Here is a 144,179-nt window from a genome sequence, read left to right on the forward strand (position 1 = left end):
TTGAGGAGAAATATCCTCTATAACCTAACCTAACCTAAACTAAACTATTCAACCAAAGTTGCATTACGCAAGCCTACTTGGAGATAATTAGTAAATGCATCCATTCATACATCTGTACTGGTATTATAGCAAGTGGTCCAGCAAAGATACAATACCAAATAATTCGTTCAACATTTATTTCAATTCAATTTGAAACGAGTTAATGACTGCAGACATGCAAAAATCCCTTTCAGATAGCAGGCGTACATCTTGGCTGAATGAAGAGTAGGAAGAAAATGGGGCTGGCATACACAATTCCACTTGGGCAACGTGCAATGAATATCTCAAATATTGCAAGTTTTGTTGCAGAGAAGTGCCTGCACGCAACTTTTTCGCTACATTTCACATTCTGCTTCCTACACCATGCCCAAAAGATGTATGACTCTATGTGTGCGTGATCCTGAGCTCAATTGTTTGAGGATAATGAAAAAACGAACACAAAGGCTAAAGTTCAAATGTTTCGATATAGCAACACTTAATGTCAAGGCGGGTCGGGAACTAATAAACTGCGCTGCTAACACGAACAAAAGTATAAAGTACAAAATACAAAATACTACGTACTTAAAGCTTGAAATGAAAACAAAAGAGAAGGGGGGATTGATGATTTTTTTTGTGTTACAAGTTTTGAATTGCTTGCGTCAATTGCTCTCCGCCTGCTACCCACAAGCACATGCGAGTACATTGACATCCATTTTAAGGACTTGCTTTAGCCATTAAAGTCTTTAAAAAATACTCCTTTTATCTGGGTTTTGTATATAACTCGTACCGTTGCCAAAACTTGCTCGGTTGTAATTCTCTTCATCTGCATTACTTTTCTCTCTCCGTCCACTTATCATCCAATATAATAGCAACACTTTTTCGTGCAGTAAAATACTTGAACTTCAACTTCCTATTTTTTGCAACTCTAAATGTGTAATGGATATGTTTGTGAAGAAGGAGTGAAGAATAATGAATAAGAAAAGAAGAATAGAAGAGTACTTTTGTCTGCATACATTTTTTTGCAGAGAACTATCCAATAGAGATATACCGATATTTTCCAAAAAGGGACTTCCGAAGGATCTTAAACGTGTTCTAGCCAGAGCCTGACATTTAAACAGAAAATGCTTAACAGCCTCTTTTGCAGTTACGTCTTTAACGCTTCAGCACTGGTCATTATGCGGGATAATCATCTTTTCCGAATGCGTTCCTTAAGCCCAGTGACCGCTGCAGACGGCTATAAGTTTATGGGTGTCGGCCCTAGATCTTCTCAGTAGACTCCTTGTCATCCTTTCATTGTAGTCTGGCCATGTACCCTTTAAAATTGGACAGCCCGTGGAGCTCCTTCACTTTTGTTGAGATTTTCCGAAAAATTCCGAATTTCCCCCTTTTCCACCCCAGAGGTATTCCTACTTCGACGCTGGTTATTCTCTCGTCTCCTTCCGGTGAGCCCCTAGGTGCCAGCTTATCAGCCATTAATTTCCTTCAATTCCACTATGTCTCGGAATCCAGGTTATGACTACAGCGTACTGAATAATGCATACTTTTAGGCGTAATTTACGAATAGTAATATCTGTATTAATTTAGACAATCTAGTTTCCCCATACTTACCACGCAAGAAGTGTGTCACACAACAATCTCTGTGTCGCCATTTACAACAAATGGCAATTTAATAAGTAGTTTTCTTTGAATTAATTGTAGTCTGGCCATGTACCCTTTAAAATTGGACAGCCCGTGGAGCTCCTTCACTTTTGTTGAGATTTTCCGAAAAATTCCGAATTTCCCCCTTTTCCACCCCAGAGGTATTCCTACTTCGACGCTGGTTATTCTCTCGTCTCCTTCCGGTGAGCCCCTAGGTGCCAGCTTATCAGCCATTAATTTCCTTCAATTCCACTATGTCTCGGAATCCAGGTTATGACTACAGCGTACTGAATAATGCATACTTTTAGGCGTAATTTACGAATAGTAATATCTGTATTAATTTAGACAATCTAGTTTCCCCATACTTACCACGCAAGAAGTGTGTCACACAACAATCTCTGTGTCGCCATTTACAACAAATGGCAATTTAATAAGTAGTTTTCTTTGAATTCAGCCAAGTAAATTTACCAAACCAATTAGATATTTGTAATTATTTTAAAGCATATAGACTGGCGCATTTACTCTTGCCGCCATTTATCAAAAGCATTCTCTACTTTCTTTTTGTCAAATTGTTCAAGTAACCAAATGTCGGTGCATCTACACAGCACTAAAACAATTACAAGCTGTCATTTGAGGGAAATTACCAGAAGCTTATTCTCTACTCGTATGTATCCGTACTTTGATACCCAGTAGCGCATTAAGCGAATTTTAGTTTGATAAAAAGAAATGGAAATAAGCTCAGACTTCATTGATCTCTAATAGAGCAGTGGTATGCCACTGAACTCTGCGCTATCCTAGCTGTTATCTTGGCTTTAATTGAACCTAAATTGGTTCGTACTTATCGGCCTCTCGGATAGTCCTCGAGATATGTGGGAAATATTGTGATACCTTGAAAGAGCGTTGTAGTGCTTCGAGCATATCGTTCCACCTGGAAGCGTTAGAAGAACTTTGATATTCAGCATCACCAGTAGCGCTCTAAGACTTGCTAGGAGCCACGCTATCTTGGTTTCTTCTTTGCGTAAATTACAGATGCTATAGCACCTGTTGTATAGTGTCCTCTCTAGAAACAATAATTTGGGTGAGACAGTCTTTCTCTATCTTTCTAGGCTATCGTGTGACGTTGCTGAGAACGTTCACCATGTTGTTTCCTTACGCTTCTTCGCATGAGAAGTAGCCGTGCTGCATTCCATTTAAAGAGAACCTCTTTTTTCTTCAAAGCATTTTTTGCACATGTGCGAAGCTGTTTCAGAGCACTGCTCTTGTGCGGGCTTTACTGAATAACTTTCTCTTCCTTTTAGATTGGTTTGGTGCGAAGCAGGCCCGATCAATCATTCAGATCAACAACAACTCTCATATCGCTCTCCCTCATCATCAGGTTTGGTGGACGTGAATTCTTTATTATTCTGTAATCTTGTTCCCAAAGTCTCATTGCACTTCTTCGAAAATCGCAATCACTAGATTGCCTCCATCTTTTTTACATAGAGCGTGCTCGATATGTCTCTGGCCGGATAATGTTATGGTGTATGTAAGTTTCGTTTTGATGTTTTATGTCATGTTGTGTTATATGATGAAACGTTATGCTTATTGTGAATTATGTCACGTTAATTTGTTTTAAGTTGTGTTGTGTTATTTTACGTTATGGGATGTTGTGTTGTATTATTATATGTGTGTTTATTTCGATTTGTTATGCTATGTAGTGCCTTGCTAGGCTTTGTTTTGTTATAATGTTATGTTGTCTTATATTACGTCATGTAATGTAACGTTATGTTATTTTATTTATTTATTTATTATTACAGCTTCTTAGGCGTAATAATTATAGTAATACATTTCAATCAAACTACTTAATTGTAGCTAATATGTACGCTGTTGGAAAGCAAGGACTCCGATTAGCACAATAACTGGCAGGTCAGAAGACGAATAGCTGAGTATTACCCTCTTAGAGTGATTAGAAAGCATGTGTTACAAATCCTGCCCTATTCCAGGACTCAACTTAAAATTTCTTTAATTTAAATGTTTTTAATACTGATCGCTGTCGGAATGCATCGGATGCCGATCAGCTTAGTAAAAACAGTTTAGCAGAACGTGCTGCTAGATAGAGTTTCTCATAGTATTTTGCTTGTTAATAAAGTATTTATCAATGTTTTCGGAATGCAGCTAACGGTCTAAAGCGACACTCTCTACGGTCATCCTATAGAGGGTTAACTCGTGTCCAATCCTCCAGATTTGCTTGTATTTGTTTAAAGGCGAGCCATTGGTATGTTATATTATCTTTTATTATGCTATGATATGTTATGGTCTCTTATGATATGTGTAGGTCTTACAACCTTAGACTAACAAAGTTACTTCTATCATTAAAAAGAGAGGACTGTAGACTCAGGACGGATATTCTGACTGGACACTGCCTTATGGCGTCACATTCCTTAAATTAGGCTGGGTCAGTGATAGCAGATGTAGGAAGTGCGGGTTGGAGGAGGAAATGATCGAGCACGTTTTGTGCTCGTGCCCTGCGCTTGCCAGGCTAAGACTCCAGCTATTAGGAGTGATACAGCTGTCAGATCTAGAAGCAGAAAGTGGCTTAAGTCCTAGAAAGCTTCTAGTATTTGCCAACAGGACGGAGTTATTTTATAACTTATGCCCTGGTTTTTGATAGGGTTTTTCAGTCTTTAAAACAAACTTCTGGTAACACTGCGGACTCATTTAGTGTACGTGAGGTCCTCATGAACCGGCCAGTTCAACCTAACCTAACCTATGATATGTTACGTTTTGTTATATTGTGTTATGTTTTACTATGTTATATCATATTATGTTATCTATGTTATGCTGTGTCATGTCATAGGTTACAACATAGCTGCTAAAGTTAAGCCAGCTTATGTTATATTTTGTTATGTTATTTTTAACACGTTATGCTATGCTATGCTTCGTCATGTTATTTATCTTTTTAAATTTTGAAATACTGCTCTTCTGCTGGGTATTTAGTAAGCGGTGCTTCCCCAACAAAACCTTAACATTTTTTTACTTTTTCTTTTACTACATTCAAATAGCATTAACAAGTCTGCCAGACATTACAATCCGATACTTACACTTAACGCTTCGTCTCGCATTCAATTTAACTATTTTTATACTCAGTTGAGCAGAGCTCCAGAGTATATTAAGTTTGATTGGATAACGGTTGGTTGTACATATATAAAGGAATCGAGATAGATATAGACTTCCATATATCAAAATAATCAGGATCGAAAAAAAATTTGATTGAGCCATGTCCGTCCGTCCGTCCGTCCGTTAACACGATAACTTAAGTAAATTTTGAGGTATCTTGTTGAAATTCGGTATGTAGGTTCCTGAGCACTCATCTCAGATCGCTATTTAAAATGAACGATATCGGACTATAACCACGCCCACTTTTTCGATATCGAAAATTTCGAAAAACCGAAAAAGTGCGATAATTCATTACAAAAGACCGATAAAGCGACGAAACTTGGTAGATGAGTTGAACTTATGACGCAAAATAGAAAATTAGTAAAATTGTGGACAATGGGCGTGGCACCGCCTACTTTTAAAAGAAGGTAATTTAAAACTTTTGCAAGCTGTAATTTGGCAGTCGTTGAAGATATCATGATGAAATTTAGCAGGAACGTTACTCTTATTACTATATGTACGCTTAATAAAAATTTGCAAAATCGGAGAAGGACCACGCCCACTTTTAAAAAAAAATTTTTTTTTAAGTGAAATTTTAACAAAAAATTTAATATCTTTACAGTATATAAGTAAATTATGGCAAGATTCAACTCCAGTAATGATATGGTGCAACAAAATACAAAAAACAAAGAAAATTTAAAAATGGGCGTGGCTCCGCCCTTTTTCATTTAATTTGTCTAGGATACTTTTAACGCCATAAGTCGAACAAAAATTAACCAATCCTTTTGAAATTTGGTAGGGGCATAGATTTTATGGCGTTAACTGTTTTCTGTGAAAATGGGCGAAATCGGTTGATGCCACGCCCAGTTTTTATACATAGTCGTCCGTCTGTCCTTCCGCATGGCCGTTAACACGATAACTTGAGCAAGAATCGATATATCTTTACTAAACTCAGTTCACGTACTTATCTGAACCCACTTTATCTTGGTATGAAAAATGAACGAAATCCGACTATAACCACGCCCACTTTTTCGATATCGAAAATTGCGAAAAATGAAAAAAATGCCATAATTCTGTACCAAATACGAAAAAAGGGATGAAACATGGTAAGGTAAGGATTGTTTTATTGACGCGAAATATAACTTTAGAAAAAACTTTATAAAATGGTTGTGACACCTACCATATTAAGTAGAAGAAAATGAAAAAGTTCTGCAGGGCGAAATAAAAAACCCTTAAAATCTTGGCAGGTATTACATATATAAATAAATTAGCGGTATCCAACAGATGATGTTCTAAGTCACCCTGGTCCACATTTTGGTCGATATCTGGAAAACGCCTTCACATATACAACTACCACCACTCCCTTTTAAAACTCTCATTAATACCTTTAATTTGATACCCATATCGTACAAACTCATTCTAGAGTCACCCCTGGTCCACCTTTATGGCGATATTTCGAAAAGGCGAACACCTATAGAACGAAGGCATACTCCCTTTTAAAAATACTCATTAACACCTTTCGTTTGATACCCATATCGTACAAACAAAGTCTAGAGTCACCCCTGGTCCAGAAAGGCCCACTCCCTCTTAAAATACTCATTAACACCTTTCATTTGATATCCATATCATACAAACAAATTCTAAAGTCACCCCTGGTCCACCTTTAAGGCGATATCTCGAAAAGGCGAACACCTATAAAACGAAGGCCCACTTCCTTTTAAAAATACTCATTAACACCTTTCATTTGATACCCATATCGTACAAACAAAGTCTAGAGTCACCCCTGGTCCACCTTTATTGCGATACCTCGAAAATGCGTCCACCTATAGAACTAAGGCCCACTCCCTCTTAAAATACTCATTAACTCCTTTCGTTTGATACCCATATTGCACAAACGAATTCTAGAGTCACCCCTGGCCCACCTTTATGGCGATATCTCGAAACGGCGTCCACCTAAAGAACTAAGGCCCACTCCCTTTTAAAATACTCATTAACACCTTTCGTTTGATGCCCATATTGTGCAAACAAATACTAGGGTCACCCATGGGCCACCTTTATGGCGATATCTCGAAACGGCGTCCACCTATCGAACTAAGGATTACTCCCTTTTCATTAACACCTTTCATTTGATACCCATATCGTACAAACGCATTCTAGAGTCACCCCTGGTCCATCTTTACGGCGATATCTCGAAAAGGCGTCCATCTATAGAACTTAGGTCCACGCCCTTTTAAAAACTCATTAATACCTTTCATTTGATACCCATATCGTACAAACGCATTCTAGAGTCAACCCTGATCCACCTTTATGGCTATATCCCTAAATGGCGTCCACCTATAGAACTATGGCCCACTCCCTCATAAAATACTCTTTAATGCCTTTCATTTGATACACATGTCATACAAACACATTCCAGGGTTTCCCTCGTTTCATTTTCCTACATGGTTATTTTCCCTTATGTTGTCACCATAGCTCTCAACTGAGTATGTAATGTTCGGTTACACCCGAACTTAACCTTCCTTACTTGTTTCTAATATTTTTTGAGTCGCCGCTAGACAAGTGAGAAAAGTATCAGGAAGCCTTATACTACACAGTTCTATGTACATGCAGTATAGACCGCTAATCTGCGTGCATCGTCCAGTAAAATGTCTGAATGAATGGATTTGAGAAACTCGTTGATTGCCATTTGCGGAAAGTGTTATATTGCACAATACTTGCTCTTATGTGTTTTTATACTCAGTTGAGCAGAGCTCACAGAGTATATTAAGTTTGATTGGATAACGGTTGGTTGTACATATATATAAAGGAATCGAGATAGATATAGACTTCCATATATCAAAATAATCAGGATCGAAAAAAAATTTGATTGAGCCATGTCCGTCCGTCCGTTAACACGATAACCCCTGGTCCACCTTTATGACGATATCTCGAAACGGCGTCCACCCATAGAACTAAGGTCCCCTCCCTTTTAAAATACTCATTAACACCTTTCGTTTGATGCCCATATTGTGCAAACGCATTCTAGAGTCACCCCTGGTCCATCTTTACGGCGATATCTCGAAAAGGCGTCCATCTATAGAACTTAGGTCCACGCCCTTTTAAAATACTCATTAATACCTTTCATTTGATACCCATATCGTACAAACGCATTCTAGGGTCAACCCTGATCCACCTTTATGGCTATATCCCTAAATGGCGTCCACCTATAGAACTATGGCCCACTCCCTCATAAAATACTCTTTAATGCCTTTCATTTGATATACATGTCATACAAACACATTCCAGGGTTTCCCTCGGTTCATTTTCCTACATGGTTATTTTCCCTTATGTTGTCACCATAGCTCTCAACTGAGTATGTAATGTTCGGTTACACCCGAACTTAACCTTCCTTACTTGTTTTTTTTTGTTGTTTGTCTAGTCGGCTGATAGTCTGGCTCGTTTTGTAGGTTCCTACCGACAACCAAAAATAGTAGACAAAACAACAAAAAACAATAAGTACTAACATTTTAATAGCGATTACGTTATGGGCACTTATGTCAGTTAAACGGCCTCATATTAAATTGTTGTTGCCTGTGGCAGTTTCAATATGATCCGTACAATGACAGTGTGTTTGTGTGTCAGAGCTTTTCTTTATGTTGTTTGAATGTGTTTCATTTACTCAATAAAAAATGGTAGTAAAAATAGTGTTGAGCGAAACACGCGTAAAGTGACTTCAAGAAAATCGAGAGCAAAAAAAGAAGGAGGCACAAAAGCAATAACAGGAAATAAGTTTTTACTGTAAAACATTTAGCTGCTGCAATGCCAAGAACTTATCGTGTAAGTACAATAGCTCAAAATTTTCAGAGCGTATTATTGCCACTTGAGTTGAGCTGAGTAACGCGACTGCGAAGCTACGGACGTTTTGAGTGGTTAAGTTGGGCGTGAGCGCTGAATGCTGGAAAAAGTTTAACTAGAAGGTGGCCTTCCGAAGTCGGCATAAAACATGTAGCTCCCGTCCCGTAAATTTTTAGCAAAAATGAAAAGGAGCACGATGCAATTTGGAAGAGAAGCTCGGCCTAACATCTCTTTGGATTTTTTTAATTCTTGCCAGTTAAATATTTTATGAAGCGTTTGTAATTAACGGTTATACGTATAAAGTCGTAGAGGGTTCTTTTATGGAAAGAGAAGTGGAATTTTTTTCTATTCATAGGACAGCATGTTGTTATTGTACCATCACTCACAAATTGTCTTCGATATCCTCTAACGGAAGTTCAAAGGAACTTGCAGTTTCAACAGGGTTGAACCAAAAAACATGGATGTCAGAGGATTAAGTATTCTGCTTTCTTCATTTGCGAGTTCCGGGAATTTAACACTGAGAATCTGCTTCGCCGGCCATTTATTGGCATATAACCTTGCCGACTCTTTGTGGATGACTTTGAGGACCTTTTTATGCTCTATTGGTACACACGACTGAATTCTGCATAGAACTTGCGAAAGTTACCCCTTAAGACCCTGGGAGGCAGGTACTATTCTATCAGAAGCCTGTTAGGAAGCCCAGGTTTCTGAGTATTTAACAGAAACTGTCGGCTCTCTCCTTTATGAGAAGTATTTCCTCCTGCGATTAGTCTCGCTGTTTGCAAATATCGCCGTTAGACGTCTTAATTAATTACAATATTGGTGGCCGCCGTGGTGTGATGGTAGCATGCTCCGCCTACCATACTGAAAATCCCCGGGCAAAGCAACGTCAGAATTTTAGAAATAAGTTTTTTTCAGTTAGGAGAAAATTTTTCTAAGCGGTGTCGCCCCTCAGCGGTGTTTGGCAAGCACTCCCAGTGTATTTGTGCCATGAAAAGCTCTCAGTGAAAACTCATCTGCCTTACAGATGCCGTTCGGATCCGGCATAAAACAAGGTTCCGTCCCGCCAATTTATAGGAAAAATTTATAGAAGCACAGCTCAAATTAGAAGAGAAGTTTGGCCCAAAACCTCTTCAAAGGTTATCGCGCCTTAAATATATAGTTTTTTTTATTAGTGAAGTACGCGATTATTGTAATTGTGAAATACTACTACTACAGTAGAGTGGTAAATAAAGGAGATATTGCTATACTGAATATTTGAGTTATTTATTCGACTGTTCTGCGATTCGAACGATATCACAAAGTGCAACATAATCAAAATTTCCCAAAATTCGTTATAATATCATATAACCAAAAATATTGATCAAAGTATATAGTCATACCTAAATGTATTGATTTAGCTTGTCCTATATTTTCCCAACGGTATAAATGGATAAATGTGAATGTATAAACAGATGTATCAATACACTCCCTGCTGATAAACCTCAACACCAATTAAATTCCAACAAAACTCAAGTGAACTTGTTGGAAAATTAAAGACAAAGTAATGTCAGTCAAGCGGAATGAAAGACAACACAAAACAATCCAAAAATGAAACAAACATACATAAAGACAAACATTTATATTAATAAATGAGCAGGTAGACAAATCGTCCGAAGGGGCATTCACACACGCGTTTATGTTACAAGGGATTTAAAGCAGCATCCAAAACAATAAGAGAACTCGTGTTTTGAACTTTTTTGTTGTTTTCTTTTTCTTTTTTTCCAGAAGCATATGTAAGTAAATATTTGTCGTAATTCGTCCATCGTCAAATAAGCCATGCATAGACTATTAAATCTGTTAAAGCTTTTTACCCTTTCTGTAATTTATTGCATATTTACAGGCGACGAATTGTGTGGAGAGTGGTTTGTGGCTTACCTTCGTTATAGTTGTAGGTTCCACAATGACAATGACTGCCGCCTTTATAAATAAATGATTCTCACTTTCCTAAAAGAAATTAGGCAAAAAGTACATTCGTATACTCAGAAAAATCCAAATATACAAAAAGTGAGGCTTGCAATTTCAACATAACATAGCATAACACAACATCACATAACATAACATAACAAAGCGTCACAAATAACAACATAAAATTACCTAGCATAACATAGTAAATATAAAATGTCATTTACCATAAAATAAAAGAACACTACATAACATAATGTAATTAGATAATGCAAACAGCGCAACATAAATAAGCATAGAATAATATAAAAGAACATGATATAACAGTTCGTGCATTCATTTACTAGCAACATATTTTTGTGTCGAAATGTTAATATTCGCCACAATAATATAACGTAATATAACAAAAACTAACATAACAAAGCTGTACGACCGTACATTAACTTCAATATGAAAATTACCAAAGTTATCCTCTCCTCATTTCAAATTTCTTAAACATTTAAATTTTAAATCGCAGCATTTTATATGGCCATGACTGTCGTTAGAGTACTATATAAACATCGAATTTCGTATCATATGGTTTCCGATAAAAACAAAAATATATATATATATATCGATAATGTTAATATGCCGGTACTTGGGTTAATTTGACGTCCACGAAAAGTAGATCATCCTTTCAACATCGACCAGCCAAGCAGTGCAGAAGTTTTCCTACAAAGTTCTTTTGTAAGTGCCAAAGTTTAATTTGTGCAATCCAATATACATATATATCATATGTATATAGAATCAGCTTACCTCATCGTGGGATTTTAAAGCAAAAAGAAAACGAACCCAGACTCGTGGTTTCTCCAACCAATTTTCCGAAAGCCATACCAATATTAAATCCCAATTGCAAGACGTACGAAACGCTGGCTTATTGGCGGTACTGCCACGTGGCAGTTCCGAATTTCATTTGTCCTCTGCCAAATGGATCTGGGAAATATTTAAAGCAAAGGAAATCAAATACTGGATCTCAAGTTGAGCCATAATCTTAAGATTTTAATACTTATTTAAAAGAACATTTTTATTAATTATGTGATTATACATAACTATTTCAATGCAAGATTTGACATATATATTTACTTAAGAATACATATATATATCTCAACTTGCAAATGGACGAGAAAGAAGCTAATGCATGTAAATTATTAGCAACTTAGAAAAAAAATTTTCCAAAGGACAACAATAAGTAGGTTTTATGGGAAAAGAAAATAATTAAAAATTGAAGTTGAACTGTGAAATTAGCATAGTCATAATACTATGCATGCATTCGAAATTGGATTGTCATGTGTAAAATAGTTTAAAAATTAGAAATAATGTATTTCATCCTGATTACTTGGTCATGTGGTGAGACCACATGTTAACCACCCCCCTAACCTCACTCAACGCCTATAGTGTGTCTTACTATTCCCGCGCTCAATGATTTTAATTCATAAATTTTAACTACAAAAACAAGAAAAGGTTACAAACGAAAGAAATATTAAAGAAAACATAAATTCCATGAGAGAACTTTAAACCTTCCTTTTCTAAATGTATACAATTGTTGGTGTTTGCTTTTAAGCACACGTTTTTGTTTGTTTTTGCTATCTAATCCGATCGCTCGTTTGCAAAAACAGCATATGTAATATGTATATATAAATTATAAATGCACATATGTATGTATAAATATATGTATACATATGTACTTAATTTAATACAGTTTATATAGCTGCGGAAAGCGAAGAACAAGAACAACCATAGCGAGGAGGCCTTCGACGCTTTGATGGATTTGCACAAAGAAAAAAATAATCATGATGTAAGTTTGACATACCTGTAACATACCTTGATTTAACATGCGTTTAAATATTTTCTGACTACATTTTTTTTTTGCTTAAAGTGGCATATGTATTTTTGTGTGTACAATTCTGAATAAGACCAATGAAAGTATATGCATACGAACATACATATGTACATATAGACAAATGAGTCGTCTCAATTCCTTATTTTAACTCTATAAGTTCTCAACCAAGTTTTTTTTTTTTACTCTCATACTCATTTGTAAATATATGTAAAGAATTTTATTTAAAATGTAGGTCAAGGACCGCGAGTAAGATCAGCTGTTGAGGTAGGTCAGGATCTTTAGTAAATTTTACCCACAAAAAAATATTGTTAGTAATTATCTACTTTCATAAGGATTTGTTACTTTGTTACTTAAAGTTTTTTTTCTTATTTCAACTTTACCTATAGATAATTATAATGGCCTGAATTGTAATAAAGATTAAAATAATATGACTATGTAATCGTAATCTTTGGTCATTTCTCGAAGGGTAGTGTGGGAGCTTTGGGGCTCCAACCACAACAACAGAGCCATGGTAGGGAGGGTGAAGAGCAGCCAAAACATTCATAGTTGCGCTGCCAAGAAGGGTAAGGAATCGTAGTGGTGGGTGAAGAAGTAAGTACTGGTCTTTGGATGGTTTCACTTTGTTAGTTGATAGTGTGCAAAATATTATTCATCTTGTTAGGGCCAAAACCGAAGTGAAGGTAGTTTGGTTTGTGGTTGCGTTTATGGAACCCCCCCCAGACTGAAGCTCCGGCCTACATGCGAGTGCACACGCCGCAGCCGCAGACAAGCGTTGCAAGCTCCTTCACGACTGCTGGACTACGGTCACATAACAAAGCATTACCCATAACTAAGTAAGGTTATGTATGATCGATTATCAAATTGAAAAGCCTAGGAGCATTGTTTAAAATAACTCCGTCCAACTTCTACTTGCTGCAGATTTAACGATGAGCTGTACGAGGTCTACGCGGCCATGGCTACTACTACCGCCTGAAACGATCTCTTTATTTCCGGATCAGCGTAGTATACTGCAGACCGTACCCCTTCCATTAGTTAAAAACATCAGTATACGAGTTAAACACGTCGTCTGAGGCCTCTGCTCCACATCGATTTTCCACAGCATTTAACTGTCTGGAAAGATTTCTAGATATTTTATTTCATAAAACCGCCATTTTAATAATCTTTTTAAATGAACTTTGGTTTCTTATCAGAGCCTTTGTTGAGTTTTTATAAAACTTTATTGAACTCAAGAATCACCTTTTTAGAGTCATATTCGAGCCTCTTTTTTGATTTATTTCGAACCTCCCACAAAACTAAAATATCGGTTTCGCTTTAGTAATTTTTGGAGAAAGCACTACATTAATGAATTAAGTTATAAATACTAATTCGAAAGGACTCTGAACTCGGTGAATCCTTTTCGAACAGAATTTGTTACTCTTCCATGTTATATTTAATCTTCAAATTTTTCTATTTACTTTTTATTATACTCAGCTGAGCAGAGCTCACAGAGTATATTAACTTTGTTCGCATAACGGTAATCCGTAAGGGCATAAACTAATCGAGATAGATATAGACTTCTATATATCAAAATTACCTGGGCGAAAAAAGAAATTTAGCCATATCCGTCCGTCCGTCCGTAAACACGATAACTTGAGTAAATTTTGAGATATCTTGATGAAACTTGGTATATAAGTTCCTGGGCGCTCATCTCAGATCGCTATTTAAAATAAACGAAATCGGACTACAACCACGCCCACTTTTTCGATATCGAAAATTTCGAAAAACCGAAAAAGTGCGATAATTCATTACCAAAGACGGATAAAGCGATGAAACTTGGTAGGTGCGTTGACCTTATGACGCAAAATAGATAATTAGTAAAATTTTGGACCATGGGCGTGGCACCGCCCACTTTTAAAAGAAGGTAATTTAAAAGTTTGCAAGCTGGAATTTCGCAGTCGTTGAAGATATCATGATGAAATTTGGCAGGCAAGTTACTCCTATTACTATATGTGTGCTAAATAAAAATTAGCAAAATCGGATGACGAACACGCCTACTTTAAAAAAAAAAATTTTTTTAAGTCAAATTTTAACAAAAAATTTAATATCTTTACAGTATATAAGTAAATTATGTCAGCATTCAACTCCGGTCATAATATGGTGCAACAAAATACAAAAATAAAAGAAAATTTCAAAATGGGCGTGGCTCCGCCGTTTTTCATTTAATTCGTCTAGAATACTTTTAAGGCCATAAGTCCAACAAAAATTTACAAATCCTTGTGAAATTTTGTAGGTGCATAGATTCTATGACGATAACTGTTTTCTGTGAAAATGACCGACATCGGTTCAAGCCACGCCTAGTTTTTATACACAGTCGACCGTCTGTCCTTCCGCTCGGCCGTTAACACGATAACTTGAGCAAAAATCGATATATCTTTACTAAACTTAGTTCACGTACTTATCTGAACTGACTTTATCTTGGTATTAAAAATGGCCGAAATCCGACTATGACCACGCCAACTTTTTCGATATCGAAAATTACGAAAAATGAAAAAAATGCCATAATTCTGTACCAAATATGAAAAAAGAGATGAAAGATGGTATTTGAATTGGTTTATTGACGCAAAATAAAACTTTAGAAAAAACTTTGTAAAATGGGTGTGACACCTCCCTTATTAAGTAGAATAAAATGAAAAGGTTCTGCAGGGCGAAATCAAAAGCCCTTGGAATCTTGGCACTGTTCGTGGTATTACATATATAAATAAATTAGCGGTGCCTGACAGATGATGTTCTGGGTCACCCTGGTCCACATTTTGGTCGATATCTCGAAAACGCCTTCACATGTACAACTAAGGATCACTCCCTTTTAAAGCCCTTATTAATGCCAACCATATCGTAAAAACACATTGTAGAGTCACCCCTAGTCCACCCTTAATGCGATATCTCGAAAAAGCATCCACCTATAGAACTAAGGCCCACTACATTTTAAATAATCATTAACACCTTTCAGTTGATACCCATATCGTACGAACACATTCTAGGGTCACCCCTGGTCCACCTTTATGGCGATATACCGCAATGGCGTCCACCTATAGAACTATGGCCCACTCCCTTTTAAAATACTCTTTAATACCTTCCAGGTTGATACCCATGTCATACAAACACGTTCCAGGGTTACCCTAAGTTCATTTTCCTACATGGTGATTTTCCCTTATTTTGCCTCCAAAGCTCTCAGCTCAGTATGTAATGTTCGGTTACACCCGAACTTAACCTTCCTTACTTGTTTTTGCTTATTTTTGTTTTTTTCCTTCCCTCTTCACGTTAGACCGATCCGTCATTCTTACCTCTGCTTTTGCTCCACCGCTCCGTCTGCTCTCAATTATTTTACATTCTGCATATTTCTCTACTTTCTAAATTTATTGAGTTTTCCTGCACGTCATCTTGCCTTCTTCACTATGCCGACAACTGACATTTGCTACATCATGTGAAATGAGTTATTGAAACTGTTTCAACTCATAAATAAATAATTAAGGAATTGTAAATGAGTCAAAGTGTTTTAAGTCTAGTTTGGTACTTGTTCGGCCTTTTGTGAGTATATGCGCACGTGTAGGTGTAAAACGGCATACGTATGTACGTATTTGCGCCTCACTGCCTCTTTCAACAACAGTAAATGCGTTTCTATTTATGAAAGTTTGCAGCATCTGCTGAGGAGTCACAACTTTTTGGGCGTCTAATGCCATTTACTGTGCTTTAAGGCATTCAAGAGTCGATTATGACACGTGTGTTTAAGAATAGCAAAATATTTACATCAATACATATGAAATGTCAAGTCATGTCGTAACGTCAACACTTCAGCACTTAACGTAGTCTAGCAACATCTTTAATTCCTTCATTCATTATACATTCGCAAACACTCAAGACTCAGTGTGGCTATCACATTGTCACAGTAACTTCAGTGGACTAACTACAAGCTCTGGACATTAAGATTCACTGGGAGTGGAGCAATTTCGTGGTTATTGCCATACCCAATAACATGCTCCAGTGCTACTTTTGGCAACGTTGTAAATATTCTTGTTCACTGTTCTCCTCCGTATTTGAACAGCACGGCTGGTAGTTCGTCGTTTCCTGTAGTGTAGGGAAAGTGTAGCGTAAGCGTTGTGTTTGAACGTGGTATGGTATATAGTGAATATATCGAATGCCTCTTGATCAAATCGAAGGAGAAATGTATAACTTATGCAAAGTCTACACTCGACCGAGCAATCAATATCGAAGCAATTTAGCAACCATAAACAAGTTTTCTTACATTCGCATTAATTTTTCACAATTTCAGATTTGCTCACATACTAAGCCTGAAAAGTTTTTTTTTTTTTTATATAGAAGAAAATCTGATACACCGTGCAGAAAAAAATTTTTCAAAAATCAAAACGATTTTCCAGAGACCCATACACATGTATTTTGTTACACTTAAATTGATTGGTCTACAAAACTACATAATCAAAAGAATTTTGAGAACACCGAAAAACAAAGTTCGTAATTTTGGTAAAAATTTCTCGAATTTTCGATTTTTTTCGAAATTGCGTTTGAGATTGATTTGCATAGTTTTAATTACAAAATTTGTAGAAGTCTTTTCTTAAAATATGGAAAACTTTTAAAGAAGAATTTAGTTGATGAAATATGATAAAAATTTACGCTGCTATTTTTCTGTTCACTGCTGTATAAGAAAAATAACACAATTACAGCTGAAACCAGAATCCCATTGTTGAAAAAATGTCCTTGAGCTGTATATGAAAAGGATAAAATAAATGACCACAAATTTAAATTGAATAAATTTATTCACTGCATGTTTCTGTGCGTAATTTAAGATAAGAAATATCTTTAAAGTAACCGAAATCTAAAATGTCCCACGCATCCAAAAATAAAGTACTCCACATGATTTTCTCACCTTACTCTAGCCGACAGAGGATTTTGGTCGTAAATCAGACAAAGTAAAAGTGGGCGAAGTCCAGCAATAAATTTTGTTAAGGATTTCATCAAAAGTGATAAGAATGGGTGGAGCCGTGTAGAAGTCCACGAAAGTAGGGAAAGCTTCTGACCGCCATTCACCTGGGAATGGCCAGAGCGATTCTTTTGCATGCGGTTCAAGCAGCTCACTACTGCCGGTCGCTTGCGGCCAAAAATCCTCTGGGTAGCCGCTAAACATCCATTTAGCGGTGAGCTAATGTGAGAAGGCGACAACCTGGCTAGGCCACTCTGACATAATCGGTTTAAGGGCTAGCCGGGGGAGATCTCATCAGCAGCGTCTGTACATCTCTAGGTGCGGCTGCAAGCGGGCGTCTGTCTTGGAGCAAGCGGCTAGCTATATAAACGTGCAAGTAATATTTTCAGCCCCGCTGAGCGGGTTGTGCGGTGGGCTTGGGACCCGCCACGTAAAACCATACTCCAATGAAATATAACAACAGGCCTCCGATAAATACACTCTTCTCTATTGATGACGACCATGGTAAACGTTTGAAGGACAATGAATTGAGGGCATGCACCTGGAAAGTCCGCTCTCTGAATGGGATTGGTGCAGATGCCCGGCTGGTTGATGTCCTCGTCAAAGCAAAATCTGACATCACCGCCATCCAAAAAATGCGTTGGACGAAGCAAGGAAGAAAGAAGATCAAAAATTGTGACATCTATTGGAGTGGCCATACGAATAAGCGCAGTTTCGGCGTCAGATTCGTGGTGGGAGAGAGACTTTGTCGCCAAGTTCTGGGGTTCACGCCTGTGGGCGAGCGTCTCGCCGCTATCCGAATAAAAGCAAAATTTTTAAATATATCATCCATCTGCGCCCATGCGCCGACAGAGGAGAAAGACGATGAGGTAAAAGAAACTTTTTATGAACAATTAGAACGCACATACGAGCGCTACCGTCATGATATAAAAGTCGTGCTTGGCGACTTTAACGCCAGGGTGGGCAAAGAAGGTGTTTTTGGCCCTACAGTCGGAAAGTCCAGCCTACACAATGAAACTTCTCCTAACGGACTGAGGCTGATTGACTTTGCCGGTGCTCGAAACATGGTCATATCGAGCACGAGGTTTATGCATAAAAAGATACATCAAGCTACATGGCTGTCTCCCGATCGAAATACTCGCAATCAGATCGATGACGTTGTGATAGACGGACGGCATGCCTCCAGTGTTTTAGATGTGCGCACGATCCGAGGGCCTAATATCGACTCGGACTATTATCTCGTTGCAGCCAAAATACGCACCCGCCTCAACGCGGCTAAAACCAAGGAACAAAAAACACAAGGAAAGCTAGACGTCGGAAAGCTTCAATCACAACAGACTGTCAATGATTTCGCAACTCGACTCTCACACCTGCTCTCTGAGAGCACAACTCATCCTGAAGGAATACAGGAGCAGTGGGAGCATATCTCCAAAGCACTTCGTACTGCCGCCGAGGAAACAATTGGTTACCGGCGGCCACGAAAAAACAACTGGTACGATGAAGAATGCCGCGTTGCAACCGAAAGAAAAGACGCTGCCTACATGGCTACGTTAAAAGCGAGCGCGACAAGAGGAGTGTGTGAACGCTATCGTGAGTTGAAAAGGGAAGCGAGACGCCTTTTCAGGAAGAAAAACGCAGAAGCAGAAAGGGTGAGTGCGAGGAGCTTGAGCTGCTAGCCACCAGGAATAACGCCCGAAAATTTTAGCAAAAAATACGCCGAAAGACCGGGGCAAACTCCTGTAGGAACGAAAACGGCGACCTGATGTCCAGAGAGTGCTTAGATTATGGAGGGAATACTTCTCTGCTGTCCTAAATGGAGGCAGCAATTCACCGCGCAGAGATGAAGAACCCGATCCCGCAATCGATGATGATGGAATATATGTCCCCCCGCCCGACTATGACGAAGTTAGAATAGCAATAACCAGATTGAAAAACAACAAGGCCGTGGGCGCTGATGGATTGCCTGCGGAGCTATTCAAGTACGACGGCGAGGAGTTGGTAAGGCGCATGCAGAAACTTCTTAGCAAAATATGGGCGGACGAGTGCATGCCCGACGGTTGGAATCTAAGTGTTCTTTGCCCAGTCCACAAGAAGGGGGATACTGCAAAGTGCACCAACTATCGTGGAATCAGCCTTCTTAATATCGCATATAAGGTCCTTTCAGGTGTATTGTGCGAAAGATTGAAGCCCGTCGTGAACCGGTTAATTGGACCTTATCAGTGCGGCTTCAGACCTGGTAAATCTACCATCGACCAGATTTTCACAATGCGCCAAATCTTGGAAAAAACCCGTGAAAAGAGAATCGACACACATCACCCCTTCGTCGACTTTAAAGCCGCCTTCGACAGCACGAAAAGGAGCTGCCTATATGCCGCTATGTCTGAATCTGGTTTCCCCGCAAAACTTATACGGCTGTGCAAAATGATGTTGAGCAACGCCGTCAGCTCAGTCAGAATTGGAAGGGACCTCTCCGAGTCGTTCGAAACTAAACGAGGTTTCAGACAGGGTGACCCCCTATCGTGTGATTTCTTTAATTTAATGCTGGAGAAAATTATACTAGCTGCAGAACATAACCGCACTGGAACAATATACTATAAAAGCGTGCAATTACTGGCATATGCTGATTACATTGATATCATCGGCCTAAACACCCGCGCTATTAGTTCTGCTTACTCCAAACTGGAAAAAGAAGCGGTAAAGATGGGTTTGATGGTGAATGAGGACAAAACGAAGTACCTGCTGTCATCGAGCAAAGAGTCGCGCATATGCGCCTTGGCAACCAAGCTACTGTTGGCAGCCATAATTTCGAAATAGTAAAAGACTTCGTTTATTTGGGAACCAGCATCAACACTAGCAACAACATCAGCACTGAAATCCAGCGAAGAATCAATATTGCCAATAAATGCTACTTTGGACTAGATAGGCAATTGAAAAGTGAAGTTCTCTCTCGGCGAACGAAAATCATACTCTACAAGGCACTTATCGTATCCGTCCTGCTATGTGGGGCAGAAGCATGGACCATGACATCAGCAGATGAAGCGGCTTTGGGAGTGTTCCAGAGAAAAGTTCTTCGAAAGATTTATGGACCTCTACGCGTTGGCGATGGCGAATACCGACGAAGATTTAATGATGAGCTGTACGAGCTATACGCAGACATTAAAATAGTCCAGCGAATTAAAACGCGGCGGCTGCGCTGGCTAGGCCATGTTATGCGAATGAAAGATGATGCTCCGGCCAAGAAAGTGTTTCTATCGGAACCCGCCTATGGAAGCAGAGGTAGAGGCCGGCCCCCACTCCGTTGGCAGGACCAGGTGGAAAACGATTTAAACTCCCTTGGTGTGACCAATTGGCGCCGGTTGGCGGAGCGAAGGAGCGACTGGCGCGCCTTGTTGGACGGCCATAACCGTTTAGACGGTTAAGCGCCAATTAAGTAAGTAAGTAAGATAAGAATGCTTTAGTGTTCGTAGTAAGCAAGTTAAAGACCCATATTTCGAAGCTCAAATGAATCCTGGCCATTGACCGCTTTGTCTGCAGTGTCTACCTCGTATACACATACATGTTTAGGACTTTATTCAATACCAGATGTAACTACTGTGCTTAGAGCTTCTCCAATTCCCACCTTCTTGCACTGCTCGCTGCGTCTGGTGCATTGCCGCGAGATTTAATATCTTGTAGAAAAGTATGCGTTCAAAACACTCCTGCTACAAACCTACCAAAAATTAGAAGTGAAGTGTTTAGTGCTTACCAAATCACCACAGGTATAAGGATTTGGAAAACAACGCCTTCTTTGAGTATTTAGTCTTCGAATATCACTTTTCGTGCCGTACAATACCTAAAAGTTAATGACTGTTAGGGAGGGAGAGCCTTATTTACCTAACCTAAAACATTCTAAATTCAGTGATAATGTCAAAGGTGGATTGTTTGTCTTTGGTACTCAAATAAATAAAAACTCCCACCTTTAATTTAAAAACTCAAGTCTGGTCAAATGCTCAGCTTTTATGCATGATGCCCGCTGGATCTTCTCAGAAAATGGACATACTGTATTTAGGATGCCCTAACAATCAGTGGAACACACGTTAGGCGAGTAACCCAATTTTTCATCGCAAAATTTGTTTAGAATCTTTTTGACGATAAGATTTGCGAAATAATCAGCGCAGGCTTACACTTTTGAGTACCCTACACCATAAAAAGGACGTTTATAATCAATGCTTTGAAAAAGAAGTTCTTCGTCTGGCGTGGACTTCTTAATTAATTTTGGGTTGTGTAATTGGTTGGTAAATTTATTTATTTACCTAATAACATCCTAAGCCATTAGAGCTCTTTTAACAGTTCCTGGAAAGAAGTACGTAAAACATTAGTCCTTTCATGACAACAAAGGCGCTGTGATTGGTTTATTTGTGTTCGAGAGATCATATTCTGATCCCATCAGTTATACGATTAAGTAGATAAACGTTTCCCATATCAACAGTCCCCCCACGAAGTAGCATGTACCTTGTACACATATATGTACATTAGTCCATCCGTCCGTCAGTATTTTTACAAGGGACCACGAGATAGTGATTTGTCCGAAGTCTTTGGGATGTACGTGAAAGCTTTTGCACATGATTGGAAAAACTTAACATGTCTGGAAGATTGTTGAATATTACATATAAAAATAGTCGCCATCACGCATCTCCACATAATACGGGGGACTGAAGGGCCCAGGCGTGCGAAAAGTCGAAATTAAACTTATATTTTGAGGGCTTTTCAGCTCCACTTTTGGTAGTGGATTTGAATTTAAATCCATAAATATGCCAAAGCATATAGGGATAAGTACTTTAGCTGGAACATAGCCCCCAATATCCCAATAGGATTAATAACAACCAAAGGGCGCCGTGTATCTAGAGGCCACCATAATAAGCCAATGTAGTGTCATTCATTTTATCGAGTTGTTTTCCCAAAGTCCACCATACCCGATAATGGAAAGTATGGGACACCTTATGCAGTGTGTGAATCTTTTTCAGCCGGTCTTCTTGAAGCCCCTGCTTCATAAAAAAATTGGCCTGAATGAAACAGGAGAGTGCTACCGATGGAAGCTGAAAAGAAATCATGTTATTATAGAGAAGAGGTGGTGGTGCGATGGCTACTAGGACATGGTTCTGAATTTTACTTGAAATCTCCTGGATTCATACTGGTGTAAAGGCAGATGCCTTTATCAATTCAGCTACATATGTGAATATCCCGCTGTGTAATTTGTCTCTAAGTGTTGTCATTATTTTTTTTTTTTTTGTTATTACGTAAAAATGTATACTCTATGTGTTTAATAAAATTGTGTGGAATATATTCAGGCGCTTTCAACAGAATTGTATTAGCAACATTGGATTTTTCGCAGTGCCTTATTAGCAACTCTTTCGCTGTTCACATTTTAAATTTGTATATAGGACAAATAACGGCCAAAACTGGAAATCCTTCAAACCTTCTCATAGCTTCCAAATCAATTTTTTTTTCAGCAAAACCCTGCATATATTCATCGATTTTTGTTTCTTTTTCTACCTAGTTCTGCCTTTGTTTCTTCTTTTGTGCTATTTTAGCATTCCCCCTCACTTATGTACAACATTGATAGCCGGTCTTTGACGTGGAATTAATATTTTAACGAGCATTAAAGTTCCGGCTACCAAAAGCTGCCTCTTCTGTTAAGCCATTTGTTCCCAGCAGAGCCTGTAACTGTGTCTACGCCGCTGTTTACCTTGCTCCCCACAACAAAATAACTTCCTCGTTCAATAGTCGACAGCCGTGCCACTATGAGCTCTACACTCAAAATAGTAGCAACGTAACTGACTTACTGACTAACAGCAAACGACAAATATCAATTATTTTAATGCCCTCAGCAGCGGCTACCGAAAAGCAACTAAAGCAAAAAAAAAATAAAGCAACAAGCATAAATAACCAAGCAGTGAGAGCAATAAGTGTAACGGTGGTGTAATGGTGCAATAACGGTGTAAATAATTTAAAGTAGTGTACTTTAACATCACCTGCCCATTTGAGTAGGAGTGTATTAGAAAGTTCTTTTGTTTTGTTGTATTTTTGTTGCTGACTGTTGACTGAGTTCTGAATTTTACTGTAGCCAACAAAAGTTGTTGACTAATTGTGAATGAACTCAATTTTACTACTCAATTTTACACTCTCTTTTTTATTTAATTATTCAACAACTTCTATCTGATATATTTCTTTTATTCCTCCATTTTCAGATGACCATTTTCATTGAGAATACATCTGTGGCGAAACGTCTAAATGCCAGTCAAGCTTTTGATGATACGTGGAACACAGCCTCCGATTTGGAGAATGAACTCGAAGTGAGTGAAAGAAAAGTACATATACTTAGTTATACTTAGTACATTTAACCACAATTATAAACTGATATAAGAACATAACCATTAACAAACATATATTCCATGATTGTAGTTCAGTGGCGTAGCAGAATGGTGAGAGAGGGCGTTTGAAAGTAAGAGATTGCGAATTGAGTATTCATAGAAAACGAGTGCAACTTCCTTGTTCTTTCGAGCACTGTAGAACTTAGATTGCCGTTCGAAGAAACATTGAAACTTTAGCTCTCGAAAATCGGTGTTCGAGTCCCAACACCACTTAAATCCGGATCCATATTCGGATAGAAATCATCATATTGGTAGCACTCCAAAATAGCAGAGAGGAGGATGTATCTTTAATCGTTAAAACAAACATATTTAGGCGAAATGATCTGTTCAAATCGGCCGACATTCCGAACCTCGCTCAATATGTATACATTAGACTGGGTCGATTTATTAACCGATATCTCGCCATCGATTTTTCGATAGGATTTGGGCTCAGGAAAAAAACGTTCCACTACGCATACCCAAAAAAATAATTTTCGAGCCTGCGAAAAAAAATGGCGAAAAGGTAAATTTTTCGACCAAAACACTCCCCAAAACCCAAAAAATTATTATTTTTTTTTTTTAAAACCTGTTATCACCAACGTTTTTACAACAGTTTTTTGAAAAAAAAACAAAATATATATATATATATATATATATTATTTGGTTTTGGGGAGTGTTTTGGTCGAAAAATTTACCCTTTCGCCATTTTTTTTCGCATGCTCGAAAATTATTTTTTTTGGGTATGCGTAGTGGAACTTTTTTTCCTGAGCCCAAATCCTATCGAAAAATCGATGGCGCGATATCGGTTAACTTTATTCCACAAAAATCGACAAAGGTTACTATACATACATATATAGAATCTCATGTCACAATACAAGTACGTAGTATTTTCCGAAGTACTAAATACTTAGGTACATATCATATAGGCTATTGGATACTATTTTTTAATAATTATTGAAAAAGGTGGGCGGTGTTGATATAAGCTCGGGCTCATTAGGTTGCAAAAACGGAAAACGGAAGAAAGGGCAAATCTTTATAGAAGCCAATATTTTGACAGCATTGAGCATAAGTAGATGGAGAGATTATGGTGAGGATATATACTGCGAACTATAGGTCTACGGTGCTCTGATTCTCTTCAAAGAATTTAGGCCAAGACGATCTCCATGAGGCAGTCCAAAATGGTGCTTGGATTTAGAGAGTATAACTGCCTGTTTTCTCACTTTAGTGATCCAAAGATCCTTTGCCTTCACACAATGGCATCGTATTCGAAAATCATTCTGCAGTCTAATACTCGCTGTCACAGGATCAACAGATGCTGTTAGACCGTTTGCCTAGCTTGTCCATGTGATTTTTGGGTAAAATTCGAAGGCGGTTTAATAACGCTTGCGTTGTATCCTGCTATCATTGCCTTTGCCCTCCGTATTTCTCGACTTTCACTCCAGTATTGTTCTCTGAGGCATGCATCCTTCTTCATGAACCGCTCTCTCAGTGAGACCCTATCGCCATGATGGGCTTTGGTTTGTATATACTTTTCGGCCGCTACCTGTATGGTCAGCCTTACGCTTCTTCGTTTCCGTTCGCCCATTTGTGGCGCAATACCAAAGCTAAGCGCATGATGTGACTAGCTCTTAAACGATTCAATAACGATTCTCTCATTACTGTAGCCTCGTTGTAGGTTGAACTCTGTACATTGGATTACGGTGACAACTCCGACCAGGAAGATGGTCCGATATTGGTATGTAGACCTTGGTTCCGGGGCCGAGTGTTACCCAGTTCTAATTTAAATAGGTTTTAAAACTTAATGAGCTTTCTGATGTCATCTCTGGGAATTTGGGTGAGTTAAAATCGTTCCTTCAAGCTCTCTTTATTCCGGGATTGTATTCCTTTGCCTCTGCCAAAGCCCTCCTGCAAAGCAATGTTCGCCAGCGTGCGCGTGGCGGCGCTTGTTCGAGCAGCACCTTCATTGCAGACACATGTCAGGCGTTGGGACGTTTTGAGGAAATACGGTAAGAACTCGGATAGCGAAATAGAGGGGAAGGGAAGAGGAGTGGCTTAAAGCAAAATGGACGCAAAGATGACGCAATGACGCGAAAGAAGTTGGATAAATAAAAAAAAGTATGTAGCAAGAGTGAAAAGAAAGAAAAAAACACGAAAATGTAGAGGAAGGAAAATCGAAAATAGAACTGGCTTCATGAAAACTTACTAATTTATCAATGGATAATTTTGTTACCTAAGCAACATGATTACAAACACAAAATACTCGCTCCATGCTGGTAAGTGCACCGTCGTCTACTGCCGTTCTACTGGTGTCGTTCGCTTTCATATCACCGCTGAGCCGGTGCCGAGCCTAGATTTCCGATTGCTATTAAGATCGTCGGGGCGGCCACCGTGGTGTGATAGTAGCGTGCTCCGCCTACCACACCGTATGCTCTGGGTTCACGCCCCGGGCAAAGCAACATCAAAATTTTAGAAATAAGGTTTTTCAATTAGATGAAAATTTTTCTAAGTGGGGTCGCCCCTCGGCAGTGTTTGGCAAGCACTCCAAGTGTATTTCTGCCATGAAAAGCTCTCAGTGAAAACTCATCTGCCTCGCAGATGCCGTTCGGAGTCGGCATAAAACAAATAGGTCCCGTCCGGCCAATTTGTAGGAAAAATTAAAAAGGAGCACGACGGAAGAGAAGCTCGGCCTAAAATCTCTTCGGAGGTTATCGCGCCTTACATTTATTTATTATTTTATTGAGATCGTTGTTCACCCGTCGCCAGCCGTTACAGTCCGCGAACCTCATATTGTTAACGGTAATGACAATTGTCGTCGTGACCCTCCTCAATGCTGCCTGCCACAGTCGTTGGCAGTCTCATTTGCTCGGATACTCTCGCGATCGTTTGCCAAAGTGTTTCCGACCATCCACCATGGGTACCAATTAGCCCCTCTTGCCCATATTCTGCTTACGCCACTGTTTATTGATTCATCAAACATAATTTCCCGTAGTAGTAGTAACCATGCGTAGTAGTATAGCGTAGCGGAAGCATACATTTTGGCGCTTCCGCATTTATGAATTTTTTGTTTCTTTGCTTTTCTTTTTGTTTGCTTTTTCTTTTTTTTCGTTTTGTCTTTTTTCTCTCATGTATTAATTTAGTGCATGTTGCAGCAAAAGCGTGGTGCCAAAAGCAATTCAGCGGCATCTTCATTCTCCAGCAGTGCTGGCAGCAAAGATGGCCAATGGTCTGGTTGGTCGGATTGGTCGACGTGTTCACGTACCTGCGATGGTGGCATTATGCAACAAATACGCCACTGTTATAACACAAATGGTTGCAAAGGTTAAAGCGTACGCTATCTCATCTGTAATATGCAATCATGTCGGAGCAACAAGACTTTCGTGCGCAACAATGTGCAGCCTACAATGATGTACCGTATGATGGTACGCTTTATACGTGGACACCACACTACGACTATGTGGATCCATGTGCTTTAACATGCAGGTGAGTAAGAAGGGATATTATCACATACATATACCAGCTACCAAATATTGCGCACATCCTTGGAAATACGAGTTCCAGCTTTGGTTTCAATTGTTTTTGTTGGTAACTATCCAGTTTTTTTTTCTGTTTCTTTTCGAATGCGCTAAAATCGACCTCAAAACCTCAAGAGAGTTTTGTTACACGAGCCATAGCGCACATAAAAGCGGCCACTAATTTATGACGGTAGTGCGATCTATTAGCCGAATCTTTGATGTCATAGCAGGATAGCCGGGTACTTTCTGGAAGTTCTATTTAGGGTTGGGATTGTCCGAGTAGCTCTTATACAAGGACGCATAGTTGGAAACCAGTAGTCCAATCACAAACCTGAACCCTGAATTCGATACTCTCCGGAATATGTCCAACTGCTTCGGGAACGATTTCTTTGACCCCTCAAATCTTTTGCTTTTGTAAACTTAATTAACTTCTAATAATAGGTCATCCCTTACCTTAGATATCTCCTTATCCCATAATTTTCTAGCGGAATAACTGCAGCTTACGGCTCCTGCTTAACTATCACAAACCACTGTTTCAGTATGACCGGCCTGGTATGTGATTGGCGGATGATCTCCAAAAGCTCAATAGCATACACAGCCATAATCTTACCAATACTAAGGTCGAAAAAGCAATTTGTTTTTCGAAAAGCTCCATCAAGTATCAAAATAAGGATGCTGTAAATGGGATGCTACTCGCTATAATTTCCCGTATGGTCAGTTATTTAACAAAACGCCAAGCTCTCTCCGTTTTTGCACCGATCTAGAACACATAATGACGGAATACTTACATGCCCATATGAATGGTCTTACAAGAGTCCAATTATCTCAGAAATGTCAGCATACTTTCGTGTACATATGTATGGTCTTAAAAATGCCTAATTATCTTAGACTTGGCTGCGTATTTTGACCAAAATATCAATTGGCGCAATTTTACATTTCAGGCTCAGAGCCTCTATCACTATGCTTTTGAACACAGACACTACGTTTAGTTTTACTCCACCAAACCAATCAATCGTAGGGTAAGTATCCGAATGACGGACTACAAACTCTTTTGGCAGTAATTTCCAAGAATATCGTTGACTGAAAGTGCGCTTGGAGCGGTAGTCTTTAAAGCTTAGCAGTATTTCTTGACTTTCAAGAAATGATAAATTCAGGGATTTTCTTTCTAAAGCAAAAATATACAAAAATATGGTTCTTTGAGGAGCTCACTCTACACCTACTCAACTGTATCAGTGATACATGAGATCCTGATAATAGTTCTGAGCTCTTATGACTGCTTGCCAAGTTAGTAAGGCTTCTTCGAAAGTCCGGAAATCACCGAAATATTTCCCGCAGGCATATGTGATAAGAGAAAAACAAGAATCGGCTCAAAAACCCAAATAAGTTTGAAATCAAACTCGATTGAACCCGATCTTTAAATATAAAAACCTTACGTGACTAGGACACTATGGACACATTCAGTCTATGTGCGGTCCTTATTGATCGGCCAGTTCAACCTAGCACACATCCATAGATTGTTACTCAAACCACGCGCATCACTAACAAGTTAGGGTTGGCAAAAGCAGAGCGAAGAGGTTGATATACGTGAATATATCGGTTGAGCCATGATTACGAAATGACCAAACCTTTTGCTAGATATCTCAAAATTTCAAGATTTTTTGTGTATAATACAAAAAAAAAAAAAAAAATACGAAAAAAATATTATCTACAGTATCTGGTGGATTGCACTGGGAAACTAAAAAACAAAATATCACAATCCTTATACGAGGAGCAATCTCACCTTTGCTTTATTCAAAATAATATATTTCTATCACAGTAAAACTAGATTTTCAGAATTTTCAGAAGTCATGAACTCCCAAAAGTATGCAATTTTTATCTAAATACTTTCCGTGCGGTCAAAAGTAATCAGCCAACTTTGGAAGTCTGATGACCAATTAGGGGACAAAGTACAAAATCTTCCAAGCAATTTTTAAGATATTTAAAGAATTCAAAATGAAGCAAATTCAAGACGCTGGATATTTAGGAACTTCAAACCCTCGTTTAATATCCAACTTTTCACACTTCAGTAAAAACAACGAAAGCGCTTGAAGTTTACTCATACTTTTTTTTATTACAATTTCAGAGGTCGCCCGGCGCATTTACATTTGGGAGACAGCTCTTCAAACGAGAATGAAGGCATAGAAGATCCTGAACACTATGATGATCATGTGATCGTACAGTTATCAGCGCGCGTGCAAGATGGCACACGCTGTCGCACGGGTAGCCTAGATATGTGTATTCAAGGAAAATGTCAGGTGAGTAACAAAACTAAATTAGAAAAAATCAGCGCCTAAAATTATACAAGTTCAAAGAGTATAAAATTTGGGTGTTGAGTTGATAAAGTTTAAATTACTTCAAAATTGAAATGAAATAAAAGACGTTGCAGTTATTTAGCAGGCACGAGACAAAGCAATGGAAAACAAGTTTGTTAGACTTTAGTTATGTTAAGCTATAATAACTATGATTACGATGATGTAATAGCGTGCATTCATATTGGATATACTTGAAGTTTTTTTTGCATACAAGTTAAGCCTCACAGCAGGCGAGGCGATAAAAAATTAAAGTTGCGGTGAACTGTCCGTTCACCGAATTAAAATAAACACGAGAAATATTTTAACTTTATAAAATTTATTCTGTGCTCTTGCACGATCCAAATTGAACTAACTCGAACAAAGTAATTTACCTAACAGCTAAGTTCTTGTGTTAAAGTAATTATGCTATGCTAACCAATTATTGTATAAAAAATAGTTTACTTAACTAAAACTAGATTTGCTGTTCAATCACAATTTCTGCAACTACACCAATCGTTGTCCCAATTAACTTCCGCTTATTCTGCGCGTGTGTCGCGTCAGCGAAACTTCAACACGCAACATAGCGCGGTCACATGCTCAGCAACGTGAGTAAATGGGTCAACCGCTGGATACTGCTGCTATAACTTACATATATTTTTATTAGTTGTTTAGGTTCAAGAGAGTACCCAGGCAGCCAAAAAATATTCACGTTAAATAATCTTGCATAAACGTTTTTCTTTGGTATTATAAAGAAAGTATTTTTTGCCTACTCTTAGGAGTATAAATAAATCATCTTCAAAACAAATCCGTAGGATCTTGGAAATAAGGCTGTAGCATATATATATGAGTAATTACTTACAGTATTATATACAGCGTTTGATACACATACATACATATTGTGACGAATATGGGTGACACTAAGTGATGCTCACATCCCTAGTCCGATGCTAAGTAAATGAAGTCACAACAACAATAAAGCACACAGTTACTTGTATCTACATAAACGTATCAATCATTATGTCTACACATATTTACGTACACGCAGCTGAGAAGCAACGCACGACCCCATGCATATATCTGAGATACTCCCGAAAGTATGCAATGAGAGAAGCTATAAAATCGTGCAATTGTAGTTACAGCTGAGAAATTTGATAGCTGATGGCCAATTAGTAGATTCTGGAAATGGAAGCGCCTAGAAGATGCGAACGAGGAAATCAGAGAGTATAAAAGGCAACAACAGTCGAGACGCAATAATTCAGTTTTTGCACGCAATCTGTCGGGCAATAGTAGAGTTTCATTTAAGCTATCAGTCAGTTTGGTTATTAAGCCAGCTAGTTTCAAAGTATAAGTGTTATTGTGAAGTACTTTAATAAAGGCCATTTTTCCATTATTCAATATTGGAGTTATTTATTCAACAGTTTAGTGATTCGAACTTAGCAAAAAGGGCAAATAAGAGGATTTGCAGTAAATTCGTTACAATATGTATCTTTTTGTAGAAGCATACAATACTATGCAATCTCAAATCATTCTTTCATGCGTCTTTCGTAGGGTAATAAACACTTTCTCATCGTTTTCTGTATTTATTGCCACAAATCGGCTTAGTAATTGGGCATTTCAACTAAATGTTAAGCAGCATCGAATATAAATAGTTAAATGTTGTTACGAAAAGGAACATGTGCCGCCCCTTATGACTATTTTTACATTTTTTATGTAACAAATCAAAAGATTCAAGGTTTTGAAGGATTTTTTTAGCGATGTGTCTCATAAGAAAAAGGAAAATGCTATGGTAAATGATTAATATTACCCGCGCCTAAAATAACGCTACACTCACATAATTATTACTTTAAAAACCCGCCCTCTAGAATATAGAGAGAACCTGCAATAATGCAACAACAATTGCAACTTGAGTCCGCCGTTTGATGCTAGGAAACTCAGCGACTAAACAGAATGTGGTTATAAAGCGTAAGTTCAGTGCGCGACGGCATGGCACAGCTAAAGCGCGCAAATTGAATTCAACGTTACGGTTACGCGAGCGTCTTTGCTGTTATCGCAGGATGTAATCCAAAGAATGCTGCATGCTTATAGAACCCAAACAAAACAATATTAAAAATGACAAAGTACCTTTTGCCGGGATAAGTTCTTCCTGAGGAATGAGAGGTTGTCTTGAATATAGGACTTAAAGGAGAGACTTCAAACAGGGGAAGGAACATTGTAGAATATAAAAAAGCGGTAAAAAACTAAAAGTAAAATCTATATGTAGCTAATGAGAGAAGCTTAGGGTAGGTAACGTTGACTGGTAGCCATTCCGGCAGGGAAAGCTCACATGGAGAACATGAAAGTCCCTTTGTGATACCATATAATGTAACGGTGACGTAGGCTATAGCTATTTAGTGAACAGTTTCGTGGCAATGACGTAGTTTCGAATGAGACTGTAAAAGTCCTTCGGGATCCTTGCGAGCCGAGACCGAAATACTTTATGCTTAGATGTGGCAAAAGCTGTACAGTCAAGCAAGACACGTGTCTGTGATTCTACCTCCTCATCATGCATGTAGCTCCCGTTAGGGGGGGTTTACAGTATGTTGACACGTACCGCATGGACTTACGTTGACATAATCTTTTTGAACCCAAACATTTCAGCAAACCACTTGCTGTCCATCTTCGGTCAAAAAGATCTCGCTACGCTGCAAGAGGAAGTGTCCGCCCGGCGCTTTTTTAGCTATCTCTGTGCCCATATATAGGTAAACAGATCACAGGTGACCAGAGGTCCTCATTTTTCTCTACAGCGATCTATATTCGGTTTAGTATCGAATTGAAGTTTGATAGTAACCTATACCTCAATGAACTATAAGAATACCCAAAAATTCTGGACATGAAGTTCGATAGTGGCCTATACTTCTATGAACTGTAAGAAGAATAGACGCAGAAATATTTGAGTGCCTGAAATATGGTGTCGAGGAGCTGAAAAAGTATATAATCCATTTCTTTACAGAATATTGTCAGACTAGGGCACGACCGATGACTAGAGTACCAAATATCGTGGAATAAGTTATTAACATAGAATATGACTTGCTTTCTCTGAAAGCCGTTTCTCTCTGAAAGCCGCTGTACTGTATTCTTACTTAAAACATTGTTTGATTTTAATTTTTTAGCATCTCTATCACCGCAGGCATGGGCGGGGCTGTAATCTGGCACCTTATTTAAAGAAGATAACGCAAGTATTATATACGCCTAAAACTATGCAACGCAATATTAATACAATTTCACATTTAAACATTACTGGATACGGGCGTTTTTCGTTGTTTTTATCCTTTTTAAATTAATGATTTAACAAAAAAAAAAAACAACGCTTTTGTCCCATTGTTTGTTTCATCTTCTCCTCTTCTTTTATTTCAGCGCGTTGGCTGCGATTTAAAAATCGGTTCAACGAAAAAAATCGACAGTTGTGGAGTTTGTGGTGGCGATAGCACCACCTGTTCGCAGCCACTTTACAATTGGGATACGACAGCAACAACACAATGCTCGGTGACATGTGGTGGCGGTAAGTTGGGTTGTAAACATTTATATACAGATACGTTTCCACTTTTATTTAATATTCACAAACGCACAAAATCACTTGAAACAATGAGCTCAAATGTTTTTGTAACACAAACACAAATAATTTGATATAACAATAAAAATAAATAAAGTCAAATAAAAAATAAATAAAATAAATGTAAGACGCGATAACCTCCGAAGAGATCTAAGGCCGAGCTTTTCTTCCAATTTGCGTCGTGCTCCTCTTGATTTTCCCTACAAATTGGCCGGACGGGACCTACATGTTTTATGCCGACTCCGAATGGCATCTGCAAGGCAGTTGTGTTTTCACTGAGAGCTTTTCATGGCAGAAATACACCCGGAGCGCTTGCCAAACACTGCCGAGGGGCGACCCCGCTTAGAACATTTTCTTCTAATTGAAAAACCTTATTTCTAAAAATTTGATGTTCCTTGCCCGGGGTGAGAACCTAGGGCATACGATGTGGTAGGCGGAGCATGCTACCATCACACCACCAAACATAAAATTTCCATGTAACACAATGCTGCACAAATTTCAGAGCATGGGCAGTTCTGAGTAGCGAAATTACTCTTGGTAGGCAGGCAGGGTACGGCATTGTTGAATGTGACAAGAAGCTTACCTTTTTTTTGGCAGCTTTACTGTTGTGCTGCCACATTTTATTGTTTACAATGCAGGGGGACTAATATGACACGCCCGCTGTTTTAGCAGTGTATGACTTGCGCCAATATATTAGTTGCGTGTTTCAGTTGAACTTCGTGGTGATTCCATGAAAAGGCACCACACTCGATTTCGAGAATTTTCAGCAGTGAGATTTATTTTTTATTTAGAAATAGTTAAGCGTAGAATATTGGTCCATCCAGCGAGTCATGTGTGACTCATCATCATCATCATCATCCTCCTCAACTCCTATTGGAGCATAGGGCCTCGACCACCGACTTAAATCTTATTCTGTTAGGTGCAGTTCTTGTGATGTCATTCCACGTATATCCTGCGTCTTCGAGTTCTTTATCCACAGTTCTGCGCCAAGTTTTCGCAGGTGCACCAGAGCCCAATTTAGTTGATGAGAAAGGCTCAGTGAGTGAACATAAGCCAAGTAAGAGCAAAAACAGAAAAGTTAATTAGAAAAAAAGCAAAAGAAAGAAGACAACTTTATGTAAAAGGGGGAAAAATTAAGAAAGCCGTGGAAAAGTGAAAAGAAGAAGCAACAAAATAAGTATAACGATAGTAATGATGACCAATGAAGGAAAGAAAATTTCGTGAACAAACGGATTGACGAAGATTAAATAGAAATCGAATCACTGTTAAAGTAATTATTGCAGCTATGGCAAGAACTTCTATTTAGACTACGAATTTGGTTGGGACTGGCTTAGTCCTAGTTAGTGGATCGATTTTTATACCCAGCATGTACTTGTACACAAGGGTATTATTAACACTTTAATTGGATAATGGTACTGCGTAATGGCATAAGGAGTGGATATATTCGCACACTTTCAAAAAAAAAATCAATTTGGAAACATGGAAAAATTAAAATATACAATATCTTATTGTCAAACTTGATATGTGGGTTGCCTTTATGACTAGAAAAATAAATTTGGTGAAATTTTGGGAAAGAGGCGTGGTGCCGCCCACATTTAGAAGAAGACAATTTAAAAGTTTTTAAGCCATAGATTAAAATGCGTAGATTTCATATTGAAATCTGACACGGAGATTGTCCGTGCTATTGTATATGTATACACCTTGCACTGAAAGAAATGGTGCTAGTAAAATCAACAAATCGGTTCTGTTGTTCTTGACTTAACGGAGATTCGGTGAAATTCATCGAATTAGTATTAATTCGACCGAGTTCTTTGTCAATCGAACAAATAAGTTTAGTCATTTCAACAGAAGAGAAATTGTCGCTCTTAAGTTAACAAAATTCTGTAAAATTGACAGATTTCTAATCAATCTAACTGATTTTTTTGTTAACACAACTGATCTCACTGGTCATTTCAACAGCGCTCAACAGTCAATATATGAGTAAATTTCAAAGAGAATTTTGCGCTCACTGCGCTCTCTACTTTGTACTTATGTATGCTGTGTACTATATGTATGCACATATTTACGTATGTATATGGCGGCCGCCGTGGTGTGATGGTAGCGTGCTCCGCCTACCACACCGAAGACCCTGGGTACACGCCCCGGGCAAAGCAACATACAAATCTAAGAAATAAGGTTTTTCAATTAGAAGAAAATTTTCCTAAGCGGGGTCGCCCCTCGGCACTGTTCGGCAAGCACTCCGAGTGTATTTCTGTCATGAAAAGATCTCAGTAAAAACTCGTCTGCCTTGCAAATGCCGCAACACAGGTACTTTCGTAGAAAGCTGTCGCAACAACTTTTTTTGTTCATTTGACTACTAAACCGGTCAATTACGAATCAACGATTTGTGCGCAGTTGATTCAACATCTTGTTGCGATGGATAAAAATTGACAGAAATTTCGGTTGAATTGACCCGTATTTCGGTTGATTTTACCAGTCTTTTTCTTTCAGTGTGCTGCGTTGAAAAAAATCACTTTAGAAATTTCGAAAAATTAAAAAAAGTCGATAATTTAATACCAACGATCAATAAATAACAAAATAGATTGGCAACCACGTGGTGAAGCTTTATACGCAGCTTGACCTTATGATGATAAGTAGACATTTGGCACAGAACGTCCCATACTTATTTATGTATACTCTCACCATTACCAACACATCTATTAAGCTTTAAGAGTGACTGATAACAAATAAAAATGCAAATTTAACATGCAAACTTTATTTCCATTTCTCTTTTATTTTTATGTCGAAATTTTCTAACTTACAAAAACCCACCTGTCATGACATTTATTTGCATTAACTACCTGTTATAGACATAAGTGCACATATTCACATACATTTTAAGCGCTTTACCGCTATATGGACGACTGATGACGTCACATCTTTTATTTTAAGTAGCACAACAGCTCACAGAGTAATTTGAAGTACGAATTGACTTCAATTCCATGTAAATATCAAAGTAGGCAGAGATACTTATGTATTCAAGATGGTAGATTGATATATATGCAAATCGAGGCAGCTTGTTGTTGGGTTGTAAACGTTTCGCAATCGGAATATCAAGTACGTGGGAAACAAAAATTCTCTGTTCGTAGAATCAGTTAAACAAATTACGCAAAAATAAGGCAATGAGATGTTTCATGATCTTAACTGGGACACGTATCTTAATATACTCAATATAGCGATTTAAATCAATTTAGATTTTAGAACGACTTAAAACGAATTATTATCGCTCGTAATAATTCGCACGATGCGAAAACGCTCCTTAGCCTTATATTTTCTTGAGAAAAACGAATATAAGTCATTGCGGCATCTTCAGGGCAGAACTAAAAATGGCACTGAAGATGGCACACTGCAGGAACCTGTTTGTTTCCAAAACAAATATAATTAAAGATAATCGAAAATATAAGTTCGGGAATTATCACGGAGCCCTTTGTATTTGGCCTCAATGTGTTACAAATCCTCGAATTCATTTCTACCTGTTGGGTGTGTCGTCAATACGCAAGCTCGATTACATGAATTTCTGTATTTGCTAATTCGATACAAAAAATCCGATAAAAAATGCTTGAAGCTATTTAACCCTAGAACACACACCCAGAAAATACCACGTAAACCCACACCCGGGATACGTTTTTACCCGGGATCTTATTTTGCGGTTTTTTTAATGCTTATTTAACCGATTTCTCTGATTTTTTTTTTGAAATGTATATTTTAATATATAACAAGTATTTTGTCTTTTGTTTCATTCGAATATTCCTACTGGTTCCAGAGATATGGGCAAATAAAGTCAGGACATGCAACAGTGGATTTTTGTTTTTGTTGTTGTCCTGATAAATGCAAAACAAAATAATATAATTTATAATAATATACTTGTAGAGTAACAACGAGTACACATTTTGGTTTTTATTTCATTGAAATATTCTACCTGGTTCAAAAGATATGTGCAAAAAGGTCGCGCAAGGTATGGGTACGTAGGTTAGGTAGCAAATACACTGGTATAACTGGTTTTTGTATTTTATATGCAGCTGCAAGGGTTGTTTTCACACGAGGTGTTGTTATAAATGCTGCCTGTTGATATATACATTATTGTTTTGGTGCTCAAAAGTGTAAGAAGTGAAAATATAAGTGAAAATAAATATAACTGAAACTATAAATAACTGGATACGAAATGACTTCAAGAAGAAACGAATATTTATCAAAAGCAGCATATAGAAGGTAAAAAATGTAAAATAAGCAACAATGTAAACATATACTAATTTTTTTTATTATGCAGACTAACTGAGGAACAGCGAGAATCATATATACAATCTTTATTTGATGAAATTTGTGACGATGACGCTCCCTATGACTTTGACTCAGTAGATGAAGAAATTCAACTCAATGACATTGAAATTGCTGATGACGATGCTGAAGTTTCGCAAAGTGCCGCAGAAGTATTACCTGATTAGGCGGACTATGAGGATGATGAAGAAGACGATGAAGATGAAGAAGTAGAAGAAAATAATGAATTATCTGCTAGTGGCGAAAAATTTGTTGCACGTGATGGTACTGAGTGGATGAAAGAACCAAATGTAAGTCGTCAGGTACTCGGACAAAATATTATAAGAGAACGTTCTGGACCAGCTAGATGCACTGAAATGTTGTCAATAGAGCAAACATTCAAATGTTTCATGAACGTTGGAATGGCTGATATAATTATGCGCCACACAAATAAGTTAGCAAAAGAAACTTATAATGCTTACAACAATGCGCATCCAAACACAACTCCTAAGTCATGGACGCCTGTGTCAATAACATAGCTGTATGCATTTTTTGGCATACTTATTATGACTGGTGTGAACCATAGCAATGGAGAACATCTTCGAGATTTATGGAGCGTCAAAAACTATCCTTTATATCGCGCCACAATGGGAGTCAACCGTTTCTGTTCGATATTGCGGTTCCTAAGATTTGACGATAAAAACACTCGTGCAAGACGCTTACTAACTGATAAAGCAGCACCGATCAGTGAGTTGTGGACGATGATGAACAATAATCTTGCTGCACATTACAAGCCCAGCTCATGCTTGACGATTGATGAACAATTATTTCCTTACCGTGTACGCACACGGTTTACGCAGTACATACCGTCAAAACCTGCTAAATATGGTGTCAAGGTTTGGTGGATTTGCGATGCCACAAATGCATATCCACTGCATGGACAAATATATACTGGCCAAGCAGAAACTGGTAGGGAAACGAACCAAGGCGAACGTGTGGTGAAGGATTTGTCTACCAAATACCAAGGAAGTGGCCGAAACATTACAATGGACAATTTTTTTACGACCTTGCCAGTTGCAGAACTGCTTCTCACCTGGAAACTCACGATCGTTGGAACTTTGCGCAAAAACAAATCATATATTCCTCAAGAAATGAAGCAGAACAAAAACAGGACAATTGGTTCAACGACATTTGGCTTCAAAAATAATGTGACAATGTGCTCTTATGTTCCCAAAAAAAATAAAGCAGTAATTTTGCTTTCGACCATGCATAATGATGCTGAAATAGCTGACAGTGGGAAACCTGAAATAATTGAATATTATAATCGTACCAAAGGTGGTGTTGATCGAATGGGCCAAATGTTTGCGGAATATCCAACACAAAGACAAACAAAACGATGGCCACTAGCGATGTTCTTCAACATGTTGGACATTACAGCTCTTGCAGCCTACATTGTCTACAATTTGAATAACCCTATGTTGCCTTGGAGAACAAACAACAAGCGTAAGCAGATCCTGCGCAGCTTGGCTGAAGCATTGTGTATACCCATTATTGAAGCCAGAGCCATAAATCGTCAAGTGACGCGAAAATTTTCGACTAAAATTGCTATTGTAGCATATTTCAACCGACCGCTGGAATCAATGGTGTCAACAGCAGCATCAACATCTGCCGCAGCGCGCACGCCAAAACCTGTGTCCGGATCTTGCTATTTATGTTACGCACAAGAGGAAAAACGCCGTAGAAAAACCAGAAAGCTGTGCGCCAAATGTAAGAAGCCAATGTGTCTTGTACATTCGGTCACATCAACAAATTGCTCTATTTGCCATGATTTTCATTAGATATAAGATGCATTTTTATAATAAAAGTCAATAATATAATGTGTGAAATGAATATTTTTAATTCTTCAAATAAAAAAATAATATAAAAAATGTTTTTTTTTTTTGATTATTATGAGGATTTTTGCTATTGGGGTACAAACGTATCCCGGGTGTGTGTTTACGTATATTGTTTGGAAGGCTGTAGCTCCTGAACCAATGGTCCGATCTGGTTCAAATTTTGAATTTGAACTCAAAACTAAATAATCTTCCTAGATCCGAAGTTACAATATATAGCGGCTCAAAAGTTACAGCACTTCAAAGTTGATACTGGATACATTTGTACCCGGGTGTGTGTTCTAGGGTTAAAGGGTTTTTGACAAATATTCAAAGGCAGTTTTATGAAAATATCGAAACTAGGTTGAAACTTTATGAAATTTAAACATTGTATAAAATCTTCTATAACTTTTTGTAATCAGAAATCTAACAGTAGTATCCCAAATAAATCAGTATGAGTAATATCTCCAGAAAGGCTCGTTTCAAGATATAGAACGCGAACCGGGACTGCAAATTAAACCTGAACAAAATCGATTAAGGAACAGAACCGGAACGCTTCTGAATTAAGAACTGAATCCGAAAGGGATCTGAATAATGAACCCAAACCAGAACAGAATCGAAATGGGTAATAAAACCGGATAATGAACCGAAACCGGCACGAAACCAAATATGGAACTAAAAACGAATAAGGAACTGAAAATTAATATGGAACGGAAAACGAATATGGAACTGAGACTAAATAAGGAACCGGATACGAAACCCAATTGGGAATTAAACGCGGAAAACACGCATATGGAACTGAAATCGAACGGAGCAGAATCGGGACTGCAACCAGAACAAAACCGAGTAAGGAACTGAAACCGAAAAAGAAATAAAATGAAATAAAGAGCTGAAACCGGAACGGAACAGAGTTGATGAAAGAAACCGAAAAGGGACTGAAATGGTGCAAGGAACTTTAATCGAACAAGGAACTGAAACCAAATTAGGAACGGAATCCGGACGAAACCGACTTCTGAACTTAAACTGGAACAAAATCGAATAAGGAGCTGAAAACGGAACGAAGCCAAATTGTGAACTAAAATCGGAATGGAAGAGAATTAAAACTGATAAGAAGTTGAAACCGGAACGAAACCGAATTGGGAAATGAAACCGGAACGAAATAGAAAAAGGAACTGAAAACGGAACGAAATCTAATAAGGAACTGCAACTGGAACGAAAGCGAATTTTGAACTGAAACTGGAACGAAACTGAATAATTAACTGAAACCAGAACAAAATCGAAAAAGGAACTGACACCGGAACGAAACGAATAACGAACTGAAACCGGAACCGAAACGCGTTTGTACTAAAACGAGAACCGCAACCGAATCGTGGACTGAACCTGGAACTGAAGCCGAATAGGGAACTGAAACAGGAATCTTGAACTGAAACTGCAACCGAAACCAAAACGGAATCAAAATATAAACCTAAATCAAAATTGAAATTAATCCGGATTTGAAACCTAATCGAGAACTGAAAGAAGCCGGATACGAAACCGAATTGAGAACGGAAAACAAAATAAAAACCGAAAGGAAAATTCACGCCTAAATACAAACGGAATTGGGAACTGAAACCGACATCGGTATTGAAACTGAAACCTGAATTGAAATCGGAACCGATTTTTGAACTACAACTGGGACAGAAACCGAATTCGAAGCAAGAATCGATACTCAAATCGCAATTGAAATCGAAACTGAAATAGAAGCCGAATCCAATATAGCAATCGGAACCGAAGCGAGAACGCAACTCGAATATAACCTTTAACGAAAAATCACATTCGAAACTGTATGATATGCTAAAATGAAAGCGGCAATGTATTAACCGAGAATTTTAAATTTCGTACTTTTTGTTTAGGTTCAAGAAACCTTTTTGACCTAACGGTGCTGAAAACCTTGACAATATTTACAGCAAGAAATGAGGATTCGCTCACCATCAAGTATGGGATCTCATTCTTTGATGCCCTTGAAAAAAAAAAAAAACTGATAATTATTCATTCTAAAAAGTTTCATTTAAGTGGAATATTAATATTTCTAAGTAGAACACGCACATTTGAATAGCTCAATTTGTTAAGTCATGAAATTTTCACACCCACACCTACGTGAATTAAAACTCAAAAGCAAATTGTACTGCAAATTTCATGTTGTGAAATAACTTCTAATGTTTTTAAATTTTTCCTTAAGAGGCACCTTTGAGGAAAGCACTTCGCATATTTCACTATTTATTTTAATAAATATTTGCATGCAGCGAACGATATCACTCATCACCTGTCTCTCTTCAAAACTGTTTTCCGTTCAGCTTTAGAAAAACTAAAAAAAAAAAACAACAATCCAAATATTGTAGTGCTTCCCACGCGCTTGCCATTTCCACGTGGCATGCCATGGCGTATACGCAACCTATTAGGCGTATTTAGTTATTCATTGGCATGAGAAATGATTGATTTCGTGCCATGAAGTCAATTATAGACAACTTACAATCGCTTAACAGTTAGCTATGAATTCAGATGGAAAGTGAAATTAAATAAATAACAAACTAGCTGTTGTTAATTTTTTGGACAGCGTGACAATGCGGCAATTTTCATTTAGTTTCGGCAGCACTTCTGTGTATGTTATAAATATTTTAGATAGAGCTACATACATATGTAGTCAATGAACACTGACTGATGTTACAATTCTCATTAAGGCATTCTTTTGTTATAATTAATTTTGCCTTTGAAAATTTTTCTACTTGCCATATTGAATAATTAGGTTGACCGGTTTTTATTGAAACCTCTCTGCATTGGCTTTACAGTTTTAATGAGAAAATGTAGTGCCGCGCCGACAAACGATAATTTCTAGGCCCTAAATATGTGTGCCCCTTTAGTAGAACTCGATAATTGTATTTCTAAACTCTCGTAAACTATATACGGTTAATCACTTCTAATGAGCTTTCGTAACAAGCACATCAATCAATCGCGCTGTGGTTCGACGCTGCTACAGGAAGTTAAAAGGAAAAGCAAAAAGGCGTGAGTGCGAGGAGCTTTAGCTGCTATCCCATGAAAACCCTGCAAAGTTTACTAAAAAATCCTGCGACAGACAAAGACAAAAACTGAAAGCGATGTCCAGGAGGTGCTTAGATAAATGGAGCAAACGATGAAACGCCCAGGGAAGACGGTGAATCCGAGTCTGAAATCGCTACAGGCCTGCCAAAATACTGCTCTCAGAACCGCCACGGGTAGTCTTCTTATATCCTCAGACCAACATCTATATAATTAGGCGAGAATACCCCCCTTCAGGGAGAGACATGAGATGCTAACCAAACAGTTTCTGTTAAATACACAGAAACCTAGGCATCCCAACAGACATCTGATTGATGAGCCAATACCGCCCAGGTGATTAAGGAGTCATCGGCACCTGAGAATTCAGCATTATGAAGCCAAAAAACAAAAGCAGGTCCTCACTGAACTCCACAAACAGGCGTCGGACCTTTATGCCGGGAATTGCCCGGTGAATGCAGTACTCAAAGAACAATACCCAAAACTTGCAGAAGAGGAACGCACACTGCCCAGGGAAACGCGAGTCACTCTAGCTCAACTTCGATCTGGATACTGTAACAGGTTAAACTCTTACCTCTCCAGAATCAACCCCGACATACAAAAGATATGTCGTGCTTGTAACGTGTCCTCACATGACACCAACCATCTCTTCGATTGTATTGTGGAACCAACGCCTCCCGTTAGAGGATATTGATGGCAATTTGTGATCGGTCGCACCTATTGGATGTGGCGAAGCATTGCTACAAAAACAACAACAGCTCGAAAATGAGATGTCTATATGACAGTGTGTGAATTCAGTTTCTCCGCAAAAATTATACGGCTGTGCATAACAACATTGAACACCATCAGCTCAGCCAGAGCTGGTAGGGATCTTTTCGCGACGTTCGAAACAAAACGAGGTTTCAAACAGGGTGACTGCCACTCGCTTCCCCGCAAAACGCAACAACGCCGTCAGCTCAGGTAGAATTGGGAAGGACCTTTCCTAGCCGTTCGAAACTAATCTACGTTTCAGAAAGGGTGACTCCCAATGGTACCATTTCTTTAATTTGATAATTCTAGCTGCTCTTTTTGTGGTGGCGACTGCTAGTGCCGAAGAAGAATTAAAGATGAGCTGTAATATCAACAAACAAATCCAGAGAATTAGAATATGGCAGTTGCGCTGGCTAGGTAAGTGAATAAAATTTGTTTAATGCTCAGACCAAAAAGGTATTCTTATCGAAACCCACCTAAGGGAGCAAAGAAATAGAGCGACCTTCACCCCACTGGAAGGGCCAAGTGGAAAAATGACTGGCGCGACTTGTTCGAAGGCCAATACCGTTTAAGTAAAGGGTTAAGCGCCAATTAAGTATGTAAGTGAGAAATGAACCCTAGAAATGGATACCGTGTTTAATCTTAAAATGCAAATTTTGAGTAAAATAGACAATCTGGACTAATGCCTTCTTCAATAAAATTTCTCTACAATGTTGTACAGTTATAGATCTGACGAGTTGTTAAAATTTATTTAAATGCATACAGTGTTTAGTGCACACCAGCTATGCATTTTCATCCACGCTATAATTACAAGACAGCCAAGTTATTGATTTACATCCTCTTAGACGACTGTGTCATCATGCAGCATGCAAAGTCACATTGTCGCTATTTAAATTGTGTGGGCGTTGCAACAGCAACATTTGTGCACGCCCACATGTACCTTATGTTTGCGTTTAAGCAGATCCAAGCTTAACTATATACCCACATACATAAATGCGCGTATAAGCTAGCTATTATGCTTAACTTTAGCCTATAATTCAATTGTGCCGCACGACAAAGGAACGTCATTGAGATGCATCACCGACTCATAAAAAATGAAAAAAGAAACTTGCCTGGAGCCCACACACTAATGGGCCTGGTGGGACACTTGCAAAGTATCAAGAGTGCGAAGTAAGCGGCATACAATGCTTCTACTGTGTCGCCAATAAGAGCGTGGGAGTTGAGCGCGTGGCACCACACAGCTGCTTATTCTTCCTCTTCTTCTTTTTCTTAATTATATATGAAATAACTTTAGTCTGCTTCTCTGCTCATCGCTTAGCCCGCTCTCCATGCCATAGATTAGATTGATACGAATCTTTTGCTTACGCTCTCATATTGTTGCTGGCAACAATCACAGATAAATCCATCGCGCCAGCTGAAGCGGGTGCCAGAACAAGAAATGTGCCAACCAAAACGAAAAACGTGCCAAAAATTTTGGTAAACTTTAGTTTGACCTACAACTGTAGAATAGCGTTCAAAAATTATGGAAAAAAGGATTAAAATACTTGTTTTAGAGTAAGTATTATTAGTTCGAAGGCGGAGGGTAAATATTATTTCCCATTCAAAAGTTATCACTAAAAACAGGTTTTGTGAATATGAAGTCCCAATGCAACCAGCCCATTTTGATCACAGAACCTGGAACGTGAGATATGTAGGATAAGCCCTATACATTAAATGATGTTAACTATTATATCATAGGTCCGATTTACTGAAATTTCAAAAGAATATATGGTTTTCACTGCGAGTTAAATGCGTTACAATATTTGACTAATTAATTTAATCGAAATGTAAATTTTACTTAGATTTGTTTATATTGAACTCTAACTAGTCGTATTATTGTAAAATAACTTTAAGAAAATAAATATTTTACGACTATCATTTTATTAAATGATTGAAACTATAATCGCCGAAATGTATGTCAAAAATCCACATATTCAGATCTATTCATTTTTGTTTGGAGTGGCATCATTGATAAATGTTATAAAAAATGTGCATTTTGACAGCGCTCTCTCGAAACAAAGAGTTGCAAATCCATTCATCTATGCTCCATGCTACAACAAGTGTTGTTCAACTGTGCAGCCACTTAAGCACTTAAATTCCTTACAATTACTTTGCGTGCTTTAACGACGCACTATGGCGCCTCTGCCCGAAAAGCTAGGCAAAAATCAAAAATTTCATGAAAGCGTTCGATAAACCTAATACATGTATTTAATAGAAAATTTTCCAGGGATTACGAACATATAACTCTAATTAAATAAAAAATGATATTTTAGGAGGTAGAGCCGCTCAAAGTTGAATAATTTTTAACACTTGGAAAAATTTGTGATTTTTTTCTTTTTTGTTGTATTAAAAATTGTTTTGTCTCTAAATAAAACGGCCTGCTGCTTTCTTGTATTACAACGAAAGGATATTTAGTTGTAGGTTGAAGCAAAACATAAAATTTATTTTTTTTATAAAAGTTGTCAGATCAACCTGTTTTTCGAAAAGTCTATTTTTAGGACATTTTTCGAACTTTGATGGAAAATAAAAAAAAGGACAAAAAAGGTCTCCGTGAAATTTACAGTAAGTATTTTCTAAATATTCAGTTACCCGAATTCATAAGGTCTACCTGCGTCCAGCTGCGATTTCACTTTTTATATCAAACTAGAAGACCCGGCAGACGTCCTGCCCTAAATTTGGCCTATCTGCATACATTTTAATAAGCTTTTTCCGCCTGACTCTGCCCTCGCCCCCCCCCCCCCCCCCCTCTGCACTTTTTCCTAATGCTTTTATTCACTCCTCCCTCAGTCTTTTTCGCTTCATCTATCTCCATCTTCGTCTCATTCTATCTCTTTCTCAATCTCCTTCTCTCTTTTCTCTTCTCTCAATTCTTTCTCATTCTTCTACATCCCTTATTGCCCGTCCCAGGGGGTGGTATGTATTTTATTCCAGTCCCAGTCCCAGTCCCACTCCGAGTCTCAGTCCCAGTCCTAGTCCTAATCCCAGTCCCAGTCCGTCTCTGTATAATATATTACTCTGTACTAAAGCGCTCATCAACAGCTTTCATTTGATATCCATATTATATAAACACTGTCTGGGCATTCACTGGCCCACGTTTTGGCCTATATCTCGAGACCCTGTACGTCGATCGCAACCAAACCTATGTAGTAACCACCGCGTGAGGTTTACGCAACTTGTGTGAAAGTTTGAACAAAATCGACCTACGCATCTCTTCAAACACCGGCGACCAACTAACACACATTTTAGCCTTTCTTTGTATATATATAGATTTCTAGATATTCGTTGTTTTTGAAATTCGGCTTAAAAATTGCACATGGAACAACTAAAGACTCTACTGAATTACAAAAAATGTCATAGTTCCTCTAAATCGCGGGCCTCCTCAGAACCCCCCACCCTCTCGGTGGGGCTGGTGATGTGCTATACTTGATATCATTCGCTTTAATATTTTTTATTGATAAGCAGGTTGTTTAATTAAACACCTAGCAATTACACGGAAGTATATCCGCACCTGAAAATATGAGTGCCACTGCGTATACGTAACATTTTATTATTACGTATAAACAAATAAAAAAAATTGCAATAAAATAATATTGCTACTATAAACTGAGATATAACCTATCCTATGTATCAAGTTAGATCAAACTACACACGGGGTGCAAAACAAATTCAAAATCGGTTCAGTAGTTTAGGAGTCCATCGCGGTCAAAAACGTTGTAACACGTGTTTTTTATATATTAAGATAAAGTGAAGCAACCTTGGTATAGGTTGAGCAGGTATAGGTAAGAAGGAGGCGAATTTAGTATGATCACTTTTGTTGGAATTTGTTAATAAAACCAAATTTTTCGGTAACAAGCTGCATAATATACCTGGAACTCATTTCCGTAATTTGAGTATATAAAGCAATGTTTAATACACAGCCCAAAATCAGTCGTTTTTTGGAGTCTAAAGAATAAAGTATTCTGTTTATTTAAATAAGCATAAATATAGCTCACATATTTTTTTAGTAAGATATACTCGATGGCAAATTTTGATATGTCTCTAGAAAACTCCAAACTATTTGAGGTGTTCAAAGCTTCAAATACAAAAGCGGAGTTCGTTGAGGCTATTATGACAGTATTACCAAATGAAGCACGCAACAAAGAAGACGAAGACTTGAAAGAAAAAATTGGCATCCTCTACATTCCAATACAAAGAAAGTGGCAAACAAACGGTGGTTCTACTTTAAGGTTTATAAGTAAGCATGAAAGCTGGCTAGCTGGTAAAAGTTATTTGGACGAAGAAATGCCAGCACATCAACCAATCGGACTAGAGGAAGACCAACAAAACCCATAGAAGAACGTTCGACCTACGCAAGGAAAAGGAAACTGTAAGATTATACTAGAACTATCGCCACGACTCATCTTTCAGAAGCATTGGCTATTAAATATAAAAGGACGAAGAAAACACCAAGTCTCATATCATAGTAGCGATTGCGTTAGCAAGTCCAGTGCGACTGAGAAGGATCAAAAACAGCATTCCCACACCCCCAAATGCGCTACCTAGGAGATACACTCCTGAATAGTCTTTGTTGCTGTTTATAGATCTCGGGTTTTCGAAGGATAAATATAATATATTGCGTGAGTGATTATAGCATCATAATGCCGATCTTTTCCCTGGATACAAACAAATCACTCAAGCCAAGAAAGAAGCAGTTGCTCCAAGAGCTAAAATAACCGAAGTATCAGCTGAAGTTGAGCTCCAAAACTTAATGGATCATACGTCTATGCGACTCTTGAAAATTTTTTCAGAAGAAAAGTTGAAATCACTGCCAAAAATCCTAACATTGATAAATAAATGGGGCTGTGATGGATCATCAGGACAAAGCGCATATAAACAAAGAATAAATGTAGACGATGGAACAATTACAGATGGTAATATGTTTATGGCTTCTATTGTTAAATTGTGCCGGCCGATATTATTTAAATATGAGAAGGAGTCTTCGGAACTCATAAAAGCTACAGTGAGTGATATAGAATTTCAAATCGCAAAATTAGAACCAACAATAATTGAAATCGAAGACGGGAATGTTATTACCATAAAGCATGATTTTCTTCTAACAATGGTCGATGGAAAAGTTTTAAACTTACTAACAAACACATCATCTACATTGAAATGTCCAATCTGTAAGAAGAGTTAAAAAGACTTTGAAAATATTGATGATTCAATTATTGACGAACGAAATTATGAGTATGGAATATCTCCTTTGCATGCGAGGATAAGGTGCATGGAATTCTTTTTGAAACTGGCTTATACACTACCACAACAAGGAGAAGTTTTCGACGACAATGCAACATTTAAGGTAAAACAAAACATTAGAAAAAAATTATTCAAGATGCATTTTATAAAGAGCTTGGCCTGAGAGTTGACTGCCCAAAGTATGGATACGGCAACACAAATGATGGAAACTCCTCAAGAAGATTTTTTGAACACGATGAAATGACTGCTCGCATTACTGGAGTCGATAGAGATGTTGTCAAACGATTGGGAGTAATTTTAAATATTTTAAATTGCCATGAAAAAGTTAATGGACCTAAATTTGGAGAATATGCATCGAAAACTGCAGAGCTTCTACTTCACAAGTATCCTGAGAAAAAGCTCACACCAACGGTACATAAAATTTTGGCCCATGGAAAAGATTTAATAGAATACCAGTGTTTACCATTAGGAGAATTGTCGGAAGAAGCTCAATAATCTAAACACAAGGACTACAAAAGATATAGAAGTACTAACGCTTGTAAAATCTCACGAGTTAGACAAAACGAGGACCTTTTCAACATGCTGGCCATCTCTTCTGATCCAGTCATATTATCCATGAGGCCTTTAAGATCACACAAAGATCTTACAGACACCTATAGCTCAGAAATGGGTTTCTTGTTAGATATATTTTCAAGTGACGAAGACTACGTTAAGATTAAATAAATAATCCGCCTTTTTCTATCATAACAAAAAAATTATTTAGTACTTAGTTTTGTTATTTTATTGAAAAAAAAAAAGAAATCAATAAATACAAGTTTATTATTTATTATAAATAATACAGTTATTTCATTTAGTAATTATAATCATATAATTTTCGTTTTTACATCTTCTTAAAATTTATCAAATTTTAAGATGAGTTTCGAAGCACCCTTTATGTATATTTATTTTAAAGCTTAGGCTTTGGCTACCAGAAAAGTAATAAATTTTTACAGAAATCAATAAAATGGTAAAGCGGTTATTAAGATAAAACTGTTTATCATAAGTGGGCAGTGCTCAAAAATTTATTAGTTGTTCATCTTTGGCTCAATTACAATAATATTGAACAACTTTTAATAATTTTTTCTTAGTTAAGTATTAATAAAATATTTGGTTTTTGAATTTTTCAAAAATATGTATGTAAGTAAATTTATACAATGAATTTTCAAGCAATGTTTATATACTTATCCCCTAGCGTACACATTTCACTTTTATAAGAGTATATATATCTTAAAAGAAGTGATGCGTCCATCAAGTTTGGTGGAGATTGATAACCTTGCTACTAAGACAAAACTTTTAATCATAAGTGGATAGAGCCACACTCCTTCATACAAATCATAAGTTTATCTGATTACATGTTCAAATACATCCTCATAAAAAAAAATTCAGGTTTTAACAATTTTTTTTTTTTGTATTTTTCTGCAATTTTTCAACTTCGACGAATTATCTGTTACTCTGGCACCCTGTAGTTTAATTTGTCCAAAATCTAAATAATTAGCTTTCAGGTGCAGTATAAATCTTTAAAATATCTTCATTAGTTCAAAAGTTATGTTTTTTGCAAAGAAAAAACTCAAAAGGCGCCATAGTGCGACGCCTCGCCTGACGCTACTGGCGCTGTGCCTGAAAGGTTTTAAGTTTGTTTCTTGGCGCCATGAGCGCAAACAGACTTTATACATATGTAAGCGCTTCTTATTAAGTGGTCCGTAACAAGTTTTTGTATTGATTGGCGATGATATTTATACCCAGATGATATAGTGTACAGAATTTAAAAACATATGTTTTTTACTATTATAGGGGAAACAATGATCGAGAGAGAAAAGGTCTCAAGTAATATTAAATTAAGCCATTTGAGCGAGGACCATCAGTCCCTTTGTTTGACTGTCCGAGCATTTAAGCGCCGTCTAGGCTAAAATCGCTGCCATTTGATAATTTGTAGATGGGATACTATCCGCCGCTTACATTGCATTGTTTGGGTGATAGGGCATAAGAATAGTCCTGTAATCTTTCTTGCGAGTTGAAAGTGACAGTCAGAAGAGACTTCGGTATTTCATTGTCCACTTACCATATATGTATGTATTTTTGGACAGGTCGGATTGAGTCAACTAAGCAAGCCTTGGGCTCATATCACCTTTTTAAAATTGTCGCAGGCCAGTTGTTGACTTCAATCGCGTGGTGGAACCTTTAGCGTTTACTTATGTTTATTTATTAATAGAAATTTAACTCCTTACAGGGCGCTTCCCAGTGGGCGTACGTCTCCTCCTTGTTTTAGCATTACTTTGTCTCATCTAATAAGTGCCCCATCACTCGTAAATCGATGTCATCGATATCGCCTAATGGAAGTCCAAGAAAGTTTGAGGTTTCAATAAAGTAAGACCAAAGAGACATGGGTTTTAAAAGCGTTTTTGGACATTTCTATTGAATAGATGATTGCTGTCACATGGAGACATATTGCATGCAGGACATACATTGCGTATGTCCGTGTTGGTTGGGGATAAGTAAGAATTTAAGCTGTTACAGTATCCAGCTCGAAGTTTTTCCAGGGTGACGCGCGTTTCTTCGAGAAGCTTAGTTTCCTCTACTACGAATTTCGGGTTTTGAATTATGAGAACGGATTTGGCCGGGCATTTACCATCAATAGACTTAGCCGACTCTTTGTGGATGAGGCTGAGGCAGGCCCTTGTATGCTTATCTGGTTCAAATAGCTCGGTTTTTGTGTGCCGCATCTCTTCGTAGTGCTAATGGAGATGTTCCTGTGTATTCCAATGAGCCGGGTCTTCATCAATTTGTTTATGGATAATGGTCTGACGACATAAAAAGACATTATTACAGACCCCAGCGGGTTAGGAGGTCAGAATATACCCGCGGTAGGTATGCCTGTCGTAAGAGGCGACTAAAATACCAGATTCAAGCGGCTGTGTAGCGCAACCCTTCAGGTTGCCAGCGCAATATATAGCTTCTCCAAACCCAAATGTCAACCTCACCTATCCGCGGCGAATCCTGTTTCACTAACATACGAGGCTCTGGCGACCCCAAGCTCCTCATGGAACTTGGGGGTGGGGAGGGAGGGGATGGCCTGAAGGTTTAATGTGGCCACATAAATTGTTCCCGAGATGGTCGGGCTAGCACCTTAATGGTGCTGTGGTACCGGGGCGTACCGGATCTGTATCCGGCAAAGGACCATCACATCGATAACACTCCCCAAAACCTTCGGGGAGCATCCTTAGCGCTACAACAACAACAACAACATTACAGACACAAAATATACAATAAAAATATATGCGTAATTAATTATGAATAAATCGCGCAAGTGGGTATAATATATACATTTTAAATCGTACTTGAATTAGATTTTACACACACGCACATACTTTTCACTTCTTCATTTCCATTTACTTTCATCGATTAAAACTTCTACTTTCTCCACTTTCGCGGTGATTGTGTTACCAATTTCACTTTTTGTTATATTTATGTATAAAATAATGTCTCTTACCCTTCTTTTCTTTTTCTTTTTACAAACTCACCCACAGGCTACAATATGTCTCATGCTATATGTCGTAATCACGTCACTGGCGTAGAAGTCGATGATTCTATGTGCATTGGTCCGCAACGACCGGAGCCTGCGGTGCTGCTCTGCAATACGCACACCTGCCCACCGAGGTAAGTTTGAAACTGTGTTTTCCAATGGCAATATTAGCTTGAATGTCTCTTTGCCTCGAAAAGTTTTGGTTGCTTTGTGTAGTGTATATAACTCATTGTCTGTCCGTTTGTTTGCATGTCTATCGTCTAGTTGCATCTGTCTTCAGTCGCCCTTACTTATCTGCAATATCTATTGACTTATTTTTTTATGTTTACTTCTGTTTTTTGGTAGTGGAGTCTTAAGAAATCATGAAGCTCGTCACTTTTTTCGTTTTATGTCCTTTTTCTATGTGGGTTAGTTTTATTGTCGTTCATATGACCAAGACCTACATTCAAAGTTTATTGATTACAGTTTAAATCGCTGTAAGAATAATTTTTGCTTTAAAAGATAATACCACCAAAATGCTTTTAACGCATGTCAGAAATGAATAAGTGAAAGTAGAAGATTTTTGAGACAGAGATCCTCTTTAACTTTCTCGATTTTTTGTTTCGGCATCTCATTCCACAATATTCTTAATCACATCAATTTATCCTAAAATTAGAGACGTTCGATCACAGGACAACATGTACATACGCCATACATGTACATAAGCCAGTTTGTCAAAGAAACGGCTTAAGCTACCCAAAAAAAAAACTGACCCAACCTGCGGCTTGTGTTTAGTTCCATATGTTTGACAAAATTTTGGGATACTATTCTTCCTATTGACTCCTTTATTAAGTTAGGTGGACAGATTCCCATATCCTCCTAACATGATGCCTAGCCTATAATTGAGGCAGATGTAACTTTATCAGAAACAAAAAATTTCGAGCCGAACAACTGATACTGACAGAATATTGTTTTAATATCGCCTTATTATCGTGGAATTATCGGCTTTTTATCGACGGCTTACAGTTTCGATTATATATTAAAATTTTATCGGTGTCTGTTTCATAGCAAACCCATAACGCGTCGAAAACAAATCGATAATGCGCCGATAACAAATTGATAACACTCCAACGGGTAGTGCACTAGAAATCGGTAAATTTTGCATATACAACCGATAGCTATTGATAACTTTTTGATACATAATATGAGAGCTTTCGGGAAATAATCGATAACTTTTCGATAACACACCGATTACTTTTTGACAAGAAATCGGATACTTCTGATAAAAAAAAAATTCCTTAGCACGCTGATAACAAATTGGTCAAAAACTGGTAACACTCCGATATCAAACGGATAACTTTTATTTGAAATATTGAAATTTTTCGATAGATAATCGAAAAGTTTTCGGTAATAAATCGATAAATCGTTTGATAAAAAATCAATAACTTATATTATCGAAAGAAAATTTAAAACACTTCGATATTAAATGTATAACTCGTCTATTATTCCACCCTGTTACGAACCTTTCCCTTCATTTCCCTTTCTTTTTCTTGAACTCACTAATTTCCCACATATGGTGCGGTGGGTAAGTGAATCCGAAGAGATTGAACGGAAGGAAATAAATATATGTGGATATTTAGGCCCTTTGAAAGGTTCTAGTCTTTAGACCCTTAGAATAATTAAAACATCATAATACCTTGACACCCACATTTACATTAATTACTATATAATGCCAATTATATAGGGGTAGTCGCTTTAATTTAGCAAATAATTTAATAAGGTGGCGCAAGTATTGAACTCTTAAGGTTTTCGTTGTGGATGATGAGAGTTATATCACATAAATGGTCGGACTAATGTAGCTTTCTTAGATGCTGTGGTAATAGTAGTAGAAAGGCAACCAAAGTTTTGATCGCACCAAAAAGAAAGAAGCCAGCGTGAATGGCTACAAAAGGTAATGAGAAATATTAAAGGATATAACTCATTCGCCTCAAATCTGATCGCTCTTAGTATTTAAGATTTTGCTGAAAGTTTTGGAAAAATTTTGGTACGCTTCGAGGTACGTTCTTTTGTAACCGAATCCAAAAGATACAACTCGCTAGATATCAGAAAGCAAGTGGAACTACAATTACTAATTAAAGTCATGGATTTTACTCAAAATCTCGTGTTTTTCTATTGCCCGTTCGATTTCATTTTCAGCAGCTTACGAAACGTACCAAACGGACTTTCATATCGCTAAAGCTTCGTTTATTGCTCTTTAGTGCCTTAGAGCCTTGTCTAATTGCTTCGTAAAAAAATAAAGTATGCGTTTTTTAGACGCCCACAAAATGCCCCTGAATAAAAGCGTGTCGGTCAGACACACAACTTCTCCCACTCATAAATAAACATGCAAAAAAGGATGATGTTGCGCCTGTCAAAATAAGTTCATATGCTCAACTCGTATGCAAACGAGGCAGGAAAAAACAATTTGGATCATAAGACACACAAGAAATACAAGAAAAGAAGAACAATTTTAGGTAGAAGTTTTTAGAAAATACACGACTCGGGCAGTTTAGCTCAGGTGGAATGAAAAAAGGCATCCAAAAGGTCCACTTAGCACGTGGCAACAGTGCGGCTGGCCAAGGACAAAATGAGTGTCATGTAAAATGGAAGCGGGAAGCCAACTGAGGAAAAACATGAACACAAAGTCATAACACGTCCTCTTTAAACGGGTCACTGTTAGTCCTAAATACTTTCATATACGGAAAGCTTAGAGCACTTAGTAATGACCTTCTCACCAAGTATGCAAGAGTAAGGTTAGTTTATTGAAAAAGCGAGTAAAAAACTGACGCAATTATCTAAACATTTTTGATGAGTTAACATCTTTGCTCATAATATGGGGGAATACAGAATATGAGAGTAGTATGTAGTGTAGGCGTGATAAGTATAGTAATAATACAGTTGGATAGTGTGGTAACATTGCAATGCATGACAAGAAAGGGAAAAGACAAGTTAATGAATTGTTATCGAAGTGTTATATAATTCTCATCTACAATAAAGATTATTGATTTTTTACCAAAAATGTATCGATTATTTATCTATAAGTTATCAACATGTTACTAAAAATTAATCGAAAAGTAATAGGTACGTTATCAACTATCGTAAAAATATCGATATGTAAACAAAACTTTATCGATTTGTTTTCGGAGCATTATCATTTTGCCATCAGCGTCACCGATCTAATTTCAAAAGGTTTTTGATTTGTTATCGAGAAGTTATCGATTTATTATAGAAAATTTATCGATATGTTATCAAATTTGTCTCGACTTGTCATCGTAAAATTATCGATTTTTTATTGGCCTGATGGCATTTAGTAATCAGCGTATTATCGATTTTTCCCCGATTTGTATTCAAAACGTTGTTTATTTGTTATAGAAAAGCTATTCATTTGCTGTCAAAAAGTTATCGAAATGTTATAAATGACTATCAATTTGTAAATCACCTGTAACGCTTCATTATGACACTTTTGTAAATTACTTGTTACCGATAAGCTCTTCTCAAAAAGCATAAAATAGCTTTCATGTGTGCATTGCATGTGGCGCCCGAGTATGTCGTCTTATGGGGATGAAATTGAGTGGATCCTTGCATGAATATTCATTCACCAGATGAGACAATCTCGCAACACGTTTCCTATCAGTTGTAAGATTCTCCAACTCTCTGTTCATAAAGGTTATAAATTTGGCCTCCTTAGGTCATCACTGTCTTCAAGTTTTGATGAACTAAGCGGAGAGATGTGTAAGTACTTGTGGAAATTTATGCGGAAATACTTGGAGGCTGTTGATAATAAGCGAATATGGAAAGGATACTTTCCCAGTGAACGGGATATAGTTAGGGTTGTCGGGCGACTAAGAGTCAATCATATCGGGGCATCAGCCTACTTCTAGCTTCCATCAGTCTCCTTCTATTGCTTGGCAAAGTACTGGGAAGGATGTCGGCCAAGTGGCTTCAGAAGATTACTCGCCTGCATGAATGTGCTTGAAAGTAGTGACAGTAATATTTCCTTGGCTTATTTAACGACTTTAAGGCGCTTTTGATTTCCAACGCTGGGAAAAAGTCATTGATCGGTAAGCGGAGCTCATTTGCCCGCAAATCCTTCGGCGGAACTGCTCAAGGGCAGATGTGAAAATAGGTTGCAAATTTAGTGTGTATATCCGCAATACTTGAACATAAGAGGCTTAAGTAGTTTGGAATAATTGTTGGGGTAGATGGGTTTGCTGTCAGTTGGGCTAGACGGTCGGTTTAATTGTAAAATAAGTATGCTTTGGATGTATTACGACGGAGAACACGGGGGATAGCAGTTGGTGATCAAAGTGGCTAGTGGGTGTTTTGGGTTAAACCCCACTTCATTTTTATACTCAGTTGAGCAGAGCTCACAGAGTATATTAAGTTTGATTGGATAACGGTTTGTTGTACAGGTATAAAGGAATCGAGATAGACTTCCATATATCAAAATCATCAGGATCGAAAAAAAATTTGATTGAGCCATGTCCGTCCGTCCGTCCGTCCGTCCGTTAACACGATAACTTGAGTAAATTTTGAGGTATCTTGATGAAATTTGGTATGTATGTTCCTGAGCACTCATCTCAGATCGCTGTTTAAAATGAACGATATCGGACTATAACCACGCCCACTTTTTCGATATCGAAAATTTCGAAAAACCGAAAAAGTGCAATAATTCATTACCAAAGACAGATAAAGCGATGAAACTTGGTAGGTGAGTTGAACTTATGACGAAGAATAGAAAATAAGTAAAATTTTGGACAATGGGCGTGGCACCGCCCACTTTTAAAAGAAGGTAATTTAAAACTTTCGCAAGCTGTAATTTGGCAGTCGTTGAAGATATCATGATGAAATTTGGCAGGAACGTTACTCCTATTACTATATGTACGCTTAATAAAAATTTGCGAAATCGGAGAAGGACCACGCCCACTTTTAAACAAATTTTTTTTTTAAGTAAAATTTTAACAAAAAATTTAATATCTTTACAGTATATAAGTAAATTATGCCAAAATTTAACTCTAGTAATGATATGGTGCAACAAAATACAAAAAATAAAGAAAATTTCAAAATGGACGTGGCTCCGCCCTTTTTCATTTAGTTTGTCTAGGATACTTTTAATGCCATAAGTCGAATAAAAATTTCCCAATCCTTTTGAAATTTGGTAGGGGCATAGATTTTATGACGTTAACTGCTTTCTGTGAAAATGGGCGAAATCGGTTGAAGCCACGCCCAGTTTTTATACGCAGTCGTCTGTCTGTCCTTTCGCATGGCCGTTAACACGATAACTTGAGCAAAAATCGACATATCTTTACTGAAATTAGCTCACGTACTTATCTGAACTGACTTTATCTTGGTATAAAAAATGAACGAAATTCGACTATGACCACACCCACTTTTTCGATATCGAAAATTACGAAAAATGAAAAAAATGAAATAATTCTATACCAAATACGAAAAAAGGGGTGAAACATGGTAACTGGATTGGTTTATTGACGCGAAATATAACTTTAGAAAAAACTTTGTAAAATGACACCTACCATTTTAAGTAGAAGAAAATGAAAAAGTTCTGCAGGGCGAAATAAAACACCCTTGAAATATTGGCAGGTATTACATATATGAATAAATTAGCGGTATCCAACAGATGATGTTCTGGGTCACCCTGGTCCACATTTTGGTCGATATCTGGAAAACGACTTCACATATACAACTACCACCACTCCCTTTTAAAACTCTCATTAATACCTTTAATTTGATACCAATATCGTTCGTACAAACACATTCTAGAGTCACCCCTGGTCCACCTTTATGGCGATATCTCGAAAAGGCATCCACCTATAGAAATAAGCCCCACCCCCTTTTAAAATACTCATTAACACCTTTCATTTGATACCCATATTGTACAAACGCATTCAAGAGTCACCCCTGGTCCACCTTTATGGCGATATCTCGAAAAGGCGACCACCTATACAACTACCACCACTCCCTTTTAAAACCCTCATTGATACCTTTAATTTGATACCCATATCGTACAAACACATTCTAGTGTCACCCCTGGTCGACCTTTACGGCGATATTTCGAAACGGCGTCCACCTATAGAACTAAGGCCCACTCCCTTTTAAAATACTCATTAACACCTTTCATTTGATACCCATATCGTACAAACAAATTCTAGAGTCAACCCTGATCCACCTTTATGGCGATATACCTAAATGGCGTCCACCTATAGAACTATGGCCCACTCCCTCATAAAATACTCTTTAATGCCTTTCATTTGATACACATGTCATACAAACACATTCCAGGGTTTCCCTCGGTTCATTTTCCTACATGGTTATTTTCACTTATGTTGTCACCATAGCTCTCAACTGAGTATGGAATGTTCGGTTACACCCGAACTTAACCTTCCTTACTTTTTCGTTTTTATTTTCTTTCCTCTGGGCCACCGGTCTGGAGTAGGTGGATACTCAACCTAAGTAGCTTCGGATGCGAAAGTCTGATCAAATATTTTATTTAGATAAACCCTCGGAGCTTGTTACGGTTCTACTCCAGTGGTATAGGCCGTCCGAGAGCACCGTGTCAGTTGTGGTTGATATCCAAACTCGGAAGAGTTTTTAACTCGAATTTGGAATTGCTACTGCAACTGAGTGACAGGACACATAGATTAGAAAAGATGTTAGACAGTCTTCATCAATTCCTAAAAATGTAGACCAGTCTTGGGCACTTGTCATAGGTTCCTTTGAACCGTGTACATCGTGGGTTAGCCCGACGACAGCAAGTACTTACGTTAATAAATTTTTCATCGCTCTTCCTTAATTTCTACGCTAAAATTAAATTTAGTATATTAACTACTTACTAAGCTTACGTAAACTACAAGCAAATCTTGTTAAATATTTAGACACCTTTAAAACGCTTTTGCTATATTCATAAAAAAGCGAAACAAATACTACAAAACTTATCTGCTTTAATTTCGTTTTTATTTCGCTTCAGGTGGATTGTTGATGATTGGAGTCCGTGTAGTCGTCTTTGCGGTCCTGGACATCGTGAGCGTATTGTGGCGTGTGCAGAAGAAAATAATGGCATCAAGACAACGGTAAGTGAGGAAATGGAGTCATGAAATGTAAACATTAAAGTAGGATAAAAGAAGCAAAAAAAAAAAACAAGAACAGGAGCACACAACAATAAAATTTGCTATGTAAAAGTGAGCGCAAAGAAACGCAAAAGAAACAAAAACTCACACTAAAAAAATGAAGGCGATAAAAAATTCATCCGCGCCATAGTTTACACAATTTATCCTTGCATTTATGAACTTGAACAATAACTTAAGGACTTTTTTTGTGCGAAAGACTATCAAAAAACGCTTCCAGCTGTTTTAGTACTTACAGTGTTTTTGTTGTAGTACAAGCGCTATTTGCTGTCAGAACACACGTCCGCCAGTGGCTCCTGAGCTCCTCGCTCTTGTCTAGCGCCATCTATTTTGCGTTCATAGTTGCGAGTTACTTTTTATATAACAATTGTTGCTTTTGTTCTTGTACTTGACAAATTTCGCGAAATTGACGCCGTTTATTCATTATGTTTTTTGTTTTTATTTTATATTCATTATGTTTTTATACCATTTTAAATATAAATTTTTTTTTGTAATCTAATTTAAATTTTTGGTTTTTTTAACAGGTGCCTGATGAGTTGTGTCGCATGCCAAAACCTTCTACACAGGGACCTTGCATGCTGGAGAAATGACCAACGTGGCAGGTGGAAGAGTGGACTGGGGTGAGTATGTTTTTGATATGCATATTTATGCTGTCTTATTTTTACTTTAGATTTTTTAAGTTATTTAACTCAAGTTACGTTTTATGTGTTTTGTTTTATTATTCCGTTATGCTTGTTATGATTTTTGTGTGATAGTTTGTTACGTTATGTTATATTGTGATACTTTGTATTATTTTATGTTATGTAATTTGTGAAATTTTTTTATGTTATATATTTTTTTGTTCTCTTATATTTTCTTATACTATGCCATCCTATTATGCGATCCGTCATGCTATGATTTTCTATGTCATTTTATGTTATGTTATGTTAGCCATGTCTTGTAGCAGTGCTTCGCCCCATCCAATAGGTGCGACCAATCACAAATTTTCATTAATGTCCTTTAACGAGAGTCCAAGGAAACTTGCTATTTCAACGGGGGTGGACCATAATGAGAGGGGTGTTAGAGGCGCTGGTTCCACATTATATTATTGAAGAGATGGTTGGTGTCATGTGGGGACACATTGCAAGCAGGATATACATTTTGTATGTCGGTGTTGATTCTGGATAGGTAAGAAAGTTGAGCTAGAGATAGGTAAGGAAGTTGAGCTAGAGTGACGCGCATTTCCCTAGGGAGAATGTGTTCCTCCTCTAATAGTTCTGGGTATTTTTCTTTAAGTACTGGATTCGCCGTGCAATTCCTGTCATAGAGGTCCGACGCCTGTTTGTGGATGTCACTTAGGACCTGCTTGTGCTTTTTTGCTTCATACGGCTGTGTTCATACGGCTGTGCCGTATTTCCTCATAATGCTTACGTAGATGACCCCTTAAGCCCCTGGGAGGTGTAGCCTCATCAATAATATGTCTGTTGGGATGCCCAGGTTTCTGGGTATTCAACAGAAACTGTTTGTTTATCATTTCATTTCTCCCCCTAATGGGGAGTACTCTCGCCTCATTGTGAAGGTGGTGTTAGCCATGTCATGTTATGGTATCTTAAGAAATCCACATTTATATTATGTTATTCAAATCCAAAATTAATGAATCCTTTTTATTCCTCAAATATTTTTCACAATTTCTATTTCATTGCCAACTAAAACTATTTTCAACATATTCTAACAAGTAGATTTGCCCCATTCTAACCAAGCGTCATTTTAGTGCTCTAAATTTGTAATAGAATCCGATATATATTTGTAATTAAAAACGAAATCCAATTTAAGCATCTTACTTTCTCGACTGTAAATATTTATTTAAGCATGACAAAATATCTAAGGGATATATGAGCAACATTTGGCATCTCCTGTTCCGGAAACATAACTGGAAGTAATTTACTAGATAGCAGGATATATAACGATTAATATCTCAGCAGTATATCCTGCAAACAACTCCCCTTTGGATTAAAACTCATTTGCCGTGAGCTCAATTGCACTTCGGCGCATACAGACGAGCACAGGACTGAAGATGAAAATGCTTATGTTAAATGTTTTGTTAGTGTTTTTTATATGACATAATTACGCTCGAGTTTAAATGCAAGTGAAAAGTCACGAAGCGGAATAACAACATCAATATTGACAGTAGCTAGCTAAATATTGGCATATCCATTTTTTTCGTTATGAAGATGACTGTCAAATAGTCTTAGTTAAGCTCTTAAGCTTACTTGCTGTCTGCGAATGCCAACCCCCTTTATTTGATTTTAGTTGCGCCTGCTGAAGCGCAATGACTGGGTGTAACAACATTTTCTCACACAGTTAGATACATATATCACCTAAGTCCTAAACTATGTTAACAAATCCTACAAGATTTTAGCTTTAGATTCACAAGTCCAGCTTTATGTGTGCACGTAAATATGTACATATATACGATATGTATGTCTCTATCCAAGTATTCAGTATTTAAAAAGATGTGCTAAAGTTAGCTTTTTGATGAGGTTGCATAATCAACTTCATTGACAGTCTTTAAAAAGACTCGTACATTCTGTCGCCGCGACGTCATATGTCAAGTACGTAACTTCACATACAAGCTTACATATGTATATAAAAGTGTATAAACATATGTATGTAGGTAAGACTATTCCTTTACTTTTTGTCGCATATGCTTTTCTTCATCAAATTACAATAGACAGTAGGATATGAACTCAATTTTTTCCTGCTTCTTCACGATTGTTTCATAGGTGTGACCGTTTTTGTTAAGAGCTTTTCTCTCATGCGAATTGATGTTCATTCATTTGTTTGTAAACACAAGCCTGTGGGGAAAATATTTACATATTTATGTTTTCTATGATGATAGGAGGGGTGTGTTATGATCTTAAGTAAACAACTTGCTACGTGATTGCGAAACTTCGTTAGACGACGGCAAGGAGAAGAATAGCCAAAGGTTCTTCTGCAATTAAAAATACTTGGGGAAATATCTCTGAGATATTGAATTTTTTAAAAGTGAGTAGACATCTTGACCGACTTTCAGCTGACAGTGGAGGGAAAGCTCTTACAGAGCGTTATTTAAGCTTCTTTGTTCCTTCACTTCCAATCTCAAAAAATCCACGAGCTCTTTTATCATCCTTAGGCATTTAGGAAGGGCTTATCCTTTTTGTTGCTATAGCAGTACAGACAGTCTCCGATAGTTTCGAGGAATATTGTCGATGACTAATGTCTTCTGCGCCTTCCCAAGGCAGTCGGTTCTATGTACCGGAGCGACACGGGATTTTTCCCGACCAAGGACTGTCATTTCATTGTAACCCCACTTAATGTGTTGCGTCCCTCCCACAAATTGTCATCCTCCCAGCAGCTCCTTGCAGCAGGACTACTCCATATTCTCTTGCTCCGGGAAGGTATCGAACCCAATCCGGGTGCGTCTCCTGACCCCGGTCCTGAGAAATGGTTTTGCTGCATCTGCCGGAAAAGAATCTTTTTAGGACGGTCATACTCTGTTCAGTATGTCTCGTGTAAGGGATGATTGCATCGGACAGGTTGTTCTGGGCGTGATCCCAAAACCCGACGTCCACGTAACTTTTATAAATCTTTTGTGGCTCCTTGCTGGTAACGCCCAAGGGCGTCCCGTAGTCTACGCCTAAGCGTCCCCCCCCCCCCCCCCCCCCCCCACTACCTTCCAGCAGCCCCGCTGCTCAGCAAGCCACAACAAGTACTCGCTGCTGCTCGCGCCCCACGGCGCCAACAACTCAAACAGCTGCTACCACTCATAACTACTATCTTCGTAGTAGAGTCGGTAGCAATGCTGAGCATCAGCCCCTGCCCCCGTCTTCTCCCCCCCCCCCCCCCCCCCTGTTGTTGTTGTAGCAATGCTCGCCCCACCTAATAGCCGCGACCGATCACAAATTGTCATCAATATCCTCTAACGGGAGTCCAAGGAAACTTGCCGTTTCAACATGGGTGGACCATAAGGAAAGGGGTGTTAGAGGCGTTGGTTCCACATTACAATTAAAGAGATGGTTGGTGTCATGTGGGGACACATTGCAAGCGGGGCATACATTTTGTATGTCGGGGTTGATTCTGGATAGGTAAGAGTTTAACCTGTTACAGTATCCAGAACGAAGTTGAGCAAGAGTGACACGCGTTTCCCTGGGGAGTATGCGTTCCTCTTCTGCGAGTTCTGGATATTTTTCTTCAAGTACTGGATTCACCGGGCAATTCCCGACATAAAGGTCCGACGCCTGTCTATGGAGTTCACCAAGGACCTGCTTGTGTTTTTTCGCTTCAAACGGCTGGGTTCTCATGTGCCGTATTTCCTTAAAATGCTTACGGAGATGACTCCTTAGGCCCCTAGGCGGTGCTGGTTCGTCAATCAGATGTCTGTTGGGATGCCCAGGTTTCTGGGTATTCAACAGAAACTGTTTGGTCAGCATCTCATTTCTCTCCCTGATGGGGAGTATTCTCGCCTCATTATGCAGATGGTGTTCTGGGGACATAAGAAGACAGCCCGTGGCGATTCTGAGAGCAGTATTTTGGCAGGCCTGTAGTTTCTTCCAGTGGGTGGTTTTTAGGCTTGGCGACCATATGGGTGACGCGTAGCACGTAATCGGCTGGCTAATTGCTTTGTATGTGGTCAAGAGCGTTTTTTATCTTTTCCCCAGGTACTGCCAGCAAGGGATTTGAGGATTTTATTACGGCTCTGAATTCTAGGAACAATTGCGGTTGCGTGCGCATCAAAATGTAGATCCTGATCAAACGTCGCACCCAAGATTTTGGGGTGTAGGACAGTCGGTAGCGTAGTGCCATCGACGTGGATGTTCAATATGGTCGATATTTGGGGCGTCCATGTTGTAAATAAGGTCGCGGAAGATTTAGTCGGTGACAATGCCAGGTTTCGCGAGGCGAAAAAACTGGAGAGATCAGGGAGATAGCCGTTTATTTTATTGCATAGCTCATCGATCTCTGGGCCTGGGCCTGTGGCCATTATTGTGCAGTCATCGGCGTAGGAAACGATTGTGACTCCTTCCGGTGGTGAAGGTAGCTTAGATATGTAGAAATTAAACAAAAGTGGGGATAGGACACTACCCTGTGGCACCCCTTGTTTAATTCTCCTTTGTTTTGATGTTTCGTTTCTGAATTGCACCGATGCCTGCCGACCACCCAGATAATTTGCGGCCCACCTTTTAAGACATGGGGGAAGGGTAGACCCTTCCAGGTCTTGCAGTAACGAGCCATAGTTGACCGTATCAAAAGCTTTTGATAAGTCTAACGCTACGAGTACTGTTCTATGGTGGGGATATTGATTCAAACCGCAATTTATCTGGGTGCTAATGACATTTAGCGCGGAGGTAGTGCTATGGAGTTTTCTGAAGCCATGCTGATGAGGGGCTAGCTGCAAATGTGCTTGGAAATAAGGGAGCAAAATGGCTTCAAGCGTCTTTGCCACTGGCGATAGGAGAGATATCGGACGATATAACTCACCTACGTTAGCTGGTTTCCCAGGCTTTAGTAGCGGGACCACCTTGGCCATTTTCCATTTCTCGGGTATTACAAAGGTGGAAAGAGACAGGTTGAAGACATGCGCTAAATATTTGAAACCCTCTTTCCCTAGGTTTTTAAGCATCGGCATGGCTATGCCGTCTGGGCCCACTGCTTTGGATGGTTTAGCGCGACCAATGGCGTCCTAAACCTCTCTAGCGGTGATGGTAATTGGTGACGCGCTGAGTTTGTGTTTATGTGCGTGTCTATTGGCTCTCCGTCTATCTTTGTCGACCGTAGGATGCATTATATATTGTCGGCAGAAAGCGCTCGCGCATTTTTTCGCATCCGACAGCACCTTATCGCCAAAGGCGATGGAAACTTTGTGTTTGTGCTTAGTCGGATTCGATAGGGACTTTACGGTGGACCAAAGTTTACCTACACCGGTAGAGAGGTTACAACCTCTTAGGTGCTCTTCCCATTTCGCCCGCTTGTGTTCGTCCACAAGCAATCTGATGCGTTGGTTTATATCCCTTATTTGGGGGTCGCCTGGATCAAGCTGTCTTATAAGGTCGCGTTCCCTCGCTAAGATCGCGGCCTCCGCCGGGAAGTTGGGCCGTATTTCGGGAATTCTCCCGGCGGGAATGAAATGTGCCGAGGCGGATTCAATGACCTTACGGAAGGCACGCTCCCCTTGGCGGGCATCATATATTCACATAATTTATATTCTTCCCACTTTCCTTTTTTGAAGTTTATGAAAGTGCGTTTTTCGGTGACGATGAAGTCGGCGGTACGCTCGAACGAAATAAGTATGGGCAGGTGGTCGGATGCCAATGTTACCATCGGCTGCCAGTTGACGCAGTTTACGAGTTCTGCGCTCACGATTGAGATATCTAGCGAGCTATGACAGCTTCCTATCATACTTGTGGGGGCGTCTCCGTTTATTGTGCAGAACGTCGTTTCGTCTATTTGATCCGCCAACATCTCACCCCTACTGTCCGCCCGCAAGTTTGAATGCCATAGGTCGTGATGGGCATTGAAATCGCCTAAGATAATGCGATTGTTGCCAGTGAGTAAGGCCTCGATATTAGGGCGGTATCCACTGGGGCAACAGGTGACAGGAGGGATGTAGATGTTGATGATTTCTAGATTTGCATCGCCTGACCGGACAGATAGGCCTTGACGTTCTAAGACATTGTCCCTGCGGTCGATGCCAGGATCAAATATATAATATTGCACAGAGTGGTGTATAATAAACGCGAGGCCGCCTCCATTTCCGCTCTCGCGGTCTTTACTGTGGACATTATAACCAGAGCAGGTCTGCAATGCAGATCTTGCTGTGAGTTTAGTCTCTTGAATCGCAGCAATGCGGATGTTGTGCCGCTTCATGAAATCGACTATCTCCGTAATCTTCCCAGTTAGTCCATTACAGTTGAACTGCAGAATTCTGAAGTGCATGAGGGGTGACGCCGCCACTCTAGGGGTAAGTGACGGGTGACTACGCCCCCCTCTTTTCCGGCAGCAATCGGGTAGGTCAGGGAAACAGACTCTTAGTCCCTACCTCCGTTTGCACCGTTTGCCAGCACAGAATATATATGTTTGCGACATCCGCCCAATGCAGCTCCTGCCTTGGGTAGTGCCACTTTCCTAGATGTTTTGGTCTCCGCGACGGCAACCCCCCGACGGGTTTCATCGCGCCATGTTGCCAGGTCGCAAACGCAAATCATCCGGGTACCCCAATGCTTGCCCAAAGACGCCCAGTCCCAGGGCCACAACAGCAATTGCGTCCTGGCCTTCCTCAACCCAGGCGTAGTCACCCGTCACTTACCCCCAGAGTGGCGACGTCTCCCCCTATGCACTTCAGAATTCTGCAGTTAAGCTGTAATGAACTAACTGGGAAGATTACGGAGATAGTCGATTTCATGAAGCGGCACAACATCCGCATTGCTGCGATTCAAGAGACTAAGCTTACAGCAAGATCTGTATTGCAGACTTGCTCTGAGTATAATGTCCTCAGAAAAGATCGCGAGAGCGGAAATGGAGGCGGCCTCACGTTTATCATACACCACTCTGTGCAATATTATATATTTGATCCTGGCATCGACCGCAGGGACAAAGTCTTAGAACGTCAAGGCCTATCTGTCCGGTCAGACGATGCAAACCTAGAAATCATCAACATCTACATCCCCCTGCCACCTGTTGCCCCAGTGGATACCGCCCTAATATCAGAGCCTTACTCACTGGCAACAATCGCATTATCTTAGGCGATTTCAAGTCCCATCACGATCTATGGCATTCAAATTTGCGGGCGGACAGTAGGGGTGAGATGTTGGCGGATCAAATAGAAGAAACGACGTTCTGCACAATAAACGGAGACGCCCCCACATATGGTAGGAAGCTGTCACAGTTCGCCAGATATCTCAATCGTGAGCGTGACTCGCAAACTGCGTCAACTGGCAGGCGATGGTAATATTGGCATCCGACCACCTGCCTATACTTATTTCGCTCGGGCATACCGCCGACTTCATCATCACCGAAAAACGCACTTTCATAAACTTCAAAAAAGGAAAGTGGGAAGAATATAAATCTTTTACAGACAACCTATTTGCTGCCCATCCTATCCCGACTGATGCCCGCCAAGGGGAGCGTGCCTTCCGCAAGGTCATTGAATCCGCCTCGGCACGTTTCATTCCCGCCGGGAGAATTCCCGAAATCCGGCCCCACTTCCCGGCGAAGGCCGCAAACTTAGCGAGAGAACGTGACCTTATAAGACAGCTTGATCCAGGCGACCCCCAAATAAGGGATATAAACCAACGCATCAGATTGCTTGTGGATGAACACAAGCGGGCGAAATGGGAGGACCACCTAAGAGGTTGTAACCTCTCTACCGGTGTGGGTAAACTTTGGTCCACCGTAAAGTCCCTATCGAATCCGACTAAGCACAAAGACAAAGTTTCCATCGCCTTTGGCGACAAATTGCTGTCGGATGCGAAAAAATGCGCGAGCGCTTTCTGCCGACAATATATAATGCATTCCACGGTCGACAAAGATAGACGGAGGGCCAAAAGACACGCACATAAACACAAATTCAGCGCGTCACCAATCACCATCACCGCTAAAGAGGTTGAGGACGCCATTGATCGCACTAAACCATCCAAAGCAGTGGGCCCAGACGGCATAGCCATGCCGATGCTTAAAAACCTAGGGAAAGAGGGTTTCAAATATTTAGCGCATGTCTTCAACCTGTCTCTTTCCACCTTTGTCACACCCGAGAAATGGAAAATGGCCAAGGTGGTCCCGCTAATAAAGCCTGGGAAACCAGCTAACATAGGAGAGTCGTATCGTCCGATATCTCTCCTATCTCCAGTAGCAAAGACGCTTGAAGCCATTTTGCTCCCTTATGTCCAAGCAAATTTGCAGCTAGCCTCTCATCAGCATGGCTTCAGAAAACTCCATAGCACTAACACCGCGCTAAATGCCACTAGCACCCAGATAAATTGGGGTTTAAATCAAAACCCCCACCATAGAACAGTACTAGTAGCGCTAGACCTATCAAAAGCTTTTGATACGGTCAACCATGGCTCGTTACTGCAAGACCTGGAAGGGTCTACCCTTCCCCCATGTCTTAAAAGGTGGGTCGCAAATTATCTGGGTGGTGCAATTTAGAAACGAAACATCAAAACCAAGGAGAATTAAACAAGGGGTGCCACAGGGTGGTGTCCTATCCCCACTTTTGTTTAATTTCTACATATCTAAGCTACCTTCACCACCGGAAGGAGTCACAATCGTTTCCAACGCCGATGACTGCACAATAATGGCCACAGGCCCAGGCCTACAGATCGATGAGCTATGCAATAGAATAAATGACTACCGCCCTGATCTCTCCAGTTTTTTCGCCTCGCGAAACCTGGCATTATCACCGACTAAATCTTCCGCGACCTTATTTACAACGTGAACGTCCCAAATGTCGACCATTTTGAACATCCATGTCGATGGCACTACGCTACCGACTGTCCTACACCCCAAAATCTTGGGTGCGACGTTTGATCAGGATCTACATTTTGATGCGCACGCAACCGCAATTGTTCCTAGAATTCAGAGCCGTAATAAAATCCTCAAATCCCTTGCTGGCAGTACCTGGGGAAAAGATAAAAAACGCTCTTGACCACATACAAAGCAATTAGCCAGCCGATTACGTGCTACGCGTCACCCATATGGTCGCCAAGCCTAAAAACCACCCACTGGAAGAAGCTACAGGCCTGCCAAAATACTGCTCTCAGAATTGCCACGGGCTGTCTTCTTATGTCCCCAGAACACCATCTGCATAATGAGGCGAGAATACTCCCCATCAGGGAGAGAAATGAGATGCTGACCAAACAGTTCCTGTTGAATACCCAGAAACCTGAGCATACCAACAGACATCTGATTGATGAACCAGCACCGTCTAGGGGCTTAAGGAGCCATCTCCGTAAGCATTTTGAGGAAATACAGCACCTGAGAACCCAGCCGTATGAAGCGAAAAAACACAAGCAGGTCCTTGGTGAACTCCACAAACAGGCGTCGGACCTTTATGCCGGAAATTGCCCGGTGAATCCAGTACTCAAAGAAAAGTATCCAAAACTCCCGGAAGAGGAATGCATACTCCCCAGGGAAACGCGTGTCACTCTTGCTCAACTTCGTTCTGGATACTGTAACAGGTTAAACTCTTACCTATCCAGAATCAACCCCGACATACAAAATGTATGGCCCGCTTGCAATGTGTCCCCACATGACACCAACCATTTCTTTAATTGTAATGTGGAACCAACGCCTCTAACACCCCTATCCTTATGGTCCACCCCTGTTGAAACAGCAAGTTTCCTTGGACTCCCGTTAGAGGATATTGATGACAATTTGTGATCGGTGGCGGCTGTTAGGTGGGGCGAAGCACTGCTACAACAACAGCAACTAATGTCTTCTGCCTTATATTAATCTCGTACGTAAGACTATCTCAGACGCGGTTTCAGATGACCAGGTTGAACCTTCTAGATCTGTGTATATCTGATGTTTAGTCATTTTACTCTAAACTCATAGTACGGCATATGTTCGCATATGTTTGCGCAGCGTTACAGGGAATTTAAATATGTTATCGCCCACCTAACTTCCTGGCTAAATATTTGCATGTATGTAAATGCATAAGCATGGGTATGTCCATAGATAAATATTTTACAATTTAAATACCTACATTTATAATAATATTTTCTGTATTCACACCCACTTTAATATGCTTAAGTATAAGTAACCTGCAAGAAATGCGATTAGCCTAGGATGAATCCGAGATGAGACGCTAAGAAATATGCGACTACAGCTTGGGTTGGAGTGATCCCTTTTGTTTCAGCATGTTCTGTGAAGATACCAATTGTACCTGTTTAGGCCTGAAAGGGTAGTGTCGGACGGGTCCTCTTCATACCCTTACGAGTACTGGCAGACATGCCCTCTTTCTACGTTCCTTCATGCACTGTACTGTTAGGTAGGTCTTCCTTGTATCTGGTATTGTCGGATGGTCCCCTTTGCCGAAATTCTTACCGATTTTATAATTTTTTTAAATTCTAATATGTTTTTAATTTTTTTTTTCGTTTTAATGTTTTAATATTGTATAAATATAAAACAAAAACAAATTCTACGATAATGGAACATAGCATAGTAGTATTTTAGGCTCGGTTTGGGGTTTCGAATATTTCAGAAAATCGTTTAAACTACATACATTTTTTTATTCCACCCATTCCGTTGTGGTTTTTCCATTATTGCTTATATTTAGCTACAAAAATTTCAAACTGACTAGTGCCAACAGTACCTAAAAGGAACTAAAGGGGATCAATAATACCCCTTTGTAGACAGTAGATATTAGTCGCCGATCACTCTCTTAAGGGATAAATCGCACGATTTTTAACAGGGTAGTAAGCTCTATTTATGGAACAACAAACACCAAAACACAAATTTTAAGACTTTTTGAACATTGGTTTTTACTCTCGCTCACTCTTTGTAGCCCTATATCGCACATCTATATCAAAACTGCGACCAACTCCTCAATATATCACAATGTTCAGAAAACTAGAAAAACTGAAGGTATTGGTTTATCAAGTAAACAATTCGGTAGGTATTGATTAGGGAAGCCTGGAGGTACTCATAACTTCGAAATTTACGATATTTGAGCTAACTACCCATTGATCTATGTGCGGAATATGGATATGATAATACTTGATGAACGCAGAGACTGTTGATCCTAGGTGTATAGATTTCTTGGAACCCCATCGTTATTAGGAGAGACTTGTTTCATTCAATAGGTATGAGAGAGCTACTAAGTTATTTTCAGATGAGTTCGGGATATTTTCGTTTTGACATTGGCTCAATTTTATAATATTTAATTTCGGGTTCTTTTTATTGCGAGTTCGGTATTGTTTTAGGGATTATTGCAGAACTGTTTCGCTATCATTTTACTATTTAGCGAATATATTTATGCGGCCACCGTGGTGTGATGGTAGCGTGCTTCGCCTACCACACTATATGCCCTGGGTTCACACCCCGGGCAAAGCAACATCAAAATTTTAGAAATAAGGTTTTTCAATTAGAACAAAAAATTTTCTAAGCGGGGTCGCCCCTCGGCTGTGTTTGGAAAGCGCTCCGAGTATATTTCTGCCATGAAAAGCTCTCATTGAGAACTCATCTGCCTTTCAGATGCCGTTCGGAGTCGGCATAAAACATGTGGGTCCCGTCCGGCCAATTTGTAGGGAAAATCAAGAGGAGCACGACGCAAATTGGAAGAGAAGCTTGGCCTTAGATCTCTTCGGAGATTATCGCGCCTTACGTTTATTTATTTTTTATTTATGCCAGACTGCTGCGTGAAGTATCTTTGAACTATTTTGAGGGTTTCCAGTTCTATTTATTCCCAATAATTTTATTAGCCTTTAAGGTTATCTTAGAAAGATATCCAGTCTGCAATGGGACTTTTCCGAAAATGGTTTTGAAACCAATTCGTAATAAATTTCAAATTAGTTATTTCGAGAACTTTTGAGATCAAAACTACTCCATATTTAAAAAAAGTATTTGTAAGAATTCAGTGACAAATCTATTGCTTATGTAACTTACCCTCTAAGTATGATGCTGAGTTGGCTGCAGGGCCACGACAGATAAGCGAAATGCTTTCTCATTGTCAAAGCTTCTAACAACACCGAAGTGTTCTCATTATCACATTTCACAACGTTCCATCAGTTAGGGATCTTTATTGAATTATTATCAAAACGATGACCCATATATGACGCTGTTATTGCGAAATAACCGGTAGTACTTCGATAACTGATAACATGTAGATAACACCCCGATAACGCTGCGATAAAAAATCAATATTACGCCGATTTCAAACTGGAAAATCGAAAAGCCGCCGACGAAACTCGATATGTTATCGATAACGCTTATAATCGATTTAAATTTTATTATATTTCGATAACGACCAAACTTATTCGATAACACGCCGATAACAAAAGGAGAACAAACCGATAACTCCTCAAAAAAAATGGATAGCACGCCCATAATCTAAAAATAATAATAACTCATCGCTAATGGCTGTTATCGATAACAAACTGTATGAATAAGACCAAGCTTCCATATTTTCAAATATTCTTACACTAACTTATATTGCACATGATTTTGTGGTTCCGATGGAACCATGTAGATAAAATTTCGTCGTGAGTGGCGTTAGCTTAGATAGACACCCCCCATTATATATGAAATTCCGTGCAATATCCCAATGAAAGTTTGCCGTCATTAAAGAGTATATGAGCATTCCACTTCACAGCTTATCCTATTTCATATGAAAAGTTGTGTCCAAATGATAAATGAAGGCCAATAAAGATCTAAACTCAAGCTAAATATCAAGAACATATAAGGCCAACTCCTAGTGAAAGGCAAGCTTGAATCCATACCCAATTATAAGCCACAGTCAAAGCCTCAGTCTAATTTTAAAAACCTAATTGGAAGTTCACGACAAGCCCTACTATAGGATGACCTACTCCTGCTCGAAGTAGAGAAAGTGGAAAGTACAGCAAAAGTGGATGACAGTCCCGCAAAGCGACAATTTTGCACTACCGGTTTAATGAGCACCTCCGAATTGGTTCTAATCGAATGTAGAGCCGGACAGTTGCCACGCTTTTAACCAGAGCGCTTAGGTCTGAGTTGTATGTATTTTAATTAATTAATCAAAGGCTGGGACTATTACAGAGCCATCTACGGCCGAACTAGTTAAGAACACGCTCCCAAGGTCTGCAACGGGAGGCAAATACCACATCGTCGGACATCACACGGCTAAAAGTGTTAATTGAAAGCACTGCAAGGGGACCAAATTAGAACTAGTACCATCTCTTAATGCGATAGTACTGCGCTAGTTCGGAACTAGTACCATTCGCTTAAGGGTAGTTCATCATCCTTGGATTATTTAATTGTTGCTGTAATTTAGCTCATCATATGCTCTTTCTTATTTATTTTCTTCTCTTGTATTGTTACGAATTAAAGAGCAACATAAATTTGTATATAATTGTTGGCCCTTTTCCACATAAATGCATAAAATAAAGTTTTTGTTGTTGTTATTTTTCTTGTTATTGCATTTTATTTATGTAAATATGGATGCCAAACACGTTAAATAACGTCGTTTACCATTTTTATCTCAATTATGTCTTCCTGTCCCAAAACAACATCATTGGATTGCTGCGACCCAACTCAACTCATAATCTACGTACATGAACTATTTTGCCCTGCGGCTTTTCTGGCACACATTTGACACATTTCTCTCTGTACGCGCGTACATACTTGCAACAAATTTCCATGTCACTTCCGCAGTGCTCCGTGACTTGTGACCAAGGTATACAAATGCGTGGAGTTGAATGTAAATCGCCGGATGGCAGACACAGCGCGAAATGTGATCCACAAACAAAACCCGATTCGATGCAGCAATGCGCGACGGGCGTCTCTTGTAGTGTGGGGGGTACAATTATACTTGGCAGCAGTGGACCACTCGGTTCGGTGAGTATTGAACAAAACTGAAAATGACAAAAAATAAGCTTATGGCATTTAAAAGATCTTAAAAACGAAATTGTGATCTTAAATAAAACAAAAAAATCAAGAAATTCTCATTCAAACTTCCTTTTTCAACTTTTCTCTTTTCCATAGGAGGATGCTGATGACGAAGACGAAGAAGACGATGATGATTCAGCTGAGGTGGATGATGTTGACGAAGGTGGTGATGTGTCTGGTGATGCACGCAACGATGACTCCAGTTTAGTGGAATATCCCGATGAGACAGGCACAAAATATGCCCATCGTTCTGTCAGTGAGCTGCATCATGATGAGCCATCACAACCACGGGCTGAGCACCTTACGGCTGGTGGTTACGGTTATCGTGATAGTAATAATGATCCAGAAACTGAAGTGCCGATTGGGGATCCTAGGTGAGTAAAGACAAATTTTTATTAACTCTTTCATTGGATTTGCCCAATATAATGGACACATCTTCAAAAAATTGTAAAAATTACTTTGCTTAATACTTTTAGAATTTGCTTTATAGCAAGCCTTGAAATAGAATGTTGTCAACCTAGTAATCGTTGATTTAAAAAAAAAAAGTGAAATTTGGCTAGTTTTATTTGCGGTTTTCTGGCGAGCTGAAGCTTTTTTGTGTGTGTTGCGATTTTATACGTTTTATCCCAAAAAAAAAGAGGTAAAATTCTTTATGTGCTTTGTAAATTGGTCTCTTTGGTAAAATATTATGTATATAAATAACACATTTGTACCGGTATCGTTCTAATACAGTGTAAGGTAAGTAAACTAGGGCTGCTTATGTCCTGTCCATTATAATGGACAAAAGCAATCAACGGTTGTTATTCAGTACTTTTTTATTGCTTTTTTTTCAATTTTTTCGTATTTTTTGTCGCTACTTCTATGTGTTTCAATTACATTATTTAGTTTATTTATATAAATAAATAAAAATAAATAAATATAAGTCGCGATAACCTCCGAGGAGATTTTAGGCCGAGCTTCTCTTCCAATTTGCGCCGTGCTCCTTTTTTATTTTTCCTACAAATTGGCGGGACGGGACCTACTTCTTTTAAGCCGACTCCGAACGGCATCTGCGAGGCAGATGAGTTTTCGCTGAAAGCTTTTCATGGCAGAAATACACTCGGAGTGCTTGCCAAACACTGCCGATGGTCGACCCCGCTTAGAAAAATTTTCTTCTAATTGGAAAATCTTATTTCTAAAATTTTGATGTTGCTTTGCCCGGGGTGTGACCCAGGGCATTCGGAGGTGTGTCATAAGTGGAAAGTGCATTCCAACGATTAGCTCCGTGATGGATCGGGCGTTTCGGGATATGCATACCTGGGCATCAAATATCGGGTTGAAAGACAACGCGGATAAGACGGATATGGTCTTGTTTACAAAGAGGTACAAAGTCCCAAATTGGATCAGGCCTAAGTTAGGAGGAGTGACCCTGCAGGATAAACCTTGCACAAAGTATATAGGAATCATCCTAGACAGTAAGCTGTCATGGAAGCTCAACGTGGAGGAGAGGGTCAAGAAGGCCTCAACGGCACTCTATGCATGTAAAAGAATGCTGGGGTGTACGTGGGGCTTATCGCCCTCTCTTTCTCATTGGGTTTTTACAGCGATTGTACGCCCTATCCTATACTATGGAGTTCTTGTTTGGTGAAAAGCCACACAAAAAGCAACCTACCTCAAAAAATTAGAGGGGATATGCAGACTGTCAATGCTTAGCATTACGGGAGCCCTGAAAACAACCCCGATAGCTGCACTGTATGCCATTCTGCACATTCCACCTATAGACCAGGTAGCAAAGAACATAGAGTTAATAACTGCAACCAGGCTCGGTGCCTCGGGGCAGCTTGAGCGCCATAGTAGTATAGCGTCATCAATCACAAGACGAACAGACTACCTGGTTCCCTATCTGCGCTTCGAGGGCAATCTTAAGGCCACAAAAAAGGTGGACGGTTGGCGCAAGGGGTCTCAAATTGCGGACGAGGCAATACATGTGTACACAGATGGTTCCAAAGTAGCGGAAGGAGTTGGGTCTGCGGTATACTGTGCTGATCCGGAAATAAACAGATGCTACAGGCTGCCGGATTACTGTAGCGTTTTCCAAGCGGAAATTTTAGCCGTAACCAAAGCAGTAGAAACCCTGGAAAAAATAGCCCAAGCTGCAATCGTGTTAACTTTTATATTGACAGTCAAGCAGAAATTAAGGCAATAATCTCGCATACCAAAGCATCTAAATGAGTGTTAGAGTGTAAGCAGTCCCTGGAGAGAATCGGGACAGGGAGAAGCATACATCTATATTGGGTCCCAGGGCATATGGTATTAGATGGGAATGAAAAAGCGGATGAATTAGCTAAAAAGGGCGCCTCCCTTGAAGCTTGCTCCGTAGACGTCCCAATTAGACTAAGCGAAATTAAGCGAAGGCGAGAGGTGTACATGGACCAAGCAGGAAAGGCGTGGGTTCAAGCGCGGGGCTGTAAAGTGTCGAAGATTATGTGCAGGTCTTACAAGCTTAGACTAACAAAGTTGCTTTATCATTAAAAAGAGAGGACTATAGACTCATGACGGGTATTTTGACTGGACATTGCCTGCTGGCGTCACATGCCTTTAAATTAGGCTTGGTAAGTGATAGCAGATATAGGAAGTGCGGGCTGGAGGAGGAAACGATCGAGCACGTTCTGTGCTCTTGCCCTGCGCTTGCCAGGCTAAGACTCAAGCTATTAGGAGTGATACAGCTGTCAGATCTAGAAGCAGCAAGTGGCTTAAATCCTTGGAAGCTTCTAGTATTTTCCAAGAGGACGGAGTTATTTTATAACATAGGTCCTGGTTTTTGATAGGGTTTTTCAGTTTGGTCGTTAAAACAAACTTCTGGTAACACTACGGACTTATTCAGTCGATGTGAGGTCCTCACAGTTCAACCTAACCTAACCTTCTGTTTTGTTTACAACTAATATTTCTATATTATTACTACCATTATAATTATTTATTTTCAATAAAAAGTCCATAAGGTCATTTACGCAGCAATAAATAGCCTTATTTTCTATTATATCATACTCCATACATTAATATTGGGCCAAAAAGGGGTTGCATTAGCGTTTTCTATAACATTTGATGTATATTGCTCTACAACCCTTGACTTGCTGTCTCCATTATAATGGACCACCCACAAAAAAGTAACCAGAGCAGGTAAAAATCAAATGTGATTTTTGTATATCTTCTTAGGGCCTAAGTGGTGGGAATATTTCCCTAAAAAAATTATTTCACAGCTAGTTTGGTTTAGCCATTGAAAGGGTTAAGATTGAAGAAAATCCTCTGAGAAACGAGGGATAAACACTACATATTTCATATGAAAACGAACTAATAGGATCAGCCGGAAGTTAAACCGGTTTCAACCGAATCTTCACAAGCATAGCCCTAAGTAGGAGATAGACTCGGACTGAGTTTTTTAGCTTGAGTTTGGAATTTCACTTGGACTTGGACTTGGGCTTAGACTTGGGAGAAGAAATTGGAAGAACTAGGGAAATTGTTGTTAACTTTAGAGCATAACTTATCTATGGAAGGGCCAGGACCCGTGGCCATTATTGTGCAGGCATGGAATTGAACAAACATGGGATAGAGCATGTTGCATTCTTAAGCTCGACCGATTTCTGTGGTGCACTGAAATAATTTCCGGTCCACCTTTTAAAACTCCTCCAAGTCTTGCAGTAATGTGCTGTATTGACCTAGTCAAAAGCTTTCCAGCGCTGTCCATGGTGGGTTCTTATTTCATTTCGCAATCGATTTGAGTATAAATGGCATTTGGCTCGTGGCTGGTGTTGGCAAGCCGCAAGGTTTACGATGAAATAACGAAACCATTTTCCATTTTTCAGGGATGACAAAGGTATTCAAATCAATTATGGCTAAGGGTGTTTTAGCAGCACCATTACAATTTCTTTCGGGCCTTCAGCAACCTCTTTGGCGGTGATTACAATGGGAGACGTTTTTGTGCGCGCCGGTTGACCTTCCTTACCAACATCGGTAGAGAAGCTGCAGCTCATTAGATATTCATGCCATTTCTGTTGCTTGGGTTTATCCTCAAGCTGTTAGGTGAGAAGGTTTGTGTACCTTATTTGGGGGTCGCTAGGGGGTTGCTGTCTCACAAGGTCACGTTCTCTTGCCTGGACTGCGGCCTCCTTGGGAAATTAGGCCGAGTTTTCGGAATCCTTCTAACGGAAATAAGGCGAGAAGCATCAGTTAGGATAGGGAAAGATGGAAAGATATCTATATGTGCTTTGTTGTCAACGTACTTTGGTGTTTTGAAGTTTCGGCGTTCACATATGATCCCTTCGGATAATTTTCCAGATTATGGGCAATGCCGGTTAGGATCGGCTGACGATCGAAATTCCTGGCGAGGTATACGAATTTCCAGCCACACGTTCAGAGCGTCGTGTCATCCATTCATTTCACCAACATCTCTCCCCTGCTGTCTGCATGTTGTGAGCATCAAAACCGCCTAAAATGATGCCATTTTCGCCAGTGAGTAGTGCACTGATGTCACGGCGGTAGCCATTGAGGCAGCAGGTTACAGGGGGGACGTAGATGTTTATAATTTAGAGATTTTCATCGCCTGACAGATATGCCTTGATGCTCCAGGATACTGTCCTTGCGCAGAGTGATTTGTGATGAATGTTAAGGCGCTATCTTTTCCGTAAACGATATTACCTATGTAAGTATGCAGATCACATTTTTCGGTAAAACTCGTCTTCCATTTAATTTCTTGCGGTCAATATTCTCTTATACTTTGGCAGGCTTAACCAAGTCTCACTTATCCTTAAGATATTTAAGGCCGTATAATGGCATCATCCAATTCATATTATGTCAATGTGATTCCCTAGTCTATCCACTGTTGTTAATTTTTAATAATTCGTTATATACAGGTACTTTTATTGATGCGTGGAAATTAGCGGTCATTAAACCTATTTTCAAGAGCGGCAATAAAAATGATATTACTAATTATAGGCCTATTTCAAAACTTTCCACCATTGCAAAGGTCTTTGAATGTATCATCCAAGATAAATTACGTTTCTGTGTTAAGAATTTTGTGTGTTCAGAGCAGCATGGATTTTTTCCAGGACGCTCAACTGTGTCTAATTTGACTATTTTCTCGGATGATTGCCTCGCAGCTTTTCAGGCAGGATATCAGGTTGACGCTGTGTATACTGACTTTTCCAAGGCATTCGATCGGGTCTTCCATGTTATTTTGATTAAAAAGCTAGCCCTTCTGGGCTTTCACTCAGTATTTTTGAGTTGGATTGAATCCTACTTATTTAATCGTCGTTGCATGGTTGTAGTTGATGGTGTTAGGTCTCATCCATTCGTTGCTTCCTCCGGTGTTCCACAAGGTAGTATCCTGGGTCCACTGTTTTTTGTCATGTTTATTAATGATATTCGCTCTTGCTTCTCTAAAGTTAGATTCTTGCTGTATGCAGATGACCTTAAGATATACTTGCCTATTCATAGCCTTCATGATGCGGTATTGTTGCAAGAAGCTTTGGATAAACTTATTAACTGGTGTAATAATAATCTGTTATCACTTAACCTCAAAAAGTGTTTTCAACTAACTTTTTCGAAGCGTGTCAACTTGATTGATACCGTGTATCAAATATCAAACTCGCCCCTGTTGCGGGTTAGTTAAATTAAGGACTTGGGAGTAATATTTTATTTATTTATTTATTATTTAAAGTCGACGACAAACTATGTTCGACTGCATAATATAAAAGATATATAAATATACAACTCAAAAGATAAAATTTAAGATATATCGAGATTTCAACAATGTTATATTACAAACAAATATATATTAATGAACATTACTCTTTAATTTCGGAATGTAATAATAATAAGAAATATGAGCAGAAATAAGATCTTATGCCGAGATCTTATACTGGCGGAATGCATCAGATTCCGCTCAGCATGATTTCGGAATGCAGTGGATTCCAATCTTCCTGTTTGAATGCAACAAGATTCCAATCAGCATGTCATGGGAATCCGGCAGTGCTAAGAGTAGTGTAATGGAGATACGCCATCACACGGCATAAAAAAGTAACATGACCTGTGTTATTGGAATGCACCGGATTCCAATCAACTCGATACCTGACCCATAAGATTATACTGCCGGAATGCATACGATTCCGTTCAGTGACTCATGAAAAAGCATATTTTTACGTTGTTGGAATGCACCAGATTCCAATCAACACAGTACTGTCTCGTTTCTTCTTAATGATACATGTTGATCAATGTTCCTCCATCCTTAAACGAGATAGTTTCTGTTTTTTATGGAAGAAATAAAATGCCGGCAAATTAAATTAGCTTGTATCTCTTAAATTAGATAAGCAAGAATTGCATTACGTATAGTGGCAAAAGTACATTCAAGACTGATACAGCTATACAAGTCATTGTAGTGCGCGCACCAGATAAGAAGAGGATTATTTTTAGCAAAGTTTCGTCGACAAAGGGGTAAATAGAAAAGAACGTAGTGTCTGGATACTCTAGGGGGAACCGCAAAAAACAAGCGGCTGAGAAGGTCCGCAGAATTAATTTCTCCAATAATGAGCTTATGGATGAACAATACCCCCAGTAATATTCTCCGATTTTCCAGAGTGGGCAAATTAATAAGAAGAAGTCTACTTCTGTATGGAGGAAGGTGGAGACTTGAGTCCCAATTAAGGCCGCGCAATGCAAATATCAAAAATTGCTTTTGAACTGACTCAAGACGCTTTATATGCTTTTGAGAAAGAGGGGACCAAATGCATGAGCAATACTCGAGTATTGGACGAACCAGTGAGGTACGGATCATCGAACTCTTTAGCCCATCTTTTAACAAATCCAAGTAAACCCAACGCTTTGTTGGCAATAGATGAAATATGCATGTTAAAATTCAATCTCGGATCAAAAAGAACACCTAGATCATTTGCAATATATATACGCTCCAAAGGCGTACCATCTATTACATAAGGTTTCAATGCTGGCTTCACTCGGTGAAATGTCATATGCTTACATTTAGAGCAATTTAAAGCTAGTAAATTTGTTGTGCACCAACATTGGAACGAGTCCAAGTCGGCCTGAAGCAGATCCAAAGAACTCAAATCGGTAGGACAGTAAGTGTAGCAAAGTTTTACATCATCCGCATACATTATAGTATGGGAATATAATATTGTCTGTGGCAAGTCATTAATGAAAAGGGCAAAGAGCAAAGGGCCTAGATGACTTCCCTGGGGTACTCCGGAGGAAAATCCCAACGATTCCGACAGGTTGCACTTGAACAGGACTTTTTGGGTCCGGTTAGAAAGATAGCTTTTCAGCCACATTAATAGGTGAAACGGAAAGCTTATGAATAAGCAACTCATGGTTGACGGTATCAAATGCTTTGCTGAAGTCCGTGCAGATGACATCCGTTTGCTTGTTCGCTAAAAATCCTTCCATAACTATAGAGGTGAATACAAGCAAATTTGTAGTAGTTGACCTTTGACGAATGAAACCGTGTTGGCATGGATATAAAAGACTAGAACACTGATATTGGAGTTGACTGGTAACAATCTGTTCAAAGACTTTAGGAATGACTGAAAGTTTAGCAATACCCCTGTAGTTTTCAACTTTTGACCTACTACCTTTTTTATGGAGGGGTATAATAAAATACTGTTTCCAAAGTGCCGGGAATGACGCAGATCCCAGAGATAGCTCAAATAATTTTAAAATAGGCTCATACATGTTTTCGGCGCAGTACCTAAGCACGCAACTAGGAACACCGTCCGGTCCCGGAGAAAAGGTGGGCTTTAAAGATTGAAGACTCTGAAGAACAATATTACCATCAATAGCAGGATTCCTAATGGAATTCGAGCTATCTAAGAGATAGGGATATTGACCGGAATGAATACCACTGGATGAATACGTGGACTTAAAGAACTCAGAAAATAGTTCAGCAACGTCGTCATCAGTGCAAGCTTTTTTACCTCCAAAGGTTAATGAGGTTAATGAGGAAGGATACCCAGAAGTTTTCCGCTTTGAATTTACGAAACTGCAAAACTTTTTTGGATTCCTAAAAAATTGGGCTTTACAACAACTCAAGTAATTTTTATAACAAAGCTGATTAAGACGGTGAAATTTAGAACGAGCTATTAGATATTTAGAGAGGTCTGCAGATGCTCCAGATTTCTTGAATCTCTTATAAAGCCTAGATTTAATGTTATTAAGTCTGATAAGTTGCCTTGAAAACCAAGGGGGCTTATTCGAACATAGGGTATAGCGAGTAGGAATGCAGGTATCAAAGAAGCCATCAAGCGTACTGTAAAATATAGAGATAGCCGAATCGACATCAGTGCATAGAGATCCGACCAATCATGGGAAGCCAACAGATCATCGAGCATAATGAAATTCGCTTTGTAGAAGTATCTAGATCGGGGACGAGACTGTACTTGAATCCTACGGGGTAGGCTGATATCAAGTGATATCTCTAGCGTAGGGTGAAGGGGGTCTTCTGGAAGGGATAAAGGTGGGATTTGCATAAGGGCAGTACCCACCGAGCCATCCACAAATACTAAATCCAGCATTTTATTTCCACTATTTGGAACATTGTTAATCTGTAAAAGATATGAGTCTAACAAGCAATTGAGAAACTCATGTTGAGCAGTGGGAGTTAAAAAGTTTGAATCACTTATATTAACCCAACTAACTGTTGGCAAGTTATAGTCACCAACAACAACAAGTCGATCGTTATCTCCCAACTGCGAATGCAAATCGCAGATGGCCGAGCTATGACTAGCATAAACATCCATATCCGACCGAGGTGGTATATACGAACACCAAATAATTACGCTATAGCTACCGAATGAAAGCCTAACTGCTATGAATTCGATATGAGAGATATTGTCCAGCGAAATCAACTCAGATGATAGGTTAGATTCAACAGCAATAAGGACACCTCCCGCCCTATAGATGCGATCACGCCGATAAACAGCATATTTATTTGAAAAAACCTCATAATTGTAATTATCAGGCTTTAGCCAGGTCTTCGTAAAAGCTACAACTTGTGCAGAAAAGTTGAAAGAATTAAGGAAGAATGGAACAAGTTTTGATCGTAAACCACGAACATTTTGGTAATTAATGAGAAGACGGGACAGATCAGCAATTGCCTTTGTGTTGTTATTACTGTGTTCGTCATACCGTTTTTTGGCTGTAATAAAACAGGTTCAGCCCTCGCCTTTCTTGTGAACAAGTGAACCACAGTATGCTTAGGCCAAAAAGAGGAATCAAGTACCTTATCGAAATATTCATCTGAAAGGGATATTTTAAATGAGGAGATGTCTCTCTCATATTTAAAGTTAAATTTTTTACACATTGATGTTACTAGTGGGTGCAACACCAAGTTTAGAGCAAACGTAATGAGCAATATCATTTTCGGTAAGCGAGGCGTGTAATCGGGACACAAATACAGCCCTACGAGGTGGCACGGCAGTCACCTGCAAAGGAGTAGCGGATAGAGCACCAGAGAGCTGGGAAGTTGCGGCCATTATAGAACAGTTGACAGAAAACGCATTGCTTGACCTAGCGTTGGTTATCGAGCCCGTCAAAGAAGTACTATTTTTTCAGGTACACTAGTATCGCTAGCAACAACCCCAGTATCGGTAACTGTTATTGTTGGAGCTAAAGATACCGGTGGAGGTGTAGGATGAATTGGGGAGTCCAGCGAAATCAACATTGTTGACGTAGAACAAACAGCCGCAAAGGTACCACTATTAGTTCGCGCATCGTTTAATTTGCCAGAGATTGTATCACTGGAAGTCTCGACACAGCCTTGTAGAGATTCTTGTGGAGGTTCCTGGCTGCATTGTTCATAACGTCTTTGGTAAGCCTGTTCGTATCAGTCAACGCGGTTGAAAGGACATTCGTAGGAGGACAGCTTTGCCCCCGACTCGAAGACAAGTTGGAATCATTGTTGGGCATACATTTCTTACGTTTTGGGGATTCAGATATCACTTTCAATTTTTTAAAGTGAGCCTCCATCGTTTTGAATCTTTCGTTAAGGTCACGAAACCCAATAAAAATGTTGTTGAACTCTTTCTGAGTTTGCCTCATGAAAGCTCGCATGTCACTTTCTACGGAACGACAATCATGACATGTCCAGTTCAGTCCAATTTTGCTGGATATTAGGTCAACCACCCGACCACCTATGTGAAAGAAACCGGCACAGATAACATGAGCCATATTATCACAGAGCCAACAACAAACATAAGTATCACCACGGGAAATTTTCTTTTGATTGGTGCACTTCTTGACACAGCAATCCAACATAATTGCAAAGTTAAACAAACCCAAGAGAAAAATAGGCAAAAGAAACTATAAGTATAGGATAAATTGAACAGCTGTTCAAAAATATGGGCGAGAGTTATTTTGGTGCACTGGATGCAAATCGCAAGACAGCGTATAGTTAGCAGCGAACACAACAGAAAGCAAAAAGGGCACACAATGACTTGCTAATAGCAGCTACCAACAAAAAGGTATAGGATAGGATAGGTTAGGTGGTAGCTGCCCTGATAAGGATAGCTCACTTGGACAACACGAAGGTCCGTTGTGATACCACATACACCAAAAATAACGGTGACTTAGATCTAGCTACTTAGAGAATCGTTGGGTAGCAACGATAAAGCTCCGAATGATACCGATCTCAACTTTGGATATATCCTCGGGAGATCCAAGTGAGTCGCGACCGAAGTACTTTCGCCTAATTCTGGCAAAAGCTGGACAATCAAGCATAAAGTGATTTGGTGATTCCACCTCATCATCCTCCATACAGCTGCAGCAGGATGGAGTTTCCAGTATATTGAGACGTACCGCATGGATACCCATGGGACAGTGCCCTGTCAAAACCCCAATGACCATTGATAGGTGAGCCTTAGTGAACCCAATTATTTCAGCAGACCTCCTGCCATCCACTTTTGGCCAGAAAGATCTTGCTACCCTGCAAGACGTGGTATCCGCCCAACGTTTGCTGAGCTGATTCGAGGCCCAGCTATGGAGGAGCAATCCACAGGTGGCCAGCGGGATCCCGAAATCCCTACAGCCAGCTTCATCCGGTTCAGTTTTACCGATGCGGGCTAAGAGATCCGCTTGACAGTTAACAAAAAGGTATGCAGTTATCACAATTTTTTGTGAAAATCTATGATCTATGAACACACAGACTGAATGTTTAAATTGCACAAAAAGCCACTATGTATATTGCACTATGTAAAGATGTAATACGAAATTAAACTTATAAACTGTTTTCTATTATATTAATGAATATTTATAAAATATAAAACTTGTTTACAAAGTAAAAAGAATACAATTCGAAGAGCGATCAAAAACACGTCCGCGCACGGCAAGGTTACCAGATGATCTGACTCGAAGTTTTCGTTTTCAAGTCATATTAATGTATGCATTGCTAAGTCGTATGCCATGCTAGCTTTTGTTAGGCGTCATATCTTGGATTTCAGTGACCCGTATACGCTAAAGCTTTTATATTCCGCGTTTGTGCGATCCCAACTTGAGTACGCTTGTTTCATCTGGTCTCCGTATTATTCCTGCCATGTTGCAAGAATTGAACGAATCCAAAAAGTATTCGTACACTTTGCATTACGCAGTCTGCGCTTCTCGGATCCTATCCCGACTTATAAAGCTCGTTGCTTATTAATTAACTTAAAATCATTGCTGAACAGGAGGACAATTTTATCGCTGTCGTTCGTTTTCGATTTAGTACGTGGGGTTGTTGATTGCCCTGTGCTCCTGGAGAGGATTTTCATTAATATACCAGCTAGAGCTCTTCGTGCTTCTGAGTTTTTTCATATTGGTGTTCTTAGGGCTCTTTATGCGCGGAATGCTTTAATTACTAGAGCCTTTCATTACTAGACAATTAATTGAGTTCAATAGAATTTTTAAATTTTGTGAGATAGATTTTTCTTGTTCGAAAGATGGCCTTCTGAGTATTTTAAATACTTTTTATAAGTAAGGTAATTTATATTAACATTGTTAACTACTTTACACTTTTATAACGAGCCTATAAGATTCTTTTTTAATTGGCTTAAATAAATAAATAAATATTATTCTTATGCACATACACCTTATATAAACGTTCGCATCTCCGCTATTCTGCTATTACCATAATGATCTTGACCAGAGCTGCTCAACCCCTATACACTTATAGCACTTTTGTTTTTGTTTTGCCCTCATAGGCACAGATTCACACTTTGAAGATAAAACAAATTTTCATAGCACTCCCATATGCCCTCACATATAATTTCGAATCATATGAAAATGCTTGAATTTCTTATGAAAGTGCCAAGAAAAAGCACTCCCGTATAACGCTCAGGCACTTGTGTATGATAAAAAAATTTAAACTAACGATTTGACAACAAAAAAAATCTTCAAAAACGTTATAGCACTGAAAAAAATGTTTAATCAACTAACATATCAGCTGAAATATGGGGCATATGACCAAAGGATGTAAGCAAGACTGTACCAAAACAAGAGGAGCATATTCTAACTTCATATGATATTAGTTAATTACCCTCAAGGGAAGTCAGTAACTAGTGATACAAAATTCTGGTTCAGAACTAGACCGAGAGTGCCAAATATGTAAGTATCAGTTCGTTAATAGCTAGATTTTCAGTTATAAAATCGGCATAAAAACTGCTACCAGCTTTAACGAGCTGCGGCTACATATGAGTAAGCCTCTTTCTCAACACTATTCCACCAGTACGTAACTATCGAAAAAGTAGCAAAAATAATATAATAAATAATAATTTGCATATACATAGTTGGAACTAGTGAAAAGTTAAAGCAGCGGGAACAATTTCTACTGCCTAGGACATCGCCATGTTAAATTCGCCAGTAAACATGTAAAAGAGATAGATGGATAGAATGCAGTAAAGATACACTCATTTTGAACTAGAGACTCTTCTTAAGTGATAGTTTCTGTGACTTTTTGTTTCAATTCGGTATATTATTTTTTTTGGTTATGAGACATTTTATTACTGGAAGTGGGGAGGGGGGGACCGTAACGTAACCATGCCTATCATTTACTTGTTAAACATTTTATTAAATTCAAATGGTATTTCAGCACCTCAGTAATGTCTGTTGCTAATATATGTATGTAAATTTGAACATTTAAGCATTTCAAAAGTTTTCAAATTCAATTTCCAATGCAACATTGGCGGAAATCTCCACATTCACTTTTAGTATGATTATTGAAACCCAAATTCCGACGATATACATATTTATATAGAGAATGTTCCCACAAAACTTGAGGCTAGAGGTCAATGTAATTTTTCGCTACTTTCAGAATTAAATTTATTGGCTCTTGTAAGTTGGTGATATAACTATTGACGTGATATTTTAAGGAAATATTTTGTAACGTGAAACCCCATCCCTCTCTTTACTTTTCTCACTCTCCCCTATTCACCCACTACAAACGCTTATTTCCATACACCCTCATTGCCAGACAGTAACCTTACTTTCGCACTTGTCTAAGACTCTTGTCGCAGTACATGAGGCGCCCTAGTTTACCATATGTACATTGCCTTAAATATGTCTAGCATCCTAAGTATTACATTCTTCTCACCTGCTGTTTTCATTTGCTATTCACCTTCTGGCCATTCTTGCGTTTATTCTTAAATCAACTATTATCTTCTGCTTCTCCCCACTGTCAGCATTTAACAAACTTTAGTTGCTTACGTCGAACGCATAGACTTTATAATTGACTCCAGACAAACTCACACTTCACACATTTTCTTAGTGAAGTATAATCTGTTTTAGAGACTCTTTTAACTCAACAGAATTTATCTTCTTCTTTCACACCTACTTCCCTGCCTTCTTATTCTTAATTTTAAGGCTCTGTTGGTTTTGTCACTACGAATAGCCACCAACGGTTGCATTCATTAACGTCATTTTGTATTCTCCACTTCGGCTTCTATTTCCACTTCATTTAATCGCCACAGACTTCGTTGACACTTAATCTTTTAGTCAACGCTGTGTTAGTTAATATTCTAGAAGATTACTCATTTTTATTTTGTGTACAACAAATTTCTATGAGCTACAAAAAATAAAATTTATAAAAAATGCATGCGTGTGTGCCTTACTTTTTGAGTACCAATTGATATGCGATGTGTCACTCGGTCGGTTAAATAAATACGTAACTTATTTTCCTTTTCCTAGCAAGGATAGTTCATTACATATATATTTGACAGATTTTCTTCTCTCTTTCAAATTTCGCTTGCAGTTAATCCAGTTTTAAAGTTGTGCCATCCTCAGTGTAATTTTTCATTTCTTACGACTGAAGTTGCACCACCCTAAAGAAGTCGTTATCTCCCATGTATTTTCGTCTAGATTTTCTCATATCTTTTATCTTTATCTTGCACTTATCTACTTCCTCAGACCATAATTTCTAGTCCTTCCTCTCGTGGTCTAAATTTTTGAGCGGTGTAGCTTTTTTTCTCTATGGACCTAATTTGATGTGTGGTTCTAATAGCGGGACTAACCAGTGTGAGTATAAGCACGAGTCGCCGTTTACTGTTTCCTACCGCTCCCATGTCTCTTTGGTCCACCTTAGACTGCTTCTTTCCTGGACTTCAACTAGAGGATATTGATGACAACTTGTGAGTCCTCGCACCTATTGCATAAAGCTCAAGACTGTTACAAGAAGTAGAGAAGAAAGGGGCTCATTTTCTTCTCCGAGTTATATGGATAAGCAACTCCCTGCGAAGTATTCTTTCCTGTACGGCAACACACCGACTGTGTGTGTATGATACTGAAGGCCTCTGTTGATATCTCTAATGCCGCTTTCATTCATAGTACTTTTGGAAATATCTCCTTATTTGGCTGGGTCGCATAGACCAGTTGTCTGTTTGGGTGTGCAGGTTACTGGGAAGTTAAAAGAAACTGGCCCCTCAGTATTTCGTTTCGCTCCTTTAATATGAGTAGTTTCGACCCATTTTATAGATGACCAGCGTACTCGCAGACATTGTTCGGAAAACTGAATTTCCTTCATATATATATGGATCCTCCTTTAATCCTAACACATTTTGTATCATCCTCCTCTTGTTTTTTTTCCATTTTTCCTTCTTAATCTTTCCCTTCTAACTCCACTTCCCCTCCCAATCCCGAACCCATTCCTACACCCACTTCTAGTTCCACTACCACCTCCACTCCAACATCCACTCACACTCCCACACCATCTTCCACTCGTACTCCCACACCTATCACTGCCACTCTTATTCACACTCCCACTACTACTTTCCCTGTCACTCCCACTGGATGACTACGATAGCCTAAAGTTAAGTTAAAATTTCGCCAAGATCAGTAGAGGTCGTGACAACCTATCGTTTGATAAGCTAACTCGAGGCCCACCTGTCCAGAATAAGAAAGCAAGTGGCCAGCGGAATTCCACAATTCTCATTAGGAGACTCGTTAGTTCGTCAGTGTCTGAGACATCCAGTTATCGGTCAGCCTAAATAGCTTCCGTTCAGCCTAGATCTAATCGTGAATAGGTTGACCAGACTGCCGTCTCATTTTTATTCAGCAACAGCCAATGTATCACTCAGCGTATGCCACTTGCCCCTTTTTTTAGTCAATAAACCCAGGTAACCTGGAAATCTTCTCTCAGTGTTTTTAGAAATTTACCGCTAACAAGAATTGGTAGGTCATCGACATAAGCCACAATTTCCCTGAAAGTCCTGAAGCTGGTCGTTCATTACCATAATCCAAAGCAGAGGAGAAAGAACAGCACCCTCAGACATGCCCTTTCTCTGAGACGACTCCCCTCCGAGCTGCACAAGAATATGAGTTATTCAGTTAATACTTTGGAGCTATCATCAAGAGCTCTTAAGTTCCTCTTACATTATAGACATAAATGCTCTGTTCACTACTCGGCTGCCGTTGAAAGTTCGTCAGCTTTCACGATGCCCTCAATATTTCTATGGCCAGGTATGCTTAAAGTAGGTCATCAAATTTCAGGGGAAGCGTAAAATAAATATAATCTCAAAAGAGCAAAAAACAAATACGAAGTCGAGAGATATTCTAAAATATGTTTACTCAACGGGATATATACAAAGCTCTATCATGTCAGTGGTGACATCAATCAGCTAAATCTAAATCGGCTGGATATTGCTGCAGATATGAATCACACAATTATACGTTGCATACTTTTAGACACGCCTTATATTCGTTAGATCCTTAAATAAGTATATACTCGCTCCTAAAAATATACTACAATTTATCATTTTTTAATCCACTGTTCTTTCTGAGCGCATCACACTTAAGCCTAGCTAGGCCTCCTTTGTGTTGCTTGAGATTTTCCACATGCGGCAACTGTATTAGGCCAATTCCCGCGCGATAATAAACTTCTCTTGCGCTTGCTTAGTTTCTTTTCTTTTACTGAATTATTTCACAGAGATATTTGCCAGTTTATTTGCCGCTGACAGAAAGCATGGCTTGTACAGACTTTGCGGCGCGTCATAATGTCGCCAATGAGCCATTGTTACTGTTTCCAGCTATGAATGTAGATATGTTTGTGAGAAATTGTTTCTTTTTAAATGTATTTGGGGGGAACATTGTTTGCTGGGAATAGCAATTTTTTATATTTTTTGTATTTTGTAAATTTGTTTTATACAATTTTTTTTGGCAACCACAATAAATTGTTGGCGCACTTCTTCAATTTATTTTCATTTTTTTCTGTTGCCAATAAAATTTAATAATTCAAGATTTTATTGCAATTTTACTATGACAATGTGATTGCGAATTTTACTTACGCTCAACTTAGCTGAAAGTTGAAAAATTCATGACATTTAAATTGAATATCAATGGAATTTGTGAGTGTAAATTTTGTTGAGCTTTTATTTTCTTGTTTTACTTTTTCTGCGCTTAAAGCGCTCTCGTTGAATTTTAATACATTTGTTTAGGCTTGAGCGACAAATAAGATGCTAAAATCTTTCCATGAAGAGAAACTACCGGTATCCAAATAACTATCCGGTCCCAAGGTAATCGGTTCCAAATAAACATCCGATATCTAAAGGTAACCAGTTCCGACAGAAAACTGATATCCAAAGTATTAACAGGTCCCGATAAAAGTACCCGGTTCCAAAAAGTAACCAATTACAAAAAAGATTCAAAGTAAGAGACGGTTTCTAAACTATACCTGGTTTCAAAAAAGTACCCAGTTTCGAAATGTAGCCGGTTTCAAAAAAGTACCTAGTTTCAAAAAAGTAGCCGGTTTGAAAAAAGTATATAGTTTCAAAAATGTTTTTGTTTCAAAAAAGTACCAATTTCAACAAGTACCCGATTTCAAAAAAGTAACAGATTTCAGAAGAGTACCCATTTTCATCAAGGTTTCAGATTGCGAAATAGTACCCGATTTCAAAGAAGTACCGGATTTCGAAGAAGTACCCGATTTCAGAAAAGTAGTCGGTTTCAAAAAAATAAGCTATGCCAAAAAGTACCCGAATTAAAAAGTACCAGTTTTCAAATAAGTACCGAGCTCAAAAAGTTACCGGTTTCAAAGAGTACCCAGTTTGAAAAAAGTAGCCGGTTTCAGCAAAGTACGTATTTTTAACTAGGCTTCCGATTTCGGAATAGTAAGCCGGTTGCCGCTTTTATAAAAGTACCTGGTTTCAAATATGTAGCTGGGTTGAAAGAGTACCTTGCTTCAAAAACGTAGCCGGTTTGAAAAAAGTACTCATTTTCAAAAAGTTGCCGGTTTCAGAAAAGTAACCATTTACAAAAAAGTACCATGTTTCAAAATAGCACCCGGTTTCAAAAAAGTACCCGGTTTAAAAAATTAGCCGGATTCAGATTAGTACCCATTTTCTACAAGTTTTCAGATTTCAAAATAGTACCTGGTTTTTAAAAAGCACACCGTTTCAAAAAAGGACCCGTCTTAAAAAAGTACTCGAATTCAACAAGTGCTGGAACGATTGCCTCGTTTTACTATAGTAATCGCAGTATAGTGCCAGGAAATAAAAATATCCGGCTCCAGTCGCACAAAAAGTAACTTAAAAGTACGCGAAACCAAAAAGTGTTCAGTAGCCAAGAGGGCCCGAGTGTCCGGTTCGAAAAAATTAACCAGAGCTTAAAAAACGGTTTCGAACAATTCAAAAAAAGAATTCGGATGCAAATAAGAAGTCGGTGTCAAAAATTCCGGGTTTCAAAATACATAGTCACAGCTGACAAAAAGTATCCGGTTTCAAAAAAGTGCCTGGTTCTAAGAGAGTATCCAGTTTCCAGTTGCGAAGAAGGGCCTGTTTTTAAAAAGTGTGTCTGCAGCCAAAAAATTAACCAATAGAAAAATGTATCCTGTTTCAATAAAGCTAGTTAGGTATTTCCAGAACTTAAACAATTTAAAACATTTAAACCGTGTTAAAAAGTAGCGCGGTTCCTAAAAGTGACCGGTTCCAAAAAATAACGGGTTCCAATAAAATAATAGTGTTTCGGCTCCATTACAGAAACTGTTTCCAGTAGCTAATATCGAAGATGTAACCAGTCGCAAAATACTTCACATTTTCGTTTGAGTTCTGTAAAAGGAGGAAACGATTTACGCACTGACCGGGATATTTAAAGCTTCACTGGAAAACTCTTCGACTGTAGGACTCCTTTCTTTCTTTAAAGAGCTATCAACAAAAACGTAACAGTGGTTTATACCCTCATTCTCATTTTAATACTTCATATTTCTCCTATTTGCTATAAGATTTCCTAGATCTTCCTCATCTCATTGGCTCTTTCATTATCTTTTCATTTCAGCTTCGTTAAGGACATCGAATGGTCACCATGTAGCGTGACCTGCGGCGAAGGGGTGCGTCGTCGCGTCTTTCGCTGTAAAGTCTTTCTCGAATATTCGCAGACCATTGTCACTGTCAATGACTCGCTCTGCGAAGGCATCAAACCACGCGACGAAGTTCAACGCTGCGCTCAAGAACCCTGTATGCTACCATCACATCACTATGAAGATCAATATTTACGCGACTCAGTCAAAGTAGACGTCTCTGAAGCTGGTAAAACATATGTATGGCGCGAACAAGGTTACACTTCGTGTAGCGCCAATTGTTTGGGTGGTGTTGAAGACCTAATAATAAACTGTGTACGCGAGGATAATGGCCGTGTTGTATCACCATTCTTGTGTCCACCCGAAACAAAACCTGAAGCGCGCGTACGCATATGCAACGATCGGCCATGCCCACCACGTTGGAATTACTCTGATTACACACCCTGTTCGAAATCGTGCGGTATTGGCATCAAAACACGCGAAGTGCAATGCATACACGAACTTACGCGCGGCGGCGACAACACAATGGTTGTACCGAATAGCATGTGCCCACAGCCACCACCTGCTGATCGTCAATATTGCTCGACTGTCCGGTGCGTTGGGAAGAGGGTGAGTGGTCGAAATGTTCACATACATGCGGTTATGGCATTAAAGAGCGTAAAGTGGACTGTAAACAGATAATGGCGCAGGAGCATAAAATCGAGCGTCCCGAGTCAATGTGTCCGAGCGCTAAACCGCCAGATAAAAAGCCTTGCAATGTAAAACCCTGCCCATTGGAGGACCCCAAACCTGTTATACAAGTAAGCAATACCACGCATATACAATATGATCCGAAGAAGTCGAAAATTACGCTTAAAGTTGCTGGCGTTGCCGTCGTCTATATCAAGATAAAGAGGAGTAAAGATCGTAAGCCGTTGACGCGTTCAAGAAAGTTTAAAGTGTCTAAGAAGGGCGCATTGCGTATATTGGATATTACTTTCCGTGATGCTGGTGTATATTCATGTCACGCGGGACATAGCTCTGCGGAGATCGCTATAGAAGTGAAAGCGAAAGCCGGACAACAGGCTGAGGAGCTCAAACTGCAGGAATTAGGTGCGTAAAAACTTAAATTTTGACCATCTTAAGAAGGTATCTTTTTATTGTTTCATATCCACTTAAACTCTTATAAATCGCCCTCCATTTCGTATTTTTATACTCAGATGAGCAGAGCTCACAGAGTAACTTTAATTTTGTTCGCATAACGGTAATCCGGAACGGCATAAACTAATCGAGATAGATATAGACTTCTATATATCAAAATGATCTGGGCGAAAAAGAAATTCATATAGCCATGTCCGTCCGTCCGTCCGTAAGCACGATAACTTGAGCAAAGTTTGAGGTATCTTGATGAAATTTGGTATGTAGGTTCCTGCGCGTTCATCTGAGACCGCTATTTAAAATGAAGGAAATCGGACTACAACCACGCCCACTTTTTCGATATCGAAAATTTCGAAAAACCGAAAAAGTGCGATATGTCATTGCCAAAGACGGATAAAGCGATGAAATATGGTAGGTGCGTTGACCTTATGACGCAAAACAGAAAATTAGTAAAATATTGGACAATGGGCGTGGCACCGCCCACTTTTAAAAGAAGGTAATTTAAAAGTTTTGCAAGCTGTAATTTCGCAGTTGTTGAAGATATCATGATGAAATTTGGCAGGAACGTTACTCCTATTACTATATGTGTGCTTAATAAAAATTAGCAAAATCGGATGACGAACACGCCCACTTTAAAAAAAAAATGTTTAAGTCAAATTTTAACAAAAATGTGTATATCTTTACAGTATATAAGTAAATTATGTCAACATTCAACTCCAGTAATGATATGGTGCAATAAAATACAAAAATAAAAGTGTAACAAGGCTGCCTTTCGTAATTCAATCATATGTATTCTATCTAAGTAATGTAACATACCTGCAATTATTCTATTAAAGCAATATGTAACATACCTGCAATGTAATTTACTACTACTTAAAACATGTCTGTAAATGTACATTTTATGTTAAGCTGCAACACTACTTTAACATTTTCTCTAAATTTTGCCAAGTTCATTTTGCCGATCGTTTTTAAATTTAATTGGCTTCGAGCTTGCGAAGAGGAAGGTTCTCGTCCAATGTTGCTTCGGACAGTGCTTAACTTGAAACAAAATCGAAGTTTGTGTGTATACATGTAACGCTCTCGTCCGATATTGCTTTGGACAGTGTATTGCATGCACACGCACACACATTATTCATAAACGATTATCATGATCGGCAAAATGAACTTAGGCAAAATTTAGAGAAAATGTTAAAGTAGTGCTGCAGCTTAACATAAAATGTACATTTACAGACATGTTTTAAGTAGTAGTAAATTACATTGCAGGTATGTTACATATTGCTTAGATAGAATAATTGCAGGTATGTTACATTACTTAGATAGAATACATATGATTGAATTACGAAAGGCAGCCTTGTTACAAAAGAAAATTTCAAAATGGGCGTGGCTCCGCCCTTTTTCATTTAATTCGTCTATAATACTTTTGAGACCATAAGTCGAACACAAATTTACCAATCCTTGTGAAATTTGGTCAGTGTATAGATTCTATGACGATAACTGTTTTCTGTGAAAATGGGCGAAATCGGTTGAAGCCACGCCCAGTTTTTATACACAGTCGACCGTCTGTCCTTCCGCTCAGCCGTTAACACGATAACTTGAGCAAAAATCGATATATCTTTACTTAACTTAGTTCACGTACTTATCTGAACTCACTTTATAAAAATAGCCGAAATCCGACTATGACCACGCCCCATTTTTCGATATCGAAAATTATGAAAAATTAAAAAATGCCATAATTCTGTACCAAATATGAAAAAATAGATGAAACATGGTAATTGGATTGGTTTATTGACGCAAAATATAACCTTAGAAAAACTTTGTAAAATGGGTGTGACACCTACCATATTAAGTAGAAGAAAATGAAAAAGTTCTGCAGGACGAAATCAAAAGCCCTTGGAATTTTGGCAGGAATACTGTTCGTGGTATGACATATATAAATAAATAAGCGGTATCCGACAGATGATGTTCTGGGTCACCCTGATCCACATTTTGGTCGATATCTCGAAAACGCCTTCACATATACAACTAAGGGCCACTTCCTTTTAAAACCCTCATTAAAACCTTTAATTTGATACCCATATCGTATAAACACATTCTAGAGTCGCCCCTGGTCCACCTTTATTTCGATATCTATAGAACTAAGGGCCTCTTCCTTTTAAAATACTCATTAACACCTTTCATTTGATACCCATATCGTTCAATACATTCTGGAGTCACCCTGGTCCACCTTTATGGCGATATCCCGAAATGGCGTCCACCTATAGAACTATGGCGCACTCCCTTTTAAAATACTCTTTAATACCTTCCATTTGAAACCCATGTCATACAAACACATTCCAGGGTTACCCTAGGTTCATTTTGCTAAATGTTGATTTTCCCTTATTTTGTCTCCAAAGCTCTCAGCTGAGTATGTAATGTTCGGTTACACCCGAACTTAGCCTTCCTTACTTGTTTTAATTTTTTTTTTTTCAGAACGTTTAGTTCGAGAACGCGATGGTACGGAAGCCTTAGCCTCGGCAGATATGACCACGGATGGAGATAACACAAATAGGTAATTCAATTTTAAATACACAATAATATAAGAACCCAAAAGTATTGGCGGCACTGTATTCACCTTTGTTTTTAGTCTTCCCAAGAGGACCCTTCTTCTTCCTCTTTCTGTCACATTGCTTTGACCAATTAAATTGGAGCGATTACTCACAATTGTCAGCGATATATTCTTGCAGTTTCAGATGGGTTGGACCAAAGAAATATAGGTGTAACAGGCGTTGGGTCTACTTTACATTTAACAAGTAAGGAAGGTTAAGTTCGGGTGTACCCGAACATTATATACTCAGTTGAGAGCTATGGTGACAACATAAGGGAAAATAACCATGTAGGAAAATGAACCGAGGGTAACCCTGGAATGTGTTTGTATGACATGTGTATCAAATGAAAGGCATTAAAGAGTATTTTATGAGGAAGTGGGCCATAGTTCTATAGGTGGACGCCATTTAGGGATATAGCCATAAAGGTGGATCAGGGTTGACTCTAGAATGCGTTTGTACGATATGGGTATCAAATGAAAGGTGTTAATGATTATTTTAAAAGGGAGTAATCCTTAGTTCCATAGGTGGACGCCGTTTCGAGATATCGACATAAAGGTGGACCAGGTGTGACCCTAGAATTTGCTTGTAAAATATGGGTATCCAAAGAAAGGTGTTAATGAGTATTTTAAAAGGGAGTAATCCTTAGTTCCATAGGTGGGCGCCGTTTCGAGATATCGCCATAAAGGTGGACCAGGGGTGACCCTACAATTTGTTTGTACAATATGGGCATCAAACGAAAGGTGTTAATGAGTATTTTAAAAGGGAGTGGGCCTTAGTTCTATGGGTGGACGCCGTTTCGAAATATCGCCATAAAGGTGGACCAGGGGTGACTCTAGAATGTGTTTGTCCGATATGGGTATCAAATTAAAGGTATTAATGAGGGTTTTAAAAGGGAGTGGTGGTTGTTGTATAGGCGGTCGCATTTTCGAGATATCGCCATAAAGGTGGACCAGGGGTGACCCTAGAATTTGTTTGTAAAATATGGGCATCAAACGAAAGGAGTTAATGAGTATTTTAAAAGGGAGTGGGCCTTAGTTCTATAGGTGGACGCCTTTGCGAGGTATCGCAATAAAGGTGGACCAGGGGTGACTCTAGACTTTGTTTGTACGATATGGGTATCAAATGAAAGGAGTTGATGAGTATTTTTAAAAGGGAGTGGGCCTTCGTTCTATAGGTGTTCGCCTTTTCGAGATATCGCCATAAAGGTGGACCAGGGGTGACTTTAGAATATGTTTGTACGATATGGGTATCAAATGAAAGGTGTTAATGAGTATTTTAAAAGGGCGTGGGGCTTAGTTCTATAGGTGGACGCCTTTTCGAGATATCGCCATAAAGGTGGACCAGGGTGACTCTAGAATGAGTTTGTATGATATGGGTATCAAATTAAAGGTATTAATGAGAGTTTTAAAAGGGAGTGGTGGTAATTGTATATGTGAAGGCGTTTTCCAGATATCGACCAAAATGTGGACCAGGGTGACCCAGAACATCATCTGTTGGATACCGCTAATTTATTTATATATGTAATACCTGCCAAGATTTTAAGGGTTTTTTATTTCGCCCTGCAGAACTTTTTCATTTTCTTCTACTTAATATGGTAGGTGTCACAACCATTGTATAAAGTTTTTTCTAAAGTTATATTTCGCGTCAATAAAACAATCCAATTACCTTACCATGTTTCATCCCTTTTTTCGTATTTGATATAGAATTATGGCATTTTTTTCGTTTTTCGTAATTTTCGATATCGAAAAAGTGGGCGTGGTCATAGTCGGATTTCGTTCATTTTTCATGCCAAGATAAAGTGAGTTCAACTAAGCACGTGAACTAAGTTCATTAAAGATATGTCGATTTTTGCTCAAGTTATCGTGTTAACGGCCATGCGGAAGGACAGACGGACGACTGTGTATAAAAACTGGGCGTGGCATCAACCGATTTCGCCCATTTTCACAGAAAACAGTTAACGTCATAAAACCTATGCCCCTACCAAATTTCAAAAGGATTGGTTAATTTTTGTTCGACTTATGGCGTTAAAAGTATCCTAGACAAATTAAATGAAAAAGGGCGGATCCACGCCCATTTTGAAATTTTCTTTTATTTTTGTATTTTGTTGCACCATATCATTACTGGAGTTGAATGTTGACATAATTTACTTATATACTGTAAAGATATTAAATTTTTTGTTAAAATTTTACTTTAAAAATTTTTTTTTAAAAGTGGGCGTGGTCCTTCTCCGATTTTACTAATTTTTATTAGGCGTAAATATAGTAATAGGAGTAACGTTCCTGCCAAATTTCATCATGATATCTTCAACGACTTCCAAATTACAGCTTGCAAAATTTTTAAATTACCTTCTTTTAAAAGTGGGCGGTGCCACGCCCATTGTCCAAAATTTTACTAATTTTCTATTCTGCGTCATAAGTTCAACTCATCTACCAAGTTTTGTCGCTTTATCTGTCTTTTGTAATGAATTATCGCACTTTTTCGGTTTTTCGAAATTTTCGATATCGAAAAAGTGGGCGTGGTTATAGTCCGATATCGTTCATTTTAAATATCGATCTGAGATGAGTGCTCAGGAACCTACATACCAAATTTCATCAAGATACCTCAAAATTTACTCAAGTTATCGTGTTAACGGACGGACGGACGGACGGACATGGCTCAATCAAATTTTTTTTCGATCCTGATTATTTTGATATATGGAAGTCTATATCTATCTCGATATCTTTATATATGTACAACCAACCGTTATCCAATCAAACTTAATATACTCTGTGAGCTCTGCTCAACTGAGTATAAAAAGATGATTGGTGACAGGTAGGGGCACATTTTATGTAAGACATATGTTGCATATGTCGGCGTTGATTCTGGATAAGTAGGAGTTAAACCTATTACAGTATCCAAAGGCTGGACCTTTTCATACTGTTTTAATCGACTGAAAATTTGTGTGTCGAATTTCGCTATGGTGCTTACGGTAATGTCCCCTTATATACCTAGATGGAGCTGCTTCAATGAGCTGTAATTTAGGATGCGAAGGTTTCTCGGAATTTTCAGAAACTATTAACTCAAAAACTTGTTTCTCTCCTTTTTGAGTAGCTTTCCCGGCTCAATGTGTAGATGATGTTCTGGCGATATAAGAAGACATTTCGTATCAGTCCTGAGCGCAGTGTCTTGACATACCTGCACCTTCCCTCAGTTGATTTCTTTTAGGTTCGGCGTGAGTAGTTTAATCGCACTCTACTTTCACCCTCATATTCGTAGATGTTCCATAAAATCTAACCTACTAATAATCCTAGCTGATCGAATAATATGAATCATCTGCTATGATGGAGGGAAGGAACGTACTCTTATTTATTAGCTCAGTTTGCTAGTCTAAATACTAAATAAAGTGTTCTTCTTTTTACTGGCAGCTCCCAAACCACACGTCGTAAACAGCAAAGTGCACGTGAACGGAATCGGAGACCAAAAAATGATGATACGCATAATGTGCAAGGCAATGTAATGGAGAATGAGGTGAGTACATTCGTAGTTCCACATATCCTATAAATATATAAATATATCTATAAGAATGTACATATGTCCGATGGACTAAACGTGAGTGAAAGAGCAGCTGCAATGAGATTTATCTTATGATGATTACAGAACTTCGAATTTAAACCAAATCTGGATATGTCACATTTAAAACGCTGTTAAGTACAAAAAAAAAAGCAAAAAAAAAAAAATAACAGCTCCTCAACTTTAACTGGAGTATGTGATTTGCGCAACTCCTTCATATGGAATTGAATGTTACGTTTTGAAGATTTTCAAATAAAATGGAGGATTGGTTGCTTTGCTAGACACCACATCAAAAAGTGGACTTGAGCAGCAATACAAAAATACCTTATCTGTATATGTATTTATTCGTGTGCACAAATGTATATACAACTCAACTCTAGGTACTTGTATAAGCACAGTGTACGATTTTGAGGTGCAGAAGTGTGACAGGTTTTTTTATACTCAGTTGAGCAGAGCTCACAGAGTATATTAAGTTTGATTGGATAACGGTTGGTTGTACATATATAAAGGAATCGAGATAGATATAGACTTCCATATATAAAAATAATCAGGATCGAAAAAAAATTTGATTGAGCCATGTCCGTCCGTCCGTCCGTCCGTCCGTTAACACGATAACTTGAGTAAATTTTGAGGTATCTTGATGAAATTTGGTATGTAGGTTCCTGAGCACTCATCTCAGATCGCTATTTAAAATGAACGATATCGGACTATAACCACGCCAACTTTTTCGATATCGAAAATTTCGAAAAACCGAAAAAGTGCGATAATTCATTACCAAATACAGATAAAGCGACGAAACTTGGTAAATGAGTTGAATTTATGACGCAGAATAGAAGATTAGTAAAATTTTGGACAATGGGCGTGGCACCGCCCACTTTTAAAAGAAGGTAATTTAAAACTTTTGCAGGCTGTAATTTGTCAGTCGTTGAAGATATTAAGATGAAACTTGGCAGGGACGTTACTCCTATTACTATATGTACGCCTAATAAAAATTAGTCCATAAAAACAACATGCCTCTCCGTCCGATCTCTTCGTCCGTTAATGTACCTTGCTACAATCTCGCAAAATATGTAGGCCAAATTTTGAAGAAGGCAACCTCCGAAAAATATAATGTAAAAAATTCTTTCCAAGTAAAAGAGAAACTGAAGAAAACAAAAATCGCCGATGATGAATTGCTTATATCTTTTGACGTGATATCACTCTTCACAAACATCCCCATTCATCTAGCAATTCACAACATAATGCAACATTGGCCAACTCTAAAGGAGCACACCTCTCTAACCAAAGCCCAGTTCCAGAAAATTATTGAATTTTGTCTAAGGGACAACAATTATTTCAGATACGATGGCACTATTTATCAACAAATCTATGGAATGCCAATGGGAAACCCCCTATCTCCCATAATAGCAGACATAGTGCTAGATAAAATTATTGACGACAGTATCTCTGAACTTGAATCTAACGACATATATATTAAATACATAGATAAGTATGTAGATGATATATTAGCCATAGTTAAGAAAAAGGACGTGGAAATCATACTCAAAACCCTAAACTCACAACACACGAAAATCCAATTCACCACAGAAAAAGAAAAAGACAACAAACTTGCATTCCTAGATATTGAGATCACTAGAGTAAACGAAAAATTGAGAACGAATTGGTATTCTAAGTCCATAGCGTCATCGAGGATGATAAACTACCACTCGAACCATCCATGGACCCAAAAGAAGAACACGGCAATAAGCCTAATAAGAAAAATTATGATTTTAAGTGATCAGGAGTTCAGGAATGAAAACAAGTTGAAAATAAAAAATATTCTATACAAAAACGGGTACCCTAATGCAGTCACTGAGAAGCTAATAACTACAACAATTAACAATACTGAACATTCAAATATTAATACACAAAACAATAATGTACGGGATAACATAATATACACAGGAATTACATACATACCAGGCTTAACGGACAACAAAAGTTTGAGAAATATCATAAACAACAACAACGTAAGATTTGCGCACAGACCACACTGCACTCTAAATAAAATTTTTACACGAACAAAAGACACAATCGAAAAGGAGCAACAACATAATGTGATATACGAAATCAAATGCAAGGGAAAAGCTGGCGAAGACTGCAACAAAATTTATATAGGGACAACAAAAAGAGCATTAGGAATACGAATAAGCGAACACAAAGCAGACGCAAGAAACAAAAAGACCTCTACGGCACTTTCGCAACACCTATCAATACACAATCACTCAGCTGATTTTTCGAATGCGCGTATATTGGACATAGAAAGAAGAACAAAAACAAGGCTAACACTAGAGGGCTTGCGAATACAACAACGAATAAAAGACTGTGTAAACTTCAAAGAGGACGTAGACAATATCAACTGTGCTTACTTCACAGCAATCAAAAAGCACACAGTGTGATGAGATGAGCAACGTAAAGGATGCAGCGCGAATATATGTGTGTTTATAGTTTTGAAAAAATTTTTTTAATTTAATTGAATGTAATGTAAGTGAAATTCTCAATGTTGTGTAAAATGTTTCTTTTGCGAATAATTGTTTTATGTTATTAATAAAAACAGATCTCCCTGAGGAAGGTACAAAATGTACCGAAACGCGTAGGAGGATAAAGGAAAACTTAGTTTTTCGCTTAAAAACCACCGGCCTAATAGCTCTTATATAAAAGAATCCAAACATAATAAACATTGGCCCATCAAACAACTGAATAAAAAATTAGTAAAATCGGAGAAGGACCACGTCCACTTTTAAAAAAAAAATTTTTTTTTAAAGTAAAATTTTAACAAAAAATTTAATATCTTTACAGTATATAAGTAAACTATGTCAACATTCAACTCCAGAAATGATATGGTGCAACAAAATTCAAAAATAAAAGAAAATTTCAAAATGGGCGTGGCTCCGCCCTATTTCATTTAATTTGTCTAGGATACTTTTAACGCCATAAGTCGAACAAAAATAACCCAATCCTTTTGAAATTTGGTAGGGGCATAGATTTTATGATGTTAACTGTTTTCTGTGAAAACGGGCGAAATCGGTTGATGCCACGCCCAGTTTTTATACACAGTCGTTCGTCTGACCTTCCGCATGGCCGTTAACACGATAACTTGAGCAAAAATCGACATATCTTTAATGAACTTAGTTCACGTACTTACTTGAACTCACTTTATCTTGGTATGAAAAATGAACGAAATCCGACAATGACCACGCCCACTTTTTCGATATCAAAAATTACGAAAAATGAAAAAAATGCCATAATTCTATACCAAATACGAAAAAAGGGATGAAACATGGTGAGGTAATTGGATTCGTTTATTGACGCGAAATATAACTTTAGAAAAAACTTTATAAAATGGTTGTGACACCTACCATATTAAGTAGAAGAAAATGAAAAAATTCTGCAGGGCGAAATAAAAAACCCTTAAAATCTTGACAGGTATTACATATATAAATAAATTAGCGGTATCCAACAGATGATGTTCTGGGTCACCCTGGTCCACATTTTGGTCGATATCTGGAAAACGCCTTCACATATAAAACTACCACCACTCCCTTTTAAAACTCTCATTAATACCTTTCATTTGATACCAATATCGTACAAACATATTCTAGAGTCACCCCTGCTCCACCTTTATGGCGATATCTCGAAAAAGCGACCACCTATAGAACGAAGACCCACTCCCTTTTAAAAATACTCATTAACACCTTTCATTTGATACCCATATCGTACAAACACATTCTAGAGTCACCCCTGGTCCACCTTTATGGCGATATCTCGAAAAGGCGTCCACCTATAGAACTAAGCCCCACGCCCTTTTAAAATACTCATTAACATCTTTATTTGATACCCATATCGTATAAACATATTCTAAAGTCACCCCTGGTCCACCTTTATGGCGATATCTCGAAAAGGCGAACACCTATAGAACGAAGGCCCACTCCCTTTTAAAAATACTCATTAACACCTTTCATTTGATACCCATATCGTACAAACAAAGTCTAGAGTCACCCCTGGTCCACCTTTATTGCGATACCTCGAAAAGGCGTCCACATATAGAACTAAGGCCCCCTCCCTTTTAAAATACTCATTAACACCTTTCGTTTGATACCCATATTGCACAAACAAATTCTAGGGTTACCCCTGCTCCACCTTTATGGCGATATCTCGAAACGGCGTCCACCTATGGAACTAAGGATTACTCCCTTTTAAAATACTCATTAACACCTTTCTTTTGATACCCATATTGTACAAACAAATTCTAGGGTCACCCCTGGTCCACCTTTATGGCGATATCTCAAAAATGCGACCACCTATACAACAACCACCACTCCCTTTTAAAACCCCAATTAATACCTTTAATTTGATACCCATATCATACAAACACATTGTATAGTCACCCCTGGTCCACCTTTATGGCGATATCTCGAAACGGCGTCCACCTATGGAACTAAGGATTACTCCCTTTTAAAATACTCATTAACACCTTTCTTTTGATACCCATATTGTACAAACAAATTCTAGGGTCACCCCTGGTCCACCTTTATGGCGATATCTCAAAAATGCGACCACCTATACAACAACCACCACTCCCTTTTAAAACCCCAATTAATACCTTTAATTTGATACCCATATCATACAAATACATTCTATAGTCACCCCTGGTCCATATTTATGGCGATGTCTCGAAACGGCGTCCACCTATGGAACTAAGGATTAATCCCTTTTAAAATACTCATTAACACCTTGCTTTTAATACCCATATTGTACAAACAAATTCTAGGGTCACCCCTGGTCCACCTTTATGCTGATATCTCGAAACGGCGTCCACCTATGGAACTAAGGATTACTCGCTTTTAAAATACTCATTTACACCTTTCATTTGATACCCATATCGTACAAACGCATTCTAGAGTCAACCCTGATCCACCTTTATGGCTATATCCCTAAATGGCGTCCACCTATAGAACAATGGCCCACTCCCTCATAAAATACTCTTTAATGACTTTCATTTGATACACATGTCATACAAACACATTCCAGGGTTTCCCTCGGTTCATTTTCCTACATGGTTATTTTCCCTTATGTTGTCACCATAGCTCTCAACTGAGTATGTAATGTTCGGTTACACCCGAACTTAACCTTCCTAACTTGTTAGTATAGCGAAGAACATCTGAGCCAACCTTCAGAAAAAAATTAGTTGAAAATCAGTTGGAACATTGAGAGATCTATAACTTGTACTTTGTTAGACTAAAATTGGTTGGGCAACGAAACCGCATACCCAAAAAATTTCTGAGAAAAATATCTCTAATTTTCGAATAATTCCAAAAAAAGGCTCTTCAGTAGTTTCAATAACAAAATTGCTTCATATGGCTCTTGGTTTCTTTGGATCTCTGAAACAAAGGTCATACTGTGAAACCAAAAAAGAAAATTTGCACACCTAAAAAAATAAAAAAATAAAATTAAAAATTATTTTGAATATAAGCTATTCTGAATTTCTTTTAACATACCTTTAAAATTTATTAAAATTTTGTAGCTTTTGTAAAACTTGGCGAATTTTTTAAAATAAATAATTTTGCAAAAAAAAAAAATAATAATAATAATAACTATGAAAAATGCCAAAAAATTATGTGTGCATTATCAATTTTTCTGAGATTTCTATAAAATACTTTTAAACTTGATTTTTTTTTTTGTAATTAGTAATTGTAATTTTTTATTTATAAAAATATTGGATTTTCTGATAATAAAACCCTTAAATAAATATCCTACTTTAAAAATAAAAAAAATAAACCATATTTGTGAAATTAAAAAAAAAAAAAAAGAATTCTAAAATCTGTGAAATACGTTTGAAATGTTAGAGTTTTTTAAGTTTTGAAAAACTTGCAGATTAAACAAAATTTGCCAAAAATAAATAAATAAAAACTATGAAATATTTTCCTAATATTTTTAACTATTAAAAATTTCTAACACTTTTTTTGAAGTTTTGAAAAAATGTTAAAACAATTTTTTAAATGTCTAAATAAGTTTTTGAAAAGAAATAAAAATTGGCGTTTCTGAAAAAATTTTCCTTTTCTCAAAATGATAAAATTATAATTCTCTAAAGGAAAAAGTTTATTGTTCAAGTTTTTACAATATTTATAAAAATGGTTTCAAACTTTTCCGAAGTCGGTGATTTTCGCAATTTTTGAAAAGCTACCAAATTTTCTTTATAAATAGAATTTACAAATTAAAAAAATTTCCTAATTTCAAATACACATAAGTATACATACATATATGTATCTTCTATTAAATTCTCAACATTTTTTGTTTAATTTCCTAAAATTTTTTTTTTTAATACTTTTTGAAGTTTTGAAAAAATTTCCAAAATTTTTTTTTAAATGGCTAAAAAACTTAAATCATAAAATAAAAAGTTTTCTTTTTGTTTTTATATGAAAATGCATTTTTTCACGTTTTAACAACATTTATAAAATTTGTTTCTAGTGCTCAGAAGATACAATTCAAAGTTGCAATTGGTATTCAGAAAATTGAATGGAAATTCTTAATAAAGTTATAATTTTCTAAGTATTAAATTAAAGTTCTAACGTCAAATCGAGTTATTAGGTACTTTGAAATGACATTACTATATTCATTAAGAAGTTTGATCAAGAAATGTTAAAAAAAGACTATAGCAAAAAAATTTATTTATAACTACTTCTTATTTTATAAACATTTCTCCAAAATATTACATTTTTTCCACACGCCATCTTCAAATCGTCCACTGTGCCATGACGATTTCTATTCCAACGTCGAGTCACAACTGAATGTAGTATTAAAGATTTTCGTTGATATTTTTGTCAACAATGTTTATCAACTTTTCGTAATTTGATAGTTTTCCTCTTCGTTTGCACGAGCAATGCAATTCACCTACCTTGCCGTACCCCGTACCGTAACACTTGACTTGGTGCCCAAAGGATATGCGCTGCATTGGCTTTGTTGTAAGGCGCGCACTGTTGCATGTGCTGGAATGTTGGATTGCATTTATTATAAGATTTTGCGCAAATTCAGTTTAAACGGATTGAAAGTGGGTGAGAGGGCGGCAAGTATGAAAGCAAACAAGGAAGCATGAAAGCAAGGCAGTGTGTAAACAATCAAATAAGGACGCGCGCGTATCCTTGCTCAGGGTCGACGAATGAATTCAGAACAATTGCAAGGACAAATCGCATTATTCGTTTGTATTATTATTATTGTTGTTGTAGTGGTGAGCGTTCAAATTTGAAATTGTATACAATTTTCATGTTGCTTAACTGATTTTCTACAACTCGTTCTTTCAATGTTTGATTTTTCGCTTTTATTTGAAGAGAACGTAATTTATTTGTTTTGGTAGTTTTTCTGTTGAGATTTTCCTTTGGCTATGTGAGCGTAAACATATTTTGGGGAAATTTTGTAATATTTGATTTTCTGATATAAAATTTTATTCTCATTTTTGTTGGCTCTTAATTCCGTCGCAGTCAAAAAGTTGCATCTTTTTATTCGATTGTTTTCTACTTTCATTTTACGAAAAATAGAAAAACAACAAAAATATCCATTACAACTAACTTTTTCTTCTTCTATCGCTAGCTCTTCGCACTCCTTTTACCAACTCTTCGCCTCAACGCTTAGCAGTCGCAGTTAGTACAGCAGGTCGGTGATGAAAACAACAGCGGCGGCTCTACGAAATCCTCAAGCGCTAGCAATGGCGGTAGTCGCACCAATATTTTACTTGCTATGCCATATTTTCAGGCGCTACTCAGCAATTTGCAGGTGAGCTGCTCTAACCAAAAGAAGTGGAAGTTATAATGTGTATTGTGGAAGAGCAAAACAATTAGTGACCAAGTTGAAAAAAATACCTTAATCCGGTTAAACTGTCAGTCCAAAAGTCATACAAATTGACAGCGTCACAGCCTAAAAGTATGCAGCTGTCTATCTGCAAAGTTTATGTTGCTCGTGCGCTTACAATTTAACCGGCAATTTAGAAGTGGAAACATGAAAACAGGAATGACAAGACCAACATAAAATAAACCAAATGCCACCGGCCTTTGGTTTTCATTGTTATTGTTGTTTTCTTGTTCCGCTCTTCTGCTGGTCGCTCACTTAACTTCCTATTTCTGGTAAATTACACATTATTGTTGTAAATAAATATTTGTTTGTCGTTCGTTTAATTGTTCTGGTTCTCTTTGTTTGTTCATTCATTCGTTGGTAGGTTAGTTCGGCTGTGACTTTGTTTGTTTGTTCATTTGTAAGTTCATTCATTTGTTAGTTCGTTCATTTCTACGTTCGTTCGTTTTTTAGTTCATTCATTTGTTGATTTGTTTATCCCTTGTTTCACATTTCGTTTTTTCTTGCCTTCACTTATTCTTTAATATACTTGTCTTGTCGTTTGTTGTTATTGTGGCTGTTCGTCTTTGCAATGCATTATGTGCATTGTGTATATCACCAACATATGATTCATCGTTGTATATACATAAATACTTAGAGACTTAGTGACAGATTTGCCTGCTTACATCTGTACAAATATTTTGGTTCATTTCTAGCGTGTTTTGTTGGTTTTAGAACTAACATTTTTTAGTTGCAAATTTTAAATGTTTTTGGAGTCTTTAATTTCAAGATTGTAATTTTTATGGATATGTTTTTATGCATCATAAATTTTGATGTGTCTTAGATGGACACATATGTAATATCTTTTAGCTGAGTATTGTTTAATGTAAGAATTTATTATTATTTTTATGAATTAGCAAAAGAATGCTATATACTCACACACTTACCAGATTGTATAGAGATCGGTCTCCAGCTGGTACTCCTTGAACACATGTAATATATACTTATATACTTATAATTAAGGTAAGAGAATAATAATAGATATGTTAAGAATAAAATATTTAGGATCAATGCCAAAATCACGAGACACCCGCCGTTTGGCCTACATGCTGAGAGAATGGTAATCCCTTTTAACAGCATTTGTAGGAGCTACGGCGGAGAGGGAAGCAGAGAAATGGTCGTGCGCTACCCCTGATGGTGCCTAGCTCGATTTTTCAAACTATGGGCAGTTATATATCATCGGAATTTCAGAAAGTGCCTGAATGCTTCGTGAAAGACAGCTTCTTTGGCCGAACCGAATGGTTTGAGGACATAAAATCCCTACTAAAACAGCTGCAATTCGTTTCAGGAAAAAGTAGGCTCGAGTTCTTTTGTATCCGGGCAGCACAACAACCAACCAACCATGGGAACACTTCCCTCTTCTATTTTGATAAAGAAAGTGACACACAATGATCCTAACTGACCCTAACTGAGAGTTTTGATACACAAATTAATGAAAATTCAGTGATACGAAACCAAGAGCTGGTAACTGTTTGTTAAACTTCAAGACGACCATAATCCTTTTGGGCAGAAATCTAGGCAAGAGAAACTTGCCACAAAGAATGCTCACGAAGCAGTTTATCCTCGAAGTGTGTCTACATTATACCGGAGAACATATCAGCCTCATATGCCTCCACAACTACTTCTCATCTAATAGACAAACATGTTAGGGTAGTCAATTATCTAGGAGCCAAACGAAACGTTGAGGACCATTGTGATACCACGAAGGAACCATTTTTCCTTTTCTGTAGAGCTTGGTTCATACACCCATGAGGCTAGACTAGCGTGTTTGCCTAATGTAGCGCAGAATTTCGTTTTTATTTGCGGATTCTAGCTTCTCAAGACACCCAAATTAATGTGTGTGGGGACACCGGTACGTGGTCTTCGAAAGGGCGAGACAATAGCATATAAATGGCTCTTTTCTTTCTATCTCTTCCTCGTCCTTGCAGCTGCGGCAGAAGTAATTTGTTTGCAGGCCCATATGAGCACCATGCGCACCCATAAGACAGTGACCTTTTAGAAGACCCACTTATAGGATAATAGAGGGGCGATTCAGAAGTATGACCGATTGCGCTCTCTTTTCGTCCAGCTTGGTACAGATTTGCCTCTACACCCTACATGTTGGTTCCGGGGCCCACCTCGCGTAAGCTTTTTCCATGAACTGAGATCGCAGCCAGTACTTGCAAGTATTTGGAGGAGGATTCATCCAGCCGGCAGAGATTTTTGTTTGCAGTGGTGTCTTCCCTTGCTAGGTCATCAGCTGCGCAGTTTCTCGAGATGTTACTGTGATTAGGTTAGGTTGAAGTGGCTGTCGCGCAGGTACACATAGTCCAGTATTACTAGGCCCCTTGTTATACTACAAAACGACACCATTACCCTTCCTCTTTCAATTGTTTTGAGGACCTGAAAAAGGTTATACCAAAAAATTGTTGTCGTACTCTAAAACAAGGCGTAGATTATTCAGAAGCTCCCAGGCAGCATCTTCTGGCACCACTTAAAGCCGAACAGTTGCTTATGAGGTGATCTACCGTTTCCTCCTCTTTATCATCTTTACAACTCATATACCATCGACGGGAGGTCTCTGCACTTCTGTATGCCTACCACTGAGGCAGTTCTCAGTTTATCTGTTATCTATAGGTGTAGAAATATTATCTTTACTTTGGGTGTAAGCGTGACAGTTCGTTAATTGCTTCGAAGGCTTTATTGATTAAGTCTGAAAGTTTTCGAAGGAGAAGAATATACTCCTTTTCCTACATAAACACCACGCCTTCAGTAATATCAGCCATATAAAAAAACTTTTGCATACAAACAGTTGCAGTTTTTGTGCAATACGCTAGTACAACACAAACGGCACGATCAAATATTGGTGTGGCACGGCGTATACGCAACAATTTTGCATGGAAATCAAATAACCATCATCTCCTTCTATGGGAGGCATAATATAATTTTCGCAATCAATGTAGCACAAAGCAAAGTAATAAATGTTGACTAAAAGGTGATGAAAGCAAACAGACAAAAACAATAAAAAACAGCAACAAACCAGCTAAGAAAAATCGCACTCTAAACAAAATGAAGTGCAACTCAAAAGCACTCAAAGTTGAAAGAGAAGTACGCGAAGCAGCAGCACTCACCCCAACACTGGGAACGTGAGCCGTAGGCTTTACTTGTGCTACCAAAATATTAAAGTTAAGTGACATGAATGCGATATAAGACAATATTAAATATGAAATAGAAACAACAACGAATGCTTTTAAGCATAGGCGACAAGTGATATTCAAAATACTTCATAGTTTTGAAACAAAAGCGAGGGAGGGCAAAAAAACGATTGAAAGTGCACTCGCCACATTGTTGTAGCTACAACATAAAAAAAGCAAACAATAAAATCAATTGCTAGCGCAAAATTGCAAGTTTGAACGTGTAAAATGTAAAACTGAAAATGTTGCACAAGTACCACAGCGACAGAAATAAAACAGCGTAAAGTTTCGGTGATTGTTATGAAAACTTGAAGAAATTTTATCGGTTCGTGCTACAGGTGTGAGTGTACTCACATTACTACGGTAATGCAAGTCGACTTATTATTACTTTCGGTGTACTTACAGATGGTTAAGTGAAATTCAAAGGAGCACAGAAATTATCATTGAAACTGGTACAACCAAATTTTACAGCGAAACCTAAGCACGACGTTGAAAAGTAATTAAGGTTTCTAGCAAGCGGTATAGTGCAAATATGTTGCAGATGCTGGTTGATGTTGGGAGTTTTTTTAATGAAAGCTTTTTTATGGAACATACAGCATGCAATGGAGGGTAGTGTGTTTGGGTGATCTGGAGCGCAACTTTTAATGAAAATAATTGCAGTAATTAAAAAACATTGAGGATATATATGCACAAGTCCTGTGTAACGAACACGGCATTCGCACGTATTTAAACGTGCATAAAAGGAAACATGAGAAGTGGACTGAGCGGATATTACAATGTTTGAACAGCACCAATATAATGCTTCATTCCATAAAAATTTTGTGCACCTCAAACATTTAAATACTTATTTGATTAATGAAGCATTATATTAGTGCTGTTCAAACATTGTAATATCCGCTCAGTCCACTTCCCATGTTTCCTTTTATGCACGTTTAAATACGTGCGAATGCCGTGTTCGTTACACAGGACTTGCCCATATATACAAAATTGAAACTTCTGCATAATTTTTCACGGCGCGCCTTATTCGTTCCTACGTTAGGCACTTTTATAACGCCATAGTCGGACTATCCACCCATTTTATTTTGAACAGATTAGAATATGTTTAATGATATTACCTAATGTGGGCCCAAAATAAGCCATGGAGGAGTTTATTCTGAATAAGTAAGAGTATAATGAAATTGATACAGAGCAACTCTTATCTGGAATTATGTATTTCAAACAGATTATCCTCAACTCCATGCAAACAGTGAAGCTAACATATGAGACACTTGCTGGGAGACTGGGCTGGACCTGCAAAAACCTAAGTAATTACTATGAAACTAAAGTATATCGATCCGTTGTTGAACCTTACTTTTTATATTGCTCTCCAATTTTATTTGTTATGAAAGATTCGCAAATCGATAAATTGCAAAAAATGCAGAATAAAGCTATGCGATTCATCTTAAACAAACGTTATGATACCCCAATAAAAGATATGCTACTTAGTTTAAATTGGATGAGCGTGAAGCAACAAATATTTTTCTTTACGATGAAGTTTATATAAAATATAAAAGCCGGAAAATTACCTGAATACTTAAGAACAAATATTAGAGTTAATTATGATGTCCATGGAAGAAATACAAGACAAAGAAATGATTTCAAATTACCTAATTATAAAACAGAATCTGAACAGAATAGTCTTTTTTACAAAGGGTTAAAATGCTTCAATGAACTACCTGAATACATAAAAATAGTGATAATAACTTGTTTAAAAAAAGGTTATACACTCACGTCAAATCTATGAGGATAAAATAAATACTAAGATCTGAGCTGGTTTGTGATACGTATTCCTAATTTATATATCTAATCCTAAAATTACAAATTTCCTCGTTTGTATATATATATATATATACAAATATCTATTTAAACTGATGTACCTATTGTTAAACTACTGTACCTATTGTTAATTAATGCAATAATTTTTTTTTTTTAATTGTATAAGCTAGGCTCTTCGAGTCGTAATAAATAAATGAAATGAAATGAAATGATTTGTAAGAAACAATTTTAGACCCATTTCAAACATTTTAACACAGAAGGCAACATCAGAAATTTGCGTTTATCCACCTAAACGATTTTAACCACTTCGTAACAAGTCGTGCCAGCTATCCCTGATTCGCGATAACTGACGCCCTTTGGGAGTACCAAGATAGGTCAAGTCTTTCTACACCTGCCTCTACCACCCTGAAGTGGAAGCCCATACTCTGCTTCCAAGCTGCAGTCTCGCCTGAAAAACTTTCTTGGTCGAAACGTATTGGGATTTTATTCGGTGTACTATCTTCATATTTTATAAAAGACAATACAGCTTATCATTTTACCTCTTTCGATACTCGCCCTAGCCCTCGCTGGCAGAACCATAAATCTTCAGAAAAACTTTCGCCTGGAACACTGTAAGAGCCATCTCATCTCCGGACAGTGCCCATTATTCCGAGTCATACATCAAGACAGCTATGATGTGCAAGTATCCATTTTGTTCGTTGAGAGTGGACTTTTACTTTTCAATTGCCTACCCTCCGTTTGATTGGTATGCTGTTGTTTTCGCTGTTAATTTTGGAGTGACAGAAAGTACCTCGCCTTCCCTGTTTTACCAAAAATTATCCTTTTTTCCATCTCATTTAATGGAAAGAACTTGACGCGCTTGTGCAGGACAATGATATCAATATCACCAGCATACGCTGGTATACCTGTATTGTAATATATTGTGCCATCGCGGTTGAGTTCTACTGAAATAAATATTTTCTCTAGCATTGCGTTTAATAATCCGCACAAAGGGAATCGTCTTGTCTTTAAGTCTCGTTCGGTCTCGAGGAGGTCCTGGTCATTTAATAACATTGCCGGAAAATTAAATTCAGGCATAGCAGTATTAAGGCAACGCCTTTTGTACTGTCAAAAACTTCTTTAAAGTCGAAAAAAATTTAGTGATTGTCGTTTCGTGAGTCTTCTCATGTATCTGCTTGATAGCAGATTTGCTGGTCTGAAGACGCACTGATGAGGCCAAATCAGTTCGTTGCACGCCAGTCTTTCGATCAGTACGCCAGATAGAACCGTAAATGCGACATTAAGATGGCTGATTCTGCAGTAATTAGCGTTGTTTGCGAAACCGCCTTTTTCGTTGGTAGAATTTTTTGCATTATTCCTGTCAACCAGCATTTGCAGCTCCTCACACTCACGCTATTCTGACTCGCGTTTATTTTCCAAATCAGTGCGACATTCGCATCGTGTTAATTGTTTTTTGCAGCTCGCTGGAAACTTATGTTTTGAGCAGCGGCGGTACGTAATGAGAGAGTAATTTGCTCCTACTGCTCGGCCACATCGTCAGGTCAAATATTGCTCGCAGCGAGCAGCTGTGAGGGCCGAGTAGGTTTTGTATTTAGAGGCCACCGGTCTTAATCACATAAATCATCTTCGATTATTTGTGCATTGTGCCAGAATAAAGCTTGAAAACTTGACTAATATTTAAATGGAGCCAAGTATTGCTAGAATTTTAGAAGGTCTCGTGATCAAGCTCGGGCGCCAAGTTACCGCCATTGTAAAAATTTGGTAATCAAGGAACTTTGAATAAAATACTCGAAACGTTCGTAAAATTTTCTCAAATTTTTAAGATTGGTTTGCTTAATTTATAACAAATATAGTATCACATTTTCGCTAAATTTTAAATTTATTCAAAGTTGCTCTACTCTTTTAAATTTATTCAAAGTTGCTCTAACCTCTTATGCGCGAACACGTATATGTGCAAATATATAAACTGTACTTCACTCTTAATACGAAAATGTTGAACTCAAAAAATTAAAACGTATATAAAAATTTAAATGAAATGTCTAGAATTTCAAAACAAAATAGAAATCAAACGAAAAATATAAAATAGTCTGCAGCTTAATCAAACAAAAAAAGGTCATTAGTGTATTTAAAAGATAATATTTGCGCGTCAGTTAGTAAACAAGACACATATTTTTACACATCTACAACTACATATGCATCTATGCTGACGTCCACCCACAACGATCGCCTCAAAGCAACATAGGGCAGAGCAATTTGTTTGTGCGCGATCGCGCGACCCTGTCGCACCTCACTTACATATTTGCTTGACGCATGCAACGACAATAACAACAAACGATGCAAAACTGTAGCATTGTTACAAAATGTTTATGGCACAAAACAAAGTATGAATGGCACATAAAATATAAATAGTAATGAAAAGAAGTCAGCATAAAACAACAGAAACCCAATGCTTTTACTATTTTAAGCAATATTTCTAACGCTTTACGTTTTTTCCCCTTTTTGTTTTTTTTTCTCTTTTCGTTTTGTTTCGTTTATGGTTGTAAAAACAAAAAAATAATATAATTCTAAACATATACGTTTATGAATTTGTTGGAATAACAATAAACCACCGTTTGTTGGGCGACCACCGACGATGACACAAAAAAAAACAACAACAATTGAAATTATTTACAAATACCTCATGTACAACAACACGTTTAACAAAACTTCTTACACAGGTAATTTGCACTTTAATTTATTTTTAAATATTTTTTGAGTATATTTTTATCTACATACACACACATATGCACACGATCGTATTTAAGCGCTAAGCTAACAAATAATACACAAAATCGCACACAAATACATTTAATTTCATATTTATCTACTTTATTCTGTGCACTTGGCAAATTCACCATCTTGGTTATTTGTCAAGTTTGACAATTTATCAAGTAATTGCTATTCTATGTAAAAAATAAAAAGCTTTTTCGCTGACAAATTGTCAATAAGTCAAACGCTCTTGATAATTTAATTTATACGGATAAATTTAAATTAGAATTCTGTTATTGTGCGATCGAGAGAAAATGGAAGATTCATTACTTTTGCTATTATTGTGGGGGAATTTCGGGATGGTTTTTGAGACTCCCTCGGGGTTCTCCGGGATCTTTCTGGGGACTCTCTCGGGGTCATTTGGAGCACATTCCGGGATGGTTTTGGGGACTCCATGGGGTCATTTGGGGATTGTTCCGGGATGTTTATGGGGACTACCTCGGGGTCATTTGGGGGGGGGGGGGATCATTCCGGGATTATGGTTTTGGGGACTCCATCGGGTCCTCCCGGGGTAATTTAGGGTCATTCCGGGATATTTTTGGGGCCTCTCGGGGTCATTTGGGGGGCATTACGGGATGGTTTTGACCACGAGGGAGTCCCCAAAAACATCCCGGAACGATCCCAAATGACCCCGGGAAAACCCCGAGGGAGTCGTAAGAACCACCCCGGAAAGACCCCGAGGGCGTCCCCATAAACATCCTGGAACGACCTCTAAATGAACCCGGGAGGACCCCGAAGGAGTCCCCAAAATAATCCCGGACCCCCAAATTACCAATAGAGAGCCCCCAAAAAGATCCCGGAACGACCTCCAAATGACCCCGAGGGAGTCCCTAAAACCGTCCCGGAATGATCCCCAAATGACCTCGAGGTAGTCCCCAAAACAATCCAGGAATGACCCCTAAATGATCCCGAGGGAGTCCCCAAAGCCATGCCGAAAAGAGCCCCAAAAAACCCAGGGGATATTTTTTTCCTATTCCCATTTCGGGGTTAGAAGCATAAAATTCACGTAGCACGTTCCACTTTTGATTTCCTTGAAAAAAACTATGATTTTAAAATATTTGTTACAAAAAATAATGAACAATATTTAATTCTTACGTTTTTTCCATTTCGCGATTGTTGCATTAAACAGTTGATTTCTGTTTACTTTATTTATTTCACCACAATATGGTGAAAAGCACAGGTCGTAGAGCTTTTTAGAGTTGTCAAGTTATGCACAAAATAGAAATATTTGTCAACGTGATAAAAATCTTGATTACTTGTCAACTTATTGACAATTTGTCAAGTGATTGACGTGTTTAACACTTTAGGATAAATAATTAATTTTTCACACATAACTATTTTCTATAAAAAAATCGAATTAATTTTTTTATACTTAATCTTTAAGAACTATCCGCAGAATCATAATCTTCCCCCTTCATTAAGATAGTTTTTATTGAAATTGGGCCAATGTGACATCTGGCCCTTTCTCTATGGATACCTTTATAAACTTTGGGAGTTCAGGATATGCTTTTAAGATCATCTACATATACGTACATCCTTTCTGAACACCAAGTCAGTATCAGAACCGGCGCACGTTTTCCAGCTCAATATTTGCCTAACAACTACTTTTCGTGCTTATTTTCTTATACTACCCTTTACAAGTCCTTGTGGTAGATTTCCTCCAATCGATGGTATGTTTTGGTGGGCATTTTGCACGATTTTACGTCATTCGCGACTGCAGTGATACTGAAGGTCATAAAAAAAATTATTTTCCCTTATTATAACCATAGAGGCACTTAGTAGATTAGAAACGATAACTCTCTGTTCCAAAAAAATCTGACATTTTGGTCTAAAATACATTCCTACAAATTTATTAATTTAACGCTACTATTTTAATAATCGCTCAATATATAACATAAATCATAGTTCACTGCTTCAAAAATAACACGGTAACATTTAATATCTTCAAAGGTAGGTTAAATCTTCACACAAACAAAAACCACCTTCATCCATCAGTGCAGCTGCACCCACTTTAATTAAAACCGTTATCAAAAAATAGGTAAGGTTGTAACCGAACTTTAAATACGCGCCGAGAGCTTCTATCGTTTTGTTTATTTAGCTTCAGTGTTTATTTATAAAGGTAATAAGTGTACCGATTTGTTCACAATATATCAATTCTTCTTCTTATGGCAAGTCCCTGACGGAGTTAAAACGGTTCCCAAAAAGATCACGAAAATAATAGCAGTGAGTTTAACAGAGTCGGTTTGGATTCATGATTAATCGTAAAAAATATTTAGTTTTAGCCCACCGATTGAATGAATCCTCTTTGACCCTACAAAAAATTGTTTTGCAATTTTTGATAATAAAGGCATTTTTTCTTGGTCCTTCCATTGTTAGCTTTAGATATTTTCATGAAATACAAAATTTAGCTACAAGGAACCCCCCAAATTAGACAGTATGACATTGCTGTCTAGAATTGGATATTTATCCGAAACTGTTACTTCATTAAATTTTTTAAAGTCCACAACCATCCTCAACTTTTGTGTACCATCTTTATTTACGCCTTTTTTTGGTACAACCCAGATGGGTGAATTGTATGGGTTTTTACTTGGACGAACCACACCATCTTGTAACAAAACCCTGATCTCTTCATTAACAAAGCTATTTGCAGCTAGCGGATATTGATACTGCTTACTCCAAATCAGAGTATTAGTCGTAGTAGGAATCTCTGTTCTAACATCTGTCCTAAACGGTAAATTCATATCTATTCCAGAATGAATTTTCTTAATTTCCGCTATTATTTCCTTTTCCATAGCAATAAATTTATTAGACCCTTTCTTACTACAAGGTTTGTAATTATCTTCTGCATTGCCGGAACATACATCGGCTGGTGCTTCAAAGGATTCTTCCTCCAAAGTAATTGTATTCAACGCTCCTTTTCCACTATTTATCTTGTCGGATAATTCAACGACTGGCTTTTCAGGATCTTCTCCCGAAATTTTTGTATTCAAATTATTTCTATTAACGTGTTTTATTTTAAAACTTGCCGGAATTCCCTTCGGCTGGCGTCTCAGGATTTCTTTGTCCCGAGTGTTTTCCTTTTTATCTTCCTTTCTTTTCCCGGTATTACCATCGGCTGTTACTTTAGAAGTCCTTGCTCCCAAAGTATTTTCATTTTCTAAATTTTCCTGTCGCTCGGATTCACTTCCCAAGCTAAATATTTCTTCTTCTTTATCATTATTTATTATCAACCTCTTCTTTTCAAGATTAATTACCGCTTTTATATCTCTCAAGAACTTATATCCGATTAATAAATCTGCTTCTAAATTTTCAATTTCATAAAAAATTTGCTTTTTACCGAACAACGTTATAAAATGATAGTAACGTATTATTGAATAGCCATTAATTAACTCTTTTTTGTATAGCCAATTCATTGCTATTCTTGTAAATACCTGACTTTATATAGCAGCTAGTTGCTCCTGTGTCAACTAAGATTTTAAAATGTTTACCTATTGCCCTGTTATACAAGAAAATGTATGGCAAAGCTAATTTTGGTCTAAAAAATGATCCTCATTTATATTATTAACACGTAATGTTTTATTGGACGATTGCGCGGTCTGCGGCGTGTTTCCATGTGGTCTTTTTTCTATATTACCACTTTGATTGTTATTATTTTGGTAATTATTAGCAGGTTTTAGCTGCGGCCGATTTTGTACCCTGATGCTGGAACCAACATCCATTGGGGTCGGTGAGGGTTGCACTCTTTCAATTCTTTGGCTAAAATTTCTTTGAGGCTGTACTTGTGCAAACCTCAGATTATTATTGAAGTTTCTTCTATGGTTATAGTCATTATTTGCTGAAGGCGAACTGTAAAGCAAAATTTGTTCGCATATTATTAGACTCCAATTCCTGGGCCTTTGCCAAAGCGTTCAGCAAATCACTTGGTGACAATGAAAACTGGATATTTGATAAATTCCCATTCAGTCCAGTTATAAATATGCGTAAAGCATCTCGCCTATTCTTGGCATTAAGTTCCCTAGTGACTGAACTGTCAAGACCGTAGGTCATGATCGTTTTATTTATTAACAACGTTAATTTCTCGTAAACCTTATTATAATAATCAATTATTGAATTAGAGCCCTGTCTCAAAATGCTCATCCCTTGTTCAATGATGTGGGCTGGCCTCTTGTTGGCTGCAAAATATATTTGTGCCAAAATGGCATCAAAATTAAGCACTGTCCAATGATTTGATAACAAATCATTGGCTTCCTGGGTGATCTTATTTCTTAATATCGTGAGTGCAGCAAAATACCTACGGCTGCCTCTAACGTATAAACTCATCGTGTTATTAGCGGATTCCCTCCAACTAACATATTTGTTTTGCTTTCCCGTGAATTCGGGCAACGACTTTATTATCTCTAAAGATTCCTCGCATTTCATTTGCTGGTTGATAATCTCAGGCTTGTATTCCGCAATGGTAGCTGCCTGAGTCATCCCCTCGATTTGCCTGCGCAATTCCGCTACCTCTAATTTTAATGAAGCGTTAGTCGCAGCTATTAACCTAGCCACTAGGGCTTCATTTTCACTTTCTAAATACTTGTATCAACAAATCCACACTTAAATATTTTTAGTAATTGTTTTTAAATAGCGTAAGTACAAGAATGATTTTTTAGTCACTAAATAGCATAAAAATGAATCTTACTTTACTGCCGTACTGCTGCTCTCATTGGTCCCGTAACATCAAATTTATATACAGCTTCCTTTTTTCCTCTGCTCTTTTTGAACTGCTCTTCTCCTCTCATTTACTTCTTCCTCTTATTTAATGTTATGGTTGTATGTTTGTTTTGTTGTTGTTGTGTTACGAGTAGTTTAAGAATTAGGTGTTTAAATTTGTTTTTGTTTTTACACACCTTATTAAATTTATTTCTCCATAGACTTATTTTGCTGTTAGCTGCTCACTTGTATTTTTTCTTGTCAATTTTTAAATTTCATGCCACGTACTTCACATTAAATGATTTAAGTAATCGAACAGCGATTCACAGGTGATTGAGGCTGGTTACTATTGTCAACGTTTTTTTCAAACCACTTGTATGAATTCACAATGGTAGTTAGTTTAAGTTTTGAAAACCATTTTTTGTTGTTTTACTTTTGTGTTTTTTTGTTCTTTCTCGTCCCGTGACGATACTTATTTTAAAAATTTTTGTTGTTTTACTTTTGTGTTTTTTGTTCTTTCTCGTCTTTTGACGATACCTATTTTTTTCAACGCGTGCCCCACGTTGGGCGCCAATTATCGACCTCCTACTTTAGGAGGGGTTTTTAAAAAATAATAAGAATTTTGTATGGTTAGTTACAGAATGTAACATTGACACCAAACTCAGAAACCAAACTGACTTTATTTTCCACAATTGCTCTTATTTATAACTTAATTTAATATTTACAATATAAGCATTGCATCGGATTTGCTAATGAAAACCGATGCGTGAGAAATGGAATATTTATTTAATGAAATGCCAGTGGCTTGAGAAATATAATATTTGTTTAATTTGTTTATAAAATTTCTTAAACTATTTTATGAGCTCGAGGCCTTATCCAAATAAAAACGCAGTATAAATATTTTATATTTGTATTTTTATTTTATATTCGATATTTCGACTTCAGTCTGAAGTCATCATCAGGACTGTGAAACAAAACAAAAACAAAAATTATAACATTTTCAAAAATCAACCATAAAACAAATATCACTTACACAATTGAGTATGTTATACAGACTAACCATATGTGCGAAAATTAAGATTGTTGGAGACAAATAATCATACAAAAATATAAGCAATATTTCAAAGCACCGTAAATGTAAACAAAATTTTTGCAAAAACAAAAGTACATGGAGTGGCTAAAAGTACGACATACAAGCATACATATATACATATATCATCTGATTTTCCTATTGTTGTGGGAGAGATCTTCCTACCGCGCATTGCTGTTGCCTTAAAACTAAGTTCCGATACACATGTGCGCAGTGGTCAGTGTCCGCTTTAAAATTCATCCTAGTACTATTAGGGGTGTTCGCTATATGAAGCATTTCCAAAGTAAATCTTTTATTATAATTTCTCTCCTCCTGTAAAATAGTTACATTATCGAAGTCTGGATAATGCCCCGTGTCTTTGCAATGGGCTGACAAGGCCGTCTTATTTTCTGCATAATTGTTTCTTAACTTAATATTAGATCTGTGAGCGGAAATCCTTGTCTTGAGTTTTAATTTTGTTGTCCCCACATATACCTTGTCGCATACGTGGGACCCGTCACCATTACACGGAATTCTATAAACAACGTCGGATTTCTCATGCTTTGGTATTTTATCTTTTGTACTGCTGTAGACCTTTCTAAGAGTGTGATTATATGTCGATGCTATTTGGTATTTTTCCCGATTGTAAAGATTTGAGTATTTTATTCGGTTCGTTACGCCCGGCACATGTACTACTGATTTATATATTCTATCTCCCGAAGTTTGTCTAATTTTATCATTGTTCAACCTGATCACGGAATTTCTGAGCAATTTGTTGATTATCTTTATGGGGAATTCATCATTTCTCAGAGTTTCTTTGACAATTTCTATATTCTTCTTGTGAAAAATCTTGCCACTTATTGACAGAACTCTTCTTATGAAGTTACTCGCCGTATTTATAATAGTTCTATTTTCGTGTTTTGAGTTAAAGTTTATGAGTTTACCTGATGCGGTCGGCTTTTTATACCAGTCAATAAGCAGCTTGTTATTCTTCCTTATAACAAGTGTATCCAAGAATGGTATTTTTCCATCCTTTTCTAATTCTATTGTGAATTTTATTGATTTGTTGCAGCTATTAAGATTCTTAAGCATATTTTCCACTTCCTCTGTTTTAACAACCGCAAACAAGTCATCCACGTACTTAGTTAGTAAGCGGGGTTTGTTGGTGGATTCCATTACGAATTTAGATAATAGTTCCTCCATCACTATATCCGCTACGACAGGTGCTGCTGGCGATCCCATGGGCATCCCTGAAGGCTGTTCATATATTTTATCATTGTATTTGCAATATCGGTTCTCTTTAATGCAAAACTTGATAATTGTTATAAATAGTTCCTTTGGTATACGTGTATGTTCTTTTATATCATTCCAATTAGTGGAAATTATCTCCAAGGCCAATTATATTGGAATGCTCGGAAATAAAGAAACCACATAAAATGACACTAAAGTCTCATCATCATGAATAAATGTATCTTTTATTTTGTTCCTAAACTCAATTAAGTCTTTAACCTTATACTTGGAGGTGTTTGTTATATTTTTTAGTATGTTTACTACATATTTGCATAAATTGTAGGACGGCGAGTTTATGGACGAGCAAATCGGTCGGAGAGGTACTCCTTCTTTATGGATTTTTGGCAAACCATATATTCGTGGAGGGTTTGCACTTTTGCAGACCAGATAATTCTTTTCCCTTAAATCAATTATATTCAGATTGAACATTTTTTGGACTAACTCGTTATTCTTTTCTTGGAGTTTGCTAGTAGGATCACGCTTCAAAAATCTATAGGTTGAAATATTATTAACTATTGTTTGCATTTTTCTGTGGTATTCAGATTTATCCATCGCTACTGTTAAATTACCCTTATCGGCAGTAAGTATTAGAATATCTTTATTTCTTTAAAGAAATTTTCTTGTGGAATGTAGGGTATTTTGTATAAATTTATCTCGCGCTGACAAGGTATTCTTATTAAGATGATCGTGTATGAGCTTTGTAAAATTGCTTCTTCCTATTTCCTGTTCCTCCTTATCTTCTAAAGTATGTATAATATTCTCCCCGTCTGCAATAAGTTGGAAAAGTGGAAACTCCTTATTTTGGATTGGAAGAGCATACTTAGGGCCTAAGGATAAAAGCCACTGAATGTCATTTGGTATTTATAAAGATGTTTTATTTTGAAACCATTCAGGGATCACCCTAATATTTAACTTTTCTCTTTGTTTCCTTACCAGTTCTTCGTACTTTTTAATTTGTGTATTTTTGATACATTCCGCGAGTTGGTTTACTAACATATCCTCACTTCGAAAATATTTAGTAGAATGATTCAACTCCAGAGACTGAGTAATTTGGGTTCTTAATATATTTACCTCTCTTTCCTTTTCTCTGTTGAGTTCATGCTTAATATTTATAAGTAAATTTATAAGTTTTCTTTGCACTTTTTCTACGATGTAACTATTTTACAGGAGGAGAGAAATTATAATAAAAGATTTACTTTGGAAATTCTTCATATAGCGAATACCCCTAATAGTACTAGGATGAATTTTAAAGCGGACACTGACCACTGCGCACATGTGTATCGGAACTTACTTTTAAGGCAACAAAATGCGCGGTAGGAAGATCTCTCCCACAACAATAGGAAAATCAGATGATATATGTATATATGTATGCTTGTATATCGTACTTTTAGCCACTCCATGTACTTTTGTTTTTGCAAAAATTTTGTTTACATTTACGGTGCTTTGAAATATTGCTTATATTTTTGTATGATTATTTGTCTCCAACAATCTTAATTTTCGCACATATGGTTAGTCTGTATAACATACTCAATTGTGTAAGTGATATTTGTTTTATGGTTGATTTTTGAAAATGTTATAATTTTTGTTTTTGTTTTGTTTCACAGTCCTGATGATGACTTCAGACTGAAGTCGAAATATCGAATATAAAATAAAAATACAAATATAAAATATTTATACTGCGTTTTTATTTGGATAAGGCCTCGAGCTCATAAAATAGTTTAATAAATTTTAAAGATTAAAGGCCAATAATAAATTTTTAAAAAATTTTTTATAAACATTTAATGAAATGCAAGTTGCTTGAGAAATATTTGTTTATAATTATTTATTGAAATGCCAGTGGCTTGGGAAATAGAATATTTGTTTATAATTGCCATAAGGGCACTGTGGGAAATGTACTGTTAACTTGCATGCGAAGCCGAAATAAAGACATGAATTAATAATACCCACATACCTATTTACATACGTCCTATTCGATTTGCCTGAAATTTGGTATATAAATTTGCCTATATTAGTATTTACGATCCCTTTTTCCGGAAGGACTGGGACTGAGACTCGGAGTGGGACTGGGACTGGAACAAAATACATACCGCCCTCTGGGACAGGCAAAAAGGGATGAAGAAGAACTTAAGAGAAGGAGACTGAGAAAGTGATAGAATGAGACGAAGGTGGAGATAGGTGAAGCGAAAAAGACGGAGGGAGGAGTGAATGAAAGGATTAAAAAAAGTGAAGAGGGGGGGAGGGCAGAGTTAGATGGAAAAAGCTTATTAAAATGTATGCAGATAGGCCAAATTTAGGCCAGAACAACATCTGCCGGGTCTGCTAGTTAAACTATATAAAAAGCTTTCAATCGACATAAATATGTTGCTTAATATCCAAGTTTAATTAGCTTTTAATTTTTTTACAAATCAAGTATTGTAAACTACATACGTACATCTATGTATTACTATGAATGCAAGCTTTTAGATAACTGAATATGTTGCATTAAACTTCATTCAAACAAGTTCTAGCTCAAGTGAAATGTTTATACAAGAAGTATTTGCATGAATTGATTTAAATGTAATGCTTATTTAGCTAACAACTGAACATAGTTTTGCAAAGTACATGTTAAAGTATGTGTGTGTGTATGTGTTACTTAAAGCAAAGTTTGAACAGAATTAGCCAAATCATATACAGTTAGTATGAAGGTTTGCATTAATATTATGCAACCTTTCACACGATATTCATATACATACATACATATATAGGAATGTAAGCATAATAAAAAAGTTTCCAAATAAAATTCAAAAATTGATTTTAAAAAGTTCAAAAGCAATGTCTATGAAAAGTTTAAGAAAGATTTAATATTTAAAGTAAGATTACTTTAGATATGCAATGCAATGAAATTTAAGATAAATGCAGATAAACTGTATTGCCTAGTGGGAGAATATATATATTGTGGCGAATATTAGCATCACTATGATGTTAGTAAATAATCACAACAACAAGCAAGCAGCCACACTTATATACATGTACACTTTTAGCAAGCAGCCACACACACATAACCAGATCGAAGCGAAGAGATTATTTCACATACACATATACAGTTAGCAGATAAGAGCAGAAGCTGTTACTTACACATCCACACGCATATAGCTAGAAGAAAACACTAACTACACTTATACAAGTATATCTAAATAACCAAGTATGAGATGCAACTGTTCTAGAAGACATGTTCGTGAAAATCTAGACCTTAGGAGAAATAGGTGAACGAAGCTAACTGAGATTATAAAGGCAGCGCGGTGCAAGCGATAAGATTCAGTTTGATTTAAACATGCTATTAGTGAAGTATAATTGTAATTTTGAAGTACTCCCAAAGTAGTCTAAATAAAGTCCATTTTGCAATACTGAATTTTGGAGTTAATTATTCGACAGTTCAGCGATTCGAACGTTAGCAGAAGGTGCATAATAATCGAAATTTCCCTAAATTCGTTACAGTATGTATAAGAAAAGTAGTAAAATTTGTAAAAGTGAAACGTTATACGTAATTTTTTTTAAATAATATAATAAAAATGTTATAGATATATATGTCAATTTTCAAAATTAAAGCAATAGGTCATTTTTTGTTTGTGGTGAAATTTGGTGCGCCTTGGCGTATGAGTAACCTAACAAAAGTATTGTAACGATTTTACTTGCAAATCCTCTTATTTGCCCTTTTGCTAGGTTCGTATCGCTAAACTGTTGAATAAATAACTCCAATATTGAATAATGGAAAAATGGCCTTTATTAAAGTACTTCACAATAACACTTATACTTTGCTACTCGCTGGCTTAATAACCAAACTGATTGATAACTCAAATGAAACTCTACTATTGGCCGCCAGATCGCGCGCTTAATCAAACTGATTGATAGCTCAACTCAAACTGAATTACAGCGCCTCTACATCTGTTGCCTTTTATACTCTTTGGTTTCCTCGTTCGCATTTTTCTAGAATCTACTAGCATTGTCCATGAGCTCTCAGCTATAACTAAAATTGCACAATTTTATACATCTTTTAGGCGCTTCCAGAATCTACTAGTCCAGTAGCTCTCAAACTTCTCAGATATATACATGTGTTAGTGCATTGACTCTCCGCTGCTCGTATTCGTACATGGTACATATGTGTAGACGCAATTATTTATTCGTTTATGTAGATACATAATGATTGAATTATTGATGTGAATGTTTGTAGTTTACAGTCTCTCGCGCACACATAGGCGTATAAGTAAATGCATCTGTGTGTGACATCTCTCGGCTGCCTTATATATGTGTATACATGATTTGATTATTGACGTAAATATCTCTTAGCATGGCCTGAGCATCGCCCTAGTGATGGTATAGCTTAGTGATGCTAATATCCGTGACACTGCCCTCCACCTAAGTCTGATCGTCCCGATCAGACAAATCTCTCGATCTAAACGCTGCTAATCTCTCCAAATGAACCACTTTCATTTTGGTTCGTGGTTTGGTAGTGGTTTGTATGCGGTATACTACACGTTGATCCGTTTTACAACTTTGTATGGGCCTTCCCAGTTACACTGCAATTTCGGGGACAAACCTTTTTTTCGTTGTGGGTTGTATAGCAGCACCAAATCTCCTTCCTGAAACCCTTCCGAATTAATAGCTTTATCGTACCTCGCTTTCATCTTGTCACTCATAATCGTTGCTCGTTGCCTTACCAGATCGTGTATCTCTCTCAGCTCTTCTTCCAAGACACCAGTGGATTTCTTGACATTCCTCTCCGCATCGCCATCTATCCCATACTTCAAATCAGCTGGCAGTCGAAGGTCATTGCCAAAAATTACCTTTGCGGGAGTTTGGCCCGTTGTGTCATGTACTGCCGATCGGTAGGCCATCAAGAATAATGATATGTGTGTATCCCAGTCCTTATGGTACTTGTCTACTACTTTCCTTAAATGCTCTTCCAATGTTCTATTGAAACGTTCCACCATACCATCGGACTGAGGATGCAATGCAGTTGTCCGTGTTTTTCGAATGCCCAACTTCTTGCACATTTCTTGGAACACAGCTGATTCAAAATTCCTGCCTTGGTCAGAATGTAACTCCATTGGTACACCATACCTTGCAACCCATTCGTTTTTAACCACTTCTGCTACTGTTTCTACTTCTTGGTTTGGGATTGGGTATACCTCTGGTCATTTACTGAAATAATCCATAACCACCAGTACGTATTTGTTTCCGCGGTTGCTAGTAGGAAATGGACCTGCGACATCCATGGCGATCCTTTCAAATGGTGCACCTGAAATATACTGCTTCATCTATGACTTCGGGTTTTGGACCCTTTCGCTCTGTTACATACCTCGAAATTGGCAATCCACTCGGTGACCGACTGACGGCAACCAACCCAATATAATCTCTGCTTAATTTTCTCGAGTGTCTTCGTGATTCCAAGATGACCTCCACTTGGACCATTGTGCAGCTCGCTGAGCACGTCAGGAATCCTCTTTCTGGGAACAACTATCAGTTTCTTCTTGCATTGACCATCCTCACTCTCCCATACTCGATGCAAGCAACCGGATGTCAATTCTAAACTGTTCCACTGTGCCCAATATGACTTCGCAATGGGACTCTCTGCTGACATATCCTCTCTGCTTGGTCTTTCGTTTCGTTCGAGCCCTTGCATAACATGTGACAGATCTGTATCTTCTAGCTGACACTTTCTTAGTTGTTCCTTGTCCCATTCATCCGTACACGTTATAGTCATTAGCCGGACATCTATAATGTCTTCTTTAGCCTCGGCCTTTGAACAGTGCTTGCATTCCAAACTATATGGCCTTCGTGACATTGCATCGGCATTTCCATGGATACTACCTTTTCGATGATCAATGGAAAAGTCATAGCTTTATAGTCGCTCGATCCACCGTGCCAATTGTCCTTCCGGATTACGGAACTGCAGAAGCCATCTCAACGCTGCGTGATCTGTCCTGACACGGAATCGCTGGCCGTAGAGGTATTTGTGAAAATGTTTAATGCACTCTACCAATGCCAACAGCTCTCTCCGCGTAACACAGTAGTTCCTCTCTGGTTTTCCAATCGAACGGCCGTAATATGCAACTACCTTCTCCTGTCCATCGACCAGTTGTGATAAAACGCCTCCTATAGCATATCCACTCGCATCTGTATCTAGAATAAATGTTGCTCCTGAAATCGGATATGCTAACATTGGGGCAGTGCACAAACGCTCCTTCAATGTTTGGAAAGCCACTTCTTGCTCCTTCTTCCATTCAAAAGCTTTATTTTTTCTTGTAAGCTCATGGAGGCTATCGGCTACGCTGGAAAAATTTGGTACAAATGGGCGGTAATATGTGCACAGCCCAAGGAAACTTCTTAATTCATGTAGGTTCTGTGGTCTTGGCCAATCCTTTACAGCCTCTATCTTTTCGTTCGCAGTGCAGATGCCCTCTGTTGTTACCTTGTGACCCAAATAATTTACTTCCTTTTTAAACACCGCACACTTTTTGGACTTAACTTTAGACCAGCGCCAGCTATTCTTTGGAAAACTTCCTCCAAGTTCCTAAGATGTTCATCAAAATTCTTGCCCAATACGATGATGTCGTCCAGGTACACCAAGCATGTTTTCTAATGTAGTCCTTTCAATACCTGATCCATGAGTCTCTCAAAAGTAGCTGGTGCATTACAAAGTCCAAAAGGCATCACTGTAAATTGCCAAAGACCATCGCCGACACTGAAGGCAGTTTTCTCTTTATCTTCCTCCTTCACCTCCACTTGCCAGTAGCCGCTTTTCAAGTCCAGCGTGGAAAACCATTTCGTACCAGATAGCGAGTCCAGAGTGTCGTCAATTCTTGGCAACGGGTAGCTATCCTTTTTCGTAACGTCATTCAACTTTCGGTAGTCCACGCAAAACCTCATTTTTCCATCTTTCTTTATTACAAGTACTACCGGTGAGCTCCATGGATTAGCTGATGGTTCGATGACGCCGCTGTCACTCACTTCTTGTATGATTTGACTCACAACTTCCCGCTTCGCCAGTGGAACACTACGTTGAGCTTGACGGATCGGCCTCGCATCTCCAGTGTCAATTTGATGTTTCACAACATTGGTGCGGCCTGGTTTGGAACCATCCTGGTCAAATATGTTCGCGTATTTTATGAGCAGTTGTTTTGCCTTACTCTGATAGGCTTCCTCTAGCCCATGCGTACATGCCGTGATATCATTTGAAAGATCAGTATTACTAGATGAAACGTGTTCCTGGAGCTGTTCACAGTTAATAACTACTTCGGCCTCTTGGCATCTTCCCAAAATAGCTCCTTTGGTCAAATTGAATGATGACTTGAACTCATTGAGTACTCTTACCGGAATACGTCCATCTTGTTTTGTCATAGCCAGGGTTTTTCCTACAAGTATGTTCAGTGCTGATTTATTTGCTGCTTCGACAACCCACAATTTGTTTGTCCCACAATCTCCATCAACCTTTGCCCGGATGACTGCTTCTGATTTTGGTGATATTTGCTGACTCTCTTCCACCAGCACTCGTTTACTGCTGTAGCCTCTCTCGTAGCCGACATTAAGTGGCACATCCATGTTCTTATCTCGCATCGTCTTGCTTTGCATATCGATTTTGATGCCTTGGTTGATTAAGAAGTCCACTCCAATTATGATTTCATCAACAATACCTGCCACTATAAAATTGTGTAGTACCGTGACGTTCCCAATTGCTACTTCACATTCTACTTCTCCAATTACCTGGGTGTCTTCTCCAGTGGCTGTACGCAATATTGCTCCATGCAATGATCTTATCTTCTTGTTGACTAAATCCGCTCGAATGATGGAATGAGATGCACCCGTATCTACAGTCAGTAAACGTTCCTTTCCATCCACATGTCCTCCGACAGTAAGATTGCTCGACCTTCTTCCAATTTGTGAGATAGAGATTATGGGACATTCAATTGAGGGAGTCAGCTGTCGCCCCTTGCTGCTGACTCGCTTTAGTTTAACGATTGATTTGTCTCGGAGATTTGCTCATCTCCTTCTGCTCTGCGTTTACGACCACCCACATTGTTGGAACTATTGGAATTGCTACCGCAATGACGTGCAATGTGACCTGGGTTACCGCACTTGAAACATTTCATAACTCCGGCATTTTTCTGTTGTGATCCCTTCAGAGCTTCCAAAATTGTATCTACCCACTCTGGCCTTTCTAATTCCACACGATGAGCTTTGTATGCTGGTTTACTCAATAATGACGCCGTTTCCTGAGTCAATGCATGGGATACCGTTTCAGAAAATGTTTGCTTTGGGTTCGCGTATGTGGCTCACTTCGTTTCGACGTCCCGTATGCCATTTATAAAGCTCTGAATCTCCACACTTTCCGTGTATTCCACGGGTGCATCCGCATTTGCAAGATGAGCCAATCTTTCAATGTCCGAAGCAAACTCCTGCAAAGTCTCGTTAGCTTTTTGGTGGCTGTGTTCGCTTCCGTATCGCCGTTCTACAGCAGCCATCAATGCGTCATAACTGTTCCGTTCGTACTCTGGAATAGTCTGTAAGATTTCGGCAGCTGGTCCTTTCAATGCCACGAAGAGTGCGGCAACTTTATCTTCCACATTCCAGTTGTTCACTGCTGCCGTCTTCTCAAACTGTAGCTTAAAGATCTGGAAAGGAACAGAACCGTCAAAGGATGGTGTTTTTACCTTTGGATTACTCGCTGAAACTGCTGGACGATTTAATTGTAACTGCTCCATACGACCCTTCAAATCATCGACTTCTGCCTGAAATTGAGCAATTTTTGCATCCTGCGCTTCCAGCTTTGATGTTACCCTTGCTTCCTGTGCTTCTAACTGTGAAGACATTTGTGCCACCTGCAATGATAAGCGCTCCTCTTGTTCTTCCATCTTTGATGTTATGCGTGTTTCCTGCGATTCCAGTTGGGATACTATATATGTCTTCTGTTCTTCGAGCTGTGTTTCCATCTTGGATGTTATCTGTGTCGACATTTCTGACATACGCGTTTCTTGTGCTTCAATCTTCGATGTTATTTCTGACGACATTTCTGAAATATGTGTCTTCTGTTCTTCCAGTTGAGATGACATTTGCGACGACATTGATGTTACTGTCGATGTTTGTGCAGATATGGCAGCCAAAATCATGTTCAAGTCTGTGCTCGTCTGCGATGTTTCGGTTTTCTCTTCAATTTTTGTTGTTGTCTCGTCCCCATCAGGATTAAAGACATACTCGTCCATATCAATTCTTGCGACTCCATTACCTCTCGTAGCCGTGCTTGAAGTTCGATCTTATTGCCGGTTGTATTCAATCCACGGTTCTCTAACTCCTTGTTCAGTTGCTGGATCCTCAATTCATTCAACTTTGCCATGTCCAAGTTGTATTCTCAATCTGCGGAATTTATTCAGCAATTCCTCTTCTGACACCAATTGTAACGATTTTACTTGCAAATCCTCTTATTTGCCCTTTTGCTAGGTTCGTATCGCTAAACTGTTGAATAAATAACTCGAATATTGAATAATGGAAAAATGGCCTTTATTAAAGTACTTCACAATCACACTTATACTTTGCTACTCGCTGGCTTAATAACCAAACTGATTGATAACTCAAATGAAACTCTACTATTGGCCGCCAGATCGCGTGCTTAATCAAACTGATTGATAGCTCAACTCAAACTGAATTACAGCGCCTCTACATCTGTTGCCTTTTATACTCTTTGGTTTCCTCGTTCGCATTTTTCTAGAATCTACTAGCATTGTCCATGAGCTCTCAGCTATAACTAAAATTGCACAATTTTATACATCTTTTAGGCGCTTCCAGAATCTACTAGTCCAGTATCTCTCAAACTTCTCAGATGTATGCATGTGTTAGTGCATTGACTCTCCGCTGCTCGTATTCGTACATGGTACATATGTGTAGACGCAATTATTTATTCGTTTATGTAGATACATAATGATTGAATTATTGATGTGAATGTTTGTAGTTTACAGTCTCTCGCGCACACATAGGCGTATAAGCAAATGCATCTGTGTGTGACATCTCTCGGCTGCCTTATATATGTGTATACATGATTTGATTATTGACGTAAATATCGCTTAGCATGGCCTGAGCATCGCCCTAGTGATGGTATAGCTTAGTGATGCTAATATCTGTGACAGTATTTTAAAATACACTTCAGGAAAATGTTGACATTTACCCTAAAAAAATCTAACTGTGGATTATGACTAACACGCTTTCTCGTGACATTACTGAATATATCATACAGCATTAGAGCTGGAAAACTATCGATAGCACTATCGATACTACCGATGGTTGAACACTATCCAGACTATCGATGGTCCAAATATACTATCGATAGTGAACATTTGACTATCGTCGATAGTTTCACCACGAAAAAATTCGTGAAAATCAAATTTTTTTGTCCCAAGCCTTTTTCATTATACTCAGCACTCAGCTAAGCAGAGCTCACAGAGTATATTCATTTTGTTCGCATAACGGTAATCCGTGAGATTGATATAGACTTCTATATATCAAAATGATCTGGGCGAAAAAAGAAATTCATTTGGTCATGTCCGTCCGTCCGTCTGCCCGTTAACACGATAACTTGAGTAAATTTTGAGGTATCTTGACGAAATTTGGTATGTAGGTTCGTGGGCACTCATACCAGATTGCTATTTAAAATGAACGAAATCGGCCTATAACCACGCCCACTTTTTCGATATCGAAAATTTCGAAAAACCGAAAAAGAGCGATAATTCATTACGAAAGACGGATATAGCGATGAAACTTGGTAGGTGGTTGACCTTGTGACGCAGAATGGAAAATTAGTGAAATTTTGGACAATGGGTGTGGCACCGCCCACTTTTAAAAGAAGGTAATTTAACAGTTTTGCAAGCTGGAATTTGGCAGTCGTTGAAGATATCGTGATGAAATTTGGCAGGAACGTTACTCCTATTACTAGCTGTGTCCTAAATAAAAATTAGCAAAATCGGATGACGAACACGCCCTCCTTTTAAATAAAATTTTTTAAAGTCAAATTTTAACAAAAAATTGAATATCTTTACAGTATATGAGTAAATTATGTCAACATTCAACTCCAGTAATGATATGGTGCAACAAAATACAAAAATAAAAGAAAATTTCAAAATGGGCGTAGCTTCGCCCTTTTTGATTTAATTTGTCTAGAATACTTTTAATGCCATTAGTCGAACAAAAACTTACCAATCCTTGTGAAATTTGGTAGGGGCATAGATTCTATGATGATAACAGTTTTCTGTGAAAATGGGCGAAATCGGTTGAAGCCGCGCCCAGTTTGTATACACATTCGACCGTCTGTCCTTCCGCTCGGCCGTTAGCACGATAACTTGAGCAAAAACCGATATATCTTTACTAAACTGAGTTCACTTACTTATCTGAACTCACTTTATCTTGGTATAAAAAATGGACGATATCGAAAATTACGAAAAATTAAAAAAATGCTATAATTCTATACCAAATATGAAAAAAGGGATGAAACATTGTAATTGGATTGGTTTATTGACCCAAAATATAACTTTAGAAAAAACTTTGTAAAATGGGTGTGACACCTACCATATTATGTAGAAGAAACCGAAAAAGTTTTGCAGGGCGAAATCAAAAGCCCTTGGAATCTGGGTAGGAATACTGTTCGTGGTATTACATACATAAATAAATTAACGGTACCCGACAGATGATATTCTGGGTCACCCTGGTCCACATTTTGTTCGATTCTCGAAAACGTCTTCATATATACAACTAAGGGCCACTCTCTTTTAAAACCCTCATTAATACCTTTAATTTGATACCCATATCGTACAAACACATTCTCGAGTCACCCCTTGTGCAACTTTATGGCGATATCCCGAAATGGCGTCCACCTATATAACTAAGGCCCACTCTTTAATACCTTCCATTTTATACCCATGTTATACAAACACATTCCAGGGTTACCCTAGGTTAATTTCCCGACATGGTAATTTTCCCTTATTTTGTCTCCAAAGCTCTCAGCTGAGTATGTAATGTTCGGTTACACCCGAACTTAGCCTTCTTACTTGTTTGAAATAAAAATCTTTGGCTTTTGAAATGAAATACAGATTTATGTTTATTATATTATTAAATACGAGAATTTAAACTATCGATAGGGTTTCTACTGCTTTGGTTACGGCTAATATTTCCGCTTGGAAAACGCTACAGTAATCCGGCAGCTTGTAGGATCTGCTTATTTCCGGATCAGCGCAGTATACCGCAGACCCTACTCCTTCCACTACTTTGGAACCATCGGTGTACACATGTATCACCTCGTCCGCCATTTGCGCACCCTTGCGCCAACCGTCCACCTCTATTGTGGCCTTAAGATCTCCCTCGAAGCGCAGATAGGGAATCATGTAGTCTGTTCGTCTTGTGATTGATGACGCTATACTACTATGGCTATATGGTCGGCGCTCAAGCTGCCCCGAAGCACCGAGCCTGGTTGCGGTCGTTAACGCTTTGTTCTTTGCTACCAGGTCTACAGGTGGGATGTGCAAAATGGCATACAGTGCAGCCGTCGGGGTTGTTTTCAGGGCTGCCGTAATGTTAAGCATCGATAGTCTGCATACCCCCTCTAATTTTTTGAGGTATGTTGTTTTTTGTGTGGCTTTCCACCAAACAAGAACTCCATAGTATAGAATAGGGCTTACAATCGCTGTAAAAACCCAATGAGAAAGAGAGGGAGATAGGCCCCACGTACACCCCAGCATTCTTCTACATGCATAGAGTGCCGTTGAGGCCTTCTTGACCCTCTCCTCCACGTTGAGCTTCCATGACAGCTTACTGTCTAGGATGATTCCTAAATATTTTGTGCAAGGTTTCTCCTGTAAGGTCACCCCTCCTAACTTAGGCCTGGTTCAATTTGGGACCTTGTACCTCTTTGTAAACAAGACCATATCCGTCTTCTCCGCATTGACTTTCAATCCGACATTAGATGCCCAAGTATGAATATCGCGAAGCGCCCGATCCATCAAAAAACTAATCGTTGGAAGGCACTTTCCACTTATGACAATTGCAACGTCATCTGCGTAAGCCGTAAGTTTTACGGGTCCCTCATCGAATTGCCTGAGCAGTTGGTTGATGACCAGCGTCCACAGCAGAGGTGATAGCACCCCTCCCTGCGGCGTGCCCCTGTCCACTGATTTGGGATACACGTGACCGATCTTCCCCGCCTTTGGTAGAAAAGCTACACGAGCAGTTCTCCAAGAGTGCGGTACATAATTCAGTCGTATGCACCCATCGAATATTATTTTAAGCCATTCCACGACCGCCCTACTTGTAGCATGGCCGGGAATATACCATCTGGGCCCGGCGATTTAAACTTAGAAAAGGTCTTCACTGCCCACTCGATCTTGGTATCGGTCACCAAGCCCGGCACTACTAGCTCCGTGATCGAAGTGTGAGTGATGTCTGCTGGCTCCTCTAAACCGTCTCCTGATGGGAAATGTGTATCGAGAAGCACCTCAAGGGATTCCTCACTATTACGTGACCATTCCCCGTTCTCTTTCTTTATTAGTCTCTGGACTATGTTTCCCTTTGCTAGGACTTTTTTCAACCGTGCTGTTTCGCTGGAGCACTCTATGTCCGTACAGAAACTTTTCCATGAGTTTCTCTTCGCCACGCTTGTAGATCCTCAGTAGATCCCTGTACTCGTCCCGACACGCTTCGCTTTCCGCGGTCTCTGCGAGCTTAAACATGTATTTTACCTGTCTTCTTAGAAGACTCAGCTCATTGCTCCACCATGGCGGCTTTGCTTTTCCTCTGAATCTTCTTAGAGGGCAAGCTTTGTTATACGCAGTCGTAAGCGTCCTTGTTAGGAATTCATTCGACTCCTCCAGTTCCTCTACATTAGCAACCTCTTTGGGTTGTCCCAGTTTTGTTTCTACATGTTCCTGGAATTTAGTCCAGTTCGTTGACCTAGGGTTTCTAAAGGTTCCTCCCTTCTCTACCCTCTTTAGGGGGATGTTGAAGCTGATATACGCATGGTCGGAGAAGGATGGTCTATCAAGAACCATCCAATCATACCTTGAAATATCACGCTCGGATCTCAATGTATTATCCAGAACATTGCTGAATGTTGGACCAATGTATGTAGGGACATTTCCCTTGTTGGCTATCTGCAAATTGGTTTGCAGGATGTAACAAAACAGAGATTCGCCTCTCTCGTTCGTATTTGCTCTTCCCCACGCATTGTGGTGCGCATTTGCATCTGCGCCTATGACCAACCGCCCTTTGCGCCCTTCCTCCTGTACTAGCCTTTTGCACTCCATCGGTAGGAGCAGCATGGGCCATGTAGCAGGACGCCAGGATAAATGCCTGCTTATTATTTTGCTCAACGGCCACCGCTACGAGATCCTCAGTGGTGTAATTAGGCAGCATATATGAATGCAGCTGTTTCTTTACCATTACTACAGCTCGCACCCGTCCTTCCGTTTGCGCGTAGTAAACGCCAAACCCGCGCGCGCTAAGTCCAGAAACCTTTCCTCCCGATGAGAGCCACGGCTCCTGGATCAGCGCCACGTCAAACGAACCCTCCTCAAGGGTTAGGAGGAGTTCGCTCGACGCCACTTTACTGTGTTGGAGGTTTATCTGTAGGACTCGAAGCACCATTGGGCTGTTTGTCCCCCTCCAGCACCTTCGTCTTGACGTCGTCGTCCTCCCCTTGCCCTTTTGTTTTAGAGTATTCGAGGTCCCCTTCAGCCTCTCGTGACTGTTGTGCAGGGTGTTCCTCTGTGCGGCTGGTCCTCTTCTAGCACGTTCGTGGTGACGTCGGGGACCTCCACCTGTCTTTTTTTCCTTTAAGGTTTTGAGGTCCTTTTCGACTTCGCCCACCTCTAGCGTGTTAGGGTTTTTATCCTCGGGACTTCTTTTCCTGAGTCGCATGTAAATTTTGCCAGTGCCAAAGGACATTTTACCAAGCTGCGTGTACAAAATATCCTCCGCCTGCTTGTTTATTTGGAAGATGTAGAACTGACCATCCTCGGTAGGCCGAGATACAGTAAGTACCTTCCCATCCTGTGTCGGTATGTTCGAATTCTGATTCTGCAGAAGTCGCAGTGTATCCTCCGACTTCATCACGCATGGTATCCATACCTTAACTTTTGGTACCGTGGGGATTTGCGCTTTATCAACCACCTCAATCCGCGCGTTCGTGCCTTGCCTTTGGAGGTTTGGAACCACTTCCTCCAGCCACCACAAGCTCGCGATGTTTTCGCACGCTATCATCTTCACACCATTATACCATCCCCCGAATCAAAGGTTAGAAGTGGCTTACTTCGTTGTTCCCGCATCATCTTGAGAATTAAGCTAATAAGCTCCCTTTCCACAGATCCCCACCTTTCAGTAGGCATTTGTCCGAAAGGACTGCTACGATCAACCAGCGCCACAGTCAGTGACTGCTTTGCCACATCACTCATCTTCTCGGGAAAAGCGGGAGTCTTAGTGTTATCTCCCTTTGGCCCCTCCGAGAAAGCCGGAGTCTTAGCGTTAACTCCCTTTAGCGCTTCCGAGAAAGCCGGAGTCTTAGCGTTATCTCCCTTTGGCTTATCTCATACTTCCTTAATTGGAACTTCCCTCTGACTCGCAGCTTTCGAAGTAGTTGCTACCTCGCTATTGGAGCCCATCTGTCTTACAGCTTTGGGCCTACTTGTCTTGTCTATGCGACTGCTCTGTCTCGCAGCTCTAGGACTGGGTCCTTTCTGCCTCTTTAAATCAGGCTTGTCGCCTTCCGCCGAACGTTGCTTCTTCATTCTGCCATTCGACGCTTCTTCCTCCTCGTACCGATTGCAGAACCGAGGGTTTCTCGCAGCAAACCTTTTGAACTGCCTTCGACCTACTTCCACCGCTTCATGGGCCCATTCCAAGCGCTCGATCTCCACTTCTGTTGGGTCGACCACTGCTCCCAAGCGTTGTACAATTCTTAGTGTTGCACGGTACTGCGAGAGAGCTTATTTACTTCCTCTGCTCCGTACCCTTCTCCACTTTTCTACTCCGTTTTCATTTGTGTGCTTCTCCAACACGGAGTTCATTGAATCAGCACTACTCTCGCTCCCCGAGTCCGACGCATCGCTTAATTCGTATTTTTCGTCCTTGGATTGCGACTCAGTCCTCCTCTTTACATCGTCCTTATTACAGTCAGGTAATGAGTCGTTCATCTTGGTCGTACGACCTCCTGCCCGACAAGGCGGGTCAGCGGTCCAGTATTATATACGGGGAAAGAACCGTTCGCCACAGCAGCGCCCCTTACTGTGGTAAGGCCATTAATACTTCCCGAGGTGGCCCGGTATCGGCAAGGCTCCATTCGAATACAGCCGAATTTATCCCCTGGTTGCAAATCGTCCAATAGGCACGGTCCGCATAACACCCTGGATTAGGGGGTTGGCAGTTCTTGGTCACCGACATCCCGCCGCCCTCGTATGAGGCAACACGGCGTAGATGTCAGTCCTAAACAGCTCCGCCCCATAGTCGGGCGCTATGGAGTTCGGCTAAGCCCTCACACCAACGACAAGGTGCCTACCCTAGTGAGGGAAACACCTCTCTAATTATTTAGAAAACTTTTATGAAATTTGCATTAGATCTCAATTATAATGCACATACACTCAACAATCGAAAACCCAGTTAAGTAGCTATTTAAATACATTGCTTTATATTTGCGTTCAATTATCGTAATAAAGTTATCCTGAAATGGTATGGCGCATGGTACAAACACATACATGTTTAAATGAAGTTTTTACAGTTGCCAATACAAGTGTGAGGCCGTTAAATACATTTTTATATTTAGTTGCATACCATCCGATTTCATGTAATATGTAATTGTTCATTGCCATTGATGCTCCAAAAGTTTCTCTCTCTCGCCACTATATAATGTGGTTATTTGATAAATTGTGGTAGCGCCTCAACATGGCAACCGCAAACAACACGTTAATGCGCCCGCATACTTACACAAACACAGAGACATGCTTGCATACATACATATATTTATTACTGCAACATATTTTTGTGTCCACCAGTTTTTAGCGGCTGGTGGTAGGATTAGCAACAAATGACAACGTCAGGACCGACAATATATTTGCACATCGTTCACTTATAAACCATTCATTATTGGGTGTATTAAGTGGAAAGTTATTTTTTGTATATTTTTTTTTTTTTTCATTTACAACCATAAAAAACTACGTTAAATAAAATTATAAATATTAGTATCATGAACGCTCTGCAGAAAGGATTGAAACCGATTTCAAATAATCAGGGCTGTTAAAACATTTTTATATTGAAGTGCAAATAACAATGCATATACAAAATTATATGTACACTAAAACTTTTTTAAATTGAAAAAAATAAAAAAATTTAATTATTTTAAATGTTTAAAGAATTTTGATGCTCCCCTTAATGAATAAATTTTGAATGAAAATTTTTCTCAGTGCTAAAGTATTAGTGTAAATTTGAATATCATACCGAAGTGTCTTGGCTTCATATGGAAGTGCTTTTTCATTGCATTTTCATATCAAATTCAGACACTTGTAAATGATTCGAATTTATATGGGAGTGCATATGGGAGTGCTAAACAAAAACAAAAATGCTAAAAGTGTATAGAGATTGAGCAGCTCTGAAAATAATGTTGTGGTTCAGATTTTGCATAGAGAAAACTAATATTCTTAAAATAATTCATAGAGTTCGCTCATGAGTTGAGGTTAAACCACTACAGTCGTAACTTTATCAGAAATAAATAGTTTCGAGCATTTTGATAAGAGCTCCATCGGATTCTTATTGATAGCGTCAAGTTATTGTTTTGTTATCGGCTTGTTATTGATATCGAATACTCGACGGCAGTAAGGGTTATCGCTTTACTATCGCCGACTCATCATTGGTTTCTTATTGGTATCTTATCGAAACCAAATTAGTAACACTCCGATATGTAGTCGATAATACGATGAGAACAAATCGATAACTTTTGATAGTAAGAGCATAACTTTTCTATAAAAATTTTGATGACAAACCGATACGGTTTCGATAAAAAATCGATAAATTGTTGATAATAATTTGGTAAAACTTCGATAAAAATCGATAAATTTTAAATAAGTCATCGATGAGAATCAACCGATATATATTCGAAAACAAACCGATAATTCGTCGATAAAAAATCAATAAATCATGCATATCCTTAGTTATCTATTGCAAGTTTAAAGATAAATCGATAACTTTTCGATAAAAAATCGCGAATTTTTTTGATAATATATCGACATTTTTTCTCTGTCTATGAAAGGGTTAGCGCAGGTTCAGGTAGCCATATCATCGCCAGCTATTGGCCATTCGAATCTCCTAGCGATATGGAAAGTTAATAATTAAAGAAATACGATTAAATGGAAGTTGAACAAATTTACAAATATGCTACCGAACTTGCACAAGTCATCCGACATGAGCAATAAAAGGCGCCAACAACAAAACGAACCATATTTATCGAACAACAACATCAAAGAAGTTAAATCTAAACAGTCAAGGTAAACAACAATAAAAGAGCACATAAAATAGAAATTGATAATTGAAAATTCATACCAATCGCATACCTACAAGCACACACATCAAGAAGCTTTAGCTCTGAATCTCTGCCTGCATAAATTGAATTAAATTGGTTACAATAAATTATTTGTGTGAAATTACATTACTGAAGCTGAGCTGATTAAACCCCTGAAGAGGCTGAAATATTCAGCGAAACGTCGGGCGAAAGGTAAAATAAATCTTTATTTGTACCAGGAAATATGAGATCAGACTAGCCTACTCAAAAAATACAAGTACATAATCGAACTGATCGCAAAAATACAACTAAATTTAATTACGGAAGGCCTGCCGATATAACGTACACCATTTATTATTTTCCAATAACAACACAAATTCAATATGAAAAACTTCTACAAACATATGAAGTTCAAACATGGAGAGGATACATGTATTATTATGAAACACTACAGCAAACAGAAACACAAATTGGCGAAACAAACAGAGCAACTAAAATTTCTACTGCGTTGTAAACAGTACGCACAACTACCGCACAAATTCAATGAGGAATGTAGCAATTAACACAACATCCGAAAAAATTAAAAAACAAATGGAAAACTGCAAACGTCTATTTCTAACAAAAACACTTAACATTGACATAACACAAACAAAACTCAACATAAAAACAACGAAAGATCTACTATATCATGCACAACAACAACTCAAAGCAAATTTAAACCCTTCAGAGTTTGACGATTTTATGATAAAGCAACACATCCAAAGCCAGAAGACTGCAAAAGAAACCGAAGCAACACACAATTCAAAGCTAGAAATACTAAAACAGGAGCAGATGAGGAAACTGAGAATAAGTAAAAACAACATTTGGTTCGTGAACAAAACCAACATCGTTTTTCTTGAGGAAGTAAAGTGGTTAATTTCGCTCGGAAAAAAGTTCGCTATACCAACAACAAGTAAGAGTTTCTCACCAATACGTATCATAGCGGAAATGGAACAAATAATCATGGGAATAAAAGACGAAAAAGAAAAAGATATAGCGAGAAACAAGGTGAGCAACAGCATATTACTTTTTAAACGAAACGTCAAACACAACTCCGCGGAAAAATTCATATTCGCAGCATTTAATAAAACAAAAGCGTTTCTCAAATCCCACACTAACATTGTTATCACAGATGCCGAAAAGGGAAACAAGACGGTAGCAATGTACGAATCCCAATACAAAGACAAAATGAACAAATTATTAGAAGACAAAATACATACAAACCCATAAGAGCAGATCCAACAGATATGATAAAAAGGAAAAACAACAAAATAGTAGACGAACTTTACAAAACAAAACAAATCAATAAAAGAGAGAAGCAGCAATTAACTAGCACGGCCGCGGCGGCGCCAAGGCTGTATGGATTGCCAAAAATTCATAAACCACAAATTCCCTTGCGGCCGATTGCCTCATCGTTAATGATTCCCTGTTACAATCTGTCGACATACATAGAACAAATACTTAAAACAATCATATCTGAAGAACATAATGTGAAAAATACGTTTAATTTAAAAGACAGATTGGCCAATATTAATTTGTGTGACGAAGATGTGTTAGTTTCGTTTGATGTCGTGTCCTTATTTACAAATATACCGACAATGTTAGCTACAAAAATTATAATGAGAAAATGGGACCAAATACAAAGCACAACAAAAATAACAAAAGCAAAGTTTCAACAAATTTTAGATTTTTGTCTGAGAGAAAATAATTACTTCATGTGCAATAATAAACTATACAGTCAGACTCATGGTATGCCAATGGGCAACCCGCTTTCACCGACAATCGCTGATATTGTTATGGACGACCTTTTTGACAACACCATTTTGAAGCTCAAACAACAGCACAATATTGACTTGACATTTATTATTAAATATGTAGACGATGTTTTCGCAATAGCAAAACGCAGTGACGTGAATATAATTCTAGAGACGCTAAACAAATATCACCACAAAATCCAGTTCACCATGGAAATGGAGGAAAACGCGAATATTCCTTTCCTTGATGTTCGTATACACAGAGGAAACAATAATATTAAATTAGATTGGTACTCAAAACCAACGTCCTCTGGCCGCCTAATTAACTTTTTTCTCCTCCCAACCAACCAAATACAAAATCAACACAGCGAAGAATCTGATAAATAAAATACTAACCATAAGCCATCAAGATTTCCATGACGCCAACAAAGAGAAGATACACTTTATTTTAAGAAATAATAATTACCCCAACCACCTAATACGCGAATTGATCAACCAGGCGATCATGAAAACCAGTAACCACCTCAAAAAATTACCAGACGCAGCAACAACAGACACTAAGAAATACCACAGTGTGACATACATTCCTAAGCTAAGTCCTATAGTCGATAACAACATAATTAAACAACAAAACTTCACTCTAGCTTACAAGTCCAACAATACATTGTCCAAATTATACACAAAAACAAAGACTCCAATAGACAAGCAACAACAAAACAACGTGATATACAAAATAGAATGTAAAGGAAAGGAGAACGAGAATTGTGATAAAACATATATTAGGACGGCAAAGCGGGCGCTAGGTGTTCGCATTGCCGAACACGCAACTGATATTAAAAAACAAAAACAGAGCACGGCACTCTCACAGCTCATACTCAACTGTGGCCATACAGCAGATTTCACGAACACTAAAATTATTGATAAGGAAAAAAGGGAGATGGTGAGATACACACTTGAAAGCTTACGCATTTTAAACAACAGACAAAAGACGATGAACAGAAAGGAGGACAGCGACAATATCGCCGCTGCATATATGCTATGCCTGATTAAATAAATTAGTAATGACAAGACTACCACGCAGGATGGTACCGATTTTTTACATTTATATGTATGTTCATATTGTCCTATATTGTTGTAAGTGTAATTTAATGTTTTCATGTTAACTTCTATGTGTTGTGACATTTTATTTATTTATTT

General features: G+C 38.3%; 1 pseudogene; it reads left to right on the forward strand.

The window, feature by feature from the left end:
* The first annotated feature begins 12,209 nt into the window (after window positions 1-12,209).
* Window positions 12,210-99,910, forward strand: LOC137239488 (ADAMTS-like protein 1; annotated as a pseudogene).
* The last annotated feature ends 44,269 nt before the right edge of the window (window positions 99,911-144,179 follow it).

This window comes from Eurosta solidaginis, chromosome 2 (genome assembly GCF_040869045.1).
Source record: "Eurosta solidaginis isolate ZX-2024a chromosome 2, ASM4086904v1, whole genome shotgun sequence".
Classification (NCBI taxonomy): Eukaryota; Metazoa; Arthropoda; class Insecta; order Diptera; family Tephritidae; genus Eurosta; species Eurosta solidaginis.